At 39.7% G+C, this 124,763-nt stretch overlaps 3 protein-coding genes across 3 annotated transcripts; 2 read left to right on the forward strand and 1 right to left on the reverse strand.

Annotated features, from left to right (window-relative positions):
- Nucleotides 1-2,132: 2,132 nt before the first annotated feature.
- On the forward strand, nucleotides 2,133-2,786 carry LOC311208903 (putative claudin-24; the record flags this gene model as incomplete). The annotated part of the gene is made up of 1 exon (XM_084285936.1): nucleotides 2,133-2,786. One exon carries the CDS (start codon nucleotides 2,133-2,135, stop codon nucleotides 2,784-2,786), a length of 654 nt encoding a protein of 217 aa, XP_084142062.1.
- A 1,216-nt stretch (nucleotides 2,787-4,002) lies between these two features.
- Nucleotides 4,003-4,650, forward strand: LOC311209001 (claudin-22-like; the record flags this gene model as incomplete). Its single annotated transcript, XM_084286051.1, has 1 exon — nucleotides 4,003-4,650. One exon carries the CDS (start codon nucleotides 4,003-4,005, stop codon nucleotides 4,648-4,650), a length of 648 nt encoding a protein of 215 aa, XP_084142177.1.
- Nucleotides 4,651-7,519: 2,869 nt separating this feature from the next.
- On the reverse strand, nucleotides 7,520-103,679 carry WWC2 (WW and C2 domain containing 2; the record flags this gene model as incomplete). Its single annotated transcript, XM_084285446.1, has 23 exons — nucleotides 7,520-8,098; nucleotides 9,337-9,464; nucleotides 14,984-15,226; nucleotides 16,324-16,416; nucleotides 18,823-18,987; nucleotides 20,920-21,112; nucleotides 21,886-22,004; nucleotides 22,749-22,913; nucleotides 24,615-24,807; nucleotides 26,674-26,760; nucleotides 26,844-26,924; nucleotides 29,478-29,601; nucleotides 32,879-33,492; nucleotides 35,231-35,320; nucleotides 39,719-39,961; nucleotides 44,030-44,103; nucleotides 45,054-45,200; nucleotides 45,829-45,958; nucleotides 48,947-49,026; nucleotides 53,581-53,657; nucleotides 54,677-54,880; nucleotides 70,670-70,779; nucleotides 103,549-103,679. The coding sequence occupies 23 exons, from the start codon at nucleotides 103,677-103,679 to the stop codon at nucleotides 8,032-8,034; spliced, it is 3,558 nt and encodes a 1,185-aa protein (XP_084141572.1). The 3' UTR covers nucleotides 7,520-8,031.
- Between the last annotated feature and the right edge of the window lie 21,084 nt (nucleotides 103,680-124,763).

Raw genomic sequence — 124,763 nt, forward strand, 5'->3', positions numbered from 1 at the left:
GTAAGTTCCGAGTGAAGGCATTTCAGACCTTGTTACTATCCTGGTAACAAGGCAAATCTTAGCTATTTTTTCTTCCGCTGGAAAAACAGCGATTCTTTTATAATCTTGCACAGGATAGTATAAGGAAGCTTTTGCTTGCCCCGAGGTACTGTGCGGTTAACAAAAAGCTGCAGAATGGAATTGGCAGCTCTTACTGATGCTGCGGTCTCAGTGCTTCTGACTGCTACAGTTTGAAGGCTGGCATACCGCTGCTGCTATGGTCAGCGTTAGCAGAATGAATGGCCTTCACGTGCCTGATCTTGTGCTTCCACACTGCAGTGATTGTTGGAATTAGCAGCAGGGAAGGAAATGTGAAAGGTTCGTAGATAAGGGAAGTGCAACTGGCTGCTGGTAATAGTCTGGCAGTGACCATGATTTAAAAGTCAAATAAGCATGTAGCCCCTGAATGAGCAGAAGCACTCCTGAAGTGTAGCTGTTTATCTGAAAAATTATTCAAATGACATTATGGAGTTTCTCATTGAATGTTAGGATGATTTCCAGAACTAGTTTCCCTGCTCTGAAAACAGAAAGGGGAGAGAAACAACACTGCCAAATCTGAAAGCACAATCTGGAGTCTGAATGAATTTTTATTTCTCATGCCTAGCGGGTGGCCAAAGTTAGAGCCTTGCTTGCATCAGTTTGTTCCCAGTGTTGTCAGTAATATCCTTGGTGATACCCTGCTCTTGTACGTGGTAATTTTTTGACCAGGTGTAAGTTGTTTGCCTGGGTTGGCACGCAAGCACAGGGGAAACAGATCATCTTTCTTTGTGTTGGCTCTTTAAAACTTGTGGCAGTAAAAACACGAGGGTTAGGAAGTTTTGGAGACCTTCAGAAGCAGTGCCATGCTCTTCCATCACCCAGTAACCCATTTTGAACAACTGCAAAAGAAAATACACGGATTTGTCAGACATGGTTCTGTATCACATCCAGCAAATGAAGCCAAGGGAGGCTGGAGAGAACCTCAGGGTTGTACATGCGTGCATGTTTGCTCTGCTCAGCTTTCTCCCATACAGGCTGTGCTGCTGCCTGTGGGTGGCAATAACAGACAAGTGTTCTCCCTGCTGACCCAGCAGGCAAGCAGCAGTACAGCTAACGTGACAGCAGGAAAAAGCAGGGGTTCCTAACGAGGTAATGTCATAGTGGCATTTTGCTTTGATCAGAAAGGTACTAGACATCCCCCGGCCCTCGGAGCTCTGAGTGCCAAAAGCTGTTAGACACTAGCGGATGCTCTGTGCCATCTGGGACATGGGCTGTAGGAAAGGGGACACTGGGCTGGTGTAAGCTGCTACCGTGGTGCTGCTGAGGTCCTGGGGCGGGTACAACTTACCCCGTCTGATGATCTGCCTGAGTTCATTATGGGGCGGGATGGCTAGGATTTCATTCTCTACGGTACTTTGACCATAGCCGTCTCCTTTTCCCCTCAAGAGTCGGTCAAAACAAAGCCCATTTTAAAAGAAGTGAATGTAGAAAATGTGAAACGTAAGGATCTTTTACAAAGCGTCTTTTACAGTGCTGGGGACATAAAACGGCAGTGGAAGATAAGCCGTTATGTATGTTGAGGAAGTCTAAGAATAAAGATTATAGGCAAACAGTCTACCTTTCTTTGCAAGGCCTTGATTTACATCCCTGAAATCTCAAATTTAGCCATTACAATGAAGTCCTGTTGCACACAGAGCTGACTTTTTATCACCACTTAAAATCTAATTAATCCGTATTGAAGCACAAAGATTTCCGTTGTGTTTTAGGGTGAGGGGTCATAGAGCCTTCTTTGTTCATCCTCAGGCTTGTAATCATCAGGCATTGGGATATAATTTTACCAAGCAAATTGGAAGGTAACAGATCAAATCCTTATCAGAAAGCCTAACTCATGGTTTAGCGAAGTCCTTCGTCCTTTATGTGAAACATTATATTCGTGAAGAACAAAAAAGTGCTTGAGAGCTCACAAGGGGTTAACAGCAAAGGCTTATATTCGGGGCAGCAGAGAACTAAAATCATCATAGCGTCCACCACGGCTGACGGCAGCAGTTGTTACAGAGCGCCTGGGGAGACCTTCCTCCCCTTCCTCCTCGCACCTCAAGGACTGCGCTCTTACAATGGCCTTGGCCTATCGGCCAGTGATGCAATCGGGTGGCATGTTGTTATCTCTGTTGGGATGGGTCCTGTCCTGCCTCACTACCTACTTACCCCAGTGGAAAAACCTGAACTTGGAACTGAATGAACTGGAGATCTGGACCATGGGACTCTGGCAAGCTTGTGTTGTCCAGGAAGAAGGGGGAATGCAATGCAAGGACTTTGATTCTTTCTTAGCTTTGCCTCCAGAACTCAGGTTTTCTAGGATTTTGATGTTTTTCTCTAATGGATTGGGGCTTGTGGGCCTCTTGCTCTCAGGATTTGGGTTGGACTGTTTGAAACTTGGTGAAAGACAACAGGATCAAAAGAAACGGCTGTTGCAGTTTGGAGGAATGCTCTTCTGGATATCGGGGATTATGGCTATTGTCCCAGTTTCTTGGGTTGCCCACTCCACAGTCCAGGAATTTTGGGATGAGAATATACCAGATATTGTTCCCAGGTGGGATTTGGGGGAAGCGTTATTTGTTGGCTGGCTTGCTGGATTTTGCCTGATATTAGGAGGATCCCTACTTAATTGCACAATCTGTTCAACTGAAGTCCATCCATCTTCAGGCCATTACGCAGTAGCAGAACAGCAAGATCAGTGTCAACACTTGGAAACTGAAACCAGGCCTTAAAACCAGGAGTTTTAAGTAGTACAGAAAAACTGCTCTATCTTTTCCAAACTCTAGTGCAAGCCAGAAGCTTGTTCCGTAGTAATTCAAAGGACTCTTTGTTACTTAGCTGATTCCTAAACTTTCATGTTTTCTTCATAACTGGGATTTGGAAGTGGTGTAATTTCTCACCTGTAGAACTATTTAGAATATTGTTTTACAGGGGAACGCTGAAGTTTTTCATAGACTGTGTAGAAAAGGTGCTTTTATTTTCTCAACTGCACTGTAAAATCCTCAAGATGAATATGCATGTTCTGTTACATCTTGGCTTTTAACCAAAATACGTATGCTTCCTTTTCATACGAACCCAATTAACTGAGCCGCAAAGCTTGATTCCCTGTCGCAATTTTCCACTTGCCTAATGCAGTGATATATGAGCTCGAGTGTTTTTTTCCTCATCCCAAACAGTCTACGTGAATTCATTGCCTCAAACTGTTTTTCAGTGTACTAGCAAATCGCTGTGCTAAGAAAACTGTAGATTTCTGGCGTGCTACCAAGAGTTGTGGATGTCTTTTTGTGCATGGGGTATTACGGTGTGGGTGCTTCATACCCAAGAAGTTGTTTACCCAATCTAGCACATAGAATAACTCAATTTTAAGATCTGCATCCCTTATGCACCAAAAAGAGGCTGAGATACACAGCTTTCAAAATACCTGCCTGTGTCAGAAAATAGTGCACTGAGGTTTTATGTGCTCTGTCAAAGGCTTCTTGGTATCTGCTCACCTACAGCAACATGTTGCTCTCAATGTGTAGCTGTTAACTTGAAGCAAATGATATTTAACTGGCCTCAAAGCAGACAGCCTCGCTTAAGTGGGAATATATCAATGTGGTATTAAAATACCTTGTATCTGTGGTTCTTAGTTTAATTTAAAAACAAACTATGAAATGCCAAAATTAACAGAACTGCTGTAATGCTCTAGCAAATCGATGCACAGCAAAGTATAGAATTAAAAAAAATTAACTTAAATGCAAACTAATGAAAGATGAGCCTAGCTGTGGTCACACCCTTCAATTACTGGTTTACCACAGTGCTTCCCAATCCCCCAAACGCTGCACATAACATAAAGCTGGAGGGGGAGGAGTACTTCATGCTTTACAAAGCATTGTTTTAACTTTTGTCAATGTTCAGTATGTATTGTCTGCAAAAGCAAGCAGTTCAGTACTTCTACAACTGCTAAAAATGAACTTAGTCCACAGACATAGGCTGCAGTTAGTTGGATTGCTGTTGTCTACACTAGTATGGATTTTAACCGGTACCTGTAACTATTTACCAGACTGGAAAGATCTCAACTTAGACTTAAACGAACTGGAGCTTTGGACTATGGGACTCTGGCAAACGTGTATAGTCCGAGATGTAGGAGGAACACAGACTGATTCTTTCCTAGCTTTGCCTCTAGAATTCAGGACTTCCAGGACTTTAGTATCTTCATCAAATGGACCAAGCTTTCTGAGCCTTGTGATCTCTAGTCTTGGTTTGGACTGCCTAATGATGGAGGGCACAGAGCAGAAGCTAAAGAAACAGCTGTTACTTCTTGGAGGAATACTCATGTGGATAGCTGGAGTTCTGGTCCTAGTCCTTGTTTCTTGTGTTGCCCATAATATAATCCAGGAATTTGGGGATGAACAGATCCCGGAGATTGTACCCAGATGGGAAATAGGGGATGCACTGTTCAGTGGCTGGTTTGGGGGATTTTTTGTAATTCTAGGAGGCTCCCTACTCCTCTCCACGGTCGTCTTGTCATCTGAGCATCAATTACCAGAACAGCATACAATGGCAGATATGCAAGACACCCATCAGTATGTGGAAACTGGAAATAGAGGACATTGAAAAGGGTAGATGCTGGGCTTTCAGATTTCTTACTCTTGCATTACAGTAAGGGAAGGCTGCTGAACGGACAGGCTATTGTTTACAAGACTGAGGGCAGGGATTGTTTCTTATTGTGTAGTTCCTTTAATTACACTAATGGATGAGCTCTGCAGATCCAAGTCCCTGTTGTTTTTTCTCTAAAATCTGATCAATTGCAGTGTTTGTGTGTGTGTTTTTAAATGATAAATGAGTATAAAATCTTGGATCTCTAGGTATGCATGGAGACTTGACCATATTTTACATAGCAGAAGCTGTACTGATGTTGTGGGGCTGCTTTAAAGAATGTCTTTCTTACAAAAAATACTCAAGTTCTGAAACAGTTTGTAGTGCTAGTTCAACACACAATACAGAAATATAATACAAGGTATAACCTTAAATGAAATTCCATGGATTTATATTCATTTACACCAGCATAAACTAAATGTTCTCAATGTCATGTAGTACAAGATTCTCCATCCAGACCGTGTGTGTGTGCACATGGACGATCGAATATATTCCAGCACACACGCACGATCTCTGGTAAGCCAGCAGTTTTGAATAATGCTGCCTGGTGGAGAGTTGACTGTGCTCATCGCTACTGAAGTTCTTATTTAATGAACGTAAAGAACTAACTTAAGTGTATGAATAATTTTCTTTATAACTTATCCTAAGACTTGTCAGTGATTGATGTGAACTTTCTATAAATTGCGGTGATTTTACATTGACAAATCTGTAGCAGCCATCTGTTTCTGCAAAGAGCATATGAAGACATAGAACAGCAATAAAAGAAATAAAACACTGGTCTGGAAAAGAGCTTTGTTTAAAAAAAAGTATTTTCCAATCACTGAAACACATGGAAAGTGCAGAGACAAGTTAATCTATGTGATGTATTTGCATACTCTTACAGACAAAATTAGAACAGAAACACATTCAGAATATAACCTGATTAAATATTTAGTTCAGTCCTGAGCATTTGATATTTAATACAGTATAAACATAGCAATAGTTTTTTTTTTAAAAAATGATTTGTTCTATTACAATTTCTGCTTACCTTTGCTCATTTGGCTAAATATTCTTGTACCAGTAATATTTAGATTTTGATATATGCAACTGCATGATATTGGTACCTGGAAACAGAACTAATTACACTTGTTATACCCTGCTGTGCAGAGTAAGTTCTACTTGGAGTAATATTTATAATTTTAAACTGATGGGGGTTATTTGTATGTATTATTTTAGGTTATTCTATTGAGTGTTTTGAGTGTGCATAATTTGAATTAGTTAAAAACAAAACAAACAGAACTGTTAAAAGCTGCCTATAAATATGTTCAGCCTTACCAATGTGGAAAGGGAGGAGCAATAAGTCTCTCATTTTTAAATGAGTTTTGCAAGCTAAAGCCAGCAGTACTTACATTTTGGCCTTACCCCGTGCTTACAAATCAGATAATACTTTTTTGAAAATTATTCAATGTGTGAGAAAAAACAGCTAAGCTGGCAAGAATTTAGGCAGCTCTAAATACTTTTCACAACAGCATCCTTATTTTTATGGCCAGAACTGAACTATATTAAACAGAACATAAATAAGACTGTAAATAAATAAAAGAAAAATCATAAAGTATACCTCTAAACATTATTCTACAAACATCTTATATAATCAAATTGAGAAGTTGAAACTGCCAACCTTCATTTCACCTCTACATTAAATAATTCCAGACTTGTTTTTTAAAATTGACCTTTCGAATATGAATGTTATCTCAAACCCAAGAAACAAAAAACAAATGGGGCATTCATAAAGGATGTTCAACCAGTCATAATGCCCAAAATAGCATGTTTTGCTATACATTGAAGTGAACTGATGCATTTGTGCATAAGAAAACCCTTGGGTGAGGCTTATACAGACCTCTCACGACAGAATTGTCACTTTGAACTTCAGACAGCTGCTACTATATTGTGGTTATAGGCACTTCCATTTTCTCACCAATTACAGCCTTTTTGAAAGATTACGACCATGCATATGCGGCTTGTTGCTTGGGGAAGAAAACCTCAGCCACTGCATTAAATACATGTGAGTGCAACATACTAAGTAGAAAACGAAATAATTCTGTCTACGCTGTCTGTCTACTTGTGCAGTCCAAACAAGGTAAAACCCCAACTGCTTTTACCCAGACAGGGCTGTGTAAACATCCGATGTTCTGGACTTCTAACAGAATGAATACAAGTTGATGTTTCTTCCTAGGAGGCTTCTCCATATAAAACAAATTTGAAATATGTTCTTCATATCTAGTTATTAAACCTGTGCATGCTCAACTGCATACAGGGTCAATTGTGTATTTTTAACAATGTTCTGTATCAAAATAGGCAAAGCCTTCTAGTTAGGATCTTTTCAGATCAGAAAGGGTTTACTTTACCAACAGCAATCTGACTAGATTTTTCTGTTGGTACAAATACTCTAAAAAAAAAATAATCTCCATGTATTTGTAAGCCTAGTGAACATTGCTATATTCTCCTAGTCAGCAATAAGAGCCTTAAAGACAAAAGATTCATATTGAGGAAACCCTCACTAAGTGTACAGTGGCTACAACTATTCTGATTTCAATGCTGGTATTACAAATCTGATTCATCTTCCAGTTCAGAAAGCAGCTGCCCTTTTGGTAGTCTCATAATAAGTTTTTAGGGTTACTTGTCTGCTTTGTCTTTCCTCACTCTCCAGCAGATGCAAGAAACCTTTTAGTGCAGGTTAAAGTACTGTACATTCACAAAACTAAACTCTGGGCTCTGTTTCTTCCTGTAAAGTATTAAAAACAAAAACAGAAGATATTTGTTTTCAGAAACAAAATTCCAATATGGGTGATGAATCTAATTAGCAGCTGTTGTGAGGCAGCCTTGATGTTTTGGAAAGGAGTTTACAGTTGTAGTTAACTTCAAACTATGAAAGTCACACTCTTATACAAAAATATTGCATGGCAAAACAGCCATCTTCACAGTCTGCTCACATGAAAATAGTGAAAAGATAAACAATCTTCTGTTGAACGTAATATTTTTCAACACAGTGCGGTTCAACAGGATACATGCTTAGTACTGCCTTTGTTCCTTTGTTCCATCTTTACAAAATAAAAACACACATGCATTACATACAAACTGTACAAAATCAGCATCAGTATACCAAAATTAATCTACTTTGGTTTTCTGGTTGTTTTTTTTTGTCTTTTTCAGGCATACAATTCAATTCACTGTATTTTACAAATAAACATATCAATAGTGAATGTAAAATAGAAGATCTTTTAAAAGCAGGTCACTAGAACTAAAAAGTTCATCTAAAAAAGAGATGAGCAAGTGGGAAAACACTTCAATGAAAATGCATAATTACACATCATCAGCTGGAAGGGCTGGTATACTGATCTTTGCTCTTGTGAAATATGCTATCTTCTCCCTGAAATTAGAAACAAAAACAAGTTGTTATTTCACCATTTATGGCATGACTCTAATGTCATCTACTCTAGAGTTGCTAATGTCACAGCGTAGTTCTTTAAAATACAGGCTTGGGAAAATACACAGTGAATTTATTTACAATTGCATTCGCCAGAATATATTCTTGTAATTCCTTTCTTAGGCAGATTTATGTAAAAAGCAGCTCCAATATTGAACAAGAAAAAGTCAATGTTTCAGTAATAACTGCAATGACAAGACAAAAATATTGATACAGTCACCGCATTTCCTATGATGATATCTGGGGGGGGGGGGGCAGTGAAGAAAAGGCAAAACATTTAATTCTGACTTTGGAAAAGGGAAAAGAAAACTTAAGAACTAGGTCTGTGCAAGCAGCAGAATTGTCATCCCAGTCTCCAATTGTTTCCCCTGTGCTGTTACCATTTCTGTCTCTTACAAACGGAGAGATTACTGAAGCATAACAAGTTTGTACATGCTTGTCTGCCAGAAGGCTAGAAAGCAGATGATAAATATTGGGGGCTTAAAAATCAAAGCTCAGAAGAGACACTCTTCTTGAGAGCTTCAAAATGCCTCTGTGTGATTAGTCTGAGGCCACATCATTGTACCAAGTCCAACTAGCAGGACGACTACAATTCAGCCTTAGGAAGTAACTAGTTGTCCAAGAGACTAAACTGATCAAAAATAGCAGCCCAGAGCAAAATCAACTACATAAATGGGACTCCTGGGTGAATTGTGTTGTGATTAGGAGATAAAGGAGAAGGGAGGCTTACTGTACCCTTCTTGCAGAGGAATGATTGTGTCTTAAGCACTATCATGTGTTTCTGTAAACTTATGCAGCAGCATTTCTGTGATGACTGTTAAATTTCCATCACTGTCCCCCCCCTTCTTTTCAAAAAGTGTTGCTGAGAAAATGAAAACCCTATGAAGATGCTCTGAATTTCATACTGAAGTTAAATAGCACAACTGTAACGCTTCTTTGCTGAGGAACCCTTTCTGCTTCTCTCTGCTTTCTTACCACCACCACAGCTCAGCTTCTGTCATGTGAGTAAGTTACCCAGCCCTCTCAAACTCCAACTTTTAGCTTTGTTAGAAACGATTGATGTGTCTTGCAATTCTAAGGTGTGTGGACTTTTATTGCAGGTCATGTTTAGTTATATTTAGGAAAAAAATATGTTACTTAACTACACTAAAAAAAATGTGAAAAAGCATAAAAGGCCATACCTGAATGACTGCACCTGCAGCGGCACTTTCTGGCTTTGCTCCCGTAACCGGCATACATCCTTAGAAGCTTTCCTCATCAGTTTCTCAGCACTTAAACCTTGTTTCTGCTCTTCTTTTGACTGTTCAGCCTGTAAAATAACTATAAAATAACTATATTTTGCTAATAATGAGCAACTGCTTATTTCACAGAAATGACAAATTCTTCTGTCAACCAAAATCTCTACACAAAGGGCCAGCAAGACAGAAGATGTTACGAAGTCCAAGCAATGAGCACTCAGTAAGGTAACTGAGCATTTTCTAAAAATACAATAAAAACAAAAAGAAGTGCCATCACAGGTAGTTACTAAGTACTGTAAAGTTTGATATTTCTTCGGGCAATACCTAGACAGTTAAACAATTCTTAAGTTTGTACAAACAAATGCTGTCTATCCAAATGTCTTTTTGGAACTGAGAAACAGTAATTCTCCTTCTGTGTAAAATATTTTTATTTCCTAATGTCAGCTGTTAGGAAAATTGTCTATACCTAATCTGAAATGACTAAATGATGAAATTATCTAAAAAGAAAGAGCTCTCAAAATACACATTCAAGTTCTGCTAACCTTTGCAAAGTTAATATTCATGAATTCTTACACTTTTATTCATGACACAACACTATTTATGTTTGTATTTATATACAAACCGTATTAACCATACTTACCGTTACTCAAATGCATGTCAATTCTAATACTTGCAATAACGCTGTATTTTTTCAGTTAAAAATGCTAGTCTGAAAGAAATGTGAGACTAAAGACACATTCTTTCAAATTGCTTTCACCCAACTGAAAATCTAGCTTTAGTATCCACTTCAGCTTAGAGGTGTTCTGTAATTTTATGTAAGAAAATACCTGTTTTAGAACATTACGATGCTTACTATATATTGAACTGGTTCGTGGGAAAAACAAAGCCATAAAATAATTTTCTTCTTCTGCAATGCATTTTTCACATCACCGCCTTCTATTAAAACGCTTTATAGGCACTGAGGGCATAAACCAAAATGAGGTTAAGCTGATGCTAAATGCATTGGAATCAAGTTCCCAGTACCACACAAACAAATATGAGTGGGAAATACAGTCACTTATTAACAAATGTATTAATTTTACTACATCCAAATTTTCTAGTGAAATCTACTGTAAGTCCTTCTTTTATGATGTTAATAAGGGATTAAAAACGAACTGGTAGAAGGGTAGATACAAGACAAAGGCATTTTGTATAAAACAGATGTGCTTAGCATTTTCTGTAAGGTAGCCCCTTCCTTATTCTATGAATCCGTTACTGGAGACTGCAAATAAGAGCTCAAGGGAACAGAAGCTTTGGAATAAACAGGTGAAAGATGAGAACTCCCAAGGGGTATCTTTGCTCCATGGACACTGATTTCCATCTCAGCAGCCCTTGCTGACTTGCTTCTCCCTAGAGCTGATGATACCCATCAATGCTCTCTCAGTCCTAATGGTAGTGAAATCATAGACCTAGTGGGAAGGTTCACGTAAGCTGCTTAAAAAACACAGATTTTACATGTGGATAAAGATGCATTCTTTCATTTGCATTGTAGCAGTATCAAAGCCAAGGCAAGAACACCAGCCTCTACAAAGGTATCTGGCCTGGTTTCAAGGATCTTTCTTGATATGAATGCAGTTCAGTAAATACCTACCCACCAGTACACTTGTGCTGCTGTTAACTTCAGTTCCCAACTCCAAAAGAGCAAAGATTTTAAAGTGAAATTAACCTGTAAACATTGTTTCCCCTATTTGTTAGTGAACATAAGTTTGCAATCTACAGCTGGCAGTGTATTTATTAATTTTACGTATGTCACTGGCCATATGTTTTTATCAGATCCCACAGCTAATATTTATCATCAATACACTAAACATAAAATTAGTAAGTTTTAAAAAATTGTATCTTCTCCCTAATTATATGCAAGATTTTTGTGACTACTGCATTTCAGGCTAACAGCATAAATACAATCGGTTTTTTTCTTAACGCTGGCCATTCACTGTGCTGATATTGCACTCCTTACATTTTTATCAGAAAAATCCTTTAATTTTTTATATGCATAAGATTACTCTGAGCCAACAACACATAGTGAGAGACCAAAGGTCTACAGACTTGTGATCTCTGTCAGACAGGTGTCAAATTTATTTTGAACTAGCGTGTCAGGCTGCAGGAAGCTAAGAGACATTCCCTGCTAGTGCAGAGCAGCAATCTCCAGCAGAAGGAAGGAGCAGACAACTGAGGGAAGTGATCTCTCCCATTTGCCACAGCTACCTCGAACGTGGATTGGGACTCAGAACTTGACAGTTTCAGGATGCTCTCAGGTAGACTTTAATTTCAGTCTAGTATGAGAACATGCACATGAGAAGGTGTGTACAAGACTGGGACTGTATTAATATCATGGTTCTTGACTGATTTATAGCCAGTCAATCCTCCATCCATCTCAAACACAAAGGCACACAAACTTTGGCTGTGCATTCCTTAAGTGCCAAAAATCTGACCTCAGCCAGAGAGGAATCCCGGTATCCGTGCTTAACTTAAGCATGAGATAACAAAGAATAAGAAAAGACGAGCAAAATTAAAGCTGAAATGCTAACTCCTGTCACGTTCATTTTTTTTTTTTTTTTGTATAGGAGAATGAAAGCGAGCCTAAAGAAAAATTGTTAAGTGCTAAACACCAAAACACTGGAAACAAGGACATATTTGTGTTATTAATGACACAATTAAAGATTACTTTTACATAGACTGTATCTTGGAAAAAAAAAAAAAGATATTTGTGGCCATACACAAGAATCTTTTTTGGACACGTGTGAAGAGGAGGTACTTCAAAGGGCGCTAGGTATCTGAAAACTTACTTGTATGAGGATTTAAGACAAACTTTGAAATCCTGGATGATTTCTCACAGAAATGCTACCTAAACAGAAACAATGTTTGTGCTGCACAGAATTACCTACTGGTTTTGATCTGCAGTTATTAGTGGGCTTTACATTCTTGCTATACTTAGGAATGTGTAGTAGGCAGGGAAGGAATGGAGTCTGGGCATTGGGCTTCAAGCAGAGTAACTGCCTGCTAGCAAGCAGCCACTGATTTTCAATATCCCCTACATCTGCAATTTCTTTTTCCACTTGAGACTCTCTCAGTTGTTCTGGCACTTCTAGCTGCTGCATTAGTCTGTGCCATTATAATGCCTGCAGGATCTCAAAAATAATGTATGATGATGTTCTGTGGACTGCTGTGTTCTGCTAACCCAAGAGGAAACACTGACAGCAGAGTACAGCATTCTCAGGGTTGTTTTGTTCCGCAGGGGAAGGCTGCAATGATACTAAGGGCAGAAGTATTTCTAGAAACTTGGTAAGCACTGTTCAAAGAGGTGGAGTGGTTGTGATCATTGATCTCACTTTTAGCTTGGAAAGAGGGACTTAAATGCTGTGCTGCAGCCTGCATGTATTTTAAGAATGTATATTACTGCCCTTATTCCTCATCGCAGCATGTGTCACTGGGCTGATAACTGACTCCAGAAATATAAGATATCAGACACCTATCTCCTTGGAAGAGCTGGCTGAAATAAGAATGCACAAATCCAAAGGAATATTAAAAAAAGAATATTAAACAGTACTCTATTCTAGTGGGAATAAGCTTGTGGGTTTTGTTTTAAATTAAACAAACAATTTAAAATGATTGTCCTGCATTGAGCATTAGATACAACCTATAAACTTACAAACAAATGTAGATAAATTTCTTTTATATAAACTGCTATTCTTATGGGTTAAATTTTTCAAAGGTCAAATACATCCAATGAAGTAAAATAATAATGATAAAACATGGATACAACATGTGATATTTAAACATTGTGATGTCTTACTCCATTTTAATCAAGGGTCTTTCAAAATACTTTTCAACACTGAGCCTGAACTGTGCTAGTTTTTATAGCCATTTTAAAACTTAGCTAAGTATGGCCAACAGCAGAAGCCAAGGAAGAGACAGACAGAGAGGACAGCACTGGTCAAGAACAGACGTGGGAGAACATATTGGGAAAATGCTTTGTTTTCTAAGCTGATGGTCAAGGCCTTCTTGAAGTAGGTGGTATCACTCTGGTTAATGACCTCTGCTGGATTTTTCTTCCATTTTCTTTCATTTTTCTGCTTTTTGAGTCTATGTAAACTTGTGCTATTCACAATGTTTGGTCAAAAATCTTTTTATATATTTATATATTTTATATTATATTATATAGTTTTATAAATATAAAATATATTTTTATATTTACAGCTTTTAAACATCATAATGTGTTTGTTTAACTTGCTACCCCTTCATTTCCCTATTTCTCATATTTAAAAGATGATGAATATATAAGTGCTCTCCTCCACAACACTCATGATTTTACAGTTGTAGCTTTAGGTGTAGCTACTTGGCAATTCCTAACACAGAATCTGTTTCCTTCCTTTGACCGTTCTTGTTCACTCTTTGTAGTCTTATTATCTGCTTTGAGATGGGGAACCATACTGAACAATGTTTAAGTTGCAGGTAGAACATGTATTTATATCATTAAAGAATGATGACTTGTTTTGTTCCAGCTTTCTAATTCCCAATGTCTTATTTGCTTTTTGGCATCAGAGCATTGTGATGTTTTTGTTTCTTGTATCTGCAGTATCTCATTCCTAATTCAGCTAATTCAGAGCCCATCTTTGTATGTGTAAATATTAGGATTATCCCCTCCCTGCCCTACACAAGGCTATTAACTATTTTTAAAACTGTTATTTACATATTAAGAGGTCCTCTGCAGTTTATTGAAATGGGTTTCCATTTTTACTACTTTGAATAACTTGTGTCCAGGAGAGGATGATCACCCTCATAGTTTAAAAAACACAACCAAATGCCCCCCTAAAACAAAACAAAAAACACTTAAAATCCAACTTTTTTCACGTATTAAGTCAGAATTTCCCATGGTCCAGCTTGTCACTGCTGCCTCTCATCCCTTCTATCCTTATTCTTGTCTTTACTCACATGAGGGCACCCATCTTAGTTTGTTAGATTAGAGACTGAATATATATTTGTATTCTTTTACAGACAATCCCATGGAGAGCAGAATTTGGCTTTAATCTGCCAAAATTAGAACAAGTATGTCCTGCCTAAAGAACTAAGCCACAGCGGAAGTACCACCCTTCCTGTACACCCCCACTACTGTAAGTAATGGCCGTTGCCTCTCCCTACCTGATAAAATGATCTTTTGGCTACCAGTTCTGTGAAGGCTGCAAATCAGCTAATGCTGGAGGACAAAAAGCGTATGAAACTCTGTAGACATATGGCTGGGATGCAACTGTTAAATGAACTTTCAAGTAGACACCTCTGCTATTTTACTACACCAACCACACCTATTACCTCAAATAACAGTTTCTACTCTGAATTACTACAGCATTTAGATAGGGGTGCTACAACAATGCTGCTTCATATTCTAGGTGTAAATACTGTAGTATTGACTAATAGAGGAAATAGCATTTACACATCTGAACTACATAGCATAAGTAGTCAACTCTGAACTTCTGGAAAAATCTGTAAATGTATTTGTAAAAAAGGCAAGAGCATATCTCTGTTCAATCACACAAAATCTGTATGCTGCTCATACCTGTTTTTCAGCTTGTTTCAGGAGTTTCTGAAATCGTTCATCCTCGAGCACACACAGGGGAAGGTCTGTCTCTCCTCTACCTTTCATTTCCTCGAGCTTCTGTTTAAGATCCCGCAAGGCCTGAAGCTCATCATTCAGTCGATTCTGTCGTGTGCGTGACGCCTGGAGGTCCAGCTCCAAGTCCAGGGAAGTGCGGATAGGGCACTCTTGCATAGCTCTTCGCATGATCGGTTGGCAAACAGGCTGAATCATTTGGGAAGGAGAAAAATAAAAATTAATATCCAGAAAGGCTAGTGCAGAATTTGACAGAATACGTTCAGAAAAGCTCAACTATTTTCTGTTAGCAGAAAGTTGCTATAAGATCCCCATCCAAACATCCATCTATTCTGCAATTATTTTTCGGTCAGTCATTAAACGTAAGTGCAAAAGATTCACCAACAACTTGTAGAATGATATATTGACAGGTTAAAACCAAAAAACCCTGGTCTGATCCTCAGGACAGCACAATACCAGTAGTCCAAAACTACACAGACTTCCCCACAGATTTCAACGATATATTTTTTGGTTTTTTACTCAACGGTTGCTTTTTCAAGGCCCAAGCAAATGATGTTATGAACTCTGTAAACAGGCACTTTTTTAGTATATTTCACATTTATTTACTATCCTTTCACTGTGCATTTTCACATGAATAAATTGGGCAGTACAAGCTGTCCTAGGCTATTTTATACTTCTTTCTTATGCCAAATGTAATCCTGCTACCTGGTAAAAACCCTTCTGGGGAAGCGTATTTTTAGTTGCAGTCAAGATTAAAATATACCTCATAATTTATAAGAATGAACTCTATGTAAAATAAAAATAATCTTACTCTCTTTTCCTTCAGTCACTTTGTTCCTCATACACTCTTGGAGAAGAGTAAATCAACTTTAAAAGCATATCTGAATCCTTGAAATTTCCATCAAAATTTGCTCAAGATGCATGCTGCTGATGTTCACATTTGTGCAGCTTAAGCTGCCTTGGGTCTCTTTGTAACACTACGGTTCTTTAACTCAGACTGCTTTGATGGTAACATGTTAAAATCCAACAGTAGATGTTGCAATGCTGAGCACCAGCACCTTGCTGCTGGCTCCAGCCACAACTAGAGCAACATAAGCTTTGTCAGTGGAGGATGGTGAAGGATAAAGACCATTGTGGGGAGGTCTCAACTTGAAAACAGAGTCTACATCTGGTAACTTGCATCGCTTTTGCTCAAATACTTGAAATAAAGCATATGGCTTAAGTTACTTGCTATTCCTCATCTCCAAACTCTTTGCCTTAAACCGCACAGGTAATGCAGCACTCACCCGTTTAACTCTTAGGCTCCTCCTTTCTGTGGCGTTTCTCACAAAGAGAGACTTTTTGGCCAGTGTTGAGCTGTCGCTGTCACTTCGATTCAACTGTCAAAATGTATATAATGAACAGAGATATAAAGCATCTTCACATACAAATACATCTGTATTGATGAAGACAGTCCAAAAGCCTCAGTGTTGATCATACAGGTAGGTCATTCTTACTATACATGTAAAATACAAGAAAAAATAACTAGAGCATCTACTCTAAATTTCTGTTCCTATGCCATGACAATCATTGATCTTACTGAACTAACTAGTAGACTATTCAGGAATCAAGGAAGATAACTGGCTATTAAGTACCACCAAATCACTGGCTGGCTTCTGTATGACTGCAGACTATACTACAGAGTTCATTTATTATGGATTTCTTTTACTTGGGGCAGGCTTTAACAAATTTACCACAGGGAAGGAAAATTTCTGTAGACATACACCTTTTGTTTCGTATTACTATTTGTAAAAAGTACAGGTGTGTGTACAACTTCATTCTGAAGTACTTTTTCCTTCTCAAATATCCACCACAGAACAACAGGAGTTTTTTTCTTAGTTACAGCATCAGTCCCACATACATCAACACAGGCTGATTGTTAGATGCATCAACATGCGTGGTGGTAAATCTTCAAAGAAAACAGAAGCATCTATCTAAATATTTATTTTCACCTCCTCAGAAAAGGACAGATAAAAAGAATCATTCTGCTAACATTTCAATAACCAACTTGCCAGAGCCCTAAAGCATGTTTACACAGGACCGACTGGGAGTTGGGGTGAGAAATAAATTACTTTTGCAACATGAATATACTTCTCTAGAGAGAAGTCTGTCTTTTCACCACGGAGATGCTGCTGGGAACTCACCCCTGGATACACACAGGTGGAGGTCATCACTGACCACTGCTTTAAGCACTTTTCAAGGGAGATTTTTCAAAGGTGCCAACAGACTTCGGGTCTGTCCTTTAGGCCTCAAAAATAGTTTTGTTTGTTTGCTGTAGCATCATATGAGAACAGGTACTTTCTTAAGACCGCGGAGACATGAGTGCTCAGCCCTATCCACAGGCTTGGATGCAGCTACAGTGCCCACTCCTGAGCCCAGGCAACGGACCATGAATATTTCTGAAGCTGCAAAAGACGGATTTGTGCAAACGTGTTTTTTTTTCTTGGTTACTTTGCTTCCGGGACATACTATACTGTACGCGATGACAGAGACAGGTCACAGCTTGTTATTTCAGGTTCTGGCTTCAGGCAGCAGGTACGTGGCAAGTTTCTAAGCTACAAAAGTGCAGAACTTTATGGATGCAGAAGACTCATGGGTTTTTACTAACTAAGCCATCAAAGTACCTAGTGTCACTTCCTGTAGATGACCTCCACAGTTAATGGTCCCCCTCCATTTTTTTTTTTGCCACTATAGACAGTTGCCAGTATTAAATTAAAATGAATTAAAATGAAGGCAAAATTCTGAATTCAGCCAATGATCTATCCAAATCATGTACAGATTGTTACAATACTATCCACTACTTTTCATTCATATGTATGAATAGTCATTTAAATATTTACATACTGACGATAGATTTTTAGGCCAATGAGAATCATAGAGAGGCAACCAACATTACCATTTCCAAATGATAAATGCAACCACCTCTAACTGAACTGGAGAAGATTTAAAGCATCAAGTATTTTAAAAAGTCACACTTGTGTGAGTAGCCTGTAGAAAATGAAGATCAAAATAACCTGCCTTTTCTAGGGTATCTGTAAATGACAATCTATAGAGCTGGTAGTCCATGCTTTAAATCTTCAAACACATGATTTTCTCAGCTTAGCAGCAATAGGGTTGATAATTTAAATATTCTTTTTTTTTCTCCCCCCCCTCCCCCCCATACTACCATTATAGAGACTGGATAACTTTGTCATTAAAGCCATGCTTAAAACTTAGCCCCTAGGCTGTGCTCACACATCCTTCAAAGAGGTAATTACAGCAGGATTCGGGTTGCCCAGGTTTAAAACCAGTTAAGATACGAAGTGATATTTACAATTGATGACTGAGCTCTTTCCACACTGTTACATTTAAATGGTTATATTATTAAAATATGTTAATGTAATGGCAATTTACAGTGAACTCTATTTTGTTTTAACAAATTATTTTGCCGTGTGAGAGCTGTAGCTGCTCATGTGCAGCAAAACACTTTTTGCAGACAGCCAGCACAGGACAGGACTTTGCTACTTCTCTCCAATAGGATCTATTTTTGCCCTAGTAAAGGAGTTTTGCAAGAGCACAAAACTTTGCTGAAGGCAGTTCTCCTACACATCAGGTCAGTTAGAGAAAGAACAAACTGAGAGAAAGCACAGGCTCTGCCTCTTGCAGGGAAAATTGGTACATGACTCACTGTCATTAATGCATCATTCCAAAGAAGTTAAATGACTCTTTAGTTAATAGCTCTTCATTCCAAGTGTTTTTCCTCTTACCCTACAGATGTATTGGTTCCGCTCGCCTGGAGAGAAGGTTTGTGAGCGCACTATCATGCTGTTCCTGACAAAGGGACGCTGTCTGGAGCTCCAGCTGGCCCTGTCCTTGGGTCGGACTGTTGCATTCTCATTAACTGGTTCCTCAGTGTTAGTCTCTTTATCAACCTATCAAAAGAAATGAGGTTTATAAGTAGTGTATCCAGACACATGCCACTGCATAGTTTCTATGTCTTCAGATTTTACAAGCATTCTTGTCACCTTACACGGGATGGAAAAAGACAAGTGGCAAAAATCATCTTGCACATAACAGAGAAACTACGACAAGTAAAGAAAAGCAAAACTCCCAAATGTGTAGAGGCACTGGGGGGAGTCTTTGAAGGTACCCTGTGTATCCAACAGAACCAAGGCTTTTGCCTTTGCTGCCCTGCAGATGGTGTGATACAGCCATGGTACAACAAGTGTTTTGGTTTGCCATTTGCAGAGATTATTATTATTGTTGTTATGACTCTGCATTTGTATTTATATTGGCTTTGTTCGGCATTTGCAGAAAAACGAGGTTCTGCCATGCCAGAGATGGTGCTCGTGCACTGCAAGCAGCAGCTGGGAAAGTTGCATTGCCCTGGCCCTTCCATACAGTCACACAGCCCCAAAGGCCCAGCAGTGGGGCTTCTACAGAGCTTTGCCAGCCTTGTGAAACCCAGGCAGAAGACATTTCTAGCTGCTGGCCCTCAGAAGGGGCTGCTGCCTAGTATGGTTACCCCAAGCGTGTCACGGGGAGCCTCAGGTACAGCATCCCCATAGGTGGCGCAGTCTGTGCTAACACACAGCAATCACCTTGACAGCAGGGCTACAACGAGCACTGCAGCAGCTGGCACGTTTGGTATTACTGATGTGCGTTGGGGCATTTTCTCCAACTCAGGTAGTTTAATGAGCTTCATGATTTTGAACGCACGGGTGATAAATACAAGGGCCTAAATAGCACAACTGCAGTCCTGAAAGGCTCTGGCACAAGATCATCTGTTGTGTGGCTGGTTTGTAATCAGGTCTCTGTCTTTCACTCACTGTCCAGGTCTAGCCCTGGCTTAGCAAAAGACTTACGTGTGTGTCTAACCTTCAGATGGTCTCCTTGATGTCTCCCCTTGCTGAGTTAGAGCTCTGATCTATATTTGTCTGCTACCCAGAAGACTGTCAGTCCTTTTGTACCACAGCCTCGGTTCATTTGACATCTTTGCACATTAATTGGAAGTTAATTACAGTTTCAAGCAAGTCCACCGAGGTGTCAAACTTTTGTATTGTCACAAACTTGAAGGATCAAGCTGTCACTCTTGTCTTTTTACCTTGTTATTTTACAGAATCTGTAGGTCTAATATATGCACCAGTATTTTCAGTAAGGTGCTAAAAAGCATTCTTAAAATTTTATTTCTAGAGTTCGTGCTACCACATCAAGCATATCTGTATGAAAGGTTTTCTAAAGGTGCTCTCCAAATAGTAGAGTATAATTTTAGGTAAACAGTTGACAAGAACATGGGATTTGCTATGTGCAATGTGTGAGTAGTTCAACAGTACAGTTTAATGCACATTTTGGAATTTTATGTTAAATTAGTCTTTCTGCCTCTGCTCTGCTAAGCAGCTTTTGTATTTCATGCCCCAATATAAAGAGAAGAAATAATGAAATCCCCTCACTGGTTTAAAGATCTTGATCCCTGTTCTGTTTCTCCCTCTATTTATTAGAAGCGAAACAGAGCAGATAAATCAGAAGAAAATAGGCAACAACGAAATGGGCATGCAGAAATATTTTAACTACTGGACTGCACCTGTACCTTAAATATTCTCTCTGTGCAACAAAAAAAGGTGAAAACTGACATTTTTAATTAATCGTCTTTAACTTAAAAGCTCTGTGAAGCATATCTGTTAAATACCTTCTGTATGGTTCAGAACGGACCACAAAAGTTTTGTTAAAAATACATACAAGTCCTACAGTAAATGCCGCATCAAATTGTGAATGCTCAGATGTGACAGATTTCTAGATTAACTGCTCAGAAACAGGTCTTCAGACATATAAAGATACCACAGGAATGCATATTCCAAAATACTCACCAGTGTTAGTATTACCGCAGCTTGCTGGCTTTCATGGCCCTCATCATCGTTCTCTCTGTCCTTGTCTTCCTCCATTTCTGCTGCATCAGTGAATAACCCCATGTCATCAGGACAGCTGCCTTCTACTGCCAGCTTAATGCCATCTTCCTCTTCGTCAACTATTTCATCAGATGCTTCTACGAGCATTTCTAACCTGTACAAACAAAAGTAGCCCAGGTTTATTCTTGAACTGATAAAGCCCACCATATCCAGCACAAAGGTATTGGAAGGCCTTCACCCATGTATAATGCACATGTTTTCCTGACAGGGAAAATGAGTGTCACTGAAATGTTTCCAAAAAGTTCACATGAAAGCACTTTTTATTATATGCACCAATAAAACCCAGCAAGCTCTACTACAGATCACCTTCAGGATCATTACAATAACACTGTGCTATATACTATAGCTGTGTGCTGATAACATTGAAGGACTTTGGCCACAAAACTAATGAGCAAGTCCCTTCTTCCCCCGCAAAAAAGTATGTATTTATTTTTACACTGTAGCTAAAAAATTGCATGGAAACACCACTCAACATAGCAATGTAGCAAGAAGCTTCTTTCTGGGGAGAGTTCACAGCTTCTTCAAAAAGAAGATGATCAGTGGAAGCTGACTCTGTTGGGCAGCAGGTCTCCCTTCAAATCCTATTAATGCAACTAACACTTAATAGGACACATTTAGTACACCTCCAGTGGCTTAGACACCCCAAATGGGTTCACAGGAAGATGCGCATGGAGGGGCATTGGCAATGGGAGTTAACAGAGCAGCCAAGACGCTGTAAACCTAAAAGAAGGTGAATGAATTGATCACAAAAGAGAATGAGTCTCCTCCCCACCATCTCCTCTGAAAGTACAGCCTTTCCATTTGTCTATGGAAAGGGAGAAGGAGCAGACTCAGGCCTGAACAGTAAGGGGAAAAAAGTGGTTCTACCAGTCTTCCTCAGAGCCCCTTTGCTCCTGTTCATCCTCCTCCTCCTCATCTTCAGCCAGCTCTTGTTCTACTGCTTCCAGCTCAGCAGATGTCCTCTCCAGCAGAGCTGACACAGCATCCTGCTTACAAGGAATGAGAGGGAAAAACAGAACGGAGTGATATATAACATAAGCAAAAAGAAAATCACAACTCACAAGAGCTGTATTACCCTGGTGCCAGCAAAAATGCGACTTAGATCACAAATACAAGGGTTTTGAATTGTCACTGTATCGCACATTAACTAATAAATCTCAATCAAAAATAGATTATTTGTAAAATGATAATGGAATCAAATATATTTCTGTCTTCCTGTAGTACCTTGTCTCTCTTCTTGTAATATCACTAGGTTAAAAAAAAAAACACATTGCTCTTTAGAGTCACATTTTTAAATGTAGTTCTCTTAAGGAGGCATTGAAGCAGAAAAGCTTATTTAACTAGAAAAATTGGCAAGTGTTTTGCGTAAATGGCTTTTTTTAAGCATGCAAATTCAAATAATGAATAGTAATTTTTAATACATGCATATGAAAGCCAATGGTAATGTTAATAAAAGCTTTGTTAAGATTATTTTCAAGAAGAAACAGCTCAAGTGTTGTGAACTGGAGTGCAGTTCTGTAATCCACTACGAAGCCTCATCCCTAGCCACATTTAGCAACAAGCTTGTAACACCATATAAGACCCACTCACACAAAAAGTCAATATGAACAAAACTGCATGACTAGGTCTTGGGGGAGGACAATTAATATGCACAAAATCATAGTGCTATGACAAGTAGAGTCTCTGGCTTTTTTCCTTGTTATTACAGTAATAGCCAACACATCACTCACCAAGTCCAGTGAGTCCGAAGACTGCTTGCTTAACAGAAACATGGATTCTTCATTCTGTTCCTTGTTTTTTTTGCCAGGAATTTGCTTGCAAGGCAAAAGGTTGTACCACAGAGTACAAGTCTCATCAGAAAACGATAAATCTGCCAGACTGATATGAGTTCCAGCCTGCACAAAAATAAAGGGAAAGAAAGAAGTTTAAATCTGTCATTTTCCTGCGAGACAGCTGAAAATAAATTCTACAGAATTTATCAGGTAAATTAGGCAGCACAAATTTGACACGGATCTTAATTTTCTTTTTAACTGTACATTTTTTCTATTTCCCTCCCTTGCTAATTAAACAAAGAGAAATACATGGGAAGGCCCAAACTGTCCATTCTGCTGTCCATTTGTTTCAGTATATGGAATTTCTCCCCACATGCATGCACACAAATCCCTCTCTATCAACATATCATATGCCTGCTTTCTATAGCATTCAATAATGGAAAACTGTGTCAGTGAAACCTGCAGCGTCAACTCACGGGGCAGCAAGTTTTAGTCAATTTTTTCAGTTGTTTCACCACAAAAATCATCAATACAGCAAACAATAATGGATGACCTTGTTTGCTCTAACCAGTGAGGAAGCAGATGAAAAGACACTATATAAAGGAGATTAAGAAACCCTTTCATTTGGACAAGCACTAACATCCACTGAGTTGGCACTCTGGGAAATTATAAAATACTTGGTTTGGGGCTGTGCCTTGGAGATTACAACCCTTCGTTCTTTGGCAAAGCAAATTATTCTCACAGCTACTGGGCTGAGTACATAGCTCTTGCCAAGACTCTGGTCATGTTGCCCAGGGCTTTCTGCTGGGGGTCATATTCCAAAGTCTTTCATTTGATCCTGTGATTAGCCCTTATGTCTTTTGGTTTGTTGTTTTATATATTTTTTATATTTTTTTCCCTTCACCTTTGAATCCTCCATTCTGTTGCATTTTTGGTCTTTGACTGTTCCTCCACCTGAGGGGAAACCTCTTGGTTTTCTTCACATCAGTCAAGCTGATGAGTTCAGTCTGCTAACACACTGAGAAAGGCCAACACATCCCCCAGGAAGTAAGTTAACTTCTGCATTTTTGAAAGTGAGAGGCCATTCTCAGTAATCTGGTCTGATGAACCTTTACAGAATTCCAGCATCTCTTCAGGGCGTTTTAACTGAAAATCTCACTGTGCTACTAAGTCAGACTTGTGGTGAAAAAGTAGGCTGATTTGCACCAGAAAGTGCAAAAGCAATCTGAAAGTAAATGAAGCATCACTGATTAGGCAATGACAACAATTAACGACAGAATACAAGAAAGCTGGTTTGAAATAGGCTGGTCTGTGAATGTTATGCTTTATTATTATTTCTACAGATCACCAAGACTAAAAAAGTGGACTTAATATAACCTACAACAATGTGCAAAACTTTATTTAGCTTAATTTTGTTCTTTGGTAATAAGGTTTCAAGGTTTGGTAAGGAGGGTTCACAATGATTTATTTGGATGTATTGTGGCTCTCATTCAGCTTTTTACAGTCTAGTGTTAATGTTGCATTAAATATGTGATTTCTTAATATCTAAAACTGCAAAGCTGCAGTACCAGTCTATAGCTAAAGGCTTAAGGTAACGCAGTGTTAGAATTATCAAAACACCTCCTAAAACATCCATCCAGGCTTAGATTGTGTATCTGGAGTTTAACAGAAAGGCAGTATTTTAAGTATTAAATCAATAGGCATGAAAAGGAAAAAAAATCTGAAGCAAGTACTGTGAAATTTCAGTGGCCCTGACCCTCAAAAATTAGAGGAGACACAATAAACAAATGCATGCCAAAAAAAGCCAGCAGTAAACCTGCATACCAAGCACTCCTCCCGACGATTTCTACTGACAGCACACACGTCTATTCTCAGTGTCTTCTGGAGCAGTGTTACTTGGGAAATGGCCACTCTGAATAGCTCGTTGAATAAAATGGTCTCCATGGCCGGATGGACTTTTGTGCGGAACAGACAGCTGGTATCGGCTGAGGATGGAAGTACTGCTACTCTAATGTACCTGCCGGAAACAAAACAAAACCTTTACCTGTATTTAAACTAGCATTTGCTGGTGATGTGTGATAGAAGTTGACCCCAATCGTCTAAAGGACTGCACAGCAAGAAAATGAAACAGCAACAAATCAGAGGTGGAATCAAATAGGTGAAAAAGAGAGAAGGGGTCAAAAAACTACTCCCCCACCCCATGCCTTCCACAAGCATTTCCCCAAAAGGAATGTCTGCATCTGGGATGGTAGTAGCAGAAGAGGTAGCTATTTCTGTCCCTAACCAAATTTATCCTCTGGTGTAGTACTGGGAACAGTGAAGACCATGTCACAGACGGGAGGAAAAATGATGTTAATGTTAGTTACCAAAAAAAAATAAAAATGTAGAGGTAAAAACTAAAGTCTTAGAACTGTGGGAGCAGCACTGAAAAGCAGCAACATGTCCTTTAATCTTTTAAAAAAGCAAACGATACAAAAACTTCAAAGAAAACAGAAAACTAAGAAAAATGTGGAAGAAAATAGTTAGGGTCATAGCTGCTTAAGACTAATTCGTAAGACATGAAGTGAGACTTAGAAGAATGTGGCCTGAAAGCTTGAACTTCAGTTTAGGAAATATCTTGAAATTGTTAGGCAGCCACATTCTATTTATTTAACAAATACGCATGGATACTGTGTGAATAAAGGTAGTTAACACCTAACTTGAAAGTCTCACTTTAATAGTGATTTGATGGAGCGAAGACATTCCTAATGCAATTTGTCGATGTTATTTACCTAGTGCACAGTACCTCATACACACAAATAGAGAACCAGTAATTGTTCTGCATCTTCTCTGTGCCTATGCACTAACCTATTTCTGGTATTGGCTTTAAATATTATTGATACTCACTGTAGAACAGAATACAATGAAGCTATCTAAAGCAAGAAGAAAAAGTGGGTCAAGGAAAAGTATTCTGCAAAAAACTGAGAAAAAAATAAATTATTCTCCCCAGAGTTACAGCAGTATTACTGTATCTTTTGGTAGTGATTTTGTACATACTGTTAGTATTATTAAAAATTTGGTTTTATATGAAATGAAACAGAAGAAATTAGGTCTGGGAGAAGTTTGATTTTGCTTTCTGAATTTAGGTATATCTTTTATTCCCCAATTATGTTCAGCTTTTTGGGATGAAGAGTGAGATCTAAGTTGTTTGATTATCAAGTATAGCCTGGAGAGCAGGCGTACAGCCTTTTGACAAACCAATCCCAAAGTTAAGTGGCAGTGTAATGTAATTTCAGTAATGCTGCTGTAGTATTCACCTAAGTGTAGCTGAGCAATTTGTATGGTCTACTGGAAGTAGCCGTTTTAGTAGATTAAGAAATACAATTAGGAAACGTTTAGAAAAGAAGTAGGAATAGTAGATAAAGTAAATTAAAATTGTGTTTAAAAGACAGTTCACTGGAGCATTCTTTTTAATATTTGTTAGCCAATTTACTGGCATCAGGCCAGAATGATGGGTAAACAGACAAATAAAAGATGAAGTGCTTACCAGTTTTGTTTAGCCTAAGTGCTAACTTTCATTTTAATTAAAAAAAAAAAAAAAAGTTTAAATGTCAATCAATGCCTCAGATTTTGCTGTGACAAACCTCTATCTTCCCAGGTGAACATAAATGCCCTTGACATAAATATTAAGTATTCCACTTTAATGTACAAATTTTCTGGTAACTTCTTTTTCCTGCAGCATTGATAGAATCTGTATAAGCTAAGTACTACTATGGTTAGAAATGTTTTATACATATTTTAGTGTTGTTAAGCAGTAAATCAATCCATTCCTTTGAAAAATGTACACAATGTATTATTATACTCTCATATTTCAACACTACTACTCAGTGATTGTTTGACTTACACTTTAGAGCCAAGGGGGACAGAAAACGCTGGAAGATTTCTAAGCTGGCCTATGATTATCACAAAACTTGAATTGCTGTGGTCGTATCTGTTAAAGAAAGGACAACGTGAGGAAAGCTCATTGTTTGCATGTACATAGGAAGACAAATACTCCCTTTGCTGCTCACTCACCTGAGTCCTATCTGTACCTGGGCAGCCTCGAGAGTTGTTGCATCATCTTCACTATATACAGTGTCCTCGGTTTCATTTGGTCTAGGGCAAACAAGCAAATACTCAATCATTAGGAAAATTGTACTTAGATTCAGCAATAATTGAGGTACGCACGCACAGAACGTATATGTATTCTCCTAACCAGGCTGATTTAATTGCAGCACGCAGTCCAAATGAGAATTTCACGGCCTACACAATAGCAACTCCTGTTTTAAGATAGTTGGTGCCTGGATGTTTTGACAACTCCAGTAATGAGCTGTAAAGGCCTTTTAATGATTGCTGAAGCAAACCAGACTAACAGGCAAGGGAAAAACTGATGACTTTTTATACACGTTTAGTACTTCTTTATCCCCCTGGACACAAAATTGGAAAGTAAGGTTTCTGATAAGCATCGGACCACATGTATGCTGTATACGAAATATGGCTTCAGAGAACATTTAAGAGGAACTCTATAATGAAGAGGTTTCTGTGCAAACAAGAAAGATCTTTCTTCTGAGCCTGTTTTCAAAGCCATTCAAAGAACCAAAAGGACTCAATCCTTGCAGCTGAAGAGCAACTCCAGTACAGAATGGAATTACAGAGAATCAGTGTGACAAAAACAAACAAACAAGCAAAATACAGTAATTTTCTGTGAAGTTTGAATGAGGACGTGGTATTAATGTGTTTCAATGATCTTTAAAAACAGACTGTTGGGATCAATAAATGCTGGTCAAAATAGGAAATGTGGAGAATGATGCAGATATTCCATATGTTACCAAGCGTTATTTTAAGACTCTACATCTAGAGGTTTCCCGTTCCTATTCATTTCCTAGCAGCTGGCTAATATGATAGGGTGTATTTATTTCCTCCCCTGCCTTAAATTACTCAACACAAAGGACTGGTCTATATAGTGGAAATCACAGAACTGGAGCACACCAAGAATTTTTAAGTTATTCCATACGGAGTGCCCATAAAGATACTAAACATAAGTGAACCACACAGAGGCACTTACTACCTCTTCACTACTTCCTACTCAGTAAGAATTAAGAATGCTGAGACCTGGAGCTATCACAGAAAACTTAGTACCTGTAAATCTTGGCTTGCACAAATGGCAAGAGTTTGCTTTTGTGTACAGGCTGAGGGGATGCAACCGTCCCCTCTTCTCTTCCTGAGTAATAGCAGGTCTCTTCCTGAATAACCCCAGGGAGAAGACAGGAATTTTGTCTGTTTTCCAGCTATCCCTCCAGTCACTGGAGAGGACAGCTAAAGAGCTTCACAGAACATCCATGGCTTTTAGTTTAATGGTTGTTCATTTCTATCCATTGCGCTTATAACCAGAGCAGAAGTGATCTGATCACAGTGGCTCAGAACTGAAAGTGGAAAGACAATAATGGAATGGCTAGTGAATTAAACCAAACAATCACAGTCACTTAGTCAAGTGGAGGCTGAATTTTCTGAGTGGTTGAGGCTGGAAGGGCCCTCGAGGTCACCTGGTCCAATCCCCCTGCTCAAGCAGGGACACCTACAGCAGACAGCCTAGGACCATATCCTGGCAGCTTTGAAGATCTCCAAGATCTTCAAAGAAGGAAGCAAGTCTCCACTACCACTTCAAAGGAAGAACTCTGCTACCTCTCTGGGCAACCTATTCCAGAGCTCCATCACCCATACAGCAAGGAAATGCTTTCTGAAAGAAGTAGTGCTGTCCTTTTTATACACAGAAGTTTACTTCAGCGTAAGAAAATGCTTTATGTCTAACTGAACATAGGGAGTAAACTACTAGGATTCAGAATTCAGGGTGGGTCCGTGATCTACGGTGGGATGGAATGGCCACTGTAATACTTCATGACAAATCCTTTTTTTATTTTTTTATTTGTGCTTTTCTATTTAGTGAAATCCATTTTTGTTACCTTTTAATTTATGGAAGACTGCGCAAGTAGAAATACCTTCACCAGAGGCCAATAAAGCCTGTTTATGATACCATAATACACCTTTATCTGTCCTAATAAAAAAGCATTTAGCCTGGCAACAGAAGACATGCATCTACATCTTTGTAAGCATCCTGCAAAAATACCCCTCAGAATACTCAAAGGACAAAAAATTCTTAATGTCAAGAATTTGCCAACACTGAGATAGAAAATAAAGATTTTAGTTTCTCTCACAGTTTGCAACAGTCTTCTGTTATCCAGTCTAAAGTTTATTCTTCTTGCTGCTAGAAGAGTGAAAATACCACAGAAACAAGTGTGAAGAATCCCATGGAAGTCATGTCTTGTCAAAAAGCAATGGCAGCAAATACTTTTCTTCTTGTATGCTGTCCACCACAGTGCAATGTGAATATTAAACCCTAGCCTGGATTGTTTTTATACTAAAGTTTCAACTAGGGATCTTCTCATCTTTCCAATCCCCACTTTTTAACAAAGCAAATATTCAAGCAAAATGCTTTGCAGTCATAAAATTCAGATAAAACAATAAGTAACAAAAGTCGCTCTGAGCAGTGTCAATACAGCCACATGGCAGAACCTGCACAGAATGTCTAAACTCCTTACGCTGATACTACATAACTGCTTATGGAAATGTGTAATTTTGGGTGGAAAACCTTGCATTATTTCTCAAACCTACTGTTTCACAGAAGCTTCATATACACCACTATCTCCAGCTACAGACTCATCAGACACGGCAGCAGATACACAAGCTGTTTTCTCCGCAAGCAGGTGACCAGCTGCTCTTCTTGGTAAGTCAACACCTAAGAAAAGAAAGAAGAAGGAAAATTAGTCGAAGAGATTAATAGTCAGGAAAAGAGAAGTGCATAGCTTAGAAAGCTGTCAAGTTGAAAGCAGTGACCCTTAACTGAGTATCACAGACTGGTTTTGTTCCACATCATTAAACATTCTGAGACTGTATTACTCTTACCGCATATTCTGTCTAGGGGATACTTCCAAACTGATGAACTTCAAAATGTACAACTATTATTCCTTTCCAAAGATACATGCTTCTATCATCACCTGTATCAGTTGAGCTAGTTATTATCCTTCATTATCTTCATTATTAACTCCCATTATCCTGATCTTTGAACCTGCATTTGCCATGTTCACATTCTGCACTGTTGTAACACTTCAGCTACATGCAAAGTGACTGAGTGCTGACTGTTTATTAAATATTCACAAGTCAGACAGAAGCTCTCTTCCCAGCAATTTAACAACTAGAAATGAAAAACACCCTCTAGTTTACTATCATCAATTTTTTATTTTATTTTATGAAGTCTTTACTATCAGCTACTGCTCACCTTTAATCTTCAGCTCCTACTCATCTGCTAGTCTCACAGAGCGAGGCAGCAGCACTCAGTGAAAGCCACGCTCTGCAGTGTGGTATGGTGAGGGCCTGTGCAGTACTTTTATCTGCCGACGGGTGAGGATGTTGGTATGCATTATCGTCCCCACCTGAATCATGACTTTACATCTTGTTAAGATGTTTAAAATTTAAGGCTTCAGATTAGATGATTGATTGCTGCATTTGTGCTTTTATTTATGGCAGTAGGAATGCTTTTTCCTTGATGATGAAGTGCTCTTTCCCTTCCCCCCCCACGAGGGGTGAAGGTGATGACATGATTTATTGATTACCCTTAGGAATTACCACAGCAGCCTGAATTGACTTTGACAATGACAGAGACTGACTGTGGAAGAACTACATGATATTCCAACTTGGTTTCTGACAGCAGGGACATGTACAGCGGGGCAAATGTGTGTATGGTTCACCTGTGGAGAGAAGTCAGGGACAGACAGAAGGTGGTGAGCACTGCATCTAAATAGTCACGGGAGCTTACGACATGAAAATACTACCTATACCGTCTTCTGCTGTTAGTCTACCCCCAAATTCAGATTCTGTAGTATTCAGACTCGTAGTCTTGTAAAACTTGTACTATCAGGCTGAGATTTTCTGTGCAGGTTTTATGTCTCAAGCTGAGTTTGCTGTAAACCTTCCCATTCACCACTGCAGCAGCTCCAAGAGGGAAATTAGAGTAGGAGCACTGAACCTACCCCAGCTCCATACCTCACTTCTAATGTATTGAAGCCTCACCACGAGGCCCATTTTACTGTTGAAACTTGTAGTATAGGAAGCTTAATTAATTCATTTCTGGCTTTTCAAAATCTGAGTACTCATTTTGGCAATCTAAATGCAGATTTTAAAATAATATATGTGTCCCTATATAAGAAAGTATCAGTGATGAATACCAGGATGAATTTGTACTTTAAAATCGTAACTGTCTATAGACTTAAAAGATACCCTGACATTACCCAGAATTACAGGTCCTCAAAAAGACAACCACATAATGCCTTTGAAAAATGTATTTCTTTAAATCATTATTTTTCCAAAAAAATGATTCCTCACAGCCCTGTGTTCCTAAATTCCAAACAGTCTTAAATTCAGCTTTCAGACCAGATGGATTGCAGCCAGATTGCAAAGACAGACAGAAAGTTGGTAGTTTGGAAAGGATATGCTGCTGAAATATGCGCAGGGAAATTAACTATTTGTTCCATGTTCTGTAAGATAGCTCTAAAACAAAATAACTACTGTGTTACATTATATTGAAAGGACAAAGGACAAAATGACACTTCCTCTCCCTCTCTGATATTGCACTAAGCTGAGCTAATGAACCAAAAGATGTTACAATTCCTTGATATTTTAAAAAAATAATAATTTGCTTGTTAAAATGTGTCTATCTTTATGTCCTGGTACTTCTTTTCTTTTTTGGCAAACTGGCAAATTCCAGGCACAAGAGTTCAAACTTGGTAACATATCTGGGCAATGCACTCTCTAGCTAGGCTATAGTTTAATTCTAAGACACCCAAACTTCTCTGTTAGATAATTCACTGTTAGCTCAGCCCCAAAAATGCAGAACTGGGAATATCATGTGCTGATGAGATACATTTCATGTTGTGTTTTTTTTTCTTGCTCAGTGCTAGAGGAAATCTGGCTCCTTTGGTTCTTCATTGGCAAAATGGATCCGCTGCATGACACTAGGAAAAGTCAATAAGTAAACGTGCAGAGAAAGCACAACGTACTGTCAACCTCAACAACTGGCAGCAAAGTCAGCGCTCTAAGGACAAGCCTTTGAGTCCTGGCAGCTGGGATTTTTGAAGTTCTGACTCTGCGAAAGGCTGTGACAATGTGAGAACCCTGGGTTGCACTGCCTTTACTACAGACTAGGAGCGGAATTCATTACACCTAAATCTGCCATCTCAAAGTTAACATTACCCAGTTACCAAGGATACTTCAATAACTCACAGGACAATTCATCCATCTTCCTTACAGGGAAGCAAGTTTTGGGATCGGACAACTCATCCTTTTGGAAGTTACCCACAGACTGTAGGGAGAACCTAGACTAGCTTAGGTGCTCTGTTCTAACTTGCAGGTGGATAAAAAGCTGAAAGCTATGAAATCCATGTTAAAAATGGGCAGAGAGTATCACTATGGCACATGGTAACTTGTCCTGTCCCTCAGCTCACATCCAAAATGAACTGCAGATCTTTTGGTGACAGCAGGTTCAAATACACACAAAAATTCAAACTCTAAGTCCAGAAATCTCTTTTACTGAGGGTGCCAGCTTGTAACTTACCCTTCAGTGAGAAACAAAGCGTCTGATTTCAAGTTACCAAGAAATACCACAAGGTATTTTTGCCCTATCCCCACACATTCTGTCAATACATAAGGACACCTTGCCTCCTTGTCTTCAAGATCCAGCTTTCATTTTTTCTATTACTTTTCAGGCAATAAAGTCTGTAACACATAAATTCCCCTTCTGAGACAGCTGTTGAACAAATGTAGATGGAACTGGGGTGATCACAGCTCTCTGCACCTGAAGCTAGAAGTTATGTAGTGTCCTTTTAAACTACTGCCCACAATGACAAACATATGTTCAAGCTACTCCTCAGCTACAGGAGATATCTCTATTCAAAAGTCATCTGTTAGTACGAAATCTTCACATTACGTATACATTTGACATTACATTTTTTTTTAATTACCTGAACTTCCTTCATGTAGAGAAGGCAGAGGCTGCCTAATGCTTTCATTAAGATCTTTATCGTCTGTAGGAATCTGAGATCCTGCTCTGGCTTCAGAGTCCAATAACATTTGGTTCTCACAGAGACTAATGCCTGCAAAATCACCTGAAAGGTCACAGTCTTCAAAGTCTGTAGCGAGGTGATGCAGAGGGGAATTTTGAGCTGAGACAGAAAATGCAGCTTCTAAAACCAAAGGGGAGCCCGGGGGGGACAAGGAGGAGAGTGAGGACCTGGAAGACAGCGATGTCACAGATTTGGGAGGCTCAGTCAGTTTGGGGTGGTCTGCAGCTGAAGGAGAGTCACTGTAACCCAGTCTCCCATGGGAGCTGACCACTTCGTTTTCATGAATAGTAGTGATAGGCCCCGAAGGAATGTAACCACTTTTTTCCTGCAATATGAAGTCAAGCTTATACTGATAGTCCAAGTCTGTTATCTGATCGCCTGGGTTATAGTAGAGATCCGTGGAGCTGAGTGAGTTTAGCGACCCTCTGCTTGATGTATTCAGAGACCCCCGGCTGGATGCCAGCGATCCCAAACTGCTCCCTGAAGACACAGACAATGTGCTAGCTGAGAGGCTGCAAAGAAAGAACAAAAACATACACTGATGTTACTAAACAGAACCAGCAGAAACAGTAGGAGCAGAGATAAGACTGACTGGGAGCTGCACCGTAACCATTTCTTACACTGAATGCTGCTCAGGGCATTTTTTTATGCGATCATACGTGGTTTAGCTCAGTGTGCCCAACCTGCACACCATCAGGGCACTTTAAACAGCTTTATGGCCTGTTCCCAGGGCCCTTTTCTTCCGGAGAAGGCTGCGGGTTTGACAAACTGGTCTGGCAGTGACAGCAGCTTTCTCAGCTGCTCTGCTCCCTCAAATGACCCTGGTGTGGGTGCTCATGGGGGTCAATGTCACAGCAAAAGAAAGAGCTTGTGACAGCAGAAGACTGCTGCCACCTCCAGAGAAATATATGCAGCCTGCTCTCTGCCGAAGCACATGGGAGAAATGGCAGCTTTCAGAAGCAGAGGACTCACAGCAGAACTACTTCATGTCTGTAAGACACTCCACACACACAGGAAATACATAAGCTTGGCACAGGCTGTAACATGCAATCTTTTCCTCTTAATAAGCGAAGATAAGGAGCCCTGCCAAGCCAGAGAAACTGTGTGCCACTGACTTGGCTCAGGAGGACTCTGATGGGGGAAAAACAGCAGGAAAAATAATTCAAGGCAATCCCCTTTAAAGAAACAAGATCATAAACTACAGTAAAAAAGGGTGGGGTGGTGGATTTTTAGAAGTCTAGAAGACTCTCTAACTGATCACCAATCAAGACACAATTTACAGGATCTGGCTGAGATGTCTGAAATTGCTAAGCCATCTTAGACCCCCAAAATAGGATGGTATGGCTTATTGTGAGGGGACCTTTAAAAATGCTTTAAAACATTTTTCCTCTTAAAAACCCATTTGTATTTTTCAAGCAGTACCCAAACATTAATGCAGCTGTTTGAGTGGTGTATCCCACTGGGATACGTATGGAGTTTGACCAAATTCGGGAATTTGTAAATAGACATAATGGACACATGGTTTGGTGGCCCAGGGTGCAGTCCAGAAATGGGAGAAACTCTTCCTTAGGACCATACATGAGCTGTTAAATATGAGAATTCCCATCAGAGCACTGAGTTTGAGTTCACAGTTGCTGTAACTGATTACTACTTTGTTATCACTATGAATTTCATGAACCCACAGTCATATTTTGAAACAATGACTGAGGAAAATATATCCTGCAGAGGGTACTTCTCTAGAAGTACTTCTACAGAAAGCACAAGTCAGAGTTGAAGAATGAAATCAGAACCACCTATTCACACAAGTATTTACACGTACACATGCATGCACTGAGCCTCTCTGGTCATTATGCAGATCAAAGGCTGCACTTCTCATTTTACACAGATGTCTGAGGAACAATTTTGTCTCCTCAGTGACAGCATTGTGGAGATCTGACCAATTAGGGAATTCACAATTTGTTTATTTATTTACACTGGAGCAAGAAAATGTACCTCTGTTTAATTATAGAAGCAATGCAAAAATAAATCCATTTAATCCGGTCTTGAATATTTACTAAAAATATGAAGGTATACCAGGTTCACACAGAGGCAGAATGCTTGAAGCTATTATACTTGCATTTTCTTACTTAAATATTAAACAAATTTTGTTCAGCCTCCAGCTAAGAGAAAAATCCAAGACTGAAGTTCAGACAACCAAGTCTACCAGCCTGTTGCTGAAGCCCGGTTTTACATTCTGCAGTACAGCCTCACCTCCTAAGCTGCGAATGCAAATAAGTAGTCAGTTTTGTAGTTTCTTCAAGTTTCTGTACCAACTCTTTTCTTCTCTCCTCCAGTTTCAACCTGGAAACAGAGGTACACGTAAGTAGAGAAAAGCATTACTGAATAGTCACAAGGCTAAAATACCTCATGGTAAGACAAAAACACAGTGAACATCCCTCGTTTTCATCTGGTTGCTGACTACTAAAATCCAAGAGGCTGCACTAGCTCTCAATCTTATCATTAAACCCCAACCACTTCAGCAGAGTGACTTTGACTGCAGAATACTAAGCACTGCAACGAGCCTGCTAAGCGTGCAAGTGAGCAGCACGTTGGTACGTTCATACTACACCAAGTGAAACAAGGACTGACACACAAACACTGGGAAAACAGCTACAACTTCAGGAAAATAAGATCTGCACTACTACTGTCTTAAAAAGCCACGCTACAGCTTGGCTCCTCACTTAGTATACTTTCAGGGGAAGACAACAGCAGCACCACAAACAGCAAAAGAACACTGATACCACTACTGACACTGACAACGCGAGAACTTGGGGTAGCGCTGCAGGGAGTTTAATATTAAAGCTCTCCCTTTGATCTCAGAGTCTTCCTAAAGACAAAGCACAATAAATAGGCCGGATCCAAACGTAAGGTTCTGAGATGGCGGATCCCATTTAGGAGTCCTTGGTAAAAATATCTACATTCCCAACTTTTTTTTCATCACATCTGAGCAACACAGCATTGTAATGCTCATTATTGAGGCTCACCTTTATTACAAAGCAGGATTATTACCTCCTGCACTGCCATCCAGCCTAGCTCTACAGCTCCAAACAGTAGAGTTCTCCCACTCCTTTCGGCTGGCTGCTAACAGAAAGGATTCAATAACCCTTACAGTGGCTTTTCCTTTTATAACTCCCTTTTATCACTCCATTTGCAACACCAAATAAATTGCTTTCCCTCAGTGGTTTCAGCTAAAACCCTGCTCTAGTTGTGGATTAGTGTATTCTCCTCTAGCCCCTGTTCAGTCAACTGATACATGTAACAAGTTCTTAAGCAACTAATCTGAGGGACAACAAAAATTACTCTAAAAAGGTTTCAGGTCCATTCTCAGAAACCTTTCCTCTGGCCTTTCTGGCATCTCAAAGACGTGTAAATTAAAATTCAACTGCAGAGAAACACTTCAAAGAACAAAACCAAAAATCAACCATTGCTTTCTTATGCAAACTGAAGGAAATACTCCAGAGTTCCCAGAACTTGCTCCCCCAGTGCAAGATACCAGTTAAAAGGCATTAAGTCCTCGATTCAACAAAGCATGAAAAGCACTTGCTTACACCCATGCTCATTCAGCGAGCGAATCTGGGTTATGCAAAGGTGAAGAAGTTACCCCGAGGTCAGCCAGGGTGTGAACTTCCACTTCACTGCGCACACTGCGTGTGCTCCTACACCGCGGTAACGCCTTCATCTGCCAATACCTGCTGGTGCTGGTAAAAGCATAACGCGGTATTTCATTCCCTGCTCATGCACACAGGTTTCCCAGCCAAGAATTAAGCTCAACTGGGGTATCAGACATTCCCTCCCAGCACTTTTAACTATATAGTGCCTTCTGCCTTCTTTTAAAGCACAATCTATCCCGCTTTTCTCAAGCAACAGCACTCTTTGTTAACTCTTTTGTGACTTTTCAATAAATAAATTCATTATCCCACAACTAATTGAGATTCAAGCTATTTTTTCCCTCCTACATCAAGCCAACTTCCATACTTTGAAACCTACTTTATAGCATTGACAGGATCTTTAACATGCCACAGACCATGTAAACACCCTAACCATCAGCAGGGTAAACTCCCGTTGCAACCCTCCGATCTGAATTCATCCAATGCTCATCGCAGGAGTGATTTGAGACACCTTTCTCCCATTTCGATCATAGACTGTAACACTGATGACAGAGGCCTAAAATCTTTAACGAGCAAACAAAAACATTAAGACGTTAACACGTACACACTTCACCTTTCAGTGGAAATTTATGTGGACACGTCTGTTTGCGAGACACAAGACTGGGGGGGCAGTACTACAGGCAGCAGCACAATCACGGAGATTAACATGCATCCATCTAAAGGCCTGTGATTACCGAGATTCTGCCAAGGACTCCAGAAGTAATAGAGTCTCTCCCTAACACAAATGCAGAGGCAATAAAGCAGCACACAGTTCTCAGCAGTTCCACAATGCAGCTATTTCTGAGCAGTTGCTGGAAGGCTTCTTCGGGCAGCTAGACTAAGCCCCGTCTGCTTTTTTGAAGCTGATATGTTACGATTTATACCCTGCTTCTGTAAACTGACTCCAAGTACATCTACTAGTGGCAGTTTCAGCACTCTTCTCCAAAATAACCCAGGGCTACACTGGCAATGTTTGTAAGTCAGAGCAAGTTTCCTGTTTATTCTTCCCCCTTAAAAAAAAAAAAAAAACAACTTACAAAAGGAAAAACAACTTGTCATATCATGCTCCTGACACAATCCACAGCTTCTTATACTGTTGCTTTATTATCAGTATCAGTGAAAGACTGGAAACCTAATGTATTCATGAAACTTTATGAAAGAAAATAGTAATGCAATGACAGTGCTGCGCTTTGAAGGTGGTGCGGCTCCTCCACCGAAAATGGAGAGCAGAATCTTCCTCATCTCTAAGGAATAAAATGATGACGATTGATCTGACACAATTAACTGTAACCTTTTTATAGATTCAGGAAAAGTTTCATCATCTGAATTCCTCTACAAAAAACAGGATTTTCTTTAAATTCATAGCAGACACACCAGAAACAATCTCCAAATTAGCTTGGTGTGAAAGAACTGACTTGCTCTGAAGTCATCAAGAGGGAGACAGTTTTAATATGATAAAGAGCTGCAGGTAGAGATTCACTGGAGCTTCACTGGAATGGCACAGAAGCCAGCCAGAAAACACCATAAATACTGCCTCAACCAGCAGAGTATGACATGAAATCATACAGTAACCGCAGAAGACTACTCCACATTTTCAGCTGCAGAATAAAAATCAAAGCAGAATAACTTGAAGAAAATAGAGGAAAAAGAATCTTAAGATATAATAACTACCTGTGTCACTACCCTTGGAAAAATAAAACAGAACAAAACAAAACAAAAAGGTGCTGTTTCATTTTCACTTGAATGGGAAACAGTTTTTTCTTGCCGTTCTCCAAGTTTGGCATCTGGCATGTATGGGAAAAAGGTTATGTGCACAATTTTATTTGGCACTAAACACTCAAAACCAAAACCAAAGACTAAATATGTAATAAGCTAATTATTCACAGTAATAGTCAAGACTCAGCTATTACTTACAACAGCATTATCATCAAAACCTTAGTTTCAAATTTTTTGTCTATGTGATTTTATTATTTACCACTTATTGTCCATTTATTAATGGACAGAAAGCAATGGAGCCATTGTAATTTGGATACTATCAAGACAGACTGGTAATTTCTCCTGTAGAAGGGTAGTAGGACACAACCATTATCCTATAACACTTTTGGATTCTTAGTATGGTGCAGTTTTAAATATTAGGATGTATACAAATACGTTTAAAAACCATGCCTAATTCACACACACTTATTTGGAAACAAGAAGGAATTTCCTCACTACTCAGTTAAAATTTAGGAGCCGCCTTCTAATGTCAAAAATAAGAATTTCACCATTGAGTGGAAACGGAGCACCAGCAGGTGTTTCCTCACAGCGGGAAGTAGGAAAGTCTTACAATGCTGATTATATTACTTCAGTAAGGCATACTGCACTGATAAATAAAGTGACATTTTGTGCTTATTGCATTTTATGTGTGCTAGAGATTCCCATAAGTTTATTTCCACTTACAGTTGATGAAAAGTCCATTTGTGACAGTCACCTTTGATTTTCTCCAACTCTGAATCTGGCTAATACCATTTATCGTGGGAGTTGCTTCAGTTGCCAGTTAGGAAGCGACAAGTTAGGAAAGTTTTGCAGCAATTATGCTTCTCCTCTCAACTTTTTTTTTTTTTTTTCTTTTTTTTCTCTTTCGGTTGCATTTTTGCATGTAATAAAACTCACAATGAAAGGCTTCAGATGTTGCAACAATCAAGATAATCTTTGTAACCTGAGTTCAAATAGTTTGCTGCTATTATCAGACACTAGTGAATGATGTATTGCCCTCCTGCTGGTCTGTTGACATTCCTCAGTTATTTAACATCTGTCACAGGCATTTTCATGCTGGTAAGAAATGCAGAGCAACTGATATTGCAGAGCACATACAGGGTGTTCGCATTCTCTCAGAGTACAGAAGACTTCTTTGTGTTTCTGCCCAGTGGGCTAATAACAAATTTAATTAAGACCTACATAGAACAGTTACTGAAGGAAAACAGCCCATCAAGGCACAGTTCAGGGTCTGTAACAAGTACAAAGGTTAGATTGCAGAAAGAGGCATTTAATACCAGCAGAAACAACCCCTTACCTTTCAGCAAGTGCTTGACTGGGTGTGCTCTTTACAGAATGCAGCTCCTCTTCAAGCCTCTTCCTTTCTGCTTCTAGCTGCTCTAGCTCATCTTGAGTACGTTTGCGTGGTGTAATAAACTGGAGTTCCTTCAAAAGCTCTTCTTTTTCATTGATTAGCATCAGTTTTTCCTTTTCCACATCCAGTGCCCCAGGCCAGGCCTCACTATCTAGCTTAGACAGTTCGATCTTTAAGTTAGCCATGCTAAAATAAAACATAACAGATTTGTCTGAGCCCAGCACAGCACGCAATTATGAGGAAAGACAGAAATGATACAATATTTTGAAAGGTGTGAGTACATAACTACTTTTTCTACTTTCAACTTTTCTTACTTAACATACTTTTAATTACATTTACTTCACAAGAACACAGACTTTGACAGAGAAGCAAGCCACCTATCCAGGCCAACAGGCTGTGTAATCCTCTCTGCCCTAAATACCTCAGAAGAATGTACTTCTGAGAATGAAGAAATGAATGCCAAACCTTGGAACTGTGGTGCCTTTTCTAAAGTTACCTGCTTCATATATGGAAGTATGCTAAAATGCACAGTAATATGCATATGCGTTAAAAGTGAGTTCCTCCGGAGTTGAATTAAAACTCTCAACATTAATAACAGCTGTAAAGCTTTAAAAAGCTTTACTTTGCTTTACTCATCTAGGAGTATGATCTATTTCTCCAAGCTGTTGGAGACTGATTGCTTCTCAAACAGCAAGGACCACCGTTAAAGAACACACACAATATCAAGGTGCTCACTTCAGCAGCAGATGCGCATGCAAATCTTAAAAGGTAGGAGCATTGTTCTCCTATGTGATGAAATGAAAAGGCAATATGACAGTGGACGCCTGAAGGAAAAGTATCTGCTTGGAAGTCTGTGCAACTGCTATTCCACTGTAGATGTCTGATCACGGCGTTAGGAGCCCAAGATTTGGGATAGCAAAGGAAGTTCCCTACATTTTTATTGTACGATGGCACCATTCTGATCAAGAAAGGTTATTGCCAGTATTCGGTCTCCAGAACTGCTCTGCCATTGGGCTCAGCAGCACAGCACAAAAGTGCAGGTTTTGCAATAAAGACTCATTGTCCACTGGAAACTACATAAAGCATAAAAATTCCCACTACAGGTGCCACGTATCTAGCCAGATGGTAACTTCTAATCACTTCCAGCCTTAGCTATGCCTGAAATAACTGCATAGAGAGTTATGGGAAGCTCTGATCTATGTGATGGCTCTGAGCCTTCCTCACCACTTTGTTGTGGGCTGGGAAAAAGCAGAGAAAGGAAAAGTCAAAATAGGAAGACATTCCCTGACAATCTAGGGCAAGAGGAATTTATCTGTTGTGTTTATATATAACTACCACAGTTAAATACACCTAAGTTAGCTCACAAACTGATCCAAGTCTGTGCAACTTCAGTGTTAACAGGCACTGCCTAAAGTAATGACCCATGCCATGTTGCATCATCACACACACACAATTTGGTTTGTGTCATATTTCTGTAGTCCCGACAGATTTCTAGGAAAATCTTTCCAGTCTGTTTTCTGTCATTTACAAAACTAATGATATCATGCTTATTTTGCACCTCAACTATTAATTTTACAGTACATTAAGGTTTTTATTTATGGTCAAAGCTAAGAATAGTTAATATTAAATCTAACTATCCTGTTGCTCATACTAGAAGCTTAAGGGGAACCTCCCCTTTCTTGTTCCATGGGTAAAATTTATCTCATCTGCACCTCAATGAAAAAACAACAGCTATAAAAATATTAATAAAAAATACACCCATCAAAGTGCTGCAAGAACAAGTTTGAGCATTTTCACAAAACAACAATGCAAAAATAAACAGAAATACCATCAGCAGTGTTACCATAACCAAACAGCAGGATGAAATGAAATGAAGCATTTCAACATATTTTGCCGCTATGTATACAATTTAACAGTCCTTTGGAGGAGCTGTATGCAGAGGGAAAACAACTGCATCATTTCAGATGGATAATGAGGTGTTAAGATTTCAATCTCCAGGTCACTAGCTCCAGCTAACCCTGGCTCTGTAGCTAACCTTGTTCTAAGCAGCTGCTATTGACAGCTGCTTGATGGCTAGTGGAATGGTCTCCCAACAGTTCTTTTGCTCCCTCTGCTACAGATAACTCTCTGCTATCCTGATACCCTTTTCCACAGACAACATTCCTCCTCTTCAAGAGGCTGCTGGCTAAACGACATAAAATATGCAACATGCACAATTATCTGATAATTTTGGAAATAACTTTTTGAAGTAAAGAACTTCACTCACAAGAGCTTCTCTCCCTCTTTTTAAATACAAAGCAACTAAGAATTTGCACATTTCATATTTCAGAAAAGATGGCCAATATTTATTAACTTCCAGTGATTATTACAATGGCCATAATAATTAGGGGGAATGTGATTAGATACTGCATTTTAGTACATTTTTTTGTTATTCTGAGATACGTACACTTTATTAAGTTTACCCTACAATCACTGATAAAACCATTCCAACAGTGTCTTCAAGTAATCTGACTGCCCTATTTAAAGTGGAAAGGAATACCCATTATTTGGAAGTTCTCTGACAAAACTGAATAAAGACACCATTTAAAAGGTATTTTAAGCCTGAAACACACTGATGTTGCACAGAACAATTACTTAGTTATGTAAAGATTAAGTACTTGAGCTACTGCAATTTTGACCCACATTCTTGGCTAATTTATGAGACAGTAAGATTCTGTGCTGCAGCAGTCCACACCTCAAACACTGTGCACTGTGCTTTTCTATTAGCTAGAAGCAATATACCAACTTACTGCCAGGTACTTTCTTGTTCCTGCAAATGAGATATAAAACACAATGGTGGGACTTCCTTGTATCAAGACATAGACAAAAGAGAGGATGATCTGGTTTTGGATGAAAGAAGTTGACAGAAAATGCCATCTATATGCACCTAAAACACCATCTGACCATTAATACTGTGTACACAATGATTTTGAGGCAAAATCACCCAAATTCAATACTGAAGAAACACAACAGCCACAGCACTCTTTGTTGACTGCATTGATTATATAATAACTTTTTAGGATCCCTAATGAGGATATAAAGAGTTACTGTTGTTTCCAGCAAGGATCATAGCTACTAACATACATGAAGAGGATATATATTTGGAATTAGACAGGAAAACATCAGTTGTGCTACCTCCTGCCTTTAAAACATATAAATACAAAGTAAAGGCTGACAATATCTCTTCCTGGTTTTCTAACTGAGCATGCCACAGTATTCCAAATGAGTTAATAATTAAGTCACAGCATAAATGGAGTTCTCATCACAATTTTCATCTGTGGAAAAGTGCTAGTTTTTATTTTATTGTTTTGCTTTGTTTTTTAACATAGAGTAGGAACCCTGGGTGTGAGACTTCTATTTCTGTTAAAGTACATAACAAAAGCTGTGTGGTTTCTGAATAGCTGATACTTAATTTTGTGGAAAATATTAGAAAATAATACAACACAATTAATACATTAATAATAAAAACATATCCATGATTTATTTTTTTTTTACAAAGAATAAACCTTCCCCCAGTATTATGCAGCACTACTCCTCTGGCGTACCAGGAGGCATGTCACTCTAACCCAGAATGTTCTGCTTGCTGATGACCATTCTTTCAGAGCTGTGGCAATCCATCAAAATGACACCGCTTTCAAGATCAGCTACTGCAGAACTTTATTTGAAAAGCATTTCACATTCAGCAGTGGGACAGTTCCTGAATTCTTCTCTCCTCAGGTTAAACTCATTAAAAAAATAACCCCACAGTGATAACAAGTATTTAAATTATTCAAAATCTCAGGGAAAGAGAGATAATTAAACCTACCAAACTTGTGCTGAAAATTTGAGGCAACTCTGAACCCGAAGAACCTTCAGTGGCATTGTGAACTGAAATGATGACCCCAAAGAAGGATTTACACGGACATGAACAGACTAGCAACCCCTGTCAGTGGAATGCCATTTCACTCTATTCCCTTAATCTGCCGTTAACTTGTCACTGGCTGCATTTTATTTCTTAACATATGTAACTTAGCATTAAATGTGAAAACTACTGCTCAACAGCACTGAAGGCTCCTGAAAGCCCGCTTTGCATTCTGAAGAAACATTTTACAGTAATGCCTGGTATTTCCAGGGAGGTGTCCACTAGATGTCACTGTGAGCACAATGTTAGTACTGGAGAGGTCGGAAACCTCCCAGCTCAAGACTGTAATTTAACAAAGCAACTAACCCCATTACCTTCTTTTTGCCTCTTCATACTGGAGACTTAATCTGACCTTCTCTGCTAAATTTGATCTACTTCTTGCTCCAACCTGTTGAGAAAAAAATATTAGCCTTATTACTGTGTAAAACTGTAAAATGAATCAACAACACCAAACAAATGCACAGGGTAGAAAAATTACTATTTAGAAAATAAAACCACACCCGCGTTCAGCTACATGCTTGCTGCTATATGCACGGTTAGGAATATACTCAGATAAACAACGGTGCTGTTTTCTTCTGATAAAGTTCATGTGTTTGTAACTACTGTACTACCATATTCTATCGGAGCAAATCAAGGGCATTTTCAAACAAGTCTTGCATTGATTGCACCCAAAAATTTGAACTTTGAACTCCACTGAACTTAAAATTCAGGGTTAGGTCAGTACATCTTAAAGTAAGACTTCAAAAAAATTTGTTAAAAAACATAGACAAGTGTAGCTCTTTGGCAAACGTAGTGCCAAACTACTCTTCCTTACAAATCTAGCCCATGGAAGTTCAAAGAAGGTGCCAAAATTAAGCACAGCTTTCTGTCACTGTAAATACACTGTCAGTGAAACAGAGAAATTATTAATGAATCATTGAAGAGGTAGTTCCATTAACAGCATTTCAGCTGTGTGAAATGAAATTGCACAGTTAAATTCTGAGATCTTCTCTCTGAAAATTAAAAACATCTTCAGATCAAAGCAAGTCTGTAAGGTGCAACATAACCATACAGACAGATCCACACAATACTACCTACTTATGCTGAACTTCAGTGTACTGGAACTGTTTGATTAAATAAGATGCCAGATAAATGCTTCATGCCAAATGTAGAAACTTCATCTGAATCCTGATTTGAAATTTAAGGGGAAAATCAGTTAACTAAGGAATTTTCTCTTTAAACATGCATATATATGCACCTATCAGCAACAGTAAACAGCCATTTGAAACAGCCAGTTCCATTAACCACAGCATTCTGATTTAATTTCTCTTTACATTTGACAAAATGAAAAAAGCTCACCTCACCAGAAATGTCAGTCTGAGACCCTGTATCCAATGTTTGTCTAGAAAAACACAGCTGGGAGTTTACAGAGCTCGAACTCAAGTCTGGTTCAGATGTCCCAATGGTCTGGTCAAGACTGAATTTCTCTCTCAGCTTTGCAAGACTCTGTTCAGGAAACAGAGAATGAGATGGTGTTAAAGTGCCTTTGTACTTTACAGCATCTATACTAGTTCCTCTTCAAAAGATGTTTACCTAAAAGATTCCAGTATAAATTTTCTAGTTTTCATTCCTCACATTAAGCAAACTAGCCTTCTAACCAAGCAGTTCATAGATGATACTAAGTATGACAATGCCATTCTCGTTCTCTCTCTTTTTCTCTCTCCCCTCCTTTTATCAAACAATTTTAAATAACTGGATGATTAAAAAAAGAAAAGATATGGTTTCAGAAATTGACATAGTGCAATTTAGATTTGGAAGACTTGTACCACTTACACATCTAAATGTGTATCTCTCAAGTTTTGTCCATTTAATATTTTAAATTGTTGTTTAGAGGTAACATGCACTGCACCTTACCTATAAATTCAGATATCTATATTCTCTGACTGCCATAGAGTGACTTTTTGAATTAAGAAAGTCACAGGCTTCAGTTTCTGCATCTGAAAAGTGATTTTAATGCTACTTTCACTCACAGTTTTGAGCATCCCTTGAAAAAGTCTAACATGTATTTAGCATTATCAAAGCTCCTTATGATAAAATAAATCCACACAAAAGTTATGTCAGCCCTAGGAAATACCTTCATTAAATCTTGTTTTTCTCTCTCCCCTGAACTTATTGCCTTTCTGATAGATTTCAGTTCACTCAGGATGGCTTTGGCTTCACACAGTTCATACCCACTCTGTCCTCCAGACATTTTTTGGTCAATTCTGTGGAAAACAAAGAATATTAATACTGAATGCAGCAAATAACGCCTCTGCTGTTTTGTTTCTGACAAGCATAGTCAGAGAATAGAAGGGAAGGAGAGACTATTTCCATTAACAGACACATAAAGAGAAAAAAGGACATTGAAATCTGCATTAAAATACTTACTATACTTATACTACTAATACTTAACTGTGTGTGATCCTTACAGAAGCAGAATTTATTTTGAGCAGTACTCCTCCTCCCAGACCAACAATGTGGCATCCAACAGACAAGCAAAACTCTGGATAATTAATACCATGTCATACACCAGACAATTTACTGAATACCTGCAATATCATTAACTTTACAAAATTTTAACTTATCAATAACAAGGTTCCCAAACTCAGAGAAAAAAAAAAAAAGCTATTTCAGTCTTGACTTAAAAGTATAGTTTGTAAACACATTTCTCCTACCTCTAGTTTAACTGAATATTTCATAGCATCATATAAATGATTGCAGCTGTGCTTTGCAAAATTAAAAACAACAGGCATCTTCACAAAAGTCGAGCATCTAGTAGAGAATGCATTTTTATAGTGCAATTGTTTGTTTTTTTTTTAATCATCACCCATCATCTTTGCTACAAGACATTAACCTTGTGAGTGAAGACTGAACAAATGCTTTAGTGATCAGAAGTGATCTCAAGCATCCCCTGCAAGAACACAAAACCGGTAACAAAGTATTCTGTTTTTCTTCTAAATTTATGCACAAAGATATCAAGGTTCTAACGCAGTCATTAAAGATGTGACAGCATCTTTTTTCCTTTCTCCATGTTTCAGTTTTTATGCAAAACAGAACAGCCTTTTTTTTTTTTTAATGAGAATTTAATTAAAAAATACGACTCAACACTCAAGATTCCCATTCAAGAATATATTTGTTTCAACTTGAAAGATCCTCAAACATTTTTGTAGGTATGCACACACTTCACAGACTTATTCTCTGCAAGCACCCAATTTCTGGTAACTCATCAGGTTGCTAAAGTCAAAGAGATAGAGGATATGCCAACAATTGCAGTCATGAATGAACAGCTGGGTAATACGCCACATGCTGCCTAGTAATACAACGTGTCACTTTCAAATTGCAACTACTTTATTCTGTATGTAATTAAGATGGACAAGAAGGATCTCTGACATATACAATATTCCATCTTCCTGTTTCAAATTAATGGGATTAGTACTGTTCATAAGTTGCTGACTGAATTTTTAAAACAAATGTCCATTGTGTTGCTGTGGAATGCTGTTGACAGTTTCTGAAACATGCTTTGGATTCCTATCAAAATGGCTTGTGAGCAAGCTGCCTCAAAACAATACTTCATTGTTGAATTAATATAATAAAACCAGCATGATTGGCTAACCTTTAATCTTGGGACAGCAGCATGAGTTCTTATTACCTTAAACTTTAGAATCAGTATGTCTGTCTTTTCTAAACTCTGCTTCAAATGAAATCTAATTTATTAATCTGTTTATTAAATTCAGTCAATTATCTTTTTCTCCCCTCCACTCCAGTCTTTATATATTTAAATAACAACAAATGTTACATTTCTGTTTTAGTCAAAAGGAAAGACGGTAGGGATTTGATTGGTATCCTACTAAGGTGCCAAGGGTTTTCAGTTCCTAATCAACTTCAAACTCTTCATACTAAGAAAAAATAAATAATTTGCTCCATTTGGACAAGTCTGTAATTACAATAGCATTGACGGAGCAACATTTGCTTTCACAATTTTTCCTGGCCATTTCTGGGACCAGAATTTCTTTCTCCCAGTTCAAAAACAACAACAACAACAAAAACCTTACTGTCCCAAACTGATCTATTACAATACAAAGGAAACAACATTAAACAACCTACAACATGCTTTGGTAAGAAGTGGGAAATAACCCCAGTCACTCAGCTCCAAACACAGATACTCTGTCAACCTGAGCAAATCACTTCTCTGTGTTTTAGCACTCTACCAGCAAGATAGAAGTACACCTCCCTTCTCCTACATTTTGTCCATCTTCCCCATATATTCTGCGAGCTCTCCAGAATAAAGGTTATTACTTATATGACATTACACTAACATACACAGGAGGTCCTGAGGAAAGGGGTAAAAGAATCCAAACAGTGTTAAATTAACAATGCAACATTGCTTTTGCTACTGGAACTAGTGTAGCAAGAGCACACAGCTCAGCATTTTCCTGTATTAATGTATGGGTACATACTGCAATACAGATAATGACTAGCATTAATAATTCTTTGTTCACGTTAGTTAAGAAAACATACTTGTTAGTAAAGATTCCTCTGCAGCAACTCATGTCCCACAGTGAACCACCATGTTCTCTGTGGTGATAGTTTTGAGTAATGTTTAATACTTTCTGGCCCAACTTTGTAAGTCAAGAGCAGCAGGGACTGCTCTGACTGGGAGGAAATAATAATTAAAAAAAATCAGTTCCTAATATTCCAACTGGTTAAATACCCAGAATGTTCACCCAGTTCAGCATCAGCCCTTTGGAGCCCAGGCATTCCAGCAACTGGAACAAAGAAAGTCAGGTCTCTAATCCTCAAATTGTGACTCACTTCAAACCCTGCACAATTGTGGCACCATTTATACCTCTGAGATCTGCACCCTCCTCTCTCTTTTGAGCTGAGATCTGGGGAAGGAGGAAAGACAGACCTAATTACTTTGTGTGTATGTGTGTGTATGACCTTCTTTCTGCTTCTTTGCAACACAAGCTCCTTCATGAAAAAAAAAATAGAAGGGGGAAGAGATTTCTCACGTTAACACTTGCATAATAGGTTTGCTATTTCTACTGATTTCCTGTTTCCTAAGTGCAACAAAAAGAGTTGTTATATTCTCATTTTTCCCCCAATAATTATCTCACATAAGACGTATTCAATTCCATGACAAAGAAAAAAAAAAAAAAAAGAAAGAAATCAGATGACTGAATTAAGTCAATTTCAACTATTTTATTACTCACTGTTGCAGCGTTTCAAAGCCCTGTTCCTTGTACAGCAGCTCTTGCTTCATCTGAGAGAGTTCCCTCTTCAGCTTCTTAACCTTGTGTTAAATCAAAGCAAGACTTAGAAAATTCCTCTTGTTAAATGGCATAACACATGGCTTTGAACAATTAATGTATTCTCTACATCGGATGAGAAAAAAAGAAAGTAAATTGCTCTACTGACACACATTAGAAACAAAAGGATCTGTTCTCTTCCTTATGTCTATGGGCAACATGCTTTAGTATTAAAGGGACACAAGCAGATTAAATCACATTCCTTATTTGTATTGATACCACACTGTGTTATTAAACCTGAGAGAACTTTAACAAGTAATTTACTTCTCACTTGTTAAGCATGCATTCCAACTGTCCTACAGGGACATTCCTGTTTATTTTTAAGCTTATTATATTTTCACTTTTTCATTCCAGGAAGCTCTCAAGTCATTTGCACAGTAAAAGACAAAGTGTGGACTCTCCTTGTTTTCTATGAATTATCCTTTCTTAGAAAGCTTTACAAGCATTGGATCCCTATGAATAAAATTCACATTCATTTAATTCCAAAACAACGTTAATTAAGCACATTTGGATCACAAATATATGCATCTATTCAATAGATGTGTTTTTGGCAAAACATTCCCTGCTTTCTCTAAATTTGCATGCTCAATTGCTTTTTAACCCTAATATTGCTCTTCCAGAGGCTAGCAGATGAGTACACTACAAAATATTTATGAACCAAGATTATATTAAAAATTAAATGAAGGGTTGGTTTTTATTTGTTAATGTCACCCTTCCCAAACACACTAAAACAAAGTTTCTGGACTACCCATAAAGCAGCGTACTTCTAACATAAATTAAAATTCATCCTCAGCACACACAGAGACAGAAATGTGTACATGAAACATGGACTTCCAAATTTTGGTATTTATACACCTACATCTGCCTCTACATCTTGCACTCTACATACTAGCCAGATGTTTATTTATTTTTAATCTCTTGAATCAGTAAGGTGAAAAAAGGAAAAGCCTGCTAGAAGTCCTCTGCTCTCACTATCACTGTGAAACTCTTGCTTGTTTTCATGTAGGTCTTCAGATGCTCAACTGCATTTTGAAAAACAGACTGTATTAAAATAAGTAATTCTGACCACTTTAATAATTCCAAAATTACATCTCCAAGACCGTTTGCAAGCATTTCCTTTTAGATGTCCTACTTCATGCTATTCTTCAAATCAATAAATGTGACGAAAAGCATGAGAAGCAGCTGCTGTAGCTTTCGAAGACACTTCAAATGCTTCCTATGTCTAAAATAACCAGTGATTTGAGTGTTTCTACACATGGGTTTGTAAATGACACGTTGGCATTCAAGTTTGTATCTTCTGGCTAATGCATTTTCCTTGACAGAAATAAAATGCTTACAATCTCCATTTTCTCCAAAGCAAATCAGCTACCTAGATTATCAGGGGTTACACTCAGACTTTTAGAAGCTATCATCACTAGTTGCTTTAATTGACAGAAAACTGTTTTTATTTTCACTATACTGAATATTTAGTGTAATAAATTGGCAATGTCCCTAACTAACTACACATTCAGCTCTCTTCAACTATTTCTTCCCTGACTAGCATGACGCTTTCCTGCAGTTAAGCAGAACAGAGAACTAAGCGAGAATATTAAACTGCAAGAATAATTTCTCTCAAGAGTTTCAGTCAGGTTTATAGAAAACAAACATACCACCACTGGATTTCAGGTAAAGTAATGTATAAAATATGAAAAAAGCCCCAACTTTTTGAAGAAATGAAGAATGACTGAACTTTTTTTTTTTCTAAATCTGAAATGTGAATTTATAGTAATTGCAGAAGGCACGCTCACTTTCAACTGGATCTCTCAGAAGCCCTTCCATTTTTCTCAAGATCATCTTTTGAGTGTCCTCTTCTGCAATTCATCATCATTTCATTATCAAGAAATGTGAGTTAGGTATGTTATCATAGAAGGACGTGACCTACATGATAATAGAGACTCCGTGTTTACTGCACTGTAGTCGCATTAAACTATTCTTGTGCTCCTCGCCTTCTCCTTCATAACTTTTATATAATCCCCTCTTTTTTACAACTCTTCACGTGCTTTATCCTTCACCCTCTTCCTACTGCTTCTGTACATCTTCCTAAGGCACCTGGCAGGCCTCTTGCTCGCTCCTCCTAACTGTATCTTCAATCAGGGTTCTGTGCTAACCCCTTCAACCCCCAGCACTCAAACTTAATGGAACAACAAAAATCTCGTTATTTCATAAAGGTTCATCCCCTACTTGCTGCATATGCATAAAACAGACTTTGATCACACATCAAATTTTTGTCCCTGCTCTCATATTTCTGTCATGTGTTCTCCGTGACATATTGTGTGCTAGGCAATTCACATACCCAAAAGTGTGCATATATTAAGCCCAGCTAACAAGGAAAAGGCCAAAAGCCACTTCAGAACTTCCTCGAATGCTGAGTTTCCCCCCCTCCAGCCACCATTAACCTGACGATGCCAGTAAGCCTCAGCCAGCGTGAGAGAGAGAAACAGGTTTAGTACATCTGACCTAATGGTTCACTAAACAATGTGCAAATTCTAACTAGCTGGCCCGCAGCTCGCTAATGACTAACTTTGTTTCCCATTAAGTCCATGCATGCACGTACTGCAGAATGCCAAAAGGCTGAATATTAGCAAAGCATCCTCAAACATTCAAAGAAGGGTGAACTATGATATAATGCAGTCATACCTCTCTTGCCATCTTCCTTGAAAACCACTTTTCAGCCCTAGCATCGCAGAGCTCCACTTTTTGTTATCTCAATGATTTTCATATCCAGTGGGTTTGGATGACAGCACACTTTATGCTGATACAGATATTCTTGGACTGCACCCCTCTAAACTCTGCAGACAAGATTCAGGTCACCTATTTTAGGCACATACGCAACTTGGACTTTGCAATGCCATTAAACCTTGCGTTGAGAACCAGCAGGATGCTAGGTTTACATTGACTCCAACAAGCAATGAAGAGAGGGAGGCACCTCCAAAAACTTAACTCTAGTGATTAGCACATTAGCCTCTCACCAGTGAATGGACAATTTGTAGAACTGTAGCCAAGAGGTGATTCAGTGTTTGTGCATTCTGAGTTGGGAGCTGACCAGAGTATTGTAACAGGAAAAACTGAGCATAGGACCACGTTTAAGTATTCTCCCCTGACTCTTAGGTGACTGTATTTACTTTTGGCCATGTGTTTTGTTCTTCAACACCACCATTAATTTCCCAAATACACCAGCGGTCCCCTTGCCAACAGGGAACCTCTTTTACTGCTGTGCTGGCTTCAGAGAGAAGCTCTGCCCTTGTCTTTTCAATCTTGTTCTTGGCCAGGGTCCTATTGTCATAGATTCTCCCTCTGAACCTTCAACATTTTTCTCCAATGTCCTCACTGCTGAAATGGGTTTTCTCGCTAATAACTTTCCCTTCTGCTTAAAAAATAAGGGACTACAAACTGGTATTTCTAAGGAAGGGCAGGCTGTACAAGCAGCCAGGAGGGCAACATCTGGACACCGGTTTTACAGTGAACTCCATCTCTCATTTATATCATTTTTAAATTTTAATGAGCTATTCCATCTTCCACAACTCCATTTAAACATGAATTGTTTAGACTCCTAATCATAACTCATTACTCTCAGCGAAGTCTCTGAGGCTTCTGCAAGTGCTGCTCTGTGCAGAAGCCAGGAGGGGGCAATGGAGGAGCTGAGTAACTGGCACCGCTTGTGCTGTCTCTGCTCAGGCAGAATCTGTATCCCAGCCCTCGCTCAAGGACTGTGCTGTGAGGTGCTGTTTTTTCATCCTGCATGGTTTGATCTGATTTTTTTTCATTACTAACTACAGGAAGTCCAGGTTATCCATTGAGCACTATACGCCAAAGCTTAAATAAACGAATTCCCTATATGGATTTTAAATGTCTTCCACACCATTTCCTCTTCATTCAAGATGAATTCACTAGAGACTAACCTGTGAATGAAAGTTCTTTGTACCGAGTCTGTTACTGACCATACTGAAAGGAGCTGACCAAATAATGTTTTTGCTTGTTAGCAATTTCAAAAAGTGAATAATTTTCAATCTTGACCTAAACTGTTCCATTTTGACAAATCAAAGCAAAATTTTACACCATTACTGGTGAGTTTTTAAATCAACAGATATTTGTGAGGCAGTTCATGTAGCTAATGGTCCATTTCTCGCTGAAGAAAGATTGTGTAAAAAGTCACATAGTTGCACCTCATCTTTGCCTACTACTTTATTTCCACCTAATTATTTTTATTCTTCCTTTTAAAAGCAGGAGCATAGAAGTGAAAATAGACCTCAAATTTATTTAAACCCACATCTTGCTAGAATATCTGTCAAAGTTTCACCAAAGTGTGTTCTCTAGAAGTAGCTGAGACAGCTTTAAAAATCCACTTACAATTCATTAAAAACCCTTGACTGATATTTAATGATAATATTAGGAGGTTTCACTATCGGGGTACAAGACACCTCTGCTAGTTCAAACTTTGCATTCTACAGTCAGGAAGTTTGCATACAGAATACAAATGAATATGAATTAAGAACTCTCACCCTTAATCTTGTAGTGGAGATTTCAGCCTTCAGAATGTCAGGGTCATACTTTGTGCTTGATGAGGAGCCTGAGAACACTTTTTTAAAAGACAAAAAAGGACAAATATTTAAGCACGTTTAAATCACTAATTACTCCTTTCCTTGACAAAACCACATTGATCTAAAACTACAAAGTACCAAAAAACATATAATATTTTACAAATATATATACTTTTATGGGATAGTCAGCATTGCAGCATGGCAATAATTAACGAACAATCAAAATTTCCCTCTTTCTTTCCTCTGTCATTATTTTGTACCTCCCCTCCTTCATTCTATTGCAGAATCCATAAGTAGCATCTCATTTTCCCTGGCTTTCTAGCCCTTGCTTTCTGTTCCTGTTCTTCCAGCTGAGACATCTCAAAATCATGCAATCACCTCTTCGTGGAAGGCGTAGCTTCTAAGGAGGTTTTTGGAAAGCAGAAGATTTAATTCAGAAGTCTCAGAGGTCTGCTGCTCAGTTCTTCCCAAGCTGCACATGTTACTTTTATCACACCATCCATTTCTAAGAGAGATATTTAGCCAACAAACCAAATACAGGCTTCTGAGAGCACTTCACCACAGGCTAATTCCTCGTCTGCTACTGTAACATGTATCTCTGCCTCACACCTTATCACTTCATACATGCTGCAAGATTATTGCATGAAGCAGCAACAAATTCTCTTTTTGGTCTACTGCAGGTACCTGTCACACAGTGGGGTCATTTCAGTATGCAGCCATGAAGTGCTGGAGATCCTATTTACTTTGAACCTAGATTTGGCAGAATTTTGTTCTGACAAACAGCGTGACAAAATAGAGTTCAGAGCCAACTACTCTAAACCATGGCTCAAAGGAGTTCAATTGTATCGGACAGAAGAGAGTTCTTTCCAGCAGAATATCTTTATATTAAAAAAAAAAAAAAAAAAAAAAAAAAAAAAAAAGGAGGGATGCTACCTCTTAAAAAAAGCCAAAGTACAAGGTGTTCATAGCAAACCTTGAAAACTCATCCTAAAGCGAAACACGATCTCCTGCAGGGCACAGATCAAAGAGGTTACATTGTATTTTCTACTGTACTTACAGCTTGTACGAGAGCTTGATTTTTCTTTGTAGGCATCGTTCAACCGTACATACTCATCCAGTGCAAGTGCTAGCCTCTGTTCCTTCACCTGGTACAGCTCTTTCTGAGTACTGAGAGCATCCTGGGCTACCATAAGATAATCCTTTAACATTCTCTCTTGCTCTTGCCTCCATTGTTTCCTGGGATCTTCTATTTGTGTTGTTTCTGTATGGGAGGAAAAAGAAAGAATTTAAAGGTACTTATGCTGAAATCTGGTCACAACTGAATTGTTTCTCTGCTTGCAATCCACAGTTTTGGAAGTCTAAACCATAGCTTGGCTTTGCTTACTAAGCAGATGCTCGGTTTTATTTAAGTTTCTCTTTGCCACGATAGTGTGCTTCAGAAACAGTACTTCAGTGATCACTTGTAAAATTAGCTATTAGTGCACAATATGTAACGCTCTATGTAGATCATTCTTACACCCCACAACACTGAATTAAAACATATGAAAACTTTTCACCCATATTTTCTGCATCCAAGCATTTGGAAATAATAGGATCAATAAAAACTCTTCGAATGACACCTTAAAATTAAATGCATTTCTGAAGAAAAAAATGAAACTTATTCTTAGCTATTGCACTAAAAAAAATAAAAACAAACACAAACACAACCCCCACTTCATTAATTTTTGCAGCCATCTCTTTTTCATGTTTTATTGTGGTTATCTCACTCCTTTTCCTCTATGAAAGCAGTCTTTCTGTTTAGCTTTTCCACTGCAACTGAACTGACGATGTAACATTGCTTTATTTACGGTCAACAGCAAGAGAGGAACAGCACGTCGTTCCACTTAAGACATGTGCCTAAGATACACAGGACCAAACTGCCTTTCTGAAGAGTCTCCTCCCTTCCACTGACTACCAGGTAATGTAACCAAAAAGGCTGGAACAGGCCTTTAGGAAGATTTTACGTGAAACATTTTAACTCAAGGAGCTACACAGAAGTAAGACTCACATAGAAAGCACCAAGAAACCCACCAGACACATGACAGTGCTAGATACTACAGAAAGCATGTGATTATCAATCTAATGAGGACCAGGTTTTAATTTATTTTTTTTAAACATGCAAAGCGGAAGAGCTAAGCTGAATGTCCAACCTTATCATTCATATTTCCAGACTTAGCCCAGCACGTTTGGAAGCTGTCCAATGAATATTCTTTCTTTAAGTCTGTACCAAGTAGAAAAACTGGTGTTCTCGTAAGGCATAGCCATGGAAAGTTTGAAAGTTGAATGTAAGCTGGGCGCCACACGGCATTTTCTTTCTAAGTTACATGCTATAAATCTATGTGGATCCACACTGACAGAAACATAACATTCAGTACTAAGGTATTTAAGCACAAAATATTTACTCAATTTTTTTGTTGTTATTGTTTTTTATTTTTCAAAAAGCAGGTGAAAAGGTTACTCTCTGGCTTAAGTTTTCTGCCATTTTGACTCCCTAAATTGGTTCACTGTGAGCACTGGGGCAGGGTGGGAGAGGGGAACGGGACCGTGTGGCTGAAGACACAGGGGAGAAAAGAACTGCAGCACCCCACTGCCCCAGCCCCTACCTGAACTGCTCTCCTGGGGAGCAGGCACTCTCTCAACTACACATTTTCATATCATATCGTAGAATGCTTTGGGTTGGAAGGGACCTTAAAGCCCAGCCAGTCCCACCCCCCTGCCATGGGCAGGGACACCTCCCGCCAGCCCAGGCTGCCCAAAGCCCCATCCAGTCTGGCCTTGAGCACCTCCAGGGATAGGGCATCCACAGCTTCTCTGGGCAGCCTGTGTCAGTGCCTCGCCACCCTCTGAGTGAAGAATTTCCTCCTGACCTTTAATCCAAGTCTTCCTTCTTTTAGTTTAAAACCATTCCCCCTTGCCCTATCACTATCTATCTGTGTCAAAAGTAGCTCTCCATCTTTTTTCCAAGTCCCTTTTAAGCACTGAAAAGACTTTTTAAACTGCTGATAAGGACAGGTTCTGGTTAATAACAATTTCTCATAACAACTAACTACCAGTTTTCAAAAGCTCTTCTTGGTGCTAACATCCCATAAACCAGAGATATGGAAATAAAAGAAGCTTCCCACAGAACCAACTGTGTAGAATCCTAAACCCACAATGTCTGTGTAATTCCTGATGCTCTGACAAACAAACCAATTCATGTACCCCCACCCCATGCTGGTGACCCCCCCACCATTTACAAACACGTCAAGCTTTTGTGTTTATACGTGGGAAGGTATTTCCTACACGCACACAGTGGAAGCATGGAGAGCATAAATCACATAACCCAAGTGTGGTGCATAAAGGATTAACATAGAGAAGCTTTATGCACAGTTGGTTTCCCAATAACCCCAACATGAACATTCTCCAAAAAACTACCTCTATCTGCAGCCGCACACATCGTGTTTACAGCCACCTGCTCTTTTCCACAAAGCTATCAGAAGCACAAAGAAGCAAATCAATAGCTTTTCTTTCCTAAACAGTCAACACATGTCCCTATCTGTGGCCACTTAATGCCATTGTGCTTTAAGGCACCTCCACATTCCCAGTTATTTACCCAAGATAAGAAGTGCCTGTTTCCAGAGGTGTCCTTCTTTGTGAAGCGGGATGAAGAGCATGAAGCAGGACTCTCATGGGTCAGCGATCAAATAGGATAAATGCAGTTATGTTGCTTTTTTAGAAGAGTGTAATGATGTGATTGTGTTTTAAGAGTGCAACCAGCAGCCACCGAATAATCTTACAAGATTGGAAGGTCTCATCTTCGAGCGTGTTGTAGGTAATTGCCTTGTAGGTTTTAAGTGAGGATTGCTCGACATGCAGCCCAAAGACCAAATGTAGCCTGCAGAGTCCTAAAATGTGGCCTACAGATGCCCTGTCCTTGTGACTGCAAGAGAAGGACAAAGCTGATCAAGAGCAGATGATTTTTTGTTGCTGACAAATACGACCATACATTTTCTTTTTGCCTCTCAAAGCTGCACGTGCAAAACAAAACTCTGATGATACGACCTAACTTCTTTTATTCAGACAGTCGTAGATGAACTAAAGGTGACCCTGCCTTTTAAGAAGTGCAGCTTCAGCACACTGAGGTTTGGGTAACTGCCCAGGAAGGTAAATTGGCTGGCCAAACCATGCTCAGCCAAGTCTATCTGTGGGTATTTTATTCCAGAACAAATGCTCAGTCAAGAAAAACATAATCCTGGAAAAGGCAAAGCGTTATTGGGATCATTATCCCAGAACTGATACTGATGTCAGCTTTCACCACGCAGAGAAGGCTCCAGAGTATTTTTCACTCCACGTCTTCTCAAATATGATGAAGTGGAACCCCCCCAAATTAAATTACTTGTTTGGCAAGATGTTCATATATATACATGTGTCTGTGTAGCAGCATGAACGCTTGTTCATTTATAATTTTCAGTCATCTGAACTGTAATCAGCATTTCTACCCCACAGAGGGGGAAAAAAAACCACATTGACAGAACTATGGATAATAGTTCTGATATTGTAATGCTACGCTGTGAGAAGTATGTTCATTGAGCACATGTAATCTGAGCACATGTAAATTAAAAAAAAAAAAAAGAAAAAGGCAGAGTTCTCCTTTCAAAAACAAATATTTATAGTTCTCAAAGTTAAAGCCTCAGAAAGATAAGATTTTTTTTTTTTTTTTTTTTCCTTGAAAGAGTGTGTCTCAAGTACCTGCTGTTAGGGTCAAATTTGTACACACCAGTATTGGGGCAGTTACATGCATGGTACTGAGGGCACAGCTTGCTGAACGTTTCGAAGTGAGATGTGAAACCCTTTCTCTTTAAACTATAGAGTGGGATTTAAACCACAAATAAGTCCCCAACAGTCTCCTACCCTTATAATTCAACAGCTGATGAAGAACGAACTTTAGAGAGGCCCATTCTTTTTTTAGGGCAGACAGGTGTTTCCACTGGTGACTGCAACAGGGCTTACAACTTTGTCTAGAACAGATATAAATCATGTAAGAAACCCTATGGTTATATCTGCTCTAGAAAATGCCAACTGGACTTCCTCCCATCATCAGCAGTGGAGAACAGACAAACCACCTCCCTGGGCATCACCCCTCTCAACCCTTTCAGCATCACCAGTTAAATTCACTAGTTCAGTTGTTTCTTGCAGAGAAAATGAAGATTTAGTGCTCATCATTTTCTGTGGCATAAACTTGGATATGAACAAAAGGCATCTCCTTAAAATGGATCTTTAAACAACTAAGAGCAGTACATCAGGCTCTGTCAAGAGCAGTGACTAAATTTAGAAAAATATACATCGACTTTCTCAGTCCAATCACAACGCAAAATAATAAACTCTAGTAACAGAATTCGGGAGGGGGGGGGGGACATGTCTAATAGTTACATTGCACATTCCTGATGTAACTTGGTTTTAGCATCATTTGGCAAAGCCATTTGTGAATCAAAATTACTTGATTCTATTAAGAGATCTCGATTTGAAACCAATTAATTTAACTTTAAATAAATTACTGCAAGTATGTTGATAAGTAATTTATTCAAAATTACAAACCAGCAGTTTATTTCCTTCCATTTTTAATGATCTGAGCGACTACCCTGGCTGAGGGGAAGTTCTGGACGGGCGGAACCGCACAAGCAGCAGGATGGCATGCTCCACCCAAGGACGTTCCCAAGCACTGAAGTTATCACAGACCTGCAGCGTGGAAGATCGAGCTGCGTTGGCTTTGATCACCCTGCTATTAATGAAATACAATCTTCCTGGCTCACTGCCAGCCAGGTTTGATGCACTTAAACCGAGTGAAGGATCTGGCCCAAACAAGCACTCGGAGCCAAAATTCCAGGACTTTACTGCCCTTGAAGCGAGTTCTAACCAAAGAAATAAACCAAGCTTTTCAAGCTATAATATTAAACTTGCCCCATGTAATTATACACAAGATATGTATTATATAGAGGACACACAGGATATGCAGGCTTTTTTTTTTTTTTTTTTTATTATTATTAGATAGTCAGATGTTATGTTTCTGTCTGCTACCCAGACACTCTGCCAAATTTTTACAGTCTACTTCAACAGAAGGAAACTATTACCTTATCAGCAGTAGATCGTATTTCTCTAAAATACATGGAATTAAAATCCCACTAGAAAATCCCACAGGGAAGGGAACGGCTCCCTGACGCCCTACTGCTAGACATGAGAGAATTGGACGTTTTACTACGGGATTAACAATACATGGAAGCAATAGTTTTTCCAGCATCTCCCTTTGCCAAATAAAATAATAGTGTCAATTGGCTCTAGAATGACCTGTACAAAAGCTGTCTTCAGTCCGGCAGGTTGCTTTCAGGCACCACAGTTAAGACAGCAATCACTCCGAAAGGGCCCCACCAAAAAAATGCCGGAGATTCTGGACTGCTACTCGAGAAGGACACATGCAGAGCAGGTGGGGACAACGCTGCGGCATTACACTTCTCATCCAGATGACAGAGCTCTCATCTGTTTAATCACTTGCCCGTAGTACTCCAGTTTGTAAGGGTACCAGAATCTCAGCACTCTGGGACAGAATTTGCACTTTTCTGGTACAGGTTTTCACTTGAAACTGGTTTCAGGATTTCAAGTGAAACTACTTGACCTGGGTAGAAATGCAGACCAAAGCCCCAAGACCTGTACAGCAGCAGGCATGCTAGAGGAGGCGGAGTCTCAACTGTCACAGCTGTAGCTGCAATAGAAGCCCCCTTTTTTGGGGGGAGTTTCCACCATGTTGTCTCCACCACGCTGCACATTCACATGTTCTCTTCTGCACAGTCTGTGGTGTTCACCCAACCCAGCACAAAGCCCATTTGACACACTAAATCCACCCAAATATTCGCTCAGCCAAAACTATTACATAAAAGCAAGTGTATCGTGTCCTGGCGGTTTCTCTGCCTGAAAAGTTAACTGATGAAAGGATAGCTGTCACACCTGGCATTTCTGGTTATCTTGCATCCCAATTATGTGACTACCACCTCCAACCAAACAGATCCCAACTTTAAGAGGGCAGCATAGGCCTCAAAAACTCAAACCCAGTAACTGACTATGTTCAGGACTCCTCCATCCCTGGAGTTTCTCCTGAAGTACAGCAGATGAAGAAAGTGTTTAAAGTAAATCCAGTTTGGTCTTTGAATAGTCCCCGCTGCCTCTGCTGCGGTGGCGTTACGTCCTGTTCCACAGAAGTGGTTTGAGAAGGAGGGGACAGCTGGAAAACAGCCCACAGCCTGCTGAGGGCAAGTCCCTGGAGAACGGCTGCAGCGAAGCCAAAGCTGGGGTAGCCGTGGTGAGAGAGAACCAGGATTTCAAGGGTATCTCGCACACAACCACCTCACGATGGCACAGGCACAAAACCACCACCAACCCTTTGATATATTACATCAGGAGCGGAACACGGGTGTCTGATACCAACCATCACAGGGCAATTCAACCTAGCTTAATGGTGGGTGGTGAAAGCAATTTTATAAACACCATTATGTAACCACCATGGATATGTTTATTCTACGGGTATATCCTGTGTTTCTTGATAAGCAAACTGGCTCTCAAATCTCCATTTTTTTGCCTGCAATCAGACAGAAGTACAGGTGGGAAAAAAAGAGTGTAAATATTACTTCATCATACTTCAGCTGGCATAACAAATATTGCAGGTAACTGAGCTGCAAACCCTAACCAACAGCAAGGGAACAAATGCACTAGCAGTGGTTTCAGGGAGCATAACAAAGTGTTCCCGGACTAGCGTAAGGAATGTGCTTCATTGTTTACATACCAGAGGCTTTCTGAAAGACTTTTTTCTTATTCCTTTTTCTCTTCACTTCCCTCCTTTCAAAATACTTTGTGTATACTTTGTAGTCAAACTCAAACAATAAGAAAAGCAATTTGCACCCGCAAATTTGAGGACAAAGTCAAGAAATATTGCATTGTTTCAAACTGATGTATTTGTTCAATAGGTACATAAAATAAAGAGCAGCACATTACAGAGAAGCAGAAGACTGTGCAGCCCAACAAGGTGACATATGCAGCGTCTTTAAAATGATCTAAAACATTGCTGGATACTCAAAGAAAATCACATTCTACCACATTATATAAGATGGAATATGGCTTCTAAAGAGAGACATGAAGGAAAATTAGGTTATTCAGAGGATGCTTTGAACTGAGCTCTCTACAGTTTGTTTCCTGCCGTAGAACTCGCACCAGAACAATGCTTCCTCCCTTCCAGATGCCTTCTTCACTTTTTCCATAAAATTATTCTGTGCTTGAATTGAGAAATGAGAGAAAATGAGAATGTTTTCCAGCTCTACCGTGCAAGCATGAGCAGATTTCTAAGAAATATTTATTCAGAGGTTTTTACTAAGAAATACTGAGCAACATGTTATCCTTATGGCACTTTAGTTTCTTCTAGACATTGTGGCTGCATATGCTTATACATCCTAGAGATGAGAGCAGTAGAAACTCTGAGCATTTGTTCTATAGACATTATCTCATAGGTAGGCAGGTAATGTTCTACTGCTGTGGCTATCAGAAATATGACATGAGGGGAAAGAAAAAAGAAAAAAAAAAAAAAACAACACTAAAAACACATATAGTCTTTACATAAAAGTCAGCAGCTAAAACCATCTTTAATCCAGAGCCTTCATTGCCTTCTGTAGCCAGCACAGACCAGATTACTCTAATCCCTTCTTATTACATAGGACTCTCTATAGCCAGGGGGCAGGGAAGATAGCAACCTATAAATGAGATTTGAGATAAGATGTACTGCTCTTGGGTTTTCACCATGTGTCTGCTGACAGTAAGGAGTCTTCACAATTGTTTCCCAAATGCCTGCATGGCACCACTTGCTTAAAAGACAGTGATGTGCCGTGGGAACAAACAGTACACGCTTACAAGATACACAATCCTACTCTCTCAAGCTAGTGCTAATTGAAGACTCATGGTGGGATTTTCAGATTTTTTCCTTGCCCAAGAATATGGTCTGGCAATATATGTATGAAGTACAACTTCAGTCCCAGGCTGGAACGGAGAAGTGTCACTGTATCCACAAAGTCCTTGTGACAGATAAACCAGCCACACAGGCATGAAATGGCATGAAAGCCTCTATGATTACAGCAAGAAAAAGAGCACCTGTAGTTAAAATATTGTTAGGACTGTCAAACAGTGTATGCGAAAGCTAGGCTTTGAAATTTTAAGAAGGAAGGAAACCAAGTGGGGAAGCAGAGACCTTCAGTGAATTCTCGTCTTGAGCTAAGTAGACGCAAATCCCTGTAACTCCATGCTTCCTGACCTTTTAGCATCACTCTGACTTAATTTTCTTTTTCTCTGCGGAGGAATCAGTGGCAGAAAACAGCCTCTGGGAAAGAACCAAAATGTGCATTCATGCTTCCAAAGTGGAAAATTAAAACTAAGTAGGGAGGAGCTGCAGAAGCAGAGAAGGTAGATGCTCAACTTCTTTGAAGAAAAGTGCTGGGAGCAGAGGGGTGGAGGGCAGGGAGAAAAAAAAAAAAAAAAAAAAAAAACTTAGAATACAAAGTAATGAGTTACAAAAAAAAAAAAAAAAAAAGGATATGCAATGAATTGAAATACAACTGGGCTAGGAGTAGCTATTCCTTCCCGTTCATACCTTTTAAATACTGTCACTCAGCTCCTTTCTAATACCTTTGCCACTAACCTACCCACAGCAGAATACCTGTTTTCTAGGTTGGCTAGAACAATGCCATGAGGAAAACAACCTCCTGCCTGGTTATTCCTCAGCCTGAAAATAAATCTGGAAGGAGACGAGTTATTTAGGAACATGTAAGGTGCTGAAAGCATGGCAGAATTTGTTCCAGCCCATGATTCCCTCGGACTATTCATGCTGAGCCAGAAGTAGAAATCTTTCAGATAAGCCAAGGTCTCACAAAGCGAGTGTTTAGAACAACAGGACTTTATTCCCCAAACTCTGTAAATTCCCCAAATGTACAGGAAACAGGCTTCTTGAGTACCATTAACACTAATAATGGAAATCAACTAGTCACACTACAAAGTAATCTCTCAAGTTTCAAGCATTTAAGAAAACAAATCAGGATTTCAGCACTTCAATCTATTATTATAGTAAGTGCTAATAGTACATTCATATCTTTAGCAATGTTGAGGAAAATAAAATTTCTGTCATCCCTGTGTATCTATACTTGCTAGCTTTTTCTATTTTTTTTTTTTTTTTTTTTTTTGCTTTTGCTTGTCTTTAGATACTGAGATCTGTTATTTAGACCCATCCAGAAACAAATTAAACTCACCACAAGGAGACACAGACTCTGTAAAATGAATCTGGAAGTTTACAGCTCAAGCGCAATCTTGATGATCACAAAGATCCATGCAAGGATTTCAGTTATCACCCTTCCTTCCACCAAAACCACAAACCCACTGAAGTTCATCAGTTCAGTCATGATAAAACAAATGTTAATTTACCATAATTACCTTTCACAGTAGGTTTTTGTTTGTTTGTTTTGAGAAACTTCCTAAAATGTGATTCTAAGCATTTTTAATAAAGTTGAACTCTCTAGTTAACTGGAAAAGTTGAAAAAACTTTGAACAATTGCTAAACTGTGATGACCACACTTATAGAACTGAAAAAAAAGAACCCACATAGCAAAAAAACACGGCTCTCTCAACTTGCTATCAATTACAGCAACTGTTGCTTAACACTGTATGACGTCAACAAAAAGCCCAAATCGCTGTCATACTAAATGACACATTTACTATTTGTTTATTTAAGCCCAAAGTAGAAGTTGCTGAAAAAAGCTAGGGTCTAAAAAATGTGGCTTATAGCAATGGGAATCCACAAAATTTGAGTAATAAAGTCCAAGTATAAATCTGCATAGCATCAATTTTCACCAATGAATTACAAAACACAACAACCCTGCCCATCATTTTGGAAGTACATACGTGTTATTTACACAGCATGGAAATAAAGACGTTCATAAAAACAGGTCTGCTACCTATCTATTTCACCTCTGTGTTACTTGAAACTTTAGGCTTTTGTTTTGTATCCCAACTGACTAAAGCACAGTACTTGAAATAGAAGATATTTAGATACTTGGCCAACCACTAAGTGCTAAGAAACCTAGAAGTGTGCAAACAGTTATCGTTTCTTAGCGATCCCTCCCTCTTCGTGCCAAATACAGAGTTCCTAATTGATGCTATCTGCAGATGAAATAGGAAAAAAAAAACACCTACATATAAATATGTTCACTCAACTTCCTAACTTCACTTATTGAAAAAAAAAGGAACAATATAGTTACATCTAATTCACTCATTTCAATGAAGCTCTCATTTCCCACAGGCCCATATACTTCTGCACCTAAAATCTGGAGACAAGCACGTCTACAGGGTGAATGTCCGTGGTGGTGGCCATCCTTAAACTTGAGTTCCCTTTTGCAGACCGTTTTCCACGCGTGAGCCAGTTCCACCAGCTAGAAGGACTCCCACCCTACCCTTCTCCCACCGCCACCTTTCTGCAGCTGTTGGTGTACACACATCCGAGGCAGCGATCCAGGTCAGAAAAGCTGAGCAGCAGTGGGGAAGGAAGTGGAGGAGGGGGGTGACGACTCACACACCTCAGGAAGCAGAATGCTCACCCATCGTCCTTGTTCCCTACACGGTCACACTGACACAACGTGGGGCAGGAACCAGAGTAAGCAAGGATTACTGCAGCTGGCACCACCATTTAAGAATTGCACCTGGATATCACAGCCTCAGAGTCAAAACTACTTCCTGGCAAGCCCACACGGGGCACAGACCAGATGAAAGTTCAGGGGTGTAGTTTCAAAATGCCTTTAACCAGTGCTACTGCAAGAAACTGCTGTCCCCTGTCTCATCTACCTGAATGTTCATTCATATTCCCGGGTCACCTTCCTTCCCTTGCATAAACAGGGGTGTGGAAAGGAGAACAAACAGCAACTTTTTTTCGCCGTGCCAGATTAGTTTCAACTCGAATCAGCTCCCCGATCTGATTCACTGTCTGGCCATGCAAATATTCATGCCAGTATAAGCAAAAACACTGCAGGGGCAGAACAAAAGGCCAGAGGTAACAATAGAGCCGGACCAATTCTTTCAGAGATTCTATCAGCTTAAAAGTGTTTGCAAATCCAATCTTTATGAGCACAAACGTTTGCACCTTAGCCACTTGAAGTCTGATGTTGGAAAACCTGCAGGAAAAAAAAAAATGGAAAAATGTGGAAGTGACATCTTTGCTTGCAGATATATGAAATTAAGCAGAATAATAGGTTAGTGTTATTTTTTGTATTGCTGTGAGTTCCTAACCATATTATTTAGCAAAATTAGTGAATGTTAGCAAATTAGACATCTAAAGTGGCTGAATACAAATACACATGGGTAACAAAAATTTTAAGTGTGAACAGCACAAGATAAAAAATCTTTGAACTCTCCCAAACCACAGCAAGAAGGATCCTGTGCAAAAGGAACTCCTCAGTCCCTGATCACCAGATAATATCCCTTCAGTCAGCCCTCTAACAAAGGGTGCTACTGAACCACAGGTTAAGCATTTAGTTTCTTATGGTATTAGCTACCCACATCATATGCAAGCATGTTCTGCTGTGACAGATGGCCTGTAATCTGGTCTCCCTTGAGGCTGGAAGTATCACATTAAGACTCCTAATTGGGGTAATATATTCATAAAGTAATGACCTCAGTCAGTGTTTCTCAAAGTGGGTTACATCATCAGAGAGGATCATGAGAAAGCTCTAAGGCAATCACGAAGAGCTAGAAGAAAATTGTATTTGAAAAGAACTCCACGGAAATATATAAAAATACACAAAATGTGTGATGATAATAAAACCAAATTATACTTAAACATATTGACACCAAATGCGCAGTTCCTCAAGTTTGAAGGAGTGTTTACGATCACAGACTGCTCGCAGCCAACTCTTACCCCTCTTTGGAGGAGAAATTGAGTTACCACTGGCAATTGAGGGTTTTCTTGGGTTTGTATGGGAGAAGGGAAGGTAAAGGACTAGGACAGGTAATCACACAGGTGGGGAAAATATTTACAAGGTTTTATTTTAAGATCTATTGATATGAATATTTGAAGAATTTAATCTTTCATTATATAAATTTGGCAGATTTTTTTTTTTATAACATTGCAAATTCCAGCCTAGTACTTCTTTCTTGAAATCAACGGGACTTTTGGCTCTATCCATCTTCAAAAAGATGAGACTAAGTCTAGCAACGTGTACTAATGGAAATTCCACCATTGAAACTTTCAACCTTAAGTTTTTAACAGAAGAGGAGGGAACAACCAGAAGTAAAACCATTTACTTTTTTTTTTTTTTTTTTTTTTTTTTCACTAAGATCCATCCTGCTGCTCATGGTTTAATGGTTTTGATTGAGGAAACCTAACAAGATTGGCCAGTTTTACTACTGTTGCTCCAACTTCTGTGGACAACCTGAAATCTACATCTGCCCATTTGGTCCTCCTCCTAGCAGTGGATGCAGTTTGTTTTTCTCCCTCACTGAATTTCTTTGTCCACTAAAAGAATTAACAAAATGGTAATTGATACAGTTAAAAGAAGGAGAGTCTTCTAACATGTCCACTGGCCTGACACACAATTTTACCAGTTCAAAACCACAAAGCATATCCAACACATCTGAATTATGACATTAATAAAGCAGTAAGCAGGAGCTCCATAGTAGAGATGTCAATAATATCAAAACAGTATGTTGCACTCCAGTAAGATGAAGTAAAAGTTCAAATGTCCACATTTGGCACATTAGACCCGCTTAGAAGACCCTGAGGCAGCTTACTGCCCAGCAATTTGAGTAATCCTCACCCAAACATTGCAAAATACAGTGCACAAAAATAAAACATAGTTTTGTTTTACAAAATAATAATTTTCACTAAAATTGCTATAAATGAACCTGTATTAATAAAACAGGAACCAAATACTCTGCCAAACACTGGATGGAAAACAGTTTAACCACACCAAGGTCCAAACTACACCACTTATCATCCATCATATATATTAATATATATTTTATATATTAATATATTATTAATTAATATATTTATATTAATATATTAATATAAAGAAACCCAGCTAATCACACTTGTTTCTACTAGCCTCAGAAAGACGACCATATTCAGATGGATATACATACACTATTCTTCTCTCTTATGTGGAAGCATTACTGTTTGTGGTATATACTATTTTCAACATAACTCCAAGACAATGCTGTCCAGGCCTGAACTCTTTACACGTGTGAAACAGAACTTTAACCCATGAGAAACTTCTAACACTCAAGAATTCACAGTCAATGCACAGAAATAGCATTTAAACAGACAAAAAAAAATCTAAAAACACTCATTTCTAAAACAAACAAAAAAACCGTGTAAGACTGACATTTTTAGAGGTGATTAAATATTTTGAACATGTATAGAATAAAAGAGCACGATTATCAGAGCAGTGATCTGAAAGCACTTTCTGAGCACCCCAAAACGTTGATTACCTGCTTTACAGCCTAAGTTTTATAATAAGACAAGTTTCATCTTGTAATAGCATTTGGATTCAGAAGCAAATCCTTTTCTTTTTTCATCTTCTAAATTCAGTCAAGTATGTCCTCATTTATTTATTTAAGTTCAGAAATGTTTAATACATGTAAGAAGATCAGTGGTCTCTCATTGTTATTCTGATAAAATAGGACTATAAAACCCCAAACGAGGTTACTGGATGGGATTCAGTTCGAGATTATGATTAGGGGTCTACCTGCAGGTGTTCAACAAGCATAGCAGATGTCTAATGCCCCATTCTATTTATCAGAGCTCCAGTCCAAACCAACCAAAGGAGCTTAAATCAGCTCAACGTCAAAGCAAACACCCAAGCAGTCATTTAGATCGCACTGTTCTTTATACCAGCTATACTAATTACATAGCTATCGACTACAATAGCGGTTTAGACATCTTGGGCTTGATTCACTTGCACGTGCATCTGAGATGCCACTGGGTGAAAGCTGAAGAGGAGGCTGTTTCTGAAGACAACCTCTCACCAGCCTCTGTGAGCAAAGCCCAGCAGCTGCCCCATGTCAGATCAGATCCAGCTCCAAAAGGGACCTGCCGCTGACCACAGCCAAGCCAGGGAGCAACCCTGGTTGGGCCTCGGATAGCAGAGCTAAGAAAGGGGAAAAAACTGCTGTGCAACAGCAGCTGGGAGAGCGAGAAAATCTAAAAGACAGCCCTGCAGACCTCCAGGTCAGTGCAGCAGGGGGGCAGGAGGTGCATGCAGCAGCAGTTCCCCTGTGGCCTGTGGAGAGGCCCCTGGTGGAGCAGGCTGTCCCCCTGCAGCCCATGGGTCCCACATGGAGCAGTTTGCTCCTGGGGGATGGACCCCGTGGGACGGAGCCATGTGGGAGCAGTTCTTGAGGAGCTGCTGCCCATGGGCAGCCCCTGCAGGATCAGTTCCGGAAGGACGGCATCCCGTGGGAGGGACCCCACAGGGAGCAGGGGCAGGGAGGGACCATGAAGGAGTGGTGCAAATGAAGCTGCAGGGACTGACCACTGCCCCCATTCCCCATTCCCGTGTGCCACTCAGGGGGAGGACATAGAGGAGGGTGGATGGGGGAAGGTGTTTTTAGTTTGCTTTTAGTTTCTCAGCGTGCTAGTCCGCTAGTGATACGCAATAAATTTTATTAATCTCCCTACAGTGAGTCTGTTTTGCCCATGGTGGTAACTGGTGAGCAATCTCCCTTTCCTTATCTCAACCCTTGAGCCCTTTCCATTGTATTTTCTCCCCTTTTTCCTTTGAGGAGCAGAAGTGAGAGATCAGCTGCAGTGGAGCTCAGCAGGGTAAAACCACCACAGGCAGAGGCACCTTACTATTCTTTAAGTACACAGCACTGCTAGCACATACACAGGCACTTACACTCAGGTATTTTAAATTGAATCCTTTCTATTATGTTATAAAAGAGCATTTCTAAGAAAAGAGAGAAAGGTGTCAATTAGGATGGACTAATGAAGACATAAAAAGAAGACAGAAATGCTTTCAGTAATGTATTCATTTGGCTAAGTCTAACATGGATTGCATTTCAAATTTTTTTGCTGTAGTTTTGTATGCTTTAGCTATAGCTCCTATGCAATTAAAAGTATATGTAGAAGAAGATGTAGTCATTCTGCAACAGATTTGCTTGTAAGCCTTCTGAAGCCAATAATGATATACCAAAGGTAAATTTTTCCCTAGCATTTTGATCCCCATTCCCTTTCCTATTACTACAAGATACAGCATTATTTATAGCTTGAACTGTATTCTACAACATTCTTAAAACTACAATACATGTGCCAGACCACACATACAAATTGCAAATTACTCCCCACACTCCATACTGCCTGTTCTACATAGCTCCCTTCAGTAGTCTGACTGAAGCCAGTTTTCGGTTACTCATGTCTGACTATACTCAGACCCACCAGTGTGCATTGCTGAATATGTAATAGCCATCCAACATCCTACACTTTACAGGTACCAACAGATGTACACCATCTTTATTTACCATACATTACATGGACTTCTTCCACAGAAAATGATTAAGAGTGAATAATTGTGAATAACTGAGAGTAGTCTTGCAACCATTCCCAAACCAGGCATAGCAACGTGATAATTTGATTATTGAACATGTTGAATCATTACTGTAACTACAATTCTGTATTGGGTTTACGTGGTAAGATTTTGGTAGCAGGGGGGCTGCAGGGCTGGCCTCTGTGAGACAAGTCCAGAAGCTGCCCTATGTCAGATAAAAGCCAGCTCCTGATGGCTTCATTTTGTACCCCTTTCCCTTTGAGAAACTGGCTGTGGTAGAGTTTGGCTGCCCAACAGGGTAAAACCACCACATAAGAAATCTTTTCCTACTCCTAGTTACACTTCAGGAGCTTCTCAGGAAAGTCTAATTGTGATAAGCCTTCTTATAAAATCAATATGGCAAACTGAAAAATACTTACGGTTGATGTGATCGATATAGTACACACCAATCTGAGGATCATATGCAGCTTCCCATCCCCATGGCAGTTCATCCCCAACACAATCCGCAAACGACAAGGGTTTTGTTAACCTATAAATAAAGAAACAAGTTCAAGGTATAGGTTCTCTCTCTTCCCTACATGTTTGTTATTTGTATGAATTCCTATTGTGACAAAAGCTAAAGAATGACAATACGGAGTAAGGAGAGTTATCCCTCAGCCCCCCATAACAGTTTAGGCTCTTGATTCTTTTCCCCCTACTCCATCCTTATGAATTCATTAACTCCAAGAACATAACATAAATTATTGCAAACATTTTCCAGCACAGGTACTCAAGTGAGAAATTCATTGCAACATCTTTCACGTTTGACAGTTCAAAATTAAACAACAACCAATAGCTTGTAAAAGAACAATCTACATCCCAATTTGTCCTCAGAAGAACTGGACCCTTCAACCTTGAGACTGTGATGACAACACTGGATTTCAAGGTCATCTCTTCTAACAACTGTAGCCAGAAAACACAGAAAAGAAAATATAACCATCTAAGATACTGCTAGCAGCACTTAACCAACCCATGTACTTGAACAAAATTAGCAGCAGTTTGGAGAAGGAGTGCATAGAGTAGACATTTTATAAGTAACATTCAATGGACATTCAGATGTTCACCTGGATCCTTTTGAGGAAGATAGATAACTAAAGTTTTTCATTTTAAAAACCTATTTGCAACAAGAAATAGTTTGGTAACAATAATACATGCATTTTTTTCCAACTGGGGCTGAGCAAAGTTTTGCATCATCATGTTATTGCTGGTTTAGGGGAAAGAAATGACTATTGAGTTTCCTGTTCATAAAACCACAGCTATGTCACTTACTGATATATTTAATAGGAAAAACAAAAGATTTAAGATTATCGCTGTAATGTTAGTACATACTCAGAATTTAAAATAAAAATCCTGACACTAGGATTACCAAGCGCAGTTTGTGGGACACACAAGTATCACCTCCTTTGCTCACCGAAGCTTTCATCTCATCATGAAAATTCCAAATAAATAAAAAGTTAACCATCTAATTCACATCAGTTTTTTTGGGGTTAGTATTTTTTTAATAATTATTTGCAAATTTCCAAATTTTCCGAAAGAAACCAGTTTATCAACATTTTTTGTGAGGAATGGCAGAGAGAAGATTGGCATGTTTTACCTGCTACAAAACGAAAGGGCTTTTTTGTGCAGAAAACACTACAGAGAAAATACTTTAAAAAGCTACTGAACTAAGTTCTTCATGTAGCTGAGCATAGTTTTGATTTCAAAATTATTGTCCCACAGAAAAAATTATTGATGGATTTGACCTATCAATTCTTAAAGTAGGACAATACTTTGTTCCTGCAAATTAGAGTTGTAGAAATTACAAATAACCAAGCTCTGATGCTTCAAAATTTCTGCAGAGTAGACAGATTTTTATTTTTTTTTTCTTAAATTGCAAGCATGGATCTATGTTCTTGTACTTCTCTAAAGTTTAAAATGTAATCCCATGAAAGTCACTGATACTTAATTTTGACAAACAAAAGAAGGCAAACACAAAGCAAGTTTGCTAATTTATTGCCACTTACAAACTGCTGTGCAAAACCACTGAACACACTGAAAACTATGACAAAACTCAGGTGAAAACGCCAACATGAAATTACATCTGGATCACTACAGACTATAAACAGCACAAGAGAGCAGTGAGAGAAGTTTATTAGGAGAGGTTATCCACAAGAATGGCCAGCCACTGCCACTTTTCACAGCACTGTGAAAAGACGTAGCTTCTGTAGTACCTGTTTTCCTTCTTTTCTGTCGTAACCCACCGCATTCTGCCTTGCCACAGTCCAGGAGCAACTCTTCTACAGGAAAAAACTGCAAGCTGCTGGGGTTACCAGCTGCCCTGCCAGATCAAGTGCACCTGCCCAAACGCTACCATTAGCGGTTACCAGCATCACAGCAAAGCCTACTGCCTTGTTTGCAAATAGCAACAGCTAGACAGAAAGAGCGGGATCTTAGGAAAGCAGGAGAAGCCTTTGAAAGCTGGGATAATACAATCGCAGCTTCAGTCAGGCTGTCCACAGCATGCAGCGGACTGAACACCGGGTACCTGTGATAAAGAGTCCCCAGGCCGCTACTCAGAGGAAACATCAATGGCATGAAAGCAAGAGCCCTTCAGCGCGGCCGGTTAGTCGCGTGGACCTGTGCCAGCTATGCGGGAGCAGCATGCTGCGAAGAAAGTCCTGCCTTGAATTGCATTACAGATGGGGATTTTCATAAAACATTTCTTACACTGAACATAAATAAATAAATAAATAATCAGCTTCATCCTTAGCTTTAATGTTATAGCATTGAACTGCAAGATTTGCATTTTGATTTAAGGAGTACAAATATTTGAAACACAATATCGCAGAGTGGGGATCATAGCAAACTTGCATAAACATGCACAGATGGTCTTTCTAATAAATTCACTTAAAACTCTGTACAAGCATTTAATACTTTCACCAAAGACACACAACACAGCTAGCAACAATCAGAAGTTGTGACTTCTAAACCACCTCTACAGGAAGGATATATTCCCAGTAATATCCTGGCTTTTCATCTGCACTCCTCGCCAATTTTATTTTTAATCAAATACTGACTTCTTATTGTTAGAGCTCATTCTGCAGTTTGGAGCTGCACGGACCACTCTGGCCATATGGATGTAGTGCCCAGGTGTTATCACCTTTCAGAAATCGGACACCGTGAGAATGAATAGCAGCCACCGTCTCTTCCCACTCTCCATAAATTAATGTGATTAAAAACAAACAAACAAACAAACAAAAAAAACCTGTGGAAAAGTACTACTCAAGTGACCCACTGTAGACCTCAAAGAAAAGAAGAGGGAGGCAGAAGCAGCAAAGTCCAGATGGTGCCAGACAGATTCTTTTCTTCGGGATCATGCTTGGCCATCACAGCTGTCACATCCAAGCTACATCAGAACTGCTCCTGAGTACATTTTTAAAACTTGGGCAGGTTTGTATATAACAAGATCATAACTATCTAAGAGTGTTACATCCCCATGGCTCTCTCGTTTGTTCCAGAGTCTTTTAATAGCACAAGATTTTTGAGCCAGACACTTTTCATGATGAAGCAGCAATCAGCACAAGGAGATAGGGGGCTGGTTCGAGCCCTCAAAACTGTCCCCATATAAATACTATTTACTTTCAAAATACATATGGCAAACGGATGAGATTAATATGACATGATGACAAATAAAATGCAAGAGAAAATTTGGAAGACAGAAGTTGAAAGCAAAGAGTTACGAGGTAGTTATGAGATGTAACTGGGAAGGAAATAATACCTGAGAGCAGGGGCTGCAGGAATCTTGCCTGCGTGGAGATCATTATCTGTGACATAATAACAGCTGATGGACGGACTGCCATTACATTCATTAACCATGACCCAAGAAAAATGAGGTTTATTGCACCATAATAGAGGATTAAGTGCTGCGTCTCAGGGCACTGATATTCCAAGGTAGTAGTTTGCAATACTTCTTCGGTTTGTGGTTATCAATTTACATGTTCCTGAAAGAATGCCAATACTCAGACAAGGATGACTTAAAGTCCACAGTTAGCGTACTGTGAAGCTGAATCAGTTAACAGAAGGTTTTTTAAATGCATATTCATTAAACTTGAGTATTCCCGCATATGGACAATATTTTTATTTATTTATTGATCCTTTTTAGAATTCTGTCCAAATGAAGTCTACTTCATTAACCTTAAACTCATAAATAGCAGTTTTTTTCTACTCAACCCCATGCTACTGCAATGCTGCCATTTCAGCCTATGTTTTGAAGAGTGCTCCAAGGACTGAGAGAACAAGCAGTGGATGCGTACCACAAGAAGTGTCTATTCCTAGGAAAGCCACAAAAAAATGAGAAATTTACTACATGTAGCAGTAAATGCTGTCTTTCTGTCAAGATACAGGCAACCCATGGTATTTCACACTTTCTTGATGATCAGTGTGCATATTCTTCAAAAGGGTATGCGTATGTGTATGCACAAAAACATTTCCATGCGTTATTCGATACAAGAATAATGCATTCTGCTGCATCCCTTCTCTGACTTCATTTCTCTCCAAGATCTCTTCAGGATGAAGTCACAACACTGAAGCAGAAATTACCCATATTATGATTAGGACTCTACTTTATCAACAGGAAACTCCAGAATTTGGTCTTTGCTCCCTTCTAAATTCATCTAACTTCCTTAGCATATTTCAAGTGCTGATGTTACCCATATAAGCAAGGACTACATGAGTAAAGCTTGAGATGTTTTGCTTAGACTGATGCAATGCAATTTATAATAAATGTGATAAAGCATGAGGGGAAGAGAGAAAAGTAAGAAGGCACATCTCAGAAAACTGAAGGAGGATGACAAAAAAGAAACAAATTCAAGACTCTTCTCTTCCTCAATTAGAAAGGAGAAAAATGCAGGTTGGTAAGAGGTGCATAAAAGATACCTGAGAACTATGAACAGGTTCATCCTAATCTCTTTCAAAATGACTTCCAAGAATACCTCCTTTGTTGTGCAATGCTTGACCTACAGTCAAGACTCGGAGGTTTGAATTCAATTATAACTAGGGTCAATGCTCAACTTCTGTAGCAATTTCAACATGCATTTGAAAACTTTCTTCAAATCCCAATTATCCCCTACCCAAAATGCCCTCACGTGCTTTGCCTTGCAGCAAGATCTAGCATGACACTTATCTGAAGTGTTACACAGATTAAATTTCATACCCATTCATTCTTGTACACCGACTGCTATATAACAATGTACATTGCACATTTCTCTTACAATGCAGGACTCTCTATTACTTTCTTTTTAAAAGAGATTACCAACTGTTCTGAAAAACACAATTCTTCTCCACACTCTATGAACTGAGAAGACAAAACTTTAAGGTACATCTATTAAAACATAAACGAAGAACCCCAAAGATGGAATGACACATGCACACTTACCTGGAACCTGCCTCACTTAACTTACAAAAGGGTGTACAGGTGACCTACCAGCCACACAATACAGCGGTTAACACCACCGCAAATACTTCCAGTCAGCACAAGGACACAGAATACAAGTATATATGATCAACGTCAGTTACTTTCTTACTTACTTCGCAAAAACACAACTGAAAATATTCCATTCTTATTTTCATGCAGTAGCTCAAATGTAAATATTTAAATGAACTCATCAGGCAAAGGAATGTATAGAGAAAGAGAAGTGTTCAAATTCTTTACTAGAACTCCTAATTTAGTGCTCAAGTTACATCAATTGTTAAAATTAAAAGTTAAAATCAATTAAACTCTTACCCAGCTTTCTAACGCTACAACCATTATGAATTCAAAAGATCTATAAACCTTCTATTCCCATTCCAAATATGCTGCCAGACATGGATTTTACTCACTTCAGGCACCCAAGATAGATTTCTTATATAAAACTCATGGGTGCAATTCATCCCATCAACTTTAAGAGTTCGTTATCTAACCTGAATTACTCATTTATGTTCCCTATGGAGACTAATTCAGCACATCTACTTAGACTGAGAATGAATAACACTCCGAAGGTTTCCCTCTTTTTCTACCTGGCTGTGGAAATCATCTAAATGTGAGGCTCCTGACCCAAAGCCAGGTGACTAAATTTAAGCAGGACGAATACTTAGCAGTACTGTCCAGGTAGCAGACTGTATACAGCACTGCAGGAGACCACACTGTATCTCCATGATAGGGTTAGGAAGGGAGCACTGAGGCTTACTATGGCTGAGGTCTGTATCCACTGACAGCAAAGAAGTTACATTACATCAGGAAGACAATTTTCTCTTCTGCAAATTACTGGCTGAAGCTGCAACAAAACAAGCTTACTTTCTGTTGTCAGCTCCCTAACTTTAAGAAGTGGTAACTGGACCGTTTACCTGCAGAAAGTGGCAGAATTTGCATGCTCATAAACCACTCTTTTCACTATTTTCTTTGATCATTCATGTCTACAAACTAGCCAACACTGCTCCACAATTTCTCTCTCCCAAATCTCATTCATGGTTCTGTTGACAGGATTTCAGTTTCTAAACACCATGTTCTTAACACAGCAGTCCCTCCCATTCAGATATCAGGCCAAGACGTTATGTACAAACTCTGTATCGCTTAGGTACATTCTCTTTTAACAAGGGTGTTATTAAGATAAACCACTAGTTCATTACAGGTATTATTTTGAAAGAGTAATTCAGCGAACATCAGCATGACATGAGAATACGTTAAACACGGGCTAGCATGCTGGCAGCCCCTGTTTTATTATAGTCCTCAAATATCAGAGGGTCAAGAGTCTTGTTTGTCTTGCTCACGAGATTTGTACAATCATTTTTCAGTGGACATTAACATACACGTTACCTTTTCTACGCCAATACAGAATTAATAAGAATAGTTCAAACTAAATGCCATCCCATTCTTTAATTATGAAAAGCTCTCAGTAATACCAGATAATGCTGATTTATGCCTACAGCCACCACAGCATGTGCACCATTAGCCTGTTCAGCGTTACAGCTGCATGCATACATCAGTATAGGCACATAAAGGTTCCTAGCCTCACACCTCACCTGTACACGTAGCTGCCAGCAGTACCTTGAGAGCACCACCATGCCTTTGTCTTTGCTTGTACCACAGCTGCATACTCAAACTAACTGCAGAGAATAAAGTCACAGGGCAGTTGTGTGCATTTAGCTGAAAAAGACTTACTAATTCCATCAGCAGGTATTTCTGGCATACACTGAACATTTTCTCTCATTTTCCAGATCTCAGATCCTTTTGTTCCTAGATAATACAAGGATAAGTAAAACAGTCAAATTTGTATACAAAGAATGGAAACCTGCGATAACTGGGAGATGACTCTAGTTTTCAAAACACCATACAGGTACAGTACCATTTTTAATAGCTTGCAATTTCTATCTTATAATTCCTTTAAACCCCCAAATACTTATGACAGCAAGTAGGCCCTAAAGAAATATATTTTTTTGTGTGTTTTAGAGGGTTTTTTTTTGGTAAATAAAAACGGACACACACACAGGTAAGCGCTTATACTAAGAGACATGAATAAGTAAGTTCACCACCTTGCAGCAACGGCTGGACAATATCTGGGGATGTATTATTGGGGTAACAGCTCTCCCAAGTGTTTTACAAGCTCAAGCACTTTGCTCCAGTACTGAATTCATTCTGACAGTGGTTTACAATGACATCTCCTGTATTACAAGCCAGTTATGGATTTGCGTAGATAGGACTAGACGACATGCAAAAATGTTTGAGGGAACCTATGTAAGGCTTAGAAAAATAGGGTTTCCATTAAAAGACTTGTCTAGCTAGCCAGCAGCCCAGGTCAACAGAATATTGTGTTCAGGCAGCGTACAAAGATCAGAAAGAAACTAAACAATCTTTTTCCTTCCTCATAGGTTTTTGTTGTTGTTTTTTTAAATCTTTTTTAGAGTACTGAATAAATGGTTTCTTCTCTATAATTTAGGCAAAGTACTCAAGGCTGTTTTGAAATGCTTTACTGAAAAGGGCAGTGTGCTGAATGGTGTCTTTCTTAGTTCTCATTTAGAGAGCCCTTCAGAGCCGCAGTTACATTAGCACTACCATGTGAAATGGCCGTGGCAGCCCATTATCTGTGCGGGCTGTTACTGCCAAAAGGCCTTCCTGAAGACCAACTCAGTTCCGTACGCTGTACCATGGCACACAGCCGCTCAGTGTTCAGTGCCTACTGCTTAGAAACAAGCTGGTACCTCACCATCAACGGCTTTGGAGACGAGCACTAAGTGCTGTAGGAAACTGTACTCCGTTCCTGCAATGTTTTCCAGTAACTACTCTTCCCAATTCGGTCAAGAAACGCTCAACTGCCAGGAAAAGGATAAAAACAAGCCAACTAACCTACCTGAAAACCTACCAACAGAAAAAATCCTAAATTCAATTTGTTTACACATCACTTTTGCTGAACTTCTATAATATCAAAAAACAAACTCTAAAAAAAAAAAAAAAAAAAAAAACACAACAAACACACACCTTGTTTCCAATAAGATATCCACTACAAAGAGAACCACTATAGGACAATGCAGCCTATGCAGTTACAAGATAGGAGGCACAGCACACTGAGAGCAACAAGTTCTTTAAAACAAATATCTACTCACATCTGCAAAGAATGAGTCCACTTAATTTAACAGCGCAAATAAATCTCGAAAATTACAATCTGATAATAAAAATAACTGAAGAAAAGCTACTACAGAATGAATGCTATCCCTTTAGACAAAAAAAGGGGTTTGGGGTTATTTATTTGTTTGTTTTTGTCTTAGAAAGCCCAATAAAATCTGCAGAAGTAGTGAACCAAACTAAAAACCAAGACACCCACCAAGCAACTTAGGAGGGATAAAACCAAACCAGACCAAATCCAAAGTGCTGTGAAATACATAAATCACAATCTTTATATGATGGAATGCAGTTTTCCCAAAAGATCCCTCCCTACCTCACTTCACTGTTTCGCAGGTGTCCTATAGAATCATCATCAGTGCTTGCAGTCTGTGAACAAGAACTGCTGTGCTTTTATTTTGAAAAAGGCATATCCTCATTGCTCAAACTTCCTACCCATCCCCAAATTCCCAAAATTAGAAAAGTTAAGGATGGAAAAAAAAAAAAACACCCACCACCAAACAGCCAGGGAACTGATATCCTCCTCACACAGGCACACACGAAAGCACGTAAGAGGGAACGTGCTGCTGCCCAGCTTACCATAAGATGCTACGTGCATCTTCCAGATGACCAGAGCATCCATTACAGCAGCAATGAAACAGAGCTGAACTGCCTCTTCCCAGTGCTCAAGGGGTTAATATTAGCTCGATGTCAGCTCACCCTGTCCCTTCACAGGTGCTTCTGAAAAGGCCCACAGACTGAATGGCCCAGACCCAGAAGGGGAAGAATGCTTTTGGGAAGGAAGGGACCCACACCCACTGCTCACAGGACCAGGTCAAACTGCCTGCTGGCATGGATTTTTGTTTCCTTTTCCTTTTGATTATGATAAACGCTTTTTGCTTTCTACTTAACAATAACCATCAGCGAAGAAAAAAAAAAAAAAAACAAACACAGGGAACACAGCTATACGTTTTGCTACATCGTTTTAGCAGTAGAAGATACTGGAAAAAAAAAAAAAAAAGAATGAAAAGGAGAATGAGCAATATTTTGTAGGGGAAAAAAAAAAATCAATCAAATCACTTTACTGGTGATTTGTTTATCCCCTCAGCATTGCCAAGGTCAATGCAAAGCGGACATTTTGCAAGGCTATGGGGTGGGGGAGCAGGGGGCGGAGGAGTGGAAATGGGTAACGCCACGCATGTTTTCTCCTGCGTCTTTCTTTGACGCGGCAGTTGGTCCTGTGCTGGCATGTAAGCACTATAATATTAGACACCTGGAATGCCAGGAATGTCTGATAACCATACCCTCGCGCAGGGATAATTCCACAGCCATAAACCAGCGATACGACCTTTGAGCTTTTCCCCTGGAAAGCTCGAATGCAGTGACATTATGAAACGGCTGCTCTGTGCGGCGTTGCTATAGGTTAGTGGTATATGTGCTTGTACACTGCTGATAGAAGGAAACCGTGTTGTCTGTCAAGAGCCCTGTTAAGAAAATTAGCTATTAGTTTTAATCTGAGGCCATATGCACTATGATACTTTTCCAGCTCGATTAAATGTTAACAATCCTACAATCTCTACCTGCAAACTGGACTTGGAAATGCTTCCTTCACCTGGCTTCTCCCACTTAATTTCTCATTTCATATATTACCAAACTATTTCTCTACAACGGGAAGACATTTCCTTAGAAATACATGTTAAAAAAAAAAAAAAAAAAAAAAAAAGTCAAGCATTGGTTTGTGAAATTCAAACTCTGCAAGAGCTTCTGTAAGCAAAGCCAAGCAACATCTGTCCCCAAAAGCTTACCATTTAACCGAAGCATGATATAACAAACAATGGGAGGAAAATGACCGCAGGCTGAAATACTTTATCTGAATAAATCAAGACAGATGCACTTATTATAAAGGATTACAACTTTTATTTTGCTATTTTGGATGATTTATCAGCTTGGGTATGTCAGGCAGTAAGTATCAAAAGCACACTTCCTGGCAGATAGCTAACCACAGGAGGGTTAAAGACAGGACGTTACTGCAGCATGAAAATTAAATCTGGGAGAGAGAAACTCAATGAAGAAACAGTCCAAACCAGAAAACAATCATGACAGTAATGTCAGCATTAACAGATCTTCCTTCTCCTTAACCTTTCCCTTTCTTCCTTTCTGTAATTTCATATACACGCTTGTCCAAATGAGCTCTACAGAAAATAATCCTGAAAATGTTGTTCCGTGAACTCCCCTTCACTCCTCTTGCAGACGAATGCTTGCACTACAAGGAACCTTTGGATTTACGGAGAGGGTATTTATCACACTCCTTCGCCTAACTCTGCTCCCACTGAAGTCAGCGGGAGTGTTACCAATTTCAGTAGCACGAAACTTAAATCTGTGACAAGCCCTTTTGAAAAGTCCCATCCATCTGAACATCTCAAATAACCTCACAAACATTCGACTTCAGCACCGCGAGGCACTTCAGCCAAGTACACCAATCATTCCAGGAGCAGGGAAGAGCGAACTTGAGTTAACTGCCCAAGGTCACCGCAATTCAGACACAGACCTACAAACTGCACCCTAGGGGAGGCTACACCGTCTCTAACCATTATTCTCAATACCGAGCTCTTCGTGGCTGTATTTCTAGCTTCTCACCCAATCACTTGGTTTGTAGCCATTTTTGCCGCAGACTTCATGAAATCATTAGGTACTTGATGGTATCCCTGCAGCTCCTGCTGCAAGAAGTCTGCCCTAGCTCTAACAGTACCAAGGACACTTGGCCAACCTCTGGCATTGGTGAACTCTCTTTCCAGATGCTACAAGAGTAGCAGCAGTCTTTAAAATGGACTAACGATTGTTTACACAGAAAAGGAACAAACGCACCACTGGTTTTATACAACTGCAAGCAGCACACTACTACAAAGAAAGAGAGGGGAATACGTTTGCATCTTAGTATTAATAACAGACCATAAAAAAGTCTGACAACCTTTGGTGCAAATGGTTCAGAAAGCTGCCTTAAATCATTTCGGCTATGGTTCCACAGAAGCCAGCCTCTAGAAAACCTTTACATCCATGAGAGCAGAGCGAGGGACCCTGCAGCTGACCGAGAAGCCTGGACACCACAGCCTGACCAAAGAGTGAAACTGCATGACTGAAATAATAAATAAGGAGTGCGACAAACGTGCTTGCTTCTCACAAATCTAATCACACAACTTACAAATACACGGTGCCGAGGTGTCACAGTACTCTAAAATCACAGTTACAACAAGGTTTCAGATATATGCCCTGGCCTACACTTAACCCCACCTTCCAACGATGCTAATATATAAAACTTACTGATAAAGAAAAATATCATATATATATATAATTAATAGTAAAAACTTAATTCTAGTTATCAAATACATTTAGTGAAATTAAACTGCCTTCCTCTGTATATTTCAAGACACACCCAAAATAGTATTCCATTAAATAAAATAGAGTTCCTTCAGCACCTCTACCGTTTTACATTCTTTATTCACAATATTAATTGAATTCAAGCTTTAGATGAAATTTATTCCCACTGGCAATACGATTTGAGGAATGGGAAATATGCAGCGATTATATAACAGGAAACATCCAAGTGTTCTGCTCTGACTTCCTTCCCGCACACCCACTCCCAGAAACTGCCTTCAAAAAGGGGAAAAAAAAAAAAAAAAAAAAAAAAAAGAAAAACTGCTATACCAAAACCTTAAACAAATGCAACAAACTTTCTAGTACTCACTAGCAGGAGTACTACATATACTCAATTTACTTCAGCATGGCTCTCTGCTTAATAAAGAAAGAAACCAGCTTTTACCTCTCGTGTCAAACTGACTAAACATCTTTCAAGGTCAGATATGCTTTTCAATTCCTAGAAAGGCAAAATTCAAAAAAAAAAAAAAAAAAGGAAGGAAAAAAAAACACAGAACCCTTAGAAGCCTTTCCTCTACCCCCTTATCCCTCTTTATTGAGTATATTTGGCACACACAGCTGTTCAGAGCAGAGGAAATACTTCCAAGGCAGTAATTTGCAAAGATTGCTTAGGAATTCTGTGAGACATTATAAAAGGCAACCTGGACCTGCCAGAAGAGCTAATGCTCTACTTACCAGACTGGAATAGGGCTGTCTACCTTTCCTACATGTGGAAACGCTCCCTTCAAGTTTGTTAGCAGTTTGCATCACTGGTTTACAAAGATAATTCTAATCCAGGTTAAGGAATTACTTCAGAGATCACCAAGTATGTTAAAACCTATTCCCCGGCTGTGGTCCCTACCAGCACAGAGTAAATTACCATCATTTCTTCAAACAAGTGTACACACATCGAAACTATATTCATAATACTCCCATGAGTAGGTAAAAGCAATGTTTTACCAATCCTGTCTTTCAAGGTGAAAATGTATGTGAGAAGGGGAAAGAAGATGGGGAGACCAGCAGGAGGTTATTTTGCACATTCTCAAATTTAATTGCTTAAGCTAACACTTAGAAACGCCAAATAGGGGAAAAAAAAAAAAAAAAAAAAAAGAGGTTAGACACAAAAATCAGCAAAGAGATCTTGTATCCTGAATCACTTTTAATTGGAGCAAGAGACATTAACTATGTTTGCCAATACTGCTGAAGAAGGCATCCAGCTTCTCGTAGATGGTTTTGCATCAGCCTAACATTTAGCAGAATTCAAAAAGCCAAACAGCTCATTTACAAGTTACTAGGAAAGGAGTATAAAACCAAACAGAAAATATCATCATATAATTTCTACAAAGTTACTGTGATTACACTTTAACACAGCGTTAAGTGCTGACAGCCCTGTACACACACACACACACACACATCTATAACATAAAACCACAGATGAAGATATGGAAAAAAATGGGCAATAACAATCAGGGTATAAAATGCATATGTAACTGAACAGATTACAATTACTCATCTTGAAAGTTGCTTACAGAGCAGAAATACTGCATTCAAGGAAGGGAACAGGCAGCAATTATTCTCTGTATCTCACACTAGAAGGAGGCACAAACAGAAATTACAGAAGAGCAGGTTCAAAACAAAGTCGTGTACAACAAAGTCATAGTTGAACCCCACTGCCACAGGATTTTGAAGTCAAAACTGTAATTGCTTTCAAAAACAGACTTTACAAAAATGCAAAAAGTAGCTCCACAGTGATAATAAACATGAAATCCATACGCAACCACTTTGTTATTGGAATTTTTGTTCTGAATTCACTCTTCTGGCACATGCAGACATATGAATTAAACCCGTTACTCTTTTACTTCCTAAGGCTGTTAGCTTTGGAAATTAGAATTCCAAGGACAGAAACCATGTCAGATGCAGTACCTTATCTTAAAGTAAGCTTAAAGAAAAACAAAAACAAACAAAAAAATCAACAAAGATACACAAAAGCTGCTGACCTCTGTATTAATGACCAAAGGAAAGTTAATACCTGATCCAAGATAGCTACCAATATATTAGCATAGCTAAAACAAGTGTGGTACAATCTTCATTCTTTGGCAATGTAAAGGAACAAAAAAAATGGAGAAATCTTAATGATTAAAGGAAGAATTGTCCCCACTGGGACTAAAAAAATAAAAAAATACTTTGACCTTGCACATACACCTCAAACAGGACCCCCGTTAGAAAGGATTATTTGAACTGCCTCACTATAAACACTACAGCACGAGAAACTGCAAACTTACAGGAAAAGTTATCTTTTAAGTCCCTGTAACGTGTTCTTACTTAATAAGCATTTAGTTATTTAATAGTTTATGAGTCAATACGCCAATTGAGTTTTTCCTAAGACACTTTTTTTTTTTTTTTTAGCTTCTGTTGAGTTGGTCACACAAAACATTTTATTTTAAATACAAAAATGTTGCTTTAAATCCAAATTTCTTAGATTGTTATTAACCACATTTGTAGCAAGTAATACATGGCCAATATTGGATTTCAGTAAAAGCTAAATGCTAACTTAGCCATGGAATCACAGAACGGTTTGGGCTGGAAAGGACCTTAAAGCCCACCCAGCTCCAACCCCCTGCCACGGACAGGGACACCTCCCATCACACCAGGTTGCCCAAAGCCCCATCCAGCCCGGCCTTGAGCACCTCCCAGAAGTTGAAGTTACAAATTAATTCAGCAGTACCTCTTATACAAAGTTTCCAGGAATATGTTCCACTTTGGTTTGAAAGCAGGAAGGCATAGCTAATCTCCACTTTTTGACCAGAAGTGCAGCACCAGTTCTCTTTGTCTGTCCCAGTCCTGTAATAGGAGCCTGCAGCCCAGGCTGGCCTTCTTTTGAGCTAGTGGTCAGTGGGTTGTAGTCTACCTGGAAGAAGTGAATTATTGCAGGGATGTGTCCTGCGTAATATCTATATCCACAATTTGGAGGTGACATCCAAGCCCAATCTCATCAGCCTTGCAGATGACACCAAACTGGGGGCAACAATCAACACCATCAGGGATATGATCACCATTCAGAAGGCCATAGGAATGGGCCAACAGGAACTGTATGAAATTCAGCGAGGATAACTGCTAGATACTGAACACAGGAAGGAAAATCCCTTGCAACACTACAGTCTGGGACTGACCAGCTGGAGAGCTGCTCTGCAGCCCTGGGGTCGTGGTGGGCAGCGAGCTGAATGTAAGGGACTGGGGTTTCTCCAGCCCCGAGAACAGAGTGCTCAGGGTGACCCAACAGCAGCCTGTGAGGGATTTAAGACACTTGTGTCAGACACTTTACATGGGTGGGCATGGCGAGAGGATGAGAGCAAACGGGCAGAAGCTGAAACAGCAGGGTCAGACTGGATATAAGGAAAAAAATCTCACCATGAGGACAAGCAGGCAGTGGAACATGTTATCAGAGATCTGGTGCCCAAGTACCTTGGTCTGATCTCACAGCTAGCCATGCTTTTTGCATGTAGTTTTTAAATCTCTGCTATCGCCACACCGCCAAAGCATGCACGCAGATAGGCAAGTAGACTCACTCCTGCCTGCCTGCCTTTGTCTTGGTGCTTAAAAACCCCACCATAAGATATCTTGCCTAAAGAAAAATAATTTTTGTTGCTTGCCTATGCCACGCCAAATACTGAAGCTCCCTACCACTTCAGTCAGCTCTAACCTGGCTTTCATGGTTCTGCTCTCCTGCCACTTCCAGCTCCACGTTCATGCCCCGTCTCTTCCACTCGTGCTGACACACGTGACTCCAGAGCAAGCCAGATCAAAGAAATAAACTAGCAAGAGTGGAGAGATTTGATTATTAATTTCCACACCAGTTCAGCTGCCTAACCAGTTCACCACTGGTACAAATGCCCATGCTACATTAAAGGGTGGAACAAACGCAGCCCCAGTTTGGGTTGGTACGGACAAGTCATGGGACAGCCTCTGAAACCCTGCTCCTTCGTGGAGGTTGCATGCAATGCTGTAATATGCATGACTGCTACTAACACTCCCTAAGATGAAGCTATTAAAACAGATAAGATGAAGCATGCAAAACTGGAGAGGTGTTTAATTACAGTGTGCAGTCTTTATGTGGTGAAAGTTAGGAGATCGCTTTTGGTAGGTGAAGATTTTTTGGGGCTAACAACAAACTGGAACTGGTTGCAAAGTCCTGCTTTGAAAATAAAAAAATAAAAAAAAAAAAAGGAAGAAATGACTGAGAATGGCATTTGATTTCCACAGTATTATGAACTGGAATTGCTTGGGCAATTAGGAAAATGGCTACTCATTGCAATACCTTGATCTCCTGGCTACTTGAATTTCAAAGCAAAACCAGGTAAATCCCTGAAGAGCCCAATCCTGTGAATGCTACCCACCCTTCCAGAGCAAGCCAAGGAAATGCTCCACATACAGCCTCCTTCTACACCAAAGGCATATTACCTGACTTCCATCATGTTTGCCAAAAACAAATCTAAGAAGCATTCTGTCCTTCAGTGAGAAGCTTTAGCTTTTTGATTTTTAAAGCCAAAACTAGTTCCTTAATGAGGCTCCAGTAAGAAGTGTTTTCAAAAATTGCCAACAACACTGAAAGCTACAATACTGTCTCAAACACTGAGCAGAGGCACTTTCATGGAAAAACACCACCTGAGCATAAACAACTGATTAAACAGTAATCTCCCACACCGTATATATCTTTTGTACTGGAAGAGGCAAGTTGCCGTATAAGCGATGTTTCAGTAAATTCAGCTGACTGGAAAGCTGCGATTTCACAGACTTCTGGAATTTCTTAGGCACTGTATTTTTAAATGATTACTCCATAAAAATCACTTAAGTATTGTGTTAGATGTAAAGTTTTTACACAGTTTGAGTAATGAAAAACCTCAACAATAGCTCACACGCTGGAAGTACGCAGTCACTCCTTGCCAAGATAAGCATTACATCTCCATTCGCCATTTATTATTCTTTTAAACTGAACAGAGAAGATTGCTCTTAAGAGATAGTCCAGATACAAATCTCCACTATCCAATTACTTGTGTAATCTCTTTAAACTTTTCAATGAAAGTCTCATACTATCTCTCATAAATCAATCTACATCACTTGCTTTTGTGAAAAATCTTTAACATAAATATTAATACTTTGAGATACTATTTTTCCTCCAATTCTACATGATATCCTCAGGTTCCTTTGGGAAATTACTTCATGTATCATTCAAGCTTTTAAAATAAAATGTATCTGCTTGGAGGCTAGACTTCTGACTCTCCTCCTACAAACATCAGTCGTCTAAAACAATTTCCAGAAGGATTGGAAAGCTTAAAAATGGGAGCAGTGTAATTAAATAGGAGCCAAACTTCTAATCTGTTAAAAATGCCATTAAGTGCCTGCATGCATTTCAACGCCCTACAGTATATTAAGTAAAGCAATTAAAACAAATACAAGGAAGATTAACATTTAAAGAGAATGCGTACGAGCACGGACTTGGACCAAACGAGGACAGACTTCCAAACTCCTGACACTCAGTGCAATTCTTTTTTAGCTTATCTGCAAGCGCTCAGCATGGCTAAAGCTCTATTTTAGAGAGCATGTGAAAAGGTTAGGGAAGAAAAAGAGGATCGTGATTATTTGCAGTCCAGCAAAAATCTGTTTTCTGCATTTCAGACTCTGGGGATTCCACAGTAAGTTTAAGAGAAGAAGCTGGAATTTCCTGATCTGGCAGATATAACCTAGGGTGGGGGAAGGAGAATTCTCAAAAGAGCTTTCAAATGTGGGCTTGGAATTTTGCCGGACAGAACAATGATTGATTTAAATCAGCCATAAAAAGAGAGATTTGATCTTCTGTCAAGTCTTTGAAATGGTAGAAGTTAAGAGGAATCATCAGTGCTGCATGCTTGTTTAATGAAAAATCCATTCTTTCACATTTAGTTCTGAACATTTTAATGCGCTTGTGGGATGATCAGTTCATGCTGTTCATGCTTTCAGTTGTCAGTACACTGAGCATCTCTTTTTGTGCTATGCTGTAAAGATCTGAACTTTATAGGCAAAAACATCAAGGAAGAAAAGTAGGGGTTTGCAATAAACTAAAGCAGTTAAATTCCTTCCTAAAGGTGATTTGCATAGCTCTGCACTCACTTTTTCAGGATATGGTAATTTTATCCTCTCTCAACCCCAAACCCTGTGGTCATTAGTTTTTACACTGGTCACATAGTGGAAAAACTCTGCTCTTTATTGAAGTCCGGGCGAAAGGGCCTAGGCTCTGTCCTTTTTGCTGACATCACTGCTTCAGACCAAAGAGACAAGAAATGTTTCATTTTGCCCATCGCATTTCTTTTCTCCTTCACTTTACTATTTCCTCTGTGTTAAAGTCACTGTGTTTCTAGCACTTAAATTAACAATAAATGGATTGTAGCAAGGTCTCCAATTTGGTTTACGTGGCTTATATAAATAGCAACATCACTTCAAAGAACCACAGCCTGAGTAAAAGCACAGTTCATTTCTTGACATTACAGGATTTCAGCCTTTATCAGCATTTCTGTGTCAGCACTGTCCAGAAGTGACTTCTGCCTGCAAAAACCTTCATAAAACACGTTTGGTTTTTGGTAGTGACACCTGGCTTTGCTTGACCAGAGCCCACAGAAGAAATGCACGGCCTCGTGCAACAGAGACAGATAGGGTTTGTGAAGAAACAAACAGTTTGTCTTCTTGTTTGTCCGAGTCCAGATTGTTCTTCCTGCTGTCCCTCTGCAACGAGCCGCGGGGAGATAGGCAGGGAAGCAACAGTGCTTGGTGACCCTCACCGGCAGCTGAAGAATTAGGCCAGTTGATGGAGCATGGTAATCCACCGTGCCAGCTGAAGGAAGCAGGCTGGGGCATTTTTGGATCCTTGCAGCAAGCTTTGAGAAGACAAAGCCTCTCGCTAACCTGACTGGGAAGTTTAACTAATGCCCAAAGGGCCTTTACCGTACCGTCACACGCTATGCTTAGGCCATAACCAAAGGCCTTCACGGGTGGCCCAGGTAACAGTGATGTGTTGTGACTGACCGTGTTCTCGATAAGCCTGGGTAATTGCTGCGGGCCGTGAGGACACAGGCAAAGGGATCCAAGTGGTGGGATGCTCCTGTGAAAGTCACTCTAGGCAGAAAGACCACTAAGTCTCTCTGTCAGCTGAGCAGAGCAGGACAGAGTAGGGCCTGCAGAGCATGGTTTGCAGCTGCTGCATACAGAATGAGGCAGAGAAGGGTCAGAAATCCCTCAGCTGAGGTACAGGGGATATCTGCAGCCTGCCATAACAAACCGAACTCCCTGCTAAGACAATACAAGGACTGAAACACCTCAACGCTGACCTTCGTGTCCTTGTTTCCTTCTGTCTTGCTTCCTCCAGCTGCTATAATACCTCAGAAAAAGAAAGCAGAAGGTGGGAAGCAATTTCCAAGGGCAAAGGTAGCCTAAAACCCAGCTAGAACCTCGTGAACTCGGTTTTTAGGGATCTGCAGAAGGAAGGCCTGGCTCAGCCTGTCTGCAGGGCCCAAGGAGCCAACCTAACAAGAACTGTACAGAGCAAATCGTGCTCTCCCTGCCAGCCACCAGCAGCCTGAGCTGTGCTGTTAGGCTGCCATGCTCAGCCAGACGGTGGACTTGAGCACAACGAAAAATGTCACTCTCCCCCGCTGCCATCACCCTCACCTCCTTTTATTCATCCCACAGACGGGGTGATATACCTGGGCGGGCTACAGCCCCCTCTTTCCATCACCCTCCTATCTTCTGCTCGTTCGCTGGGGTGATGTCCTGAGTGACTGAAGGAAGGCCGTGCACCAGGAACAGAGAGAACACGGGGCACGGCAGCTGGAAACGGCTGTTGATAAAAATCGGAGAGGAATTTATGGAGATTGAGAACTGTCTCTGGTTAAATATTTCCAGTGATAGGCACACCTCACTGCTATCGAGAGGACAACCATTACGTTTCACAGGAATTTTTACAGCATTGTTTCTTTTTATTCCTCTGTTTGCTTTTCCCCTCCAGAAAAACATTTGCAATGCTCCATTTTCCGACTTGGAGGCTGATTTCCCTGTTGCCTCGGGTTGCAGCCGTGAAGGAAACGGACCTGGGTGTTCAGGTACCTGCCCCGTCCCCTTCATCAGGGGCAGGGAGATGGCTTTTCCACAGCACCAAGGCGCTCTGAGTCCAGCCGGGGACTGGAATCTGATTCTTTCACATTCCAGAGCAGCGCCCTGCCTAACAAGCAATAAAACCTTCCCAGCCTTTCACGCTCCCAAAAGAGCTCCCTGACAAAATTTTCATCAACACAGAAAAATGTAACATTTTATACGGACTTATCAACACTGCAAGTTTTGTGGAAAAAAAAAAACAAAAAAAAACAAAAAAAAACCTGTTTATTCAAAATATTTCAGCTAACTTCAACTGTCACTTTGTCTCGTGACATTCATTTCCTCTCTTTTCTTCTGCCTTTTTAGTGACAGTCCAATGAAACATCCACCTCTGAAAAACATGTAGCACATTACTGCCATACTGATACTTTAATAAAGTATTAAAGCAGCATCGCTTTTGTACACCGCTCTCATGGATGTCACTTGGCGTTCTCCCTGCAACAAATGCATCTTGTATAAATTAAACAGTTTCCAGTCCATCAGCAACTATTAGTAAAATAATCATTCATTACAAAAATTTACATCTTCAGGGGAAGAATAATGCAAAATAAACAGCCCGTTTATCATTTTTGAAAGAAGCATCTCTGAATATCTTAGCTCAAAATGACTTTTTTTTTTTTTTAAGACGAAAAAAATTAAAGAGAATTATTATTCTCCCTAAACTTGCAAGAGTCTATGAAACAAAACTGCAGAAGAAAGAAGATTAGAAAATGCTAGGATCATCAAGAACCCCATGTAATTTAAAGACAACTTCAAGATAGCCCCCAATCAAACCAAATATGCAGCCAGCAGGGCAATTCTTTCAAGTATTCATCCACAGGTAGTAATTTAAAAAACAATCACAGTGGTGAATAAAAGCTGTTATGATCTATGAAGTACAGCAAGGTGCCATTCAGGAGAGTTGTTTTCAATCATCCCTATCTCTCAAAGTGCTTTCTGGAACAAACTTTAAAATGTTGTCCCTTCCAAAGTCACATTTGGAGGAACTGACAAAAATAATAATGAGATGTTTTGAGTACATATACTAGGACTAATTTTAAGATTACACTGCAAATAACATAGCCCTCACACAGGTACCTTTAATAAACCAATCACTAGATGTATATTACATTTCCCCCATCAAATTCTAAAATTCAAGGTACACGCTAACTGCTGGGTGTCAGAGATCTATTTCACTATTACATAGTGCAGAAAGAGTCTTCAAATGAAGAAAGAAAGCTGATTTCTACATTTTTGCTCATGGGACTTATAGCAAGAACAAAATAAGATCTACATTATTTTGCGGATGCTGCTGAAGCAGGTAATGATTCTGTTAATGTCATCACACGGCAAAGCACCACCAGTAACCTCCGTCTCCCCTCATAATTCCCCCTCCAGTTCAGCACATTTTAGTGCCCTTCTCTTGTAACTCCTTGGTCATCACTGAATTTTGCCATTAAAGGTATGTGTGTTTGGGATTAATGACTTCATAGGAGGAATGGTCCTAGGTGCTTTCCCTGAATTTAACCAGACAGGATCAACACATTACTTCTCTGAAACAAAGATTTTTTTCCAAAATATCACGTTTAGTTAATTTGATGATCTCCCCCAATAAAGCCACATTCTGCCCAGTCAATAATGCAAAAAAGGCAAGTTATAAAACCCTGAAATACTTGTTTTAACACTTACAGGTCTCTCTTCCACAGAATACAAATAGGGACAGGAAATAATGGCTTCAGGAGGTTCTAAAGATTTTATGTTATTTTTTTTATTTAAAGGAAAAATACTTAACTCTTCTACATTTGTCATCAAGGCTTATTTTTCTTGCCAAAATTTTGCCTGGAAAAAAAACAAAGTTTTGATGATTTTCACATATTCTGAGCAAATGGGCCAGCCAGGTCCTGAATGCAGATCAACAACCTCCCATAGCACAGCATTTTACATCACTGTAAGCAGTGCTAGCAAGTGAGGCCGAACAACACAATAAGCAAGCAACATGAACAAGACCCCAAAAGCTTAATGCACATCACCATAATAATTTGCTTTGCTATGAGCAATTCACCTTCTAGACTGTAGTATCAGTAAATTAGCTAACACAGCAGTCTAACTAAGAGACATTCCTTTACGAACCTCAAACTTTAGTTCTCTGAAGTCTTTCTCTGAAAGAGGAGATAGAAAAACAGAGGGGGCCAAAAAACCAACAATAAAAAACAGTAAAGAACATCTGAAGCGCAGAAACTCGAAGAAATCATGTTTAATGCCTAAGTTCCTGTTGTATTATGCCTTACTTAGTATAGTAGTGAACCATTGACTGCGTGAGCCTGACTAAAGAGCACGCAGTGTTTGTGTGTTTTGCTGCATCCCATAATTTCCCTAGTCATTTGAACAGTATTTCAGGAATGTCCCGCAGAGGTCTCAGATGATTATTCACATCCATAGCGTTCTCCCATTTACCAGAATGATTGTAAATACTTTAACAGTTCGTTTCAAACACTGCAATACACGGGACATGACAGAAGGAAGGTCTTTGCTCCTTGTCAGACTACCCTGCATTGCATGCTCTTATGAACAATTATTTACTACTTGATGTCTCAGAAAGAAGTATTTTAAATATTTAATGCTCCCATTCCAAGTGATCCTTCTTCATGCTGTAACTCACTGAAGCACCACCTCAGCCTGCCACTTCTGTACAAAACAAAGCTGACAACTGCAAAAGAACGTGGGAAATAGGAAACACTTCAGCCAACCTCCTCCTGTACAGGAACATTAGGTACTGTAACACAGCGGTAGCTGGAGCTTCTCTCCAGGTCTGCATTCCAAGCTGGTATGTTAAAGGGAACGCTACTCTTTACTTCAGAGGGAAAAATTCAAGCCAGACCTTGGGAGGCTGCAGCATCCCAGCAGCATTCTGTTTTCCCTCTTTCACTCCAACACTATGGACATTCCAATTCCAGTTTTGGCAGTTTATCGCTGCGCTCTCTGGAATTTAGTACTGAATAGTTTCGTGCCTTAAACTCCTATCATAGCTTATTTTGCAAATCTCTCTTGGAGAGAAGGCCACAGCACTCCAAATTAGAATCGCTCACCACTCTGCAGTTGTGTCCAAACTGAAGAAAACAAAACAAAACAGAGAGGAGGGGGAAACAAATGCAAATCTCTACACCCTGTACTAAATGTCTCAAGCAACAACAATAAAAACCAAAACAAAATACCATTTGGGTCAGACCCTGCAGACAGTAAAACTCTCCATTACAGGAAATGTGAGAAAAATTAATCAATGACAAAAAAAATGATAAAATATATACGTAATGTTTGCAAGGTCATGCTTGAAAATTTATCATAAATGGCATAATGTGTTAAGACAGCCACTGATAGGAAGAGCTAAAAAGGACTTGATTTTTTTCCCTTTGTTAAGGTGAATACACACCATATAGGTCTTGGGAATATGGGGTCAGATTGGATGGAACTGAGTGGGCTTTGGCATGCCCAGCTATACATCCCCCAGGAGTGCAAAAAAGCATAATTAAGCCCCATACAGCTCTCAAGGCAGAACTATGACCTTTTTTTTTTTTTTTTTTTTTTCCCCAAAGTTACAACAACAAGCGACAAATTAGGAAGGGAAGCTATGTGTTAACACATTCCCATCCAGCCATCACATCCTAAAGAAATAGGCTACTAAGCTCCTAAGCTTCTGAAAGCTCACAAGTATCTCATAGGATGTTTGCCATACCTCTTAAAAAATAATAATAAAAAATATATATGTATTTGATATTGCATTAGTCAGCGTTTCACCAAGGAAGCACAAATACAAAACAATAATACCTGAAACTAGACATTCACTGTTAACTAAAGGCAGCCAAAACATCATAAAATTGAACTCAAACTCCAATTAACAACACATATTTGACAAGAGAAGTAGAAGTGCACCTGAGTGACAGACTACATAGGAAAAAGAGACGTCATTTAGTTCATGAAGAAGGTTTATATCATGTGCATGTCAGACAAAAACGCAGAAGACAACATAGTTGAAAGGAGCTTTATAAGCAATTGTAACCACAGAGTACATCAGAGGAGCAAAGTGCATTACATTCTATGACATGTCCCACTTCCCCACTGCCCTCCCAAAACAAACAAAAACAAAACATTCCCTCCCTTGTTTGGCTCACAACTACTCCAGCCTTACTGCACTACAAACCCTGCTCCCTGTCTGTGGTCCCCACTGGGTCTTCGTGGAGCAGAAGGCAAAATCTCTGCTCAGGCTCCACACTGATAAGGCTACAGCGAGGACAGCAGCACCCACCTGGAGGTCCTATGCAGCCAAACTGGCTCCTGAACATGAATCAAATCACAGGACAGGAACTGTAACCATTTGTTCAATAACTGCATTTTACAAAGTAGTTTTAAAATCAGGATTACATCTTTCGCTGATGCACAGTAACTGTTTATTAACCAGCTGAAGCTTTGCACGTGGTTACTTCTAACAGGAATTAGCTTTCACAGAGACATTTTGTTAACACCAGTGAAAAGGCAGAAAGTTTTAAGTCTTCCTAAATGTTTTCAGCTTAATCAAGTAAATGCAAATTAAGAATGAAAGGACAAGACTTTGAGTAAGAGTAATTACTCTTCCTTGGTCAGATTATTAGGCCATGAGACAGATGCTTCTGGACAAGACCACAGTTTAACAGCTGACAACATTAAACAAAGGAAAAATCCCACCCCGTTGTTTCCTCATTAAGAGGAAATAAATTTCTTTCCCTGACAATGTTTCTGCAATCTACCACAGGCAGCAAGAGAGGTTACAAAGCCTGCATTTTCAGCTGAAGTGGGCCATGCCTCCTCCTCCAGAACCACTACAGAAACATCCAGAGCATCCTCCAACGTGTGATCAAAACAGACACTGCCACGTAGCGATATGGCAAAGGGTACCTGTGCTGTAGGCAAATCCCCTTCCTTGACAAGATGCTACCAGGACATACACCTGCCACGTAGCTAAAAGACAGGCGCTGTTCGTCATACAAGGGCCATGCAGCACCATGGGCTTGTGCTCAATCTGCAAAACACCAAAAGTTCACCTGCCATCTGCCTGGCGATACCTGCAGCCTTGTCACACAGTCTCAGCTACACGAGGCAAGCTCTGAAGAGCGAAGGGCACGGCACTGAATCAGAGCAATAATTCTTCACCAGCCAGATCCGCAGGCCATAAGATAGATAAGCTTATCTGGGCAAGACTACAGTTTCGCACTTGAACGTACTTTAAAAAGAAACAATAGGTGTGTAAAGTACTCTTCATCATTAACAACATGAGAAAGTTGCTAACACAAATAGAATGTCCTAGAAGGATTTAGCTGAAAATACAGATCCTTCTGGACCTTTTTCCCTATACTGAAAGTAAAAGCAAGACTGGTATTTCTAGACATTGAAATCCTGATTATAAGAACAAACAGTTTATTATGGAAAGCATTCCAGTACAGCTTTTTTATTTTTTTCAAATAAAGACTGAAGTTTGATTTAATGCGTTGAGAAAAATAGTACAGATACACCAAAATATGTCCAACCTGCGGTATTTTATAGCATGAATCAAGAGCAGACAGACTTTGTTTGCTGTCCCAAGACAATACATGTCTTTACATATCCAAACAGTTACTTTGAATACAATATGCATTCAGAGTTGATGAGATAAAGTTGCCTTTCTTCAAGTACAAACAGTATTCAAGTTCAAAGCATAGCATCTGATCTTGTTCTATGAGATGCAAATGATTGTTTCAGTTGACAGAATACATTCATATCACTGACATACTGCCTTGGCCCAGAAGTCGTAAACAATTTTAAAAAATTCCAAAAGGAAATTAGCCTTAAAAATGTACATTTTAAGAAAATAAGATAAAAAGAAACCAACTTCTCATTGTCTTTTTAAAAACACAAGAGTCAGAGACAGACTTCACTGGGTAGGAACTTCAGTTTAAAACCAGTGGTTTTAATCAGAAAACACCACTGAGAAGAGTATTCAGCAAAGCTCTAAATGTGCTATTTCAAAACAGAATAGAACAAAAATCCCACATCCACAAAGCAAAACCATGTAGTAAGTAACTCAAGTAATAGATGGGAGAAGATAACTTCTACATCACTCTCCTTTCCAGCCACTGGCTGCTCCTTCCAAATGAGGGGCAAATCAATTTGTTCATACAGACAAACAGCTCCAGTATGCTTCACCCAATAAAACACTCAAAAGCTTTGAGTTACATTGTCATTCTTCTTGCCTAATTTTACTGCAAACCAATGTCTGCAGGGTGTGATACTTTGCAGCAGAGCTTATAACGTGTTGTATGAAAAATGAGAAAAAAATACTCCAAAATCAAAGAATTTCTAATCTGCTTCATAGACAATGGAAATCAGCCATCCCCTCTTGTTCCCAGCTCTGGACTCGTCTCCTCCCTCTCAGCAGCATTGGTATACATTCAATGACACAAGTCGATTCTGCTGGAAAATAATCCTATAAAACTTGTTTGAGCCAAATCGCCTCCTGGTAATTATTGTTTGCCTCCTAGATCACTACTCAGTGTCAGGAGAGGGATGGGTAAACAGGACCGTGACAATCCAGACAGAAGGATGCATTACCCCTCTACAAACCTCTTCTATTTGCCTGCAGGTTGTGGTAATAAGAATTTATATGTCCCAGCGTAATAGTTTGGGAATCTCAGCATTGTTTTTATTTGTATCTTTCTGAAAATGTATCACCATGTAAATATTGCCATATGCTGGTCCATTTTCAACATCTTCCATTATTTCCATTAGTATTCTTCTGATTTCTAGTCATCTGAGTGACACAAAAATTATAAAAACTCAAATACCTGTAACATTTTTTAGACTAAAAAGAATGCCAACAACAACAACAACAACATATTTCACAAAATTCAACTTGTCTATCCATTATAAACATTAGTAAGTGAAAGCAGGGAATCCTCTAAGCTTATTCTTCCTAATAATCTTAATAACACGTCCAAGCATTGAATTTTAACCAAAGAGTTGAACAGAAGTTATGTAGCTAGAAAAAGACAAGAACTAACCAAAACTGTACAAATCCTTAAAGTTGTAAATAACTTGTCCTATTTGATCTCTATTGACACTTCTCCATACAATGAAAACTTCTTTCTCAGCCATTACTTCAAAGTAAAGCCAGTTTCCTTTTCCTGAAAGTATCAGGTAATTCCGAAGGGTTCCTTTTTTTAGTTGTAGTAGGAAAACATCTCTAGCAAAGAGCTCTGCTCCATTTGAGAAAAGGTGTATTTTCCTTCTTGCATACAATTTCTCATTGAGCGTGGCTTACATTGCGCGTGAGAACTACAGTAATGCTATCCTGCAAGTCAAGATAGGTTTTAATCAACATAGCTCCGGTAGGTAAGCACTACAGACACAGGTCTGGATAAACCACAGTCTAGACCACTTGCCCCATTTTACGTAACAGGTCACAGTCCTTGGCTTTAGCAGTGGTACTTACTTTGCACACATAAGCAAATAGCCTGCATTTCCTGACTTGTTAACTTTACATGCTCCAAGATGAAAGATACAGAGCAGCCCTATCACTCCCAGAGAAATAAAGAATAAAAGCGTTATCTGAGATTTACGCAGCCATTTTCACTAATGCTAAAACCAACAACACATATCCTCAAGCAAATGACAGACTGGTTAAAAAACCCACAGACACAATCACTATGTATTTTAACACTGTCTGATGCTATCACAGCTATATTAGCGCTGTAATACTGGAATGCTACTTTACACTGGATAAACAAATGAAGGTGTCAGAAGTTCAGACACAGCTAGTCTCTCATTGCGAGTTCAGTACTTGCATCGCAGGTTTTATTTTGAATAAATATGCAATTAAATAAAAGCAGTTCCCAACCTGTCACTGAAACCAGAATAAGATACCAGACAGTTTCACAGGGAATATGCACATTCCTGAACAGACAAGCAGACATGAACAAATTATGAATTATGTGGAGTGAGGATAAAGAACAAACAGTAAAGATGCTACAGGCTGAAACTAGGCAGGAAAAGATACTGGGAAACACAGCTGGGGAAAAAAAAAAAGTAATAGTTCTATCTTACTACACAATTATTGCAAGTTGTACACTTCAGTGTGTCATCAAATGGTCCTCTGCTGATTTTCCAGAACAGACAGGTGACTATTTCATATTAAGATTATTATTTCCTCAGGTATGGTGAGGCAATCACTCAACAGCTCAATGCCACCAAAAAGCGAAGGCCTCACACTATCCTCCACTGCTAGCAACAAGGGAGAAGCAAGGGGAAATAGAAAGGGAATGGGAAAGTGAATCTTTCAGGGACAGTTTGCCATTAAATTCATTCTTTGCAATCAGGACCCTGAAGAAAGGATTTATCAGGTCATTGCTCCAGTTGTACCTTAAACCTGCAATGTGAAAATTTGCACTTAAAAGAGAATTAAGAACCATCCCTTTCAAAATGTAATGACTAACGCTTCAATTTAACATCATAATTCTTCAAAGGACAGGTGAATCATCCTCCTATTTTTGTCCCAATTTTGTGGGCACCACCACCACTACAGCTCCTGGGGCAGGGGGGAGACGTGCCAGAAGTTGTTTCTTACCTACAGTCACCAGTGTCCCACAGAACTGTGCCTGCCTAGCACCTCTGACACAGAACACCTCAGAAAGTAAGTTATTCTACTTATTGTCCCAACACAGCTTATGTCTGTACAAAAAGAACTGATCCAAACGTATTCTTCAATCTCTAATGGTACATCCCCATCATGCTATTCCCTTTCCCACTTCCTCCCTGTTTCTGATGCTACCCTTAACTTCTATCAACACAGTAAGGTAGAAGTATGGCACAGTATATGCCCCATTCCTCTAACTTTCCACCTGAAATGGCTTTAAGTCTCCTACCAAGCACTCCTGAGCCACTGTAGTGTCCAGGAAGGAGACAAGATGACATCCTTCCTGCTCAAGTAGCTTCAGCCTCTGTATCTTTCCTTCTCAGGGATTCTGATGTTCACAGGACAAGAGAAAGCAAGTTCCAGTAAAAAAGAAAGAAAAATGTGCCCTTCTTTTCTGAGGGAAAAAGGCATGCAAAGTTTAACTGTCACCAACTAATAAAGTGCTAATTCGGACAGACAAATCTCACACAAATTACAGAAATCCATGGTAGAAGTTGTAGTGCCTTCAACTCCCCAAAAGATGAAAGCACCAATGGAAACCGCATTACCTTCTTATGTCAGCACTATGAAAATTCGTCCACAATTTCTGAGTAGAGAAGCTCTCTGGTTTCTGCATATCCTATGTTTCTCAAGCACTTGTTGTTTATGTAGTTATGCCTAAAATTCATTTTAGGTAAGCTATTAATAAAGAATATATATATATATAAAGTCGGTGATGCTGAGTAGTGGAGGATGGACCATTTATTATGCAGAAACCAGGAGACAAGAAGCCCTGCATTCCTGATGAGAAACACAAACATCATCCAACTGCTGAAGATTTGAGGTTACTGAGATTCCTGTCTCCTATTCTGTTTCTCTTTGGTGCTCTACTCTGTTGGTTCCACCTCGGACTGTAAGAAATATGAGGCCCACTTAAAATGTGCCACATGATGGAAAAAAATGTAGTTTTCCTTTCTAAATTTCTGTCTCAATTGCAAGGCCTTCTTAATTGCCTATCAGAAAACAAACAAAAGGAAACAATGAAAAAAAAACAAAGAAAGAAAGAAACAAACAAACAAAAAAAAACACATTATTTTAGCATCCTAGAAACTTGCAAGAGTTTCAAGGGAACTTCAAAGAGAGTATAAATTCCTCTAGCCCTTTTACACCTTTTCCTCTGGCTCACTTTCTCCAGTCCATCGCTGTCTGTTCCTAAATTTATCAAGTAGCAGCATGATACAATTGATATTTTTGGCTATTTCCCTTTCTACAATAAATCTTTTTCAGAGGAACTGATAAGATCAGTGAGATCTCAGTTTGCTATAGCTTGGAGGAGTCAGAAGAAATAACACCCATATATTTAGCCAGTGAAAATGTTACTACAACTCCCATGTTCTTGCCATTACATCTCCTCCTCCTCGCACTTCCATCTCAGAGTGCCTTCTCACTTGGGTCACCAGTCTTCAGAACAAACCAATATGATAACCTAAGTGTTCAGAGAGAGAAATCACTGTTGAACAGCACAAAAGAAAACAAAAGAATCTAAAGAACAGAGCAATTCAAATAACTTTCACAGCACTCCCTGAAATACACAAGCCAAGTCACTCTTGCCCTTGCTAGTGTGAGCTTCTCTAATGTCAATGGGTTTACTCAGATAAATGAAGTGGGCAAAACTGAAAACTAAGCCACAAGCATGAAGCTGATGTGAGATTTTCTTCACAGCTGTACACAAAGTTATCATTATTGTCAACAAACCTGCACCACATAAGCAGTAACAGTTACATGTACTATCAGAACATCTAGAAAAGTGAGTGAAACAAGTACTGGCACGTTTAGGAAACAAACAAACCCCACAAAATTTTCCAAGAAGCCTAGGAATATGGTATTTTCAACTGTCAGGTTATTTCTAGACATGAATGTTTTATACCAGTAACAAGGACTCCTAGTTGTGCCCAAACACACCCAACGACCCACAGACATACAGCTGTCGTCTCACAGTGCTTGTCTCCACTATTTGCATCTTCTCAATCAAAGAGGTTAAAAAATTATTTTAAAATTTCAAGTGTCACTTTTCTATGTAAAAATATCCAGAGAATGCTGTACAATAAAAGCAGAAGAAAAATGGTCCATAAAAACATACATATTCCACACTTGCTTTACCAGTAAAAGATTTTAGGAGCCTGTGTACTGTAATATTCCACAAGTACATTATGAAAACTTTATGAAAAACTCCATCAGAAAAAAACAAAAGTTGAAAACAAAGTCTGCAAGTATCATCAAATGAGGTAATGTGTTTCTAGTCTTCCTGTAGAATCCATAGTCTTCATTTTGACGATTTCAGGTAAGTTAGACACAGCGTAATTCCAGATTTTACTGCAATAACAAACTTGGAAGATCACTTTCCAGTTTTTCTGACAGGAAGCCCTCATTTTGTCCTACATGGTTTCAGAACATACATTCTCTAAATACCTGGAAAATACAATGCAATCTCAAACAAAGTCATTACGAGACTTTCAAACAATTCAATTTCAAACGCTTTTCCAAACCAGGTCACCAATACAAACAGATTGTAAATACAGATATTGTAAATACAAGCAGTGTAAACTGCAGATTAAATGGGCTTGTCAGGCTCCTGTGCAGGCAATTCAGCTTCACAGTTGAGCCATGTATACTAAATTGTAGATTTGCTCAAGCACTGAGCACAAAATCTCTCTTTCTGTTTGTTTTGCATGATTGACAAGGGTTAACAATTATTTCCAAACACCACACTTTCTGAACAAGGTCTTTTACTTCCTTAGTTCTCATTACAGGCTATCAGGTCTCAGGACTTGATTTCCCTTTCGCCTGTAATCAACGTATTAATGAAACACTATTTATCCTATACCTCTAAGATGGCAAACAGACAATTGTTACTCACTGAGCTGCCCAGTCTGTTAAGTGAAGACTCTAGTGTTACCACCAAATATTACCACCATTGAAGGCTACAGTATGTGTAAAAAGTAAATAAACTGATATACTCATGAGGCAGTATTATAATGAGTAGACTCAAATTTTCTTTTTGCTTTACCTCAGTTACACCACCTTTTAATCTGCTTCGCAAACACAGAAGTCTAAAAACGAAACTTTAAATATGTTATTTCTAGAAACAGTAGAAACAGGACTTACTGTCTGCAGTGAAAAAATAAACTCAGTGACCCCAAAAGGCCTGTTTATTACAGGTGTAATAAAACCCACTGTCCTCTATACTTTACCAGCTCACTAATATTTACAAGGTATTTAAACTCCTTTACACTTTAAAACACGTTAAGCATTATGTTTGCCATTACTGGAATTTGCTGTTATACTGAGTACAACAAGCAGCAGGCCTGACACAGCAGAGGATGCTTGTCAAAGCCTCCCTTTGCAGCTCACGGGCCGCAAACTTTGTCACAAGGGCCTTTTCTAATTCCACCAGCGAAATACAAAGCCGGGCCTTCATTTATAATTCAGCACAGCTTGTCCCATAAATTTATAATGCCTTTTAGAAGGTTTTGATAACTGGCACACAGTGTTGTATTTTGTACGTAGTTATACGTATAGGTTATGTGTGATAGGGAATACACGTGATTTCGTCATATAGGCAAAGTTTGGGTTTTTAAGAACTTTTCGGGACCACTTTGGCCACAGTGCGTGGGTTTACCACAGGTACCGGAGGCGCCCAGCCTCACCCTGTTAACAGGCAGCCACTTGTGGAGCCTGAAGCCCCCCCGTAGAGGCAGGAGCCAGCCCCAGCCGAAAGCCCTGCCCCACCGACTCATGTGCTCGCAGCGTGCAGGCTGCCCGCCCGGCTCACGCCGCGTTTTAGGGCAGCTTTTGCCGATTTTAGCGCTGAGAGCAGCCAAGGGGGGCTGAGAGGAACGAGCCTCGCCGAGGCCTAGCGGACACACGAGGCCTCGGGCAGCCCGGGCTCCCCCCCCGGGAGCAGCGGAGACCTCCTCGGGCGGGACAGAACCGGGACCGGGGACGGCACCGGGACACCGGAGGGGGCAGCGCCCGGGGGGCGGCCCCACAGCCGCCGCCGCGCTGGGGGCGGCGGGGGAAGGAAGGATGGCGACCGGGCAGCGCCTCGGGCTGGGGAGGGAGCCGCCAAGTTTTGTACCTGTCGGGAAGCCCGGCTGCTTTCCGCGCCCGGGGCCACCTTTTGTCCCCGGGCCCCCGCCACCCAGGCACCCAGGCAGAGTTTCCCCAAACTCCAGCGACCCCGCTTGCCTCCGGAAAGAGTTGTGCTGTGCCCCGGCCCCCCCGGTCCGTAAAAGCCTGACAACACCAAGGCACCGAGGGGCTCGCACACAGCGTGCCGATGGGGAGGAGGAGGAGGAGGAAGGCACAGGGGGGTGCTCCCAGCCCGTGCCCCCCGGCCTCGCACCCACCTGTCCCTGGGGTCGATCCAGCTGGTCTGCTTGGTGTTGTGGTCGATGTAGAAGACTTTGCCGTCGTAATCCCTCGCCTCCTCCCAGCCATCGGGTAAGGGGAGCTGCCCATTCCCCGCTTTCCTAGGCATGGTCGGCGGGCGGGGGTAGCTGCTCCATAGGGACGGAAAGAAAGAAGGGAAGCGGGAAAAGCCCCCGCCCGGGCCGGGGAGGCCGGGGGACGCGCTGGGGGGAGCCCGGCGAAGCCTGGTGGGCCGCCGGCTCTCAGTCCACCATGTCGGGGCGGGCGGCAGCCCGGGTCAGGCTTCCCGGCGGAGCCCAGCTGCCGTCTGGGCGCGGGTGCGGGGAGCCCGGCTGAGCCCCGGGCGGCCGCGGCCGCCGCTCATTAGCATGAGATTAGCATCCCTCTCATCTGCATGCACATTCCTCCCGCCGCATTCCTCGCGGTTAACCCTGACGGCGCTGCCCGCCGAGACCGCGCCGGGCCCCGAGCGGGGCGGGACGAGGAGCGAGGCAGGAAAATGCCCGGCGTGGGGCAGGGGCAGGGGACGGGCGAGGCGGAGAGGGAGGCCCCGCGGCTCCCCAGCGGGCCGGCTTCCCGCACCGCTCCGCCGCCCCGAGCCCTCTGCCCCCCGGCTGCCCCAAGCCCTTTGTCTGAGGGCCGGGGGCCGGCCCCGCGTCTGGGGCTGGCCCCGGGGGCTGTCCCGGCCCCGCAGGGCACGTCTGGGGGCAGCCTCGCCCGTACCTCGCTGCCCCGGGTCGTGGCCGCCCCCACGGAGCTCCCCTCGCCCTCCCGTCGGGGCTGGCGAGAGGTGCTGAGCCTCACGAGCTGGGCTTCGCAGCCCTGGGGGGCGTTCAGGTGGGCTCGCTCTGAGCCGTGCCAAGGCTCAAGGGTTGGGGAGAGGACGCTGGCGCTTAAAATACCTAAGGTTTTCTTTTTCATTTCAGTTTTCAACTTTTCTCCTTTAACCCAAACTTTTCTTTCTTTTTAAACAGAAACACCAGCAGAGAATATCTATGTACTGTGTGCACAGAGCCATCCCGGCCTGCAAAGCAGCCGCCTATGTTGCATTAAGTATAGAAAGCAGGTGTGAGTTACTCTATGTTTATCTCATGTTTGCCACAGGAGAAGAGCATGTGAGGCTAGTTACCATGGCTCAGCTGATAGAAGGTAACTTAATGAGCTCTATTCATTTGCATGTGTATCTGATTCCTAAGATTTGGTACCACAAGTGGAACACCAGTGGTAGAGTATGGCTGTAGTTTAGCGTCTGGGACTCCTAGGTAACCCAAGTTTTTTTTCTATTTTCCAGAATATGTTGTCTCTTTCCACCTAGCTGTTACTGGATTAAACAAAATTTTCCTGGGAGAGCGGGGTCTGGAATCCAGATCTGTCTTCTCGTTTCCTTCTTTCTTAAATCTGCTTGCCTACTCTATTATAGCTCCGTTTAGCACTCAGCTTTATGAATTATTCTTCTGATACAAATTATACTTATTAAGAACCAGACTTGTCCGCTGCCTAACAGGGTTTTGGATTCCACTTCAGTGGCCAGATACCTAACCATTAGGCGTTGCAGGAACTAATTTGCAAGCATCTAAGTCCCATTGTTGGTTCTGCTCCCAAATAGAAAAAAAATACCATTAAGATATGACTTTAATTTAGCTAATTACCAATCTGGTAAAGACCTATGTAATTTTAGTCATTCTAATTATTTTATTCTGTAATACTAATCTGCGCTTCTATCTCTGCAAATGGCTTCTATGCTTCCCAAAAAACACGTGTTTGTTAAGCTCCAGACTATCTTAAAGTTTTTATTTTCACGTCTGCTGAATTAAGGTGATGTGCAATGAAAGTACATACTCAATATAAGGCCCTGGTGATTAACAGTGGAGAAAAACTGAGCTGTCCTAACCTCTGGATCTCTGTCAGAGTTCAGCTACAGAAAGTAACAGGATCATTGCCTATTAAAGTAACAGACTCATTCATTTTCATTGAGAGTATTAAGTTTCAGTCAGCTGATCGGTTCATAAAGTCCAGTCTTTTTTTCCATCAGTGTAAAGAAGCACTTTTACTATCCATTGACGTTTGTGTCTCTTCCAATAGTCTAATTTTATAAACTTGCTTTTAGGTGACATCCTGCAGTGAGAAAGTACATGTAGCAATTATGGGACAGGATAAGCTGGATTTCTTTTTCCATTTTAAAGCTTAGTTTGCTTTATCAATGAGGTTTCTTGTTATGTAAGCTGAAAAAAGCTACAGAGGATATTCTTTTCTCTGAACCTAGCTGCCAGTTACTTATCTTTGGCATTAATAAGAGGCTTTTATAATGGTACAGCCTTTTTCATTCTGAAAAAGGAGGCCTGTTATACAGCAACATTCCTATATTCCTACCCTCTAAACAATCCACACAAAAAAGCACATGCAGTTAGAGAATTTGTAGTATCAAGCCAAAACTGAACTGTCATTTCCCCCAAAGTTAATTATGACATCTGAAGTAGTAACTAATCCCTATTCTGTGTCACCACCACAGCAGTCCAAACCACATCTGTTTTTTTATTGGTCAGTTGAGATCCACATGGTTGTTGAGCTGATTTCTAACTGTCCTTGAAGTAAAACCTCTCATCAGAAAACATCAACACTTTCATTTGTACAAACGGGTAGAAATGGTACTTCTTAATTTTTGTGAATAAATGTATTAAGACCACTGCATACTTGTCTACACTTGTGGGTGCATATACAGATGTGCTTACACTTAAATGCAAACTGTTACATGGTGAGTGTTAGGCTTTCTCTGTCCCCCCTCCACTTTCTGTTGTTGGAGTACTTCATCATATTTGCAGTTAAGAGTCCACAGTCCAGGATACCAATTTAGAACTACTTAGAAATTACAATAGTTGAAGTCATACTGACAAAAAGTAGGTAATATTTATGTAAATAAATGCCAGACCTTTATTGTTACCATAACATTTAGAAGAACATTTAGCTTTTTAAATGTCTGCTTTTGTTGTAGGTAACAGATACAAACTATCATCCTGTTTCCTGCTTTTTTTTTTTTTTTTTTTTTTTTTGCAATTTGAAGTGGTGGAAAATAGTTTCTTCCACTCTCCTTCGATATTCTTTCTTATATTTAATATAAGAAGGTAGAAGAAAGTTCATAATGACCCTTTTTAGCCTAAAATATGCTATAAATTTTAACTAAAAGTAGATTTGCAAGTATACCTCCTACATTTCAACTGATAACCTTCCTAGCATGTTGTGCTGACATTGTCAGCTGACAGCATACCACAGATTGTTTGGCTTAATTGCATAAGACAGAATAGTTCAGAAGATGTAAGCATGCTTTATTCAAAACAGAAGGGTGCATATGTAGGAGTTGTCTGAAAGCACGGAGTAATGTAGCTTTGGCATGACTTAAGTATTTATTTGTAAATATGATTAATAACAAGATAGGCTCAATGAAAAGGAGCTAATTGTCCCTCTGTTTTGCTTTGTGCATGCATGTTGAACTTCTTCAGACCTGTTAACATTAAAAGTAGTACATAGTTAAGGGACTGAGTTAAAGGGAATTAGATTCGTAACCACTTTGTGTCCTTTCTACTTCACTCTTGTCAGCTAGAAGGAGAAAAAATGAAAACTTGGAACACAAGAACAGAGGTTGCTGAACCCAGAAAGGGGTAAATAGTTGTGCCCCTGTCATGTAACAAGAAGCATTCCCTACTCCAGTCTGTACTAGCGTAGTTAATCTCCTGCTGTTCCCTGCTTACTTCTTGATTCACGGTAAAGCTGTTTCTGGGACTAACTGTGACTATAAAAAAAAGGCATGTTAGTACCCTATCCCTCTATAACAAAAGACTCCCTTAACTTGATGATTCTCCAAACTGATGTCCCTGAAGAAATTTACAGCTGTTACAGCCCTAACTCATACTATCCATAAATGGCTCTGAATCAAGAGCCACAGCTGTCTCCCTGAAAATCTACATAGTTCAGTCTCTGCTGCTTTCAAACAGAATTTGAGTGCAGGATGAATTATGAAATATGCTGACAGAATTAATCTCTGAAAACATATGACAAAAATGTTTGAATGTATATGTATTAGTTATGTTGCTATTTTTTTTAGACACTTAAACACTGTATAAACCAATTTGGACAGCCAATCTGACTTCCTTGACATATAGCTATCACAAAATTGTTAAAAAAAAAAAAAAAAGTCAATATTTTCAGCATTATAAATACTGACTTATTTATTTATAAGCACAGTGATTTTTATCTAAGATGGCTACATCTTCAAAAACAAAACAAAAACTACCACCAAAAAAAAAAGGAAAGAAAAAACCCAACAACTAAGACTCCTTTGTGCCAGAAGATTTTTATTTTTAATAATGGTTTTAAAAGTCCTGTAAAGCAAAACAGGGTACATGGTGGAGGGAGGAAAGGCGGAGGAGTGCTACTTTTACTATTGTCAGCTTCTTATGCATGGATACAGCTGAGAGTAAAAGATCTTTGAATAATATTGTTTCTAGTTGAACTTATGATGAAACTCTGCAGAAGCAGTGGAGCCAGTGAACAGCTTTGATAATGCTTATGCTCATTCAGTTTTTCTCTTTACTCCAAAGCTTGCTCTTTCCCCTGATTTTCAATTGGACCACTTGCTGCTAAAATAGGATGTCCTACACAGACTTTCCAGAGTATTACTGAAAAAGCCCATACAGGGTTCTTCAAATTAATATATACATATGTATATATGTTCATCATATATTTATACATGTGAGCTTTTTCAAAACTTTGGCCTTCTTCTTGCTTTCAGGTAGACGTAGAAGAAAATCACAAGAAATTACACATTTTGAGTCCTTGAAGGCATAGTTCTAATCCCATACATCTGAAAATAAGTGCACAGAAGAATTTTAACTGATTGTTAGTCAGATTAAAAGTTTAGGGTAGGTACAGTAGAAATTATGTGGTAATAGGATTGCCCGAAGCTTAACTATGGAAATGTGAGTAATGTTTTCATGATAAAAATCTTAAACTCAGCCCTCTTTAAACCACTCATTAAAACTAACTCAGCATTCAGTTCTGTGAACTCTGATTCATGCTGCTGAAATATCAGCAATATTGCTGTGGACAAAGGAAAAAGAAGATGGATAATTTTGGTTGTTCCAAAACCCCTAAGCTTGATGAGGTGCAAATTAACCTCTGAGGTTAATCAGAGAGGTTAATGAAAGTTTCTTGATGCAGTCTTGGTACATATTCTTGGTGTTATATCTTCATAATCTCTGTATTTTTTTAAAAATGATCTCTCTCATGCATACAAATTTAACTTTCGTACATTTCATTGTATCTGGAATTGCAGTGTCTTTCACTGCTGTCTAATGACTTTGGAGAATCACAAAGGCATGCCCAGTCAGCCAAGGAGGTTCTCAAGAGCTTGGCCTTCTCTTTTGGCCATGTAGGGCAGAAACAGACCAGCAGTAGAGGGACTCAATGAAGAATGAAAAAGTTTCCCAACATCAGCTCCTTTGGTGGACAGCAATTAATTTCTTCAAGTATTTAAGATACTCTAACAAGATTTACAGAGCTAATGCTTCTAACAGTCCCTTTCTACTGGTGCAAGGAGTAAGAGCTCCCACCACGGCAAGAAGAAAGCACATATGTCTGCTGTGTTGTATCTAAAGGAGGCAATGGATGAAATACAAAAAGGAATGTTTTATCAATAATATTCTCAAGTATTACTCTCTTCTATATCATCCGTGTACTTCTAGGAACATAGTGCAGTGATGAAGTGGACTGGATTAATTGCTTGAGTATTTAATATTTGCATTACAAAAAAGTGATCTGACTGATTAAGACAGTTAAAGAACCTGTTTTCATAACAAATGAAAATATTTTTCGAAACACACAACCAGTACAAACCCAGCAAACTTCTATACAAAAAAAATGCTTCTTTTCTCTTCCACCTACTTCCCACCTCTTGTTTTCCCTTCCAAAAAGTGCAGTTCCTTTGCATGAATACAAGGTATTTTGACTTCTGTCCTGTTCTGACACCAAGCAAACCCCAATTCTGTCTGATTGCTAACAGAGGCTAGAAACTATGTTGCAAAAATGAAATCTCAGAGCTTGTTCAAATCTGTAGCAAGAATGAGACTGATGCATCAACACCAAGATTTAGCACTTCTGGACTGCTAGAGGTGTTGCTGAGTTGTGCTATTCATCCCATGGCAATTTTCATTCCAGTTTGGTATCTAAAACCCAGGATCCCAATAAAAAGTTTTCAAGATCACGGCATAGTATTACTATCTTCACTTTGTGGTGGACATACCAAAAGAAATGTGTTAAGTGACTTGATAGAGTAAAAAATACCTAAACGAAATAGGATAGGAATGAGAACATATGATGCTTTCAGCTCCTGAGCTGAATCTGTCGAACTGTACTGTGTCATTTTTATTATTTCAATATGTGGTCTCAGAAATACTTGGGATAAGCTTTCTTATCACAAGGAAAAGATTATAATTCATATTTTATTTTGTATCTAATTCCCAGGTAAAATATAGTGTATAAAAGCTATAAAGTCCATATGGTAACATATGTTATGAACATATAACATATGTTATGAAATACCCATGTCCACATATAAGACACATTACACTATTCCTACAGCTCTCTCCTTTGGATTTTTTGGTGGAACAACATTACAAAAGCATAAATCGCTATACTTGTGTGTTCATAAATGAAATGCAGTAATAAAGAAACAACCTCTAACAGTGTAAAAGATTACATTAGATAATAATTCAAGGAAAATAATTCAAAGCTAGGCAAAGTCTGCAAAATTGAAGTATTAAAACATAATCCTTGGAATGAATGTCGTGGTTCCGCTCGAGTGGGCAGCCGAGCTCCACCACAGCTGCTCTCTCACTCCCCCTCCTCAAAGAGAAATGGGGAGAAAATATGTGAAAAGGGCTCAAGGATTGAGATAAGGACGAGAAAATCACGCAATAATTATTGTAACGGGCAAAACAGACTCAGCATAAGGAGATAGTAAGATTTATTGCCTACAACTAACAAGCGAGAGAAGTGAGAAAACATAGGAAAAAGCAAACCAAAAGCACCTTCCCCCCATCCACCCTCTTCCATCTCCTCCCCCCGAGCGGCGCAGGGGAACAGGGGAATGGGGGTTATGGTCAGTCTACAGCACTTCTTCTCTGCCGCTGCTTCTCGGTCACTCTCGTCCCCTGTGCTGTGGGGTCCCACCCACGGGATACAGTCCTTGATGAACTGATCCGGCGTGGGCTTCCCACAGGCAGCAGCTCTTTCAGAACTGCTCCAGATATGGGTCCGTACCACGGGGTCCATCCCTCAGGAGAAAACTGCTCCAACCTGGCTCCCCTACGGGCAGCAGCTCCTGCCAGGTCACCTGCTCCTGCGTGGTCTCCTCTCCACGGGATACAGGTCCGGACCGGAATCTGCTCCGGCAGGGCCACAGACTCCGTCGGTGCAGGGCCACCTGCTCCACCGTGGTCTCCTCCACGGGCTGCAGCGTGGAGCCCTGCTCCACCGTGGTACTCCATGGGCTGCAGGGGGACATCCTGCTTCACCATGGTCCTCACCACAGGCCACAGGGGACTTCTGCTCCGGCGCCTGGAGCACCTCTCCCCCTCCCTCTACACTGACCTTGGCACCTGCAAGGCTGTTCTCTCACTCCTGGCTGCTGTCTGGCGCAGCGTTTTTTCCCTGTCTTAAATATGCTCTCACAGAGGCGCAAACAACATTGCTTATTGGCTCAGATCTGGAAAACAATGGGGCCCTTCCCAAACATGGGGCAGCTTCTAGATCTTTCTCACAGAAACCACCCCTATAGCCCCCTGCTACCAAAACCTTGCCACGTAAACCCACTACACTGACATATCAGAGCTGTTGCTGATAATCAGCTGTTTTGTAAAGGTGTGAATGTAAAACCTAAGGATATACAGTTGATGCTTACAGCTGAGGAATCACAGGATGGTTGAGGTTGGAAGGCACCTCTGGATGTCATCTGGCCCAACCACCCTGCTTGAGTAGGAGCACCTGGAGTACGTTGCCCAGGTGGCCTAGGAAGATCTCCAAGGATGGAGACTCCACAGCTTGTGTGGGCAACCTGTGCCAGAGCTTGGTGATGCTCACGGTGAAAAGATTTTTTCCTGATGTTCAGAAGGGAACTACTGTGTTTGAGTTTGTACACATTGCCTCTTGTCCTGTCACTGGGCACCTCTGAAAAGAGCCTTGCTCTGTCCTCTTAACATCCTCCCTTCAGGTACTTATAGACATCGATAAGATTCCCCCAGATCCTTCTCAAGGCTGAACAGTCCCAGCTCTCCCAGCCTTTCCTCTTAGGAGATATGCTTTAGTCTCTTTGTTATCTTCATGGCCCTTTATTGGACTCTCTCCAGTATGCCCGAGTCTGTCTTGTACTGGAGAGCCCAGAACTGGGGACAACACTCCAGGCGTGGCGTCACCAGTGCTGAGTGGAGAAGAATCACATCCCTTGACCTGCTGACAACACTCATCCTATCATAGCCCAGGATGCTGTAAGGACACCTGCTGGTCCATGGTCAGCTTTTTGTCCACCAGGACCCCCAGGTCTCTTTTAGCAGAGCTGTGTTCCAGCCAGCTGGCCTGGAACATGTAATTGTGCATGAGATTATTCCTCCCCCTGTACAGGACTTTGCACTTGCCTTTGCTCAGCTTCACGAGGTTCCTATTAGCCCTACTTTAAAGAACACAAAAGAGTGGCACATAATTCAAACATACCAAAACAAATAAAGTGCTATGCTGCAAATACGCTTCTTGAATTCTAGAGCAGAAGTGTCCCAGCAAGTGAGCCCCTGGATGTTTAGACTTAGTGCTGATTTCCTTTTTGGTCTAGCTAGGCAATTAGAAAAAGAGTTACAGGGCAAGAGCTATACTCAGGTTATATGTAACCACTAGCTATAGGTTTCAAAATGCTGTTAAAAAAAAAACAAAGTTCTGACCAATAAAAATGTATATTTTTAAACTTTTAGGTTGTTTTCATAGGTCATGAGCAGATTAATGCAAGCTTTTGTTTGTTTTGGTAAGAGGAGGAAAAGAAACATGCTGGGGCGGGGGAGAAGAAGGTAAGGAGTTGCTTATTAAAAGAGATTTCCGTGAGTCAAAGAAATCCCTGAAGGAAAACATGTTTCAAAAAACAAAAAATCTCAAAAAGAACATAGAAAATTCTGAGAAGCACATATATGCAGATTTTATGTGTCCATAACACCACATCAAATATTAACTTTTTTCTGCACATATCTCTGAGACATCTTTTTTGGTGTCTCAGTGTAAATGAAGAAAAGGTACAAACAGAGAAAACTTGATGGCTTCAGAACACTGCTGTAATGAACCTCTACTGCTACTCCTGCCCTTCATCCTAAAAGCCATGAAAGAAAAAATAGTCTACACTGCCTTTTAATGCAGCAGAGGCCTCTTGCAAGTCAGTTTGTTTAATCTCCCTTCTCAATATTCCACATCTGTGGAATACACTTCTCTAGCCATCTCATTTTAATAACATATTCTAATCCATTAAACTCGCTCTGGTAAGCTTTCAGTGAACCATGACATTTCCAAATCAAAGTAAAATCAAAGGCCTTAAACCAGACTGCAGAGCTAAAATTCTCTTTCATATCCCTTTTGCTTTATTTACAGAAGACTCATATGTTCAAATATACCAAATCAACCTGACAGAATAATTATGATGTCTTGTCATGTCATATTTTTGGAAACAATGTCAAATAATGAACTAAAGAACCTGCAGACAACTAAGAAATAGCAAAAACAACAACAACACAAACAAAAAAGCAAAAAACAAAGTCAAACAATTATGTATGTAAGACAGCCTGTAATTAGTATGTCAAAACTTTCTATTTCCTCTCCAGCTTTATGGGACAGTTGATACTTTTGTAGCACCATTGGGAAATCCTCTTTTAGTCAGGCCAATGACTTAAAATCCTTAGCATGACTCCCCGTGCCAAACGCCATCTAGCTGGGTACAGGGCAAATGCTGTCAACGCCAGGATATGCCAGGGTTTCATCACCTCTGCAAAACCTTTCTTTTCCAGGCTAGCATTGGCATCTAATCTACGTTGGTTGTTACATGGGATTTCTGAGATACGAGATTGTCTCAAAGTGTAGCTAGGCTTATCAATATTTTTAATGTGAATCTGTTTGAGCAACTTGTTCCGGGACAAATCGCAAAAGTATGTTTTCTCAAAAGGAGACACATGTCAGTTAGGAAGAAAACTACATTACTAAAGTAAATAAGGATAATGGAATACCAAACCAAATAGAAAAAGTCTTTTTTAGGGTTGCCTTCAAATGACTGCAGGAAACCCAAATAGCTAAATGCTACTAACTTGAATTTTTATTTGAAGCAAGTCAAGCAAGTGATTTTTGCATCATCTTCAAATATTGGATTTTAATTACATTGCTTCATACATAGCTGAATTAAACATAGCTGTAGAAAAGAGGTAAACATTTCCACGTCAGAATTCTCCACTCTTGTGTTTTGTCAGACCTATTTAAAGCTTTCTTTTTTTCACAAGTGAAACTGACTGTTTCTATTTTACAAATGTACATAATGTGATCAAATTGCTTCCTAATCTTCTCTTTGGTAAGATTTCACTCTATAGCTCAGTTTCCAGTCCATTAATGATTTTCTCTTCTCTGACTCCACTCCAATTAAAGGAGATTTTTCTTCAGTTTAAATTATCAGAAATATAAATAACAGTCACACTAGTGTCAAATATAGGGATATGTGGCATCTCTCCTCTTCTACTGTAGATTCCATGTTTTTTTTTTTTTTTTTTTTTTTGTCCACAGATTGGATTAACTTCTGCCACAGCACCTCACCAAGGATTACTGCTGTGATTTAAGCTCTTCGTCTGTGATATGGATTCTCAGGTCTAAGCGCGCCATCCTCCAAGGATAGCCTGCATACTTGTTTCTCAGATGTGTGACTTAATGTTTGTACAGTATCATTTACTTTTGACCAGTGTATTCCAAAGCTCTAGTGCCAGTCCCAGTTCCATCACAATGTTTTTTTGATTTATTGTTAGAATGGGAAGTATTTTATCAGCATCATTTATTAATACTTAATGTGCCTTTTCCCCAGCTGCAAGACAGAAGCATTCCATGAGCACGCCTGCGTTTTCCTGCATTATTTATAATTTTATTGCTTCCATCCAGGAATGGACCCATACCATTGGTGATATCAGACCTATACAAAATCAAAATACAGGACTGAAAGTGGACCTATTTTCTTGAGCTCTAATGCCATCAAAATTATTCTGTGCAAGTTGACATACGTCTTAAGGTTTTCCAAGCAAGGATTTGTATATACCTTTATGTTATTCCATTCTGATTTAATTAATGTAGCGATAAAAATTTTAAAAAGGTTATTTTACTTTTGTCACTACATTTAGTGTAATACCATCCATTAATCTTAAAATCCACAAGATTTATCCAGGAAGGCCACAAAATTTCCCATATTTTTTTTCAAAAATAAGGGCTAATTGCTATAATACTATCAAGAATACCATTCTAGACCTTACTTCAGCACTGCTGCTCTTGCTTTACCTCATTTGTACTGCTTTTCACAGTGTGTAATGTTAAACTAACTGCAAAATAATGTGGACTATCTTTCTATTGGTTAGTCTGGAATTGTTTTGTAAAAAATACAGTAATTATGTTTTTAGAAGGTAATTTCGGAACCCAAAAAAAACATAATAAAAAAGCTGGGCTTAGAGAAAATCATTAATCTTGAGTTCCTTCTGCTAAAGACCTGTTTGATATTTTACCAAATCTGAGGACTTTTCATTTCCCATCTATTCCCAGATGACCCTTCCTTTCTGAACCCTCCTCCCTCTCCAAAAATCTTGCTCACCTTTCCTTCAGGGCCGGCTTGACAAACAGATGTAGTGATAAAGGATTATCACTTAATGCTGCTGCTCTGACTCACCCAGTCTGCCCGGAAGAGCTATCCTAAGAGCACAGAAATTAACACAACCCTTTGCTGTAGCATGTCAGATTCTGGGCATTTTCCTGCCCTATTTGAGCTTTATGTCTCAAATTAATGAACACGTACTATTACAGGATTTTAGAGGGAAATTTTTGAGCCAGCATTCTGTGACGTTAGAAAGCGGCAGACCCTGTTGGTCTCTGGAGGAGCAGCACCTGGAGCTCTCCTTCCTGCTGGAAGCAGCAGGGACAGCACTAGATATTTTGCCTCCTGGACCATGGAAACGGGCAGCTTCTGCCTTGGCAGCCAGGCTCCATTGCTTCACTTAGCAGGCCTGACTGGTTGCATTCTCATCCTGCTGCCATCTGCACGGTGTTAAGTAGGGAGGATGCTGGCATGCCTCTCCCCTCTTAGCAAAGCAGATTAATAGGGCTTTGCTCATTGCTCAAGGTTTCATGTTTTCTGCAGACATTACAAGAGGTATTATGCATACCAAGATCTACTTTCAAACTTCCTTCCAAACCACTAGCCTAAGCTTTTGACAAGTACTGATTACCATCTGATAATTTCAAAATAATAATATTATTCCAGAGGGTTCTAAAATCAAGTTTAAGTTTAAAACGGGTGCAGGGAGGGAATGAATCAGAGTCGATTGTGTTAATACATTAATTACACTAATACTAATAAATTTATATGTTTAAATTACAATATCCAGGTTTATACTATTAAATCCAGAGGGCAAAAAAGTGTTGCAAACAGGTGAACAAAAGTTTTCCCCTGGCAGGATAAAATCATGCGAAGCAAAGGATTCACAGTGTTTCAGAAGGCCTGAGGAAGTTTCAGAGTTCAGTCTTTCTAGCCTATTCCTAACAGATTCAAATGTGTCTGTATGCTTAGATTTTAAGATAGCATGTGGATAACAGGTCATATATGTGCATACAGAGTGTTTTGGAGGAGCTGAACTTTGTAAATTAGCAGATGCTTGGAAGCATAACAAAATACCATTTGAAGTTAAATAGTAAGAACAATAGTATGCATGTACATTTATAATTTGACAATACATTAGGTTTTGCTATTTTCTCCTAAGAATGATACCTTTAATCTCTTGCTGCATCTGAACATTCATTTGACAAACATAACCACAATTTTTTTCATCAATATTACAAAAACCGTGCCTCAAATAAAAATGTTGTTCTCATGGGACAAAACTTTAGATAATATATGCAGAAGTTACAGTAGCATCCAGGAGTTCATATTTTGTAGCTGTTTTCATTAGGGAAAACCTTTATTAACATTTAGCATTTCTTTCATCAGCAAAGTGCTTTCAAAACATTTGCTAATTAAAACCTTTATATCTTTTAGACAGTAGAAGTGCCTTTTCCAGCCTGTACATGCAATGTAACTTATTTTATTAGTGGTTTGGTAATAAAGTCAGATAAACCTTTGATTTAATAATTAGCATTTATAGAGTGCTTTCTGCCTTCAAAGCACTTTGCAAACATTAACTAATTAATTCTTGCAACTCCCCTGTAATTTGGGGATGCAAGCATATTCGTATACATTTGCATGTAGTTTAGGGAAGAAAGTATTATCTTAGGCATTTTGTGAAACAAGAGAATTAAGACATATAAATTAAGTTATTCACTTAAGTCCACAAAGACAGAAACACTGTCAGAGTAGGAACCGAAACCAAATTATTCTCCTTACCCTCTCCCATTCTGTAATCACTCAGCTCTGTCAGTGATGGTGCTCGTGTAGGAATTCATGCAGTAGGTCTGCCTTTGCACACTGGTCATCGGTGAAGGATGGGGTCACAGCAAAGGGTTGCAGTGAGGGCCAGCAGCTTCCAGCAGGCTGCCAGTAATAAACTGCCCACGCTGATACACCAGGTGTTGTCTCTCTGGTCATCACCACGATAGGAAAACAAAATTAAAAAAAAAGAAGTGGTATTCTGCTGACAGCTTCCTTTATTTCAGTCTCCAGGGTGGGTACAGCTTGGTACAAGTATGCGTCATTGTAAAAGAGGAATATAGTTTGTCCCCCTTTCTTTTCTAATGTATTTACTGATTCGGTACATACAATAATACAGCTTTCCTTTCTACCTCAGCCCATCTAGCTAGGATGTTATACTGCATTTTAGTCACATGATAGACATACACCTCCACATATGCTATAGGTGGAATGAGAAGAGTATGGGCTCTAGGAGGGCTGCACCATAGACCATGGTATCAGAGGTCTATGTAGAGCAGGAAGGGTCATTTGCACTGTTTCAGCTCAGCAAAACAAGTCAGCTCTCTTGACTTACAGACTTTAGGAAATTAAAACACGTAATGGCCACTGACAAGGTTTCAGAATGAATGGCTTGTTTGTTTTTGCTAGATGTTGGGCATTCATATTGCTATATAGCTTTTTGTGTATTTTTGTTAGTGTATTTTTGTGTGAGTGATGATGTAGTAAGCCAGAAATGGGAGGCTTCACTGCTGTGTATCAGTTTCTCTTCAGCCAACATTTGAAAAATCCAAGAAACTTCAGGACATGTTTAATAGCCTGACTGAGCCAAGTTTTCACATGTCATGGTGTCTTCTTCAGGCAAGAGAAACAGAGTGAAACAACAACAGTTATCTGGCTGCTTGCTAATGCACATTTCATCATTACATTCAGATAAACCATACAATTAAGTAATGCAGGACGTTTGTAAAGATTAGAGAATTAGGGACTAAACATTCCTTGGTGGTCAGCTATTCATTAAGAATTGAAGAGTAACTTTTTTGTGATTCTGTTTCTGTATGCTGAGTCTGTCAAGTAGAGACTACTAGAAAACAGAAAAGTGCTGCAATTTGTATTTGGTGTGCCAAGCACTATTTCTCAAAGGAGATGAACAGATTTTTTTTTAATTTGTTATTTTATTGTATTTATAATTAGCCGTCTGGAAAAAAAAAAAAAAAGTTCTCTTTTAGCATCTGCAGTGATGCATTGATTCTTTCATTACAGCAAATACACATGACCCCCGGTGTTCAACTGTAAACAATAATAGTTACTGGCTTCATTAGGAAGCTAGCAGATGGCTTATAAGTTCTCATGGTAGCTTTTATCCATTTGAGGCTTGCAGTGTGCAAATGTTTGTCTTTTAAACAGGATAAAACAATGTAAAAGGGGCTCTGTGCTTTGTTTTTATTAGTAGCAATTTATTTGGATTGTAGATTTGACTCTGAGTATCTGAGTGCACTGTCAATTTTTCCTGGCCGCAGGTGAAGTACTTGGTGGGCTTTGCCTCTGCCTCTGTGGCACTTCTGTACTAAAAGAAATGAGGTCAGGTATCGCTTCTGGAGTTTGGACAGAGTTGTATTTTTCCTAGTAGGACTGATGTTGCAAACCCCTTCCCTTCCCTTCCCTTCCCTTCCCTTCCCTTCCCTTCCCTTCCCTTCCCTTCCCTTCCCTTCCCTTCCCTTCCCTTCCCTTCCCTTCCCTTCCCTTCCCTTCCCTTCCCTTCCCTTCCCTTCCCTTCCCTTCCCTTCCCTTCCCTTCCCTTCCCTTCCCTTCCCTTCCCTTCCCTTCCCTTCCCTTCCCTTCCCTTCCCTTCTCTTCCCTTCCCTATCAACTGGTGCCCCCTTTCAGCAGAGAGGCAGCACTGCCTCTAGTTTACCCTACCTGGAATGGGAATCTGACCATGGAAACCATTGGTGCCATTTTGTCATTCTGAGTCTTTACTTACGCAGCCAAGTTGTTGTGTGTGGTTTTGTAATACCCGACGAGTAGCAGCTCATCTTCTGTCATCGCCAATCTGGCGCCCAGAGTGTGATGAACTTCAGGATGCTTTCCTGATAGGCTGCACACAGGTGCAATGGCTGTCAAACCTAACCTCAACATCTCTTATGGAACTGCACGGAGCTATCTAAAGAGCAGTTAATCTTCAAAACATCTGGTAGAGTTCATAAGCTCTTTCAAATAACAGTTTTATTTTACTGTGTGAGACTTTGATAGCTTTTCTTATACTTCTAATACAGGCTCTCATGACTATTTTCATGTACTTGATTATGTTGATAGCTGGAATCAAGCCATGTTATTGAGAAATAGAAGCTGAGGGGCATACATTAGGGACCACCAGGTGTTAAATATCTTCACTTCTCTCTGAAAGCATAGACACATGTGTGTGCAACCTCTCTCAAAGTATTGCACCACTGTGTTTTCACTGGATCTGTACATGGAGGAGCCAATATGTAGTTCCCACTTTGTGTTACTTGTGGTTTGTTCACACTAATATGTAAGCATTTAACTGATAGAATTTTACAATACAAACACCTCTGTTTAGATAGAATTCAGTCATTTTTTTTCAGAAAGGACCATAAAAATTAGATTTTTTTTCCTTTATTATAGACCAAGTCTTAATTTGAGGGTTTAAATGAACCATGAATAACAAATGAACCATGAATTTTTTTGAGTAAACAGTGATCTAGTGAATCTTTAAGTTTTTATAATTTCATATTCTCTTTATATATATATATATATTTTTTTTCCTATTCTGTATTCAGTTTTAAAGTTCAAAGTAACTTTTGTTTGGAGAGACAACTGTATCTCCTAGAAAGAAATACTGGGATTTAGTTTTCAGAGCATATATTTTCACTTTTTATCCTCATCTGTTTTTATTAAAAATACTATTTGCATAAAAACTTACTTTCTTCTAAGCACATCTGTTCCTGCTTTTACCTCACCTGAAGATCTAACCCTTTGCATGTGACATCCTCAATAAAGAATAAGCAGCAGGAGCAGATGAGCTTTCAAGAAATAAAGATTCCATTTTCATGCAAATATACTAGTAATTAAAAATGATGGGAGAGAAAAAAAAAAGCAACTCAATATGCAATACCTTCAAATTTAATTTGAAGTATAATAGTTTTAAACTTTCCCATAAGAACTCCTGGACTCTTTAAGTGGTTTAGTTTTGAGAACAGTAATAATTGTCATTCAGATTAATGGGCTGGTTTTTCTTATCAAAAGACACCTTCAAAACAAGTTTGGGGGTAATGGCAAGAAGTTTTAAATGTTTTTTTCCCTACGGTTTGAAATAAAGTTAATTAAATTCCTAAGTAAACTGAACTCCTATTTAAGTTTGTGGGTGAAGTATAGCTGTACTCAAAAAAAAAAAAAAACAGTCTAAGGACAACTTTGAGCCCCACATGACTTCTGTTACAGAAAGCATGCCAGCTCTATCTTCAGCATTTACTGTTGCCTCATTAACCATCTCACCTTTCCTGAAGCAAGTATTTTATTTAAAAAAACCTCTCTCCTCTCCCCTCCTCTCCTCCCCTCCTCTCCTCCCCTCCCCTCCTCTCCTCAACTGTCTTCTCCTCTCCTCAACTCTCCTAAACTCTCTTCTCCTCAATGCTCTTCAATGCTCCTCAACTCTCCGCTCCGCTCAGCTCCTCTGGTGCCATTTTGTAGGCCCCTTCTGACTGAACTCTCCTCACCTCGCGTCACCTCTCCTCGCCTCTGACGCCATTTTGTAGGTCCCTTCTGACTGAAATCACCTCTCCCCTCCCCTCCCCTCCCCTCTCCTCCCCTCTTCTCCCCTCAGCTCTCCTCAACTCTCCTCCACTCTCCTCAGCTGTCTTCTCCTCTCCTCAACTCTCCTCTCCTCAACTCTCTGCTCCACTCAGCTCCTCTGACGCCATTTTTTAGGCCCCTTCTGACTGAACTCTCCTTTCCTTTCCTCTCCACTTCACTGTGCTCCTCTCCACTCCTCAGGCACCATTTTTAAGTCCCCTCTGACTAAACTCTCCTCGCCTCGCCTCAACTGTCCTCACCTCTCCTCAACTCTCCTCTTCACTCCACTCCGCTGACGCCATTTTGTAGATCCCTTCTGACTGAACGTTCCTCACCTCGCCTCGCTGCGCCGCTGACGCCATTTTGTAGGGCCCTTTTGACTGAACTCCCCTCTTCTCCCTGCTCCGCTTCATGCTCTGTCTATAGTAGAATGGTGTCTGTTATGTTGAGCGTTCTCACTTCTCATGATACACCAGAAGAGCTATGAGCACACAATTCACAATAAAATTAATAACTGCCTAAGCATCGGAGCCAATTCTGTTCATCTTTACTCTGAAGCTGTAAGGTTGCAGAGGTGGAATGCATAAACAACTTCTGCCATTTTATCCTGTGCTATTTAAATTCATTACTCAGTATATAGAAGTACTTACAACTCCCATGATAGGTGCACCTTTATTGATTAGAAGTAAGTTTATTTCCGATGGGTTTGGAAAGGCTGGGCATTACCTGTATATGTATAGGAACAATGGAAAGCTGCATAATTTACATCCCAGAGAATGAAAGAAAAAGTGAGGTATTGATGATTTATTGATTACAACTTTCATTTAGTTGAGGAGATGCAGGAGCTGATAAATAATGTAAATATTTTAAAATTCTGTCAGTGATAATCTAAGGGGAATATTGTGATTTGCAATAATACTTGGAAAAATTCCTTCACTAGTTCTAGCAACTAGAATTTCTTGTTCAGCAGGCTGAGGTACAGCCAATGGATTTCACAGGGACTTGGTAAAGTCCCACAGGCATGAGCTAATTCTTTCTTACTTTGCATTTCTGTTTGTTTGTGGTTTTTGTTTTGTTTTGTTTTGTTTGTTTGTTTTGTTTTTCCTAATGGAGGGAGGTTGGCTACAAGATAAAGGGAGGCAGCTCTATGGAAAACCATTACCGTAAATGCTATGGATAGCAGCTACCACACATTTCAGTGTTTCCAATTTCAGTAGAATTAAGAAAATCAGGAGGCTATTAGAGGTTGGGTGTAGCTATGATGGGGATGGCATCCTGTGCTCTAATAAATATGTTCCTGGAAAAGATTTACCCAAATATTTCAGATTCACTTTTATGCAAATTATTAAAACTTCGTCATAGGTTTGGTTAGCTGGTACCTTAGGCAGCTACACCAAGCATTTGAGTTTCTTCTGATAATGAACAATTAAAGCTAACTGAAAGCACCTATATTTTTAAATTGATTTAGCAGTTGATTGTCTCTCAAAATTAATGATTCCCTTGTGCTCAGAAAATAAGTTGTCAGCTGATGCCTGAAGCCATATTATTTTTATTACAAACTTCATGGATGAAACATCATTTTTGTCAATTATGAAACAGATTCATCCCCTGTTAATAAATGTAGAGGACATAAAATAGTATGTAGAGGTCCCCATATAGACCATAGCTGGTGACCATCTAGCTATAAATGAGCTACCAGTAAGTATATTTGATATATTAATTCTTCTCCACGTAATAAGATAAAGCAAGCAAACTTACTACTGTACTGTCTTTTTTTTCTACAGTACAGTAGTAAGATTGCTTCAATTTCTGCTTCTACCCTCATTTCATTTTCATAGCTTCATTCACTTACATACCTATTAAAAACATTATTACGTTTCTTCCAATCTAGTGGAAAGACATATAAAAAATTCTGGATGTCTTGAAAGCTTTGTAAAAGAAACAATTAAATAGAAGATTGTCCAGAAGAGGATCCTGAGAAGCTATTCTTGTGTGCATTGGGCCTATTTCTATTCATCACTGTACTCACAAAGAGCAAGAATAATACAACTGATGCCAGTGGTGCTAACAGCAGATTACTCTATTTTGCATATTCTACCAAAGATGGTCATTAGTATTGTAAAACTGAACGTTCAGAAGTTTAAAACTGACAATGTTATGAAAAGAAGCATTTGGAGATTGCTCTAAGGAGAGAGAGGGAGAGTAATTTGCATCTTAATGTGTGGATACAAAATCTGGAAATCTACCAAAGGTGGATATCTGAATGTCTTTGAGGAAAAATTATTTATGAAAATATTAAATACGAAGCATAGATGTAAGATTCATTGGAGTGTTTGACAGCACCTGTGTGTTACAGTCACCCAGTAAGATGATGAAAATATCTGAGATATGTAAAGAATTAAGCAAGAGCACCCATAGTCTGATTCAAGGGAATGATTAAAAAAAACAAAAAAAAAACAACAACAGGAAGACTGTCCATACTGACTGCTGCTCTGAAAGGTTTTATAACGTAGAGGATCTACAAAGAGCCACATAGAACAGGCCAGCATAGCAGAGATTACAGAATCACAGAATCGCAGAATTTCTAGGTTGGAAGAGACCTCAAGATCATCAAGTCCAACCTCTGACCTAACACTAACAAGTCCTCCACTAAACCATATCCCTAAGCTCTACATCTAAATGTCTTTTAAAGACTTCCAGGGATGGTGACTCCACCACTTCCCTGGGCAGCCCGTTCCAATGTCTAACAACCCTTTCGGTAAAGAAGTTCTTCCTAACATCCAGCCTAAAACTCCCCTGGCGCAACTTAAGCCCATTCCCCCTCGTCCTGTCACCAGGCATGTGGGAGAACAGACCAACCCCCATCTCGCTACAGCCTCCTTTAAGGTATCTGTAAAGAGCAATAAGGTCACCCCTGAGCCTCCTCTTCTCCAGGCTGAACAAGCCCAGCTCCCTCAGCCACTTCTCGTAGGACTTGTTCTCCAGGCCCCTCACCAGCTTCGTCACCCTTCTCTGCACCCGCTCAAGCACCTCGATGTCCTTCTTGTGGCGAGGGGCCCAAAACTGAACACAGTACTCCAGGTGCGGCCTCACCAGAGCCGAGTACAGGGGGACGATCACCTCCCTAGCCCTGCTGGTCACACTGTTCCTGATACAAGCCAGGATGCTGTTGGCCTTCTTGTCCACCTGAGCACACTGCTGGCTCATATTCAGCCGACTATCCACCATCATTCCCAGGTCCTTCTCTGCCTGGCAGCTCTCCAACCACTCATCTCCCAGCCTGTAGCTCTGCTTGGGGTTATTGCGCCCCAGGTGCAGGACCCAGCACTTGGCCTTGTTAAACTTCATGCAGTTGACCTCAGCCCATCGGTGCAGCCTATCCAGATCCTCCTGCAGAGCCTTCCTACCCTCGAGCAGATCGACACACGCACCTAACTTGGTGTCATCTGTGAACTTACTGAGGGTGCACTCAATGCCCTCATCCAGATCATCGATGAAGATATTAAAGAGGACTGGCCCCAGTACTGAGCTCTGGGGAATGCCACTAGTGACCGGCCTCCAACTGGACTTGGCTCCATTCACCACGACTCTTTGGGCCCGGCTATCCATCCAGTTTCTAACCCAACGAAGCGTACGCCAGTCCAAGCCAAGAGCAGCCAGTTTCTTGAGGAG

The sequence above is a fragment of the Netta rufina genome, assembly GCF_964035555.1.
Source record: "Netta rufina genome assembly, chromosome: 4".
Taxonomy (NCBI): Eukaryota; Metazoa; Chordata; class Aves; order Anseriformes; family Anatidae; genus Netta; species Netta rufina.